The sequence below is a fragment of the Phoenix dactylifera genome, chromosome 6 (genome assembly GCF_009389715.1).
Source record: "Phoenix dactylifera cultivar Barhee BC4 chromosome 6, palm_55x_up_171113_PBpolish2nd_filt_p, whole genome shotgun sequence".
Classification (NCBI taxonomy): Eukaryota; Viridiplantae; Streptophyta; class Magnoliopsida; order Arecales; family Arecaceae; genus Phoenix; species Phoenix dactylifera.
The window spans coordinates 1,695,793-1,836,470 of NC_052397.1; the positions used below are offsets into that span (position 1 = coordinate 1,695,793).

General features: G+C 38.6%; 6 protein-coding genes and 2 long non-coding RNA genes across 21 annotated transcripts; 5 read left to right on the plus strand and 3 right to left on the minus strand.

Moving 5' to 3' along the window:
• The first annotated feature begins 1,188 nt into the window (after positions 1 to 1,188).
• LOC103701955 (probable isoprenylcysteine alpha-carbonyl methylesterase ICMEL1) lies at positions 1,189 to 40,176 on the plus strand. 3 transcript variants are annotated; one of them, XR_005512096.1, is made up of 13 exons: positions 1,189 to 1,566; positions 3,718 to 3,794; positions 4,024 to 4,093; positions 4,221 to 4,301; positions 4,427 to 4,501; positions 4,620 to 4,721; positions 8,097 to 8,237; positions 10,230 to 10,295; positions 10,429 to 10,572; positions 10,912 to 11,002; positions 13,066 to 13,240; positions 36,612 to 36,793; positions 36,884 to 37,216. XR_005512096.1 is itself a non-coding variant. In XM_039127075.1 (12 exons), the coding sequence occupies exons 1-11, from the start codon at positions 1,244 to 1,246 to the stop codon at positions 13,216 to 13,218; spliced, it is 1,323 nt and encodes a 440-aa protein (XP_038983003.1). In that variant the 5' UTR covers positions 1,189 to 1,243; the 3' UTR covers positions 13,219 to 13,240; positions 40,024 to 40,176. The 3 variants fall into 3 exon arrangements, 2 of the variants coding, with proteins under 2 accessions (XP_038983003.1, XP_038983002.1); XM_039127075.1 differs by lacking the exons at positions 36,612 to 36,793; positions 36,884 to 37,216 and adding an exon at positions 40,024 to 40,176; XM_039127074.1 differs by having other exon boundaries at positions 36,612 to 37,216.
• On the minus strand, positions 26,614 to 34,216 carry LOC103701954. Its single transcript, XR_005512097.1, has 4 exons — positions 32,411 to 34,216; positions 26,906 to 27,413; positions 26,742 to 26,817; positions 26,614 to 26,650 (listed from the first exon to the last, which is right to left on the minus strand). It is a non-coding gene; the product is annotated as an uncharacterized LOC103701954 (long non-coding RNA).
• LOC103714018 lies at positions 37,204 to 39,054 on the minus strand. The gene is made up of 2 exons (XR_605140.4): positions 38,164 to 39,054; positions 37,204 to 37,395 (listed from the first exon to the last, which is right to left on the minus strand). It is a non-coding gene; the product is annotated as an uncharacterized LOC103714018 (long non-coding RNA).
• Positions 40,177 to 46,761: 6,585 nt separating the features above from the next.
• LOC103714019 (calpain-type cysteine protease ADL1-like) lies at positions 46,762 to 79,748 on the plus strand. 3 transcript variants are annotated; one of them, XR_005512099.1, is made up of 33 exons: positions 46,762 to 46,938; positions 47,351 to 47,532; positions 51,447 to 51,697; positions 53,124 to 53,306; positions 53,431 to 53,566; positions 53,783 to 53,913; positions 54,000 to 54,114; positions 54,194 to 55,232; positions 55,352 to 55,462; positions 58,597 to 58,655; positions 60,064 to 60,226; positions 64,635 to 64,908; positions 65,063 to 65,213; positions 65,319 to 65,430; positions 65,545 to 65,710; positions 65,814 to 65,884; positions 66,061 to 66,152; positions 66,254 to 66,416; positions 66,550 to 66,621; positions 68,989 to 69,366; positions 69,465 to 69,580; positions 69,695 to 69,992; positions 70,469 to 70,812; positions 71,001 to 71,352; positions 72,136 to 72,456; positions 72,562 to 72,666; positions 72,817 to 72,945; positions 77,077 to 77,457; positions 77,563 to 77,700; positions 77,931 to 78,167; positions 78,248 to 78,683; positions 78,786 to 78,919; positions 79,077 to 79,748. XR_005512099.1 is itself a non-coding variant. In XM_039127076.1 (31 exons), exons 2-31 carry the CDS (start codon positions 47,405 to 47,407, stop codon positions 78,551 to 78,553), a joined length of 6,498 nt encoding a protein of 2,165 aa, XP_038983004.1. In that variant the 5' UTR covers positions 46,762 to 46,938; positions 47,351 to 47,404; the 3' UTR covers positions 78,554 to 78,683. The 3 variants fall into 3 exon arrangements, 1 of the variants encoding a protein (XP_038983004.1); XR_005512098.1 differs by lacking the exon at positions 78,786 to 78,919; XM_039127076.1 differs by lacking the exons at positions 78,786 to 78,919; positions 79,077 to 79,748 and having other exon boundaries at positions 70,493 to 70,812.
• Positions 79,749 to 82,734: 2,986 nt separating this feature from the next.
• Positions 82,735 to 92,157, plus strand: LOC103714020 (phosphoribosylglycinamide formyltransferase, chloroplastic). 9 transcript variants are annotated; one of them, XM_008801117.3, is made up of 7 exons: positions 82,735 to 82,889; positions 86,543 to 86,623; positions 86,787 to 87,249; positions 87,388 to 87,499; positions 89,349 to 89,525; positions 91,483 to 91,609; positions 91,748 to 92,157. In XM_008801117.3, the coding sequence occupies exons 3-7, from the start codon at positions 86,853 to 86,855 to the stop codon at positions 91,859 to 91,861; spliced, it is 927 nt and encodes a 308-aa protein (XP_008799339.1). In that variant the 5' UTR covers positions 82,735 to 82,889; positions 86,543 to 86,623; positions 86,787 to 86,852; the 3' UTR covers positions 91,862 to 92,157. The 9 variants fall into 9 exon arrangements, with proteins under 9 accessions (XP_008799339.1, XP_008799341.1, XP_038983005.1 ...); XM_008801119.4 differs by having other exon boundaries at positions 86,790 to 87,249; XM_008801120.4 differs by having other exon boundaries at positions 82,736 to 82,869.
• Positions 92,158 to 93,584: 1,427 nt separating this feature from the next.
• Positions 93,585 to 94,765, plus strand: LOC103714066 (protein MIZU-KUSSEI 1-like). The gene has a single exon (XM_017844477.3). The coding sequence runs from the start codon at positions 93,804 to 93,806 to the stop codon at positions 94,503 to 94,505; it is 702 nt and encodes a 233-aa protein (XP_017699966.2). The 5' UTR covers positions 93,585 to 93,803; the 3' UTR covers positions 94,506 to 94,765.
• Positions 94,766 to 110,457: 15,692 nt separating this feature from the next.
• Positions 110,458 to 126,942, plus strand: LOC103701953 (histone acetyltransferase HAC1-like). 2 transcript variants are annotated; one of them, XM_008784186.4, is made up of 17 exons: positions 110,458 to 110,606; positions 112,733 to 112,940; positions 113,252 to 113,357; positions 113,956 to 114,127; positions 114,311 to 114,682; positions 114,799 to 116,243; positions 117,255 to 117,575; positions 117,665 to 117,943; positions 119,788 to 119,916; positions 120,062 to 120,262; positions 120,385 to 120,527; positions 120,601 to 120,892; positions 121,503 to 121,642; positions 124,356 to 124,434; positions 124,508 to 124,903; positions 126,083 to 126,294; positions 126,381 to 126,942. In XM_008784186.4, exons 2-17 carry the CDS (start codon positions 112,747 to 112,749, stop codon positions 126,493 to 126,495), a joined length of 4,596 nt encoding a protein of 1,531 aa, XP_008782408.2. In that variant the 5' UTR covers positions 110,458 to 110,606; positions 112,733 to 112,746; the 3' UTR covers positions 126,496 to 126,942. The 2 variants fall into 2 exon arrangements, with proteins under 2 accessions (XP_008782408.2, XP_008782409.2); XM_008784187.4 differs by having other exon boundaries at positions 124,508 to 124,891.
• Positions 126,943 to 129,971: 3,029 nt separating this feature from the next.
• LOC103701952 (piriformospora indica-insensitive protein 2-like) lies at positions 129,972 to 133,768 on the minus strand. The gene is made up of 2 exons (XM_008784185.4): positions 132,603 to 133,768; positions 129,972 to 131,405 (listed from the first exon to the last, which is right to left on the minus strand). Exons 1-2 carry the CDS (start codon positions 132,816 to 132,818, stop codon positions 130,182 to 130,184), a joined length of 1,440 nt encoding a protein of 479 aa, XP_008782407.2. The 5' UTR covers positions 132,819 to 133,768; the 3' UTR covers positions 129,972 to 130,181.
• Positions 133,769 to 140,678: the final 6,910 nt, after the last annotated feature.

Genomic DNA, 140,678 nt, shown 5'->3' on the forward strand with positions numbered 1-140,678 from the left:
TGATTTCGCATACAAATATTTAGATGATGGCAACTGCTGGCTATTTCTTACTCCTAATGACCATCGCACGATGAATTAATATTTTTCCATCATCATTTCATAAAATATAATATAAAAAATTGAACTACTAGAGTAACACTATTTATAAGTTCTTGTCGAGTAACATAATTGTTTTGCTATTAGTATTTATTATTTTCATTCATAAACAAGCAATACTTTCTGACCCTAAGGTTAGTTGAAAATTCCAAATCCGTAGCCATCTTCAACCAATCTTAAAGCCCTTGGTGTGTTTAATCACACACACTTTGCCTTATTTTACACACACTTAAACCAATCTTTTTAGTCCCGGTGTGTGTAATCTTTTATCTCATGCATGGCTCAGAGACGAGACAGTAGCTGCGAACCTGAGAGACTAGAAAGGAAATTCTCAGTCACCTGAGTCAACCGGCTCTCATTGACAAATGTGAGTCAAGGAGCCAAAAGGAAGCAGGTATACATTGGGCGCGCTGCTTGGATTGCTTCATTAACCGTCAACAACGGTAGCGGGCCCCCACCGACGCACCCAGACGTGGTCGAACGGAATAACAAAACATGAATTGGTCGCCACCCCACGTGTCGCCCCAATATTCGCTAATTTCATCTCCTCACCGGGGTCCCACTCTCTCCCCCCCCCCCCCCAAACACAAAATAGTTTAAATTTTTTTTATAAATATCTTTCTTAATATTAAATTTTGCATAAATATTTTTTGCAAATTCATATTTACATGTATATTTCTATAAAATATTTATTTTACTATCTTTTTATTTTTATTTTTTTTTTTGCATATATATAGAAAATTGGCGATTTCAAATTAAAATGACTAAAATATTCTTAATAAATAGACATGCAAATAGATTACTATTCTGAAAGAAAACACGAACAATAGTATAATTTTATAATTTTATTTTATTTTTAATTATTATAAATTTGATTTTTCTTAATATCATTAAAATAACTATTATATTAGGGGCATTTGTACAGCGGTTTATAAGAATATACATACAAATATTTTGAAAGAATATTTATACAAAATTTGATATTTAAAAAAATATTTTTATATATATTTTTTTAAAAAAATACATATCATATCGTACACGACACAAGGAAACACGGTATTCTGCGGTGCGCGGGCTTTTGGAGGACTGCAGCCTGCCAGCGTCTTGAGGCGTGCGGGTTTGGCAACCCGCTTCCGTCTCCTCGGAGATGGAGTCCAGGCTCCTCGTTTCGCCCTCACTGCCGCCGGGAGGGGCAGCGGAGGACGGCAAGGCGGCGGCGCTGACGGCCGCGGCCTCCTTGTCCTCCACCTCCTCCTTGTCCGTGTCGGTGGCGGAGGACGCGAATCTCGAGCGGCCGCTCATCCGCCGGGCGCTTTCCGCCCCCAGCAGCGGTGGGAGCAGGAGGCGGAGAGCCGCGATCGATTCCTCCAGCGCCTCGCGCCTCCCCTCCTTCCGCCAGGACGTCGAACACGCCGCCGCCGAGACCTACCTCATCACCCGCCTCGCCCTCACCCTACTCCGATACCTAGGGTATTCGTCTCTTCCTTCTCTCGCCTTGCGTTCTTCCTACTTAATTTTATTTCTTATCCAATCTTTCATCTCTCATGAGAAGAAACATCTCTTTTTTCTCGATGACCATATCGTTCTGCGGTGTTCTTGAGATAATTTATTTTTTTCGCATACCTCTCGATGACCATATCGTTTCTTGAGATCCCTTATTTGTATTTCTTTAAAAGTTTCAGTTTTTTGTCTTCGATCGAATCTTTTTCTTTCTCCTTTGTTTTGGTTTCTGGATATATCAATTATGTCCTTTTAGCTGGATCTTGATCTTGATCTTGTTGTCGGGAAAGCTTCTCTTTCATTCACTATCCATTTTATTCAATTATATGTTCAATTCTTGGGAAAGCTTTTTATGCATGTTTTGCATTATAATATTCTTTGGCTGACCAGGTTCATGTTTTTGCGATTTCGCGCTTTTCCCCTGTTTTAGATTCTTGATATTTCTACACCTGGTGTGCTCATTATTTCTTTATTGTTATTTTTCAGCTTTTCTCATGCTTTCCTTTTTCCTGAAAGCTTTCGTTCTTCTTGATGCCTGTTTTCTATTACGGGATGCTTTAGCTAAACCCTATTACCATTATATGGTCTTTTTTGTTTCTTTACATTTGAAACTCTTTTTTTTTCTTTCTTTTTAAAGCTTTTTTACACCTTTTGTTTAAGTTAAAGATTCCAATTTTCTCTATGCCCATCTTGGGTGATTGGTTTTTTGAAGATAACTCACTTTCTATTCCTTCGATAAGATTTTCTTTTCTGCTTGGTTTCTTGACACATCTGACTCAGGGGATCAACTTTTCTTCTTTTTCGTGCTTCTTAACTTTTAATCATACTTACCTCCGAGAAATGCTTTATTCCTCTCAATGCTTGTTCTGTATTATGGTGTTTTTAAGAGAACTTGATTCACATTTCTTTGGATTTCATGTTTTCACTTTATTTTTTTTAATATTTCTATCTTGGCTTTTTAAGAGAAGTTGATTCAAATTCCTCTCACTGTGTGTTTTCATTTATCGGCATTGCTCAGGGTACAATTTATCATTAATTTTATAAAAGAGGAAAGAAGAAATAAGTCTTCAGAACCCTAACAAGATGATTAATACAGCACTGATGGAAGAACAAAACAAAAACTCTGCACCTGAGACCTGCGAGACAACATTCAGCCCTCAATCTCCAAGCAGAACTATACCAAGCAAACAATATCCTATTAGCATGTATAAGTTTTGTTTGATATGGAAAACACATCACCAGCTAAATAATGAGATTGTCTTTAGCACTTTGAACCAAATAAAATCAAAACATAGTGACAATTGTGTCTAACCCCCAGAAATCAACATGCTTTGTTAACTTTAGTTTTTCTCAGCAATTCTTTGCTGAAAACTTTAACCTGATAGTCATTTCAAAAAAAGGTTTCGTTTCTGTGTTAGCAAGATTGTCCTTTCTCCTACCACACGATATCCCCCAAAAAATTGGGCAATCTAACATACAATTAACATGGAGGTACAACATGTTTAAAATTATCTCTTTCTGTTTATTTCCTCATTATGGAATATCTTCTGGAAAATAGGATGACAAGCTCTCATCCTCTTGATCTACACATACCAGAAATCACTTACCCAAGCCATAAAGTTTACTGCCTTAAATAAGGGACCTGGAATGAGGATGCAATTATGAACTTGCACTGAGAGCGATCTTACTAGGAGTTTCTCCTTTTAGATTGCTAATAATTTGCTCTTTTTACCTTCCTTAAAACAGTCACTTTTTTATTGTCCTGGTTGCATTCACATTTGACTCATTTATCGTTCAATATTTCATTTATAATTCATGTTGCTAATCACCTATTTCTACAGATCATCCTTTCACTCACGAATCTGTATTGCCAGTTAGCCATCAAAGTTTTATTTTGATATTTTATTGCAAGTATATCGAGTTCTCTACAATTTCGCTCCATAAAAAGGAACGAAAAGTTTTGAGTTGGCTCTAGCTTTTGCACGCCTGATCATCTTTCTTCAACTAACAAAATATTCTGCTTTATATTCTGGGATGCTTAAATCGTGGACTTTTTGGTCAACATATTTCTTTTGTAAATGGAAGGTACCAAATATTTTCTCATCGTTTAATTTTCTCCAGGGTAGGCTACCGATGGATCACAAAGTTCATTGCCCTAGGTTGTTATGCATTACTGCTCATGCCAGGTTTTCTCCAGGGTGAGTCTTTGTGTTGAGATTTGCTTCTGATATGGACATGAAGTATGACTTTTAGCCATTAATCATCATCTTCATTTCTTTCCCAGCTTAATCATTTGAATATAGATTAGTTATCTATTGAAGGCTTATTTGAAGTTGTAAAAAATCCAGTTCTTTTCGATGTCTAAAGTCTATCTTGTAAGATGGTATCTCATGTTCTCTTCCAATTTATCTCTTTCTTCAATTACAGTTGGGTATTATTATTTCTTCTCAAGTCAGGTTCGCAGAAGTGTAGTTTATGGAGAACAGCCAAGGAACAGGCATGGCATTGTTTTACTAAGCATACAATATTTTAATTCTAGCCAGTGTTTTTGGGTTCATTAAACTAGCTCACATATTTTGCTTTACCATTTAAAATCGGTTGCGGATAAAAATTTAATTTTGCAGGCTGGATCTGTATTTACCTGTAAATACCGATGGTCTTAAACCAGTTGTAGCATTTGTAACTGGTGGAGCTTGGATCATTGGGTGAGTACAATTACTGATGGTATAAAGACTGAGGTGTCTAGCGATAAATCATTGTTTCTATTTCTTTTTGTTTTTAAATTAGTAATTTGTTTTCTGTTCACTTGTTGGGAATACTGATTGTGCAGTTATAAAGCATGGGGTGCTCTTTTAGGACGACGATTGGCAGAAAGGGGCATCATAGTGGCATGCATAGATTACAGGTATCATGTTCAGAGATAGCCATGATCCAGTACTTTCAGACATATAGATATAAGCTAACATACTCATGCCTAAAACTTGTCTTGTATTTGTTGATGCTTCTGGCTCATATTTCTGCAGAAATTTTCCTCAAGGGACCATCAGTGATATGGTAAAAGACGCTTCTCAAGGAATTTCATTTGTGTGCAACAATATTGAGAGTTATGGAGGTGACCTTAACCGGTAATAGAACTTCTACTTCATAGAAATTAATTTGTTCAGTATTGGTCATAAAGCATCCTCTCTATAGCGTAATGCACACTCCACAAAGTAACTCCCTAACTCAGCTGATTTTTGACCTCTAGGAAGAGGATGAATCTTGACCTTTCCCTTTCAATGATTGTCAGTCCTAAACAGTCGGCAGTGGATTTAGGGGGCGGAGAGAGAGGGAGGGGGGGTGTACAATAACCAAATACCTTTTCCCCCCTAAATCAGTCACATCACATGCATCTCATGTGCTTTGTACTAGTCTAATGGTAACTTATCTTCAGATAACAATTTTACTTATAGAATCTAAGGTTTTTTTGGGGAGGAGGGGGGGTGGGGGTGGGGTTGGTTTGTTACAAAGAACATTTGAATATTGTTGGGGAGATGGGGAATCCTAATGTCAAAAGGACTTGATACATATGTTGGAACGCAACTCGATCTAAAAGCTTAAGCCATCAAGTTTCAGGCCCAATCATCTATATCAATTTATCTACTTCCGATTAGTTATATAGGACCTAATCAACCTAGAATCTTGAGCATTAAGTTTTTAGCCACCTACTACTAATTATTCCATGTGAGACTAAACCTACAAGTGAACCTCAACAAAGACATGATGAATCATACCTTCATAAAAAGTTTTGCTTTTAGTAAGCCTTGTAGCTTAAACATCCATTCCCAATCCTTAGACATTCTCTAAACTACTGTAGGCACATGCATTGTATTTGCAGCTATTAATTTTAACTGTAAGAGGTTATAAGTAATATCTCAGTTGCTATTAAAAAAGAATGGCTGACCATGTGTAATACCTTAGAGTTGTTTATGTGATATTTAGAAGATTTAAATAGTTTGGTGGAAGACACGGTGAGTGGGCCTTAGGACTCAGCAACAGCCAACCAGAACAGTTGTACACTAGAGAACAATTCTTTTTTTAAAAATATAATGAAGTGCTTGACTTACAGTTTTGCACTTTGCATGCTGCATTAGAGTTGCATGACACATCTTTGAGGCATCCAACAATCTGGTGGTTTGGTCTATCGGGTCATGTTGGTAGTTCCTAACTTGATTTGTGTAAGGTTTATTGTGATGTGAGACTGGTTAAGGGTGCTCAATATGCATCATCAGGTTGACGTAAAACATCATTGCTCATGGTTTATCCGAGTGCATCTACCAATAAAGAAACTTTATCGTTCTTAAGCTAACCTTGGCAATCATGAGATTTTGAGACCTTAAATGCTAGACATTTCAAAGTAGTGCCAATGCATATTTTTTATTTTATCTTAGTGTATGCCTTATCAATTTTGGTTAAACAAGTTAACAAGTAATAGTTGATTCAGAGATTGACTGTAACAGACCATCCTTAAAACAATTAAGCCGGGGTTTAATGATAGTAAATTATGGTCAAGCCAAAGACTTGCTCCTTGAGCCAAGTCACTGCCAAGTAGTCTAGCTATTTCATCAGATGTGAGCTGTGCCTCTGATTCGGCTGTTTTATGAGTGGCCTGAATTATGGCCAAGCGATAGTGGCCAAGAGAACAAGCCAAGCACACTGGCTTTTTTTTCTAGGCAAAAATCAAGCCCAAAGGAGTTGCCTCATTGATTATCTTGATGTTGGTTTAAGTCTAGGCAGTCAAAGGTTTAAGTCTACGCAGTCAAATTCTATTTTATGTACAAGGTGCAAGCAGATGGTTGCTACCATTTGTCCTTTTTCTTCATGTAATTGCTGCCACTTGCCAGTAAGTGATTGGGCCACCATCCATAAAATTTTGTTCTTCTTGTAGCTGCAGAAACATACACAAATTGCTTGCTGGATCCTGGGGGATATTCTCTCACAATCAGGTGGCAAAAAGTACCCATTACTAAGAATGCTGGATCTCTAACTAAGCTTTATAGTCATGAAAGATTCATCACTTCATCTTCTTTTTTTCATGTTCATTTTCACTAAATTTATTTCTATGCTTTTTCTGGTGAGAGCTTTCTTTTAAATCTTTGTTGTTTAATTGCAGTTTTCTTGTTACAACGGTCTGATCGTTCCATAGTTTTGACTACTTGTTGCTACATGACCTTTGTTAAAAATAGTTTTTAGCAATGCGTTGTTGCAAAGCATTTGCTCATGGTTACTTAGTTCACAAGTTCTCATGGCTCAGGCTTTAGTTATGTTAAGTCTTTTGTGTAGTATTTGGAATTTGCTGAAGATAGATTGAAGATTTTCTTTGTGGTGGATAAAACTTATAATACAAAAAGTTTCATTCTGAACCTATGGCATTTCCACCAATCACACAATTTATATTCATGAACAATAATATTGATAAATTAATGGGGTGTAGATTAGCACTATGTAAGAGGGAGGATATTTAGGATGGCATATAAACCACATTAGACCAACAATAGATCTGAGTATGTGCATTGCATGTGACTCATTCAAAAGGATAATAATTTGAAGATTGGATGGATGGCTAGGATCCATCATCAAGATTACACATAGAAAAATTGATAAACATATTCCTGTTTTAGAAACGTTGTATTTATGTGATATTTTTGAAGGATTAGCTTTAACTGGAAGGAGTTTGGACTGGCTAAAATTTTAATTATAGAAGAAAAGTCAGAAATTTTTGTTTTAATAGAAATCTTTGATGGACACTCAGGCAAGAGGCCATGCTCGAGATCTAACATTTTTTTTCATCATATGCACATTAGAGGAAATAGATATGAGGCTATATATGCATGGAGATATACTAAATGAAATAGATATGTTCTTTTTATTTCCCCTCAATGTGGATACAGATTTTTTTTTAAAAAGAAAAGCATGGAGGCTTTCAGGCCTTAGAGGCTGGCCTCCAAAGCTTTCTCATTATATATAGTAAAGATACCGTTCCCCTGTTCCCACACACCCACCCACCAACAAAAAATAATAATAAGAAAAAAAGATATTGGTTATGGGTTCATTTTAGACTAATTTTTACAGTTTAACAAATGGTCTAGCAAAATGGCCGATTGTTGATCTATCAGAAATTTGTTCCACTATAAAGTTCACTTGTCTTAAAGTTGGGCATATTTTCCATATTATTGCGTTGGCCTTTTGTTTTAGTTTGCAACTTACCTTTAACTAGATCGTCCAGTTTATATTTTTAGTTATTTTTATAAGTAATTTGCTTATATGGATGCTTGGAACAAATAACCCATCTGGTTTAAGTTCTAATTTTTGGTCTCTAAGGGCCAATGTTTTCAGGAACGCAACTTGCATGATGAAGTTTTCTTTTTTTGGGCTGGGGGATTTGTCAACTAATTTAGCCCTCTTGGCAGTAGGAATTTACTCTTTAAATATTTCCTATCTTTTCGTTTCTGTTTTTATAGGATCTATCTAATGGGACAATCAGCAGGTGCACATATTGCTGCGTGTGCCCTCTTGGATCAGGCAATTGGAGAAGCTGGAGAAGGAGAGAGCATTTCATGGAGCGTCTCTCAAATAAAAGCATACTTTGGCATATCTGGCGGGTAAATTTTTTTTCTATTCAAATGGAGAAACATACTTGATGATATTTTTTGAAATAGACCTTTTGTTTTTTCTTATTTTGAGCATCGATATGCAAGGTGATACTTGCAATTTCGGTTAGTGTTCTGTTTATTCTCATCGACTTTCAACTCTGCTGAGTTAAATATGCTCTATAAAATTGTAAGTTGTATGTTATATGCTGGTGATGATAATGAGGTTTCTCCGAGAAAAAAAGAAAGTTGTGCTTGGAATGTCCCATAAATTGATAGGAATTGCCTTGTGACTTTTCTGAACTCTATCAGCAGCTTTGAGGAAGTTGATTAATAACATGTTTAATAGATAGACATGTTGAACTTGGGTCAACATAGAAGTGTTGTGATTGTACTAAGCATGGTCGGTGGAACCATCCCAAACCGGGCAGTTCGGGGCATACCGAGCCGTACCGGCGGCGGACTTGGAACGGTTCCGGCAACGGAAATAAAATCCGTCGACAAAGAGAGATAAGGAGAAGGAAAGAGAGAAAAAGAGAGAGAGCAAGCGGGGAGGGAGGGAGAGGGAGAGAAGGAAGAGAGAGAGAGAGGTGGAGGCCGGCCGGCAGAGGGGACCTATCCACGGAGCCCTCCTCCGCCTTCTCTGCACGGGTTGCCGTCCTCCGCCGGCCCTCCTCTCTCTCTTTTTTCCTCTACCGTTCGCCCTCTCCTCTGTCTTCTCTATTATGTCAGTACAGGGCCGGCACGGAACGGTACGGGGGTGTACCTTGCCGACTGCACTTAAATATCACGAAATTAAAAAGGGGACCAGACCTCTATTTCGAACGAAACAGGTGACACGGCTGCGGAGCCTTCCTCCACACGGGTCACCGGCCCTCCTCTCCCCCTTCTCTCTCTCTCTCTCTCTCTCTCTCTCTCCTATTCGCCCTCTCCCTCATCTCCTCTACTGTGTCGGTATAGGGCCGGCACGGAACGTTACGGGGGCGTACCGACCCATGCCTCTGGGCAACCAGTCTGGGCTCTGGTTCCGGCACAGCAGACCTTGGTACTAAGTTTGTTAACTTTTTTTCTTTTGCATTTTTCAACATTAATCAGGTTGCAACATTTTGCTGGATCACTGGGACCTATGATGGATCCTTGTCAGCCCAAACCTGCTAGATTACTAGGACCTATGATGGATCCCTGTCAGCCCAAACCTGATGTGCCCAGCTATCAAAATGTAGTTTCCACTTTCGAGAGGAGTGTGCCAAGTAGATTCGCTCCTTGCACTAGGGTGAATATAGTTTTGTTTGTGAGTAGTAGCTGGCTATTAAAACTTAAGGTTTTGTGAATCTGGCTCTCTAGTTCTTTAATTTGGTCTTTTATATGTTGTTTTCTGATGATACTTTAACCCATTAGGTTTATACATTAATAAGCAATACCTCTGTGGCCTTCTTTTTTTTTCTTAAGGCACAGTAGGCCCACAGTTTGTTAGGTGAAATTTGGCACCGACCCTATGAACGCTTTCCTCAATCATTATATATATGCAGGCAAAAGTATGATAGCTTACAGTGAGAACCCTATGCAAAGAAAGGCCCTGCGGATAAGATATGCAGAATTATAGCTGACTGGTATTTATTTAGATCATATGTGCACATGACTGTAGAAACATAACCCTGGAATCAGGTAACTTGCCCAAAAATAAGGCAAAGTGGATACTTGAATATTGTGGATGTTGTTAGAACATGTGATCATTTGATGAACATTAACCTTGAAGAGGTGAACATGCTTACAAATAATTCGTTGAGTTCCAACCCTTTTCCCTTGAAGACATGCAAAGAGTTACATGCTTCCTGTTTTAAAATGTAAATTTGATTATTCGGGACTCAGTTCATAGCCTAGCCAGTATTGTCTTAGGAATCCATCTACAAAGAGACACCAAGCTACAGTCGCCCTTCCATCTGCTCTTATCTTTTCTAGCTCCATAAATACAGTAAAGGCTTAATCAGATACTCCTCTCAACAGGTACAATATGCTTAACTTGGTTGATCACTTCCACAGACGTGGACTATACCGCTCCATTTTCCTGAGGTACTGAACTTGTTCTCTTTTTGCTAATATTTCTCGTCATGTGTGATTCTTGTTTAAATGCCTTTTCACCTATTCAAGTCACTTCTATATTAGTAATAATTTTCTGATGACCAAGAAAGATATTCTACTTCAGCATAATGGAGGGAGAGCAATCCTTGCGACGTTTTTCTCCTGAAGTTATGGTGCAGGGCTCAAGGGTTAGGCATGCAGTTTCTTTACTGCCTCGAGTTATTCTTTTCCATGGAAAAAGTGATTATTCAATACCACCAGATGCCAGGTTGGTCTAGTGGAATGCCTTCTTGGTATATGACTTCATAGCTCCAGATTTAGAGAATGATGCTAAGCAAGTATCTTTATGAAAGCTATATCTTAATATGCATTCTATTTTGTCACGTCTTCATATAATTTGGGCTTTCTTCATCATGATATTCAGGATTCCTTTTATTGTATAAAATAATTATAAGCAGTAGGAGAGGGGGGTATGGCAGCAGATTTTCCATGGAGTAATTTTTTTTCTGTTTAGTTGCATGTGACCTGTGCAGATTCGTAGGGGGTTTGGTTATTTTAATACTTCATGTTGACTGTTACCAGTTACTGATATAATCTCTTTTTGCAGTAAAACTTTCGCCGATGCCCTCCAGAGTGTTGGTGCTCAAGCTGAGTCAGTCTTGTATGAAGGGAAAACTCATACAGATTTATTTCTTCAGGTAAAGATGAATTGCTCAATAATTTCAGAAGGTTAAGGTTGCAAATTTTCGTTTCTTCCCCTCTGGATTGAGTTTCATTTGAAGAACTCCACAATCAGAATTCTGAGACCATTTGGACTTTGTACTGAATGAAAGTTTTAACCTTTTTGATATGTCTTTTTAGCTTATGTTTAAATTTGCTGGCTTCGGTTTTGATATGCACTGAAACACAAGATGAATGCTTCAATTCGACGTAATAGTTAGAAAAATGAAATCAAAATTTTTGAGCAATGTATCCATTATTTGTTTCCACTTTCCGCCATTCTCTTAAATCTGATCAGTGCAATTAAGATTGCATTTTCTTAATTACTGAACACCCAGGAGATTTGTTTCCAAAATTGGTAGTTATAACATTGATGTCTATCTTAATATATGCCTTCATGCATGTCACCATATATGTCTGATGGTAAACAACTTTCTTAAACTGCTGTTTCTCTGTATAATTCCAAGTTTGCTAATATGTTGTGGGTATTTGAACCAAATGACAATACTGTGTTTATCACGCTGTTCTCAGCCCTCAAGGAAAAGATCATATCTGAGCTGCTTAAAAATTGTATTCCTGAAGTGTCAAAACTTGGTTTGTGTCATGAAGAAAATGTATACCTTGGTGATACTAGTCCAAGTCATTTTCCAACAGAAAAAAATAGTATGCCATATTCTTTTTATTATACCATATAACCATTTGTGGTTTGAACTTTGAACTGATTCGGATTGTAAAATTAGATCTATTAATATGCTTTGAAGAAATTGATATACACAGAATATGCGGATTTTCTAAATTGAAAAGAAGATGATGGTGATCTATATTGATCAACAATTTTAGGTTCTTACTTGAGACTATCAGTGGATCTAAGGGATGAAACGCCAGCAATGTTACCTATCCCAATATCTTATTGTTAAGGGCATTGTATTAACACATGGTTTGTTGCGCCGGTATCGGGCACCGAACCAATTGTTCGCAACACAGGTTGGTACGGGCCTGCGGCGTGCCGTGCCAAGCCTATACCGATGCAGGAGGCGGGGGAGAGGGCGATTAGAAGAGAGGAAAAGAGAGAGAAAGGGGAGAGAGGGAGGGAGAGAGGAAGGTGACAGAGGCCGGCAGAGGGCCGGCAAGGGCCGGAGCCTGGGCAGGAGGCGGAGGCCGGAGCCTGAAACAGGGGTCCGGCGGCTCCGGCTGCTTTTTAATTTTGCAGTCGCGAAATTAAAAAGCAGTCGGACCTCTGTTTCAAATAAAACAGGGGACCCGGCCGCGGCCTCCGCCTCCTGCCTGGGCGTCGGCCGATGGAGGGCCTCCAACAGCCCTCCATCTGCCTCTGCCAGCCCTCCTCTCTCCCTCCCTCTCCCACTCCATCCCTCCCCCGCTCACTCTCTTTTTTCGTCTTTCCTTCTCCTTCTCCCCCTCCGGCAACGGTTTTCATTTCCATGCCCTGTTCCGCTGCCGGAACTGCCCCGGTCCGCCGCCGGAACCGCCCCGGTCCCCCGCCGGAACCGCCGACCCTCATTCACCATGTTTCATTTTTGGCATTATGCACTAAGTTATACAAACATAGTGATTCTTTTGATGGAAAATAGTTATATTAGATTACTACTCATATTTGCTTCATATAACAGACTTAAAGTATTAAATAATATATACTAATTATTATTTAGCCCCATAGTACTCTATCTTGCATAAGAGTTTCATTTTATGATTAAAGATAAAATATTATTTACGAAATTTAACCATTTTATGTTGCGATCAAATAGTATCTTGGATCCTTAGTCAGGTTTCTTGTAACATTGCATTTGGCAAATTGCCCATTTCAAAATGGTTATGCTTTCAGGATCCATTCTAGATTGTTCATGAAAGTTCTTTATTGTTGTTTATAGTATCCTAATAAATAAACCATGCATTGCATTTATATAATTAATTTTTAACCTCTTTGTATATATGGATGATTTGAAGCATAAATAATCATTTTTTACTCTTTAAATTTGCTATAATGTTCTTCTGACTAGTACATCTATATAACTGACATCTATAGGATCCTCTTAGAGGTGGTAGAGATGAACTTCTTGAAGATATAGTTGCGGTCATCTATGCTGATGATGCAGTTGCACTTGCCAATGATGGTACAGCACGTCGCCTTGTTCCTGAGTGCATGTTAAAGTTGGCTTGTAAAATAAGCCCCTTCTGAACACTTAAGCTCCATTCTCAAGGTGATGTTCAACACTTGCTACTTTCCAGTATTAGTTTAGAAACATCTGTTTTTTTTATTTATCTTGAAGACATTTGACAAAATGCAGAATGAATATGCACAATCATTTATTTAACACAAAAGGAAAAAGAATTTAAAAATCACTGGTGCAGATAATGAGATTTGTAGCACTAAACATACAGTTTAACCTACCTTACCTATCAACAGGGAGGAGAAAAAAAATAGGATTTTGGATTTAAGGCATCAAATTGGATTCTATTTTTTCTGAATAAAGAGTGTAAAGTTATATATTCACATCATGAGTCAAGATTTTCGGGACCAGACCCCATATCGGTACCATCTTGATATAATGTCTATACACCCGGTGTAGGGTCGGTTTGGCATATCGATACTCGGTATGCCCTCCCTACCATGCAATAGTTTGGTACCAGTATAGTACAATATGCCTAGTATGGATCGGTACATCATACCACGTTATGAATATTGACAATTCTGTAGCCACTAGCTTGGCTCAATCACTAGGAAATTTGCAACCTTAAAGGTTGTGGCATCAAATATAGCTTTACCCAATCTTGAGGAAAAAATATTACCTAAAAGCTTCAATAAATTTATCAATGAAAAATTGTATAAAAATTCGCCCTTAATGTCACTTTCATGAAAGAAGTGAATTTGACAAAGTTTTTTAATTGTCCTCCATACCATTTTGTGGACCTTTTTACCCCTCTACCATATTTGGTTGAGAGTGCAAACATTTAGGTGTCACTAAGTGGGTGCATGACCCAAAACAAGTATGGACAAATCCACTTACCCGAGAATAATGATGGGCATAAGAATCGACTACTACAGGTGTAGACTGATTTTATAATAATCAATTATGGTGCGATTGATTAGACGGTTCAGCAAATGCTCATCATTCCAAAAGATCATCATAGAGGTATATGATCACAAAACAGAACATGATAGATATCTTATTAATGAAGCCTAATCAATGAAATATAACTAGTGCAGCAAACTGAAAATAACTACAACAGAACAATAAAAAAAAGTACTGCCAGTAAACTCGGATTTCAAGGATGTGATAGATGGCAATTAGAGATGGGCACTGGGCCGGGCCGCCCATGGCCCGGCACGGCCCGGCCCGCTTGCTACAGTAACGGGTCGTGCCTAGCACGACCCATTAAAGGGGGCCGGGCTGGGTTACCACTTTCTGGCCCGCGGGCCGAGCCCGGCACGGCCCATAAGGGCCTGAACCGGGCTTGGGCCGGGCCAGGCACGGCCCGTCCCCCTTAAAATAAATGAAAATAATTTTTTTTAATAAATTAATAAATATTGAAAACTAAGGATTTATTAATATAAAGCCACCTTAATGGTGGAGGGTTTGGCATAGACCTCTACCAGTTTATTAATTTAAATCAAAATGGTACATGAAGGGAGGTTTGGACCTTGGTCTGACCTCCAGAATACAATAAGAAAGGAGAAAAAATAGAGGACTCACTTTAACAATTAAAAAAATAAAAATGTACAATTATAAAAAATTAAGAAATCTTACTAATCATCAGTGATTCAGTATTCACTATTCAGTAGTGTTTGTATCATCATCATCAGAGGATGTTGTATTATGTCCACCTTTATCTTGAAGTCTCGCCTCAGCATCCAACCAATCTTTGAAGTCTCGCCATTGGCAATGATGGTAGTGATGATAGGTAGAGATAATGATTGATGGATGAAGAAACGAGGGCTAGGTAAAAGATGGTGATAAAACTAGTCGAATAATTACCTCTGCGAGTTTGGTCATTCCAATCCAATGAGAATTTTTGGGCCGTGCTCCACTAAGGCATTGAGACGAAGGATGACGGGGTCGAAAAGGTGGCTCCAAGAAGAAATAAGTCAAGAAGCAGGATGAAAGTGGAAGAAAAAGGATTTCTTAGGGTTTCACCCACGGTGGCACTGACCTTTTTAGGTTTTCTTCCTTTTTTCTGTGCTATTTTCTGCAGATTTTTGTGTATTTCTGTAGATTTATGTTGTATTTTTTTTTCTTTTCTAACTTCCCCTCTTCGTCCATACATTCAACATGCACAATTCTATTTCCAAGACTATCATTCATTCTCCTCCATTCCTAGAGATGAGTGATGGTTGTGGGCATTGAAGAAAGGCCAAGGCTCAAGCAATTAAGTGTAGTGGTTTGGAGTTGGGTTAAGCTTCCTATCACACCTAGGTGGACCTTTTTTGCTTAGCAGTCCTAGTACATGACTCGACTGAAAATCCAAGCCTAAATATGGCTTTGGATGAAAATACGGAAACAACAAAAAGCATAAACTATGTACAGGATGGAGCCCTGAGACTACATCAGTATTCTCCAACTGGAAAGAACTCGACTCCTGACGAGTAGGCCTCATGTATCCTCTGCAACAAATCAAGTCTGGCGGCTCAACTCGTCCTCGCTGATCCATGAACTATCTGAAATAGGTCTCCCTTGCTAACGCATAAGGAATCTACGGTACTGCCCACGCCCAGTGTCTAATGATCGCACGTCAAGAATATCCTCAATACTCATGAAAACTGGACTCTGAGATGGTGCTGGGTCGATTTGAAACTGCAACCGCCTCTGGTGGATCTCCATGGAACTGGTACAAGTTGGTAATGTTGAAAATTGGGAAAGTCTGGACATTTGGAAGCTCCAATAAATAGACGTTCTTTCCTAGCTTTCGACGTATGCGGTATAAACCATACTTTCGTGAGTTGAGCTTGCTGTAACTGCTCAATGGAAATCTCTCTTCTAAAATAAGCCATCACCAAATTGCCCTCTGCAAAGTGAACTTCCGTGCAATGACGGTCAGCATCATCCTTATACCTGGCACTGGAGTCAAGCAAGCGCTGATGGACTTCCCGTTTGATGTGACAGACCTGCTCAATATTGTCCTTTGCTTCGACACTTATCCGACCATGATAAGGAATGGAAGCACGATCAAGTATGTGTGGAATAAGAAAACCATAGATGATTTCAAATGGAGATTTACTAATAGTACGATTTATAAACCTGTTGTATGCAAATTCAGTCTATGCTAAAACCAAATCCCACTGAGTAGGACGCTCACTAACCAAACATCTAAGCATGTTACCGAGTGTACGGTTCACTACCTCTATCTGACCATCTGTTTGGAGGTGATAAGCGCTGCTGAAGTTTAATTTTGTTTCTAATTTGCTGTAAAGAGTTTTCCAAAAATAACTAGTGAATTTTATGTCCCTATCAGATGTGAATGATCTTGGAATGCCATGCAGTCTAACAATTTCTTTAAAAAATAAATTTGCTATATGAGATGCATCAAATATTTTCCTACACGGAATGAAATGTGCCATTTTTGAAAACCTGTCCACCACAACAAAAATCGAATAAACCTTTCTAGCAGTCATGAATAGTCCTACAATGAAGTCCATGGTGACATCCTCCCAACGGCCACTAGGGATAAGCAACAGGGTGTACAAGCCTATATGCTGGACCTTTTCCTTTTCTTGCTGACAATGTTGACATTTCGCACGTATCTAATGACGTCGTCTCTCATCTTAGGCCAGAAATATCACTCAACTAGGAGTCCTAAAGTGCGACTCTACCCCTCTTGAGCAGCTAACCTTCCTTCATGAAATTTTCGAATCAAAGTCTCATGCAGTTTATCTCCACATATGCAGAAGTGTGATCCTCTAAACAGGAATCCATCCTGAATGTGAATTTTTTTTAAACGTAAAAACTAATTTTTCTATATTTTTAACTCCAAAAATTAAAATTTCTGCAGTTTAAAATGCAGAAAATATAATTTACTGTTTTTTAATCCAAAAAATATATTTCTTTGTTTTGAAGTGCAGAATTTAATTCTCAGAATTTAAAGTGTAGAAAAAATGAATGTTATAATGCAAACATAATAATGAAGATTTCTAGATAGGGGTGGCAAAATATGACCCGACCCGCCAATCCGACCCGTGTTCGACCCGCCATAAACAGGTTTGGGTTTGGCCTAAACAGGTTCGGGTCGTAAACAGGTCGACCCGTTTAACTTGTTTATTAATTGGGTCGGATACGGATTTTAGATGTCTGACCCGTTTAAACCGTTTAACCCGTTTAACTGTTGGGCAGGTTAAACAGGTCTAAACAGGTTAAACAGGTCTAAACAGGTTAAACGGGTTAAACAGGTCTAAACAGGTTAAACGGGTCTAAACAGGTCGGGTTGGGCAGGTTAAACAAGTTGGGTTGGACAGATTAAACAGGTCTAAACAGGTTAAACGGGTCAGGTTGGGCAAACAGGTTAAACAGGTCGGGTCGGATTGGGTAAACAGGTTACCTGTTTATTAAACAGGTTAAACGGGTCGGGTCGGGTTACCTGTTTAATAAACAGGTCAGGTTCAGGTTTGTAATTCCTGATCCGTTTAATAAACAGGTCGGGTTTAGATTTATAGTTTTCTGATCCGACCTGTATTTGATCCAACCTGTTTATGCCTGACCCGACCCGATTGCCATCCCTATTTCTAGATATGCAGGATCTATTTGCTCTGATACCATTTTGGTGCAACCTATAATCGACTACTACATATGCAGACTGATTTCATAATAATCAATTATGGTGCGATTGATTAAACACTTCAGCAAATGCTCATCATCCTAAAAGATCATCATAGAGGTATGTGAACACAAAACAGAACATGATAGATATCTTATTAATGAAGCCTAATCAATGAAATATAACTAGTGCAGCAAACTGAAAATAACTACAACAGAACAAAAAAAATGCTACCAGTAAACTCGAGTTTCAAGGATGTGATGGATGGCAACGATGGTAATGATGACGGGTATAGAGATAATGATTGATGGATGAAGAAATGAGGGATGGATAAAAAATGGTGATAGAACTAGTCGGATAATTACCTCTGCGAGTTTGGTCCCTCCAATCCAATGAGAATCTTCAGGCCGCACTCCACCAAGGCATCGAGACGAAAGATAACAGGGTCGAGAAAGTGGCTCCAAGAAGAAATAGGTCAAGAGGCAAGATAAAAGTGGAAGAAAAAGGATTTCTCAGGGCTTTGCCTCCGGTGGCACTCACCTTTTTAGGTTTTCTTCTTTTTCCTCTTCTTCCATACATTCAACATAGATTATCATCTATCTTCCTCCGTTCCTAGAGATGAGTGATGGCCGTGGGCATTGAAGAAAGGCTAAGGCTTAAGTAATTAAGTGTGGTGGTTTGGGAGAGACAATGAGCCCTGAGATTATGTATAAGATGGAGCCCTGAGACTATATGGGCTCCCATAGTTAAGAGACTAAGGCAATGACACATTAGAAAAGGAGAGACAATGAGCTTGACTTGACCGTCTTCTCATTCTAAAAGAACCCTCCATTCTACTCTCTCTCAACCACCGCTTATCAAAAACCTTCCAATCCTACCTAAATTACACTTGTGACGGTCAATGGTCTTGATTGAGAAGCCTTTTATGGTAAATTGCTCTATAGGAACAATTAAAATTAAAATCTCATGTCCCAAGAATATGTTTGAGACCCCTCTTCTTCTCTCTTGCTCAGCTCTCTTCCTCTCCCGGGCAACTTGAAATCATGGCATGAATCAATTGCAACCATCCAATTGGTCTTCCTCCCCCCGCACCACCATGCAACGCCCTTGCCACTAGTGAAGCCAAATGCACCGCTACCTACTTTCCTATGTCCTCCAACCTCTTATCATGGTGGTCTTTCTCGCCCTCTTCTTCCTCATTGCCAGCATTGCTGCCTTTGTCCTCTACCTTTGCATTGTCGGCCATGCCCTCCCACCACCACCACTGCCTCCACTCTCAGAGCCACCACCCAACCGATTCCACCCCTGCCATTGCAGAGCCCTCTGACCACTCTTGTGTGGACTTGAGTGAGCTCCCATCTTCAAGTACTATGATGGTGGCTTAAGCCTAGCTGTTGTGGTTGCCGGACTATACCATGTGCATGGAGTTGGTGAGGGCGGTGTTCAAGAGAAGAGCTAACACACCATTGGAGGGCATCAATAAGCTTGAGAGAGCCATCGTGATTGTATCATGGACATCGAATAGCCCTGACTCAATTTTCACTTCTTGATCTCAATGCTAATTAGGCGAGACCACTACCGAAAGCCGTTGGCAGGGACCAACAATACCTAAGTGGGAGGCTCTGATGCCGACAACTGGTGATCCTGAATCACTAGCGTGGCTGTGGAGCACTGAACCTCGTTTATCCACTTGGAGGTGGTGATGTCACTATTAGAGTAGGTGATATCGCTTGCCCATGAAGATCTTGTGGTAGCTCAAAGAGAATAATAATAATAAATAATTAGGCCCATTAAATAATATTGGAAGGAGATAATAAAATAATAATAGGGTTTATCTATGGTACCCATAAAATAATAGGGTTCATCATAAGGCAATAGGGTTGGGTGATATGCCAATCATTATTCTCAGGTAAGTGGATTTGTCGATACTTGTTTGGGTCATGCAAGCACTTAGCGATACCTAAATGTTTGCACTCTCAACCAAATAAGGTAAAGGGGTAAAAAAGTCCATGAAATGGTATAGAGGACAATTAAAAATCTGTTTATCGAATTCACTTTTTTCATTGATGTAGTCTCAGGGCTCTATCTTGTACATAGTTTATGTTTTTTGTTGTTTCTGTGTTTTCCATTCAAAGCCAAGTTTAGGCTTGGATTTTCAGTCGAGTCATGTACTAGAACTGCCAAGCAAAAAGGGTCTACCTAGGTGTGATAAGAAGCCTAACCCAACCCCAAACCACCACACTTAATTGCTTGAGCCTTGGCCTTTCTTCAATACCCACAGTCATCACTCATCTCTAGGAACGAAGGAGGATGGATGATAGTCTTGGAAATAGAATTGTGCATGTTGAATGTATGGAAGAAGGGGGGGAAGGAAGTTAGAAAAGAAAAAAAACAACATAAATTTGCAGAAATACGCAAAAATTGTAGAAAATAGCATAGAAAAAAAATCTAGAAAGGTGAGTGCCACCGTGGGCGAAGCCCTGAGAAATCCTTTTCCTTCTACTTTCATTATGCTTCTTGACCTATTTCTTCTTGGAGCCACCTTCTTGACCCTGTCATCCTTTATCTCGATGCCTTGGTGGAGCGTGGCCTGAAGATTCTCATTGGATTGGAGGGACCAAACTCGCAAAGGTAATTATCCGACTAGTTCTATCACCATCTTTTATCCAGTCCTCGTTTCTTCATCCATCAATCATTACCATCATTGCCATCTATCACAACCTTGGAACTCGAGTTTGCTGGCAGCATTTTTTTTGTTCTATTATAGTTATTTTCAGTTTGCTGCACTAGTTATATTTCATTAATTAGGCTTCATTAATAAGATATCTATCATGTTCTGTTTTGTGTTCACATACCTCTATGATGATCTTTTAGGATGATGAGCATTTGCTGAAGTGTTTAATCAATCGCACCATAATTGATTATTATGAAATCAGTCTGCATATGTAGTAGTCGATTATAGGTTGCACCAAAGTGGTATCGGAGCATATCTAGAAATCTTCAATATTGTGTTTGCATCATAACATTCATTTTTTCTACACTTTAAATTCTGAAAATTAAATTTTTGCACTTCAAAACAGAGAAATATATTTTTTGGATTAAAAAAATAGTAAATTATATTTTCTGCATTTAAAACTACAGAAATTTTAATTTTTAGAGTTAAAAATACAGAAAAATTAGTTTCTACGTTTAAAAAAAATTCTGCATTCATTTTCCGCATTTAAAAAATAAAAAAATATTTTTTGCATTAAATATTAATTTTTGTATTAAAATATTCATTTTCGACATTAAAAAGTTAAAAATTCAAAAATAAATTCTGAAAAAAAACCGTTTCACCTCCATAACATTAGAAACACCTCTGAAACAATTTTGGGTCGAATCTTAGCCAACAAACATGTCTGATAATTGGCAAGATGCATTTAGAACTCAATAACAAATCTTAGAGCATATCCAACGATAGGTAGAACACCTCTCCAACTTCATGATTTGAATTGAATATATCTGAGATAGTGAGACCTAGAAGAGAGAAAAACCATCAGGATGAACTAAGACATAGAGTCAGACCTCAAAGTAGACAATGGATCAATTAGAGGGTAGTCGAGCGTAGTGAGCCAGATGAGATAGAAAATGACTTAAATGACCGACCATTATGTAGGAACAGAAAGAGACCACCACATGGAGAACCCCCTCGCACCAGATGTTGGGATGATGGCATTAAGATAGATATTGGAGATTTTGAGGGGTGTTTCCAGCCATATGCTTTTCTTAATTGGGTCGACAAAATCAATCAATATTTTGATTGGAAGAAAATCTCTGAAGGTAAAAAGGTCAAATTTGTGACCCTCAAATTAAAGGGACATGCACTGGTTTGGTGGAAGCAACTCTAGGAACGAAGGGTTCGGCAAGGTAAGGATAAGATCCGTACCTAAAGTAAGATGAAAAAGTTGAGAAAGCGATTTGTCCCGTTGGATTATCGCCAAATCATCTACTTGAAATTTCAAAACCTCTGACAGGGGACTAGGACCGTGGATGAGTACACCGAGTTCTATGAGCTCCAAGTAAGAAATGGCCTTAGTGAGGACCCCATTCATGTTGCCAATAGATATATCAATGGCTTGAGACGGGACATCCTGGACCAAGTAGAGATGTTCGATGTCTTGAGTATTGATGATGCCCATCGCCGTGTACTGAGAGTAAAAGCACAACAAAGGCGAACCAGTGGTCGAAAGTGGAACTCAAACAAAAACTCCACTATCCATAGAAAGAGTCAGTCCGGGAACAAAGCAATAAGTTTTCAGAACCCTACCAAGACCACAACTGCCCTAAAGCCCAATTCTAATGAGAAATTATGGGACAAGGGCAAAGGCGTACTAGCACCGTCACCTAATTCAACTATCATTTGCTATAAGTGCCGACAATCCGGTCATAAATCCTCTGAATGTCCTCTGAGAAAATTTTATTCTCAGTCACACCTGATTGAACAAGGATGCGAGGACGATTCAGATGAACCCAATCCAGAGGCAAATGAGGGTGAGTCTAAACAGAAGGATGAGTCGGAGAACGATGATGTCCCCATTACAGGTGATGAGGTAGGCCCACTCATGGTGATTCATCGTGTCATGGTCGCACCTAAGCAATCTGTCCAGGACAATTGGTTGAGGCAAAGTATTTTCTTGAATGTAGGTATTGTAAGGAGATATAAATCTATCTTGATTGATAATGGCAGTACTAAAAACTTTGTCTCAACACATGGTTGATAAACTAAAGATAACAACACAAAGATTCATAAACCATATAAGGTATCTTGGTTTAAGGAGGGAGTTGAGGTTCCGGTCACCCACAGGTGTCTAGTAGAGTTTTCCATTAGAAAACGATACCAAGATCAGGTATGGTGTGACGTTATGCCTATGGAAGTGCGTCACGTATTGTTGGGTAGGCCTTGGCAGTACGATAAAAAGACCCAACATGACGGAAAAAAGAATACATATTTCTTTGTGAAAGACAAAATAAATATCACACTCTATCCACAAAAAAAATTATATGGGTATAACACGAAAAATTCTGTGAAAGAAAAAGGCAAATAACCTACTCAAAGGGCCTTGATTCTAAATTTAAAATCTTTCAAGGCTGAACTAAAAGAGGACTCGTTTGTTTGTGTTCTGGTAGGAAAAAAGATCCAGGAGGAAGTGGAGATTTCAAAGGCAGTCCAACCTTTATTATCTGAATTCAAGGATCTGATTCCTGACGATCTTCCAGATGGCTTACCACCTACGAGGGACATTCTGCATTGCATTGATCTAGTCTCGGGGCAAGTTTGCCACACTTACCTCACTATAGGATAAGTCCGATTACGTACGAGGAGCTGAACAAGCAAGTGATCGAACTCTTACGAAAGTGATTCATTTGTGAGAGCATGAGTCCATGTGATGTACCTGCTTTGCTCACCCTAAAAAAAGATGGGTCATGGAGAATGTGCGTTGATAGCCGTACCATCAACAAGATTATAGTCAAATACAGATTCTCGATTCCTAGACTTGATGACATGCTTGATATGTTGAACAGCGCGAAAATTTTCTCCAAAGTTGATCTCAAGAGTGGGCACCATCAGATTAGGAAACGCCCAAAAGATGAATGGAAGACCGCCTTCAAAACAAAGGAAGGATTATATGAGTGGTTGGTCATGCCATTTGGGCTATCCAATGTTCCAAGTACATGCATGCAAACCATCAACCAAGTAGTTAGACCATTCATAGTAAAGTTCGTAGTGGTGTACTTTGAGGATATCTTGATATATAGTCCTAGCCCTGAGTCTCACTTAGATCATTTGAGGCTAGTGTTGCAGACACTTTGAGACCACAAATTGTATGCAAATATGAAGAAATGTGTTTTTTGACTGGCAGTCTGATTTTCCTAGGTTACATTGTGTCATCAGAGGGCATAAAGGTTGACCCTGACAAGGTAAAGGCCATCGAATCGTGGCCTGCACCTAAGACGATCACGAAAGCCAGGAGTTTTCATGGGTTGGCTTTGTTTTACCGGCGGTTCATTCGTAATTTCAGTACTTTGATAGCCCCAGTAACTGATTGTCTAAAGAAGGGTCCCTTCAAGTGGATACCCGCAGCAGAAAAGAGTTTCCAACTCGTTAAGACCAAGCTGATCAGTGCACCTGTCCTTGCACTATCCAACTCTGATAAGGTCTTCGAGATGGATTGTGATGCCTCACATGTAGGCATAGGAGCTATTCTGAGTCAGGAAGGATGTCCTGTGGCTTACTTTATCGAAAAACTGAATGACACTCATCCATGTTACTCTACGTATGACGTAGAATTTTATGCAGTCGTTCAGGCTTTGCGCTATTGGGGGCATTGTCTCATTCAACGGGAGTCTGTACTCAACTCTGACCACGAGGCTTTAAAATATTTGAATTCACAAAGAAATCTGAATAGAAGACTTGCTAAGTGGTCCGCCTTCCTGCAAGAGGACACGTTCCACTTGAAATATAAGTCTGGAACTACTAACAATGTGGCAGATGCCTTGGGTCGTCGAGTTTATTTGTTAGCCACTTTGAGGGCGTGGGTCATAGACTTTGATGGCATGAAGAATAAGTATGCTACTAACCCATATTTTGGTGAGATTTGGAAGTCGTGTCAGATGACTGGATCAGAACCTCTCGGTAACTTTCACATTCAGGATGGATTCCTGTTTAGAGGATCACACTTGTGCATATGTGGAGATGAATTGCGTGAGACTTTGATTCGGAAATTTTATGAAGGTTAGCTGCTCAAGATGGGCAGAGTCGCACTTTTGGACTCCTAGTTGAGAGGTATATCTGGCCTAAGACGAGAGACGGCGTTATTAGATATATGCGAAAATGTCAACATTGTCAGCAAGAAAAGGAAAAGGTCTAGCATACAGGCTTGTACACCCCGTTGCCTATCCCTAGTGGCCCTTGGGAGGATGTCACCATGGACTTCATTGTAGGACTATCCATGACTGCCAGAAAGGTTGATTCGATTTTTGTTGTGGTGGACCGGTTTTCAAAAATGGCACATTTCATTCCGTGTAGGAAAATATTTGATGCATCTCATATAGCAAATTTATTTTTTAAAGAAATTGTTGGGCTGCATGGTATTCCAAGATCATTCACATCTAATAGGGACACAAAATTCACTAGTTATTTTTGGAAATCTCTTTGGAGCATATTAGGAACAAAATTAAACTTCAGCAGAGCTTATCACCCCTAAACAGATGGTCAGACAGAGGTAGTGAACCATACACTCGGTAACATGCTTAGATGTTTGATTAGTGAGCGTCCTACTCAGTGCGATTTGGTTTTAGCACAGGCTGAATTTGCATACAACAGTTCTATCAATCGTACTACTAGCAAATCTTTATTTGAAATCATCTATGGTTTTCTTATTCCACACATACTTGATCGCAAGGTCCGCCGTACCGGTACCGGTCGGCGTACCGGTGGCCGGCCAGACCGGTATGGTACCGGTCCGGTCCGGTACGTACTGGCTGGTACCGCGAGCCAGGAAATTTTTTTTTTCTTTTAAATGTTGTCTATTAAGTGAAGATTGATGTTTTTTTATTGCATTTTACATGATTTTTGATGTTTTTATGTTTAAATTTAGGGTTGAAATTTGAAATATAGATGATGCATGTTATGTTTTCCTCCCGTTCCAAATGATAAAATGATACACATAAAATATCTTCAAATTAAGATACAATCATTTACATACATTTAAAACACTCTTGGATATCTAAAATCGGGACGAGTGCCGATGACTCTCGTAGATATCCAGATCATAAGTATAATCAGGAGGAGGCAAATCAACCCAATCAAAAGAAACGTGCGCCAGGTTATAAGAACTGTCGGATCTCTCGCTCACGCTCTGGCTCTGAGAGGTGTCCTCTGATTGTGTAGGGGCCCATCCAAATATGGCGGAAGCAAAATCTGATGCACCATATCCATATTCGTCAGGCTGAGGCTGTGGATAATAGAATCCGTATCCGTATGCTGTCGGATCTGCAGTCGTATCCTGTCTTCCTGAACGACCTCGAGAAGCCCGTCTTCTATATCCAATGATATCCTCACGAGATCTATCATGTGGTCGACCGTGGTCCGTATCCTGTGTAGCACCCATAAATTGGGACTCATCGGTGAAATAAAAACCATCCTCCGGCTGTGTCTCATGAGTACCATACTGTCCTCCGTTCCCTTCATGGCTAGAAGATCCATCACCACCAGAACCTTCATCGCTGCTAGTCCAAGTCTCCTCGACACTCTCCATTGGGACCTTTTTTTTCCTTTCTTGGCCCTCTCTGTCTGGCTATGTCGCCCTTGTCTGATGAGCATCTCTCGATCAGCTCTCTCGGAGGTGTCTCTAACCAATCATGTGGTGACTGGCTCCCCTGTGCCTGCAGCTGATCAGCTCTGGAAGTGCGTGGAATATTGCGCTCAGCCCATTGCTCTGGATCGACCCTAGCTTCGGTGGCTATGAAGCTAGCTGGTCATGGAGGCAATCCTGGCTCGTCAAGCTCAGGCTCCTGCTGCTGGCCTACAAGCCAGCCGAGTAGTGGATCATCGTCATCAGCGGTGAAGGTTCCGTAAATCATATCTGTATACTTGAGCTCCGCTTCCTCCTGGATGCACTTTAGCCTCAACCGCAAATTGTAATGCACATAAACAAGGTCGTTGAGGCGTTTTTGTGTCAAACGGTTTCTTTGTTTGCTGTGGATAAGGACGAAGGTGGACCAATTGCGCTCACATCCACTAGAGGAGACTGTTTGGGAGAGGATTCGGATAGCTATCCGCTTTAGATTTCTCGCGGATCCGCCAAAATGCACCCACCATTCAGCTGCAAAAATATTATGAAAATTACATATATGATAGCTCCATAATAGTAACTAAATAACACCAGGTGAATGTTTTCCTGATGTGTCACGTACCTGGATTCATATTGTGTTTGCTGACGACAGCCGCTCGTTGGCCAAAACTGTAGCTGCCCTCTCTAAATAATTTGCTCTGTGAAAAATAAGCATAAGAAAACCATATTAATAATTGAAGATGCCGATATACTTGTACATGCTGGTAATTACTAAATAATAATTACCTCTTCAAGACATAGGGTCGCTTTTTCTGGATCATGCTCCATCTTGTAAATCACATTACGCAAAGCATCCAGAAGTGTTTCATCCATACCAATTCCATCTATGTTGTACTGAAACCAGGGTGTACCCATTTGCGCTTCCCACCGTTGCTCAATGATGTTGATGTATGACCGGCCGTGTGCTGGATCTGCCTCCATAATTTGATCCTTTGCCTTGACCATCATGTGATACAAAAACCCCATCTGGGGGTAGATCTCGCTATCTACGGCCTGCAGCACTTCATATAATGGTTTAATTGCCTTGACTATTGTAGTAGCCCGTTGCTAGAATGGCTGTCTCGTCACTAAGTCTTCTATCTTGCTCCCTTCAGTGCCGGCATAAGAATATCTACATCATACCACTCGGGACTGGCAAACATCTGACGTAGAGCTCCTCTCTTCTCGAGTATGCTATCAAGTGCGATAAAGTTGGCAGCAAACCGTGTGACTCCGGATCTCAGAATCTCTCCTCCTGCTGGTAAGGTCCCAGTCAAAGCTAGCTAGCAATCACAAAAAAAAGTAACTGTTCTGCTTCGGGTGAGAACAAACCATAAGATAAGTTGGATAAATTTCTCGATAAACTTTTATTGACCTTCGGAGCTTTATTTATACAATTAAACTTAACCAACTATTCGGCTATTCAACCGAGAATAAAGCCTACGTGCATAACAGAATTAACGTAAACATAAGTAAACATGCAACAAAATAATAACAAAACAACTACACTCTCTCCAACAACTGTTTGACGCGGTAAATCAGCATCTATCCGTTGCTGAAGGTGGCTCCGGGTCTTTCTCCCTTGCATGCATGGATTTCACGTCCTGCATGTCCGGTTCTCATGCCTGGTCTTCACCCACTATACTTGATGTTTGGCTTTGGAACTCTTATAGTTCTGCGTGGCTGCCTATCAATACTCCCCCCATGAAGTGGTTCCTTGTCCTCAAGGGCCACATGTGGAAACTGTTGCCGCAGTAGAGTAGTGTTCTCCCACGTGGCTTCTTCCGAAGGAAGATGCTTCCATTTGACCAGGCTTTCCTCCACAAATTTTCCTCCTTGTTTGACCCAACGGCTGTCAATGATATTCTCGGGTTCCAAAATGATCACGCCTTCATCATTAACTGGAGGTAGTTCCGCACTTGCCGTTGAAGAATCTCCAAAGTCCAATGTATCCTTTTGAGAAGGGAAACATGGAACACGGGATGGACTCTTGCTCCTTCAGGAAGCTGCAATTTGTAGGCAACATTACCCACTCGTTGTATAACCCGGTAGGGGCCATAAAACTTACTGGATAATTTTTGATGGGCGTGTTTGAACACTGTGGATTGTCGGTAGGGCTGGAGCTTGAGAAATACCATATCATCTTGCTGGAATGTAACCTCTCGCCTCTTTTTATCTGCGGATTGCTTCATGCGGTTTGCAGTTGTCTCCAAATTCTTTTTTAGACTTTGCAGCAGTTCATCCCGAGTCAAAAGATCTTGATCAACCGCATTCACAGGTGAGGAACCATCACGGTAGATGGGAATAGTGGGCGGGGGTCGTCCGTATAATGCCTGAAATGGAGTCATTCCAGTGGAAATATGGTATGTTGTGTTATACCAGAACTCTGCCCATGGTAAATAAGCATGCCACTTTCGTGGCCATTGGTGAACAAAACTCCGCAAATACTGCTCAACACACCGATTAATTACTTCCGTCTGGCCGTCGATCTGTGGAATTTTCCCATACCTAGCATGGAATTGGAAGAGGTTGGAGCAGCCCCGCAGGTGCCAGTGTTTCAGCTTTCGTCCGCTGACATATTTTGCATTTTTTAACATACTCCTGAACAGTGCGGAACATAGATGGCCAATAGAATTGCTGGCCCAAACGCTTGAAAGTGCGCAAGGTCCCTAAATGGCCCCCCACTTTAGTATCGTGGGCTTCAAATAAAAGCTTGCTGCGAAGCTTATGCGGCACCACCACTCTGCCTTTGAAGAGAGTTAACCCATTCCTTCTAGAATATGGACCTTCAGGTTGTGCATGGGCCAAACGTTCCACAGCTTCCATATAAGTGTCCCCTTTGGAAGCTGCTTTGATCTCTTCCCAGATATTCACCCGAGGAACAAATAGGTGGTCAAGAGTGGGGCTGTCCGGTCGACGGGAGAGGGCATCAGCGGCAGAATTTTCACGACCCGGACGATAATGGATCTCGTAGTCATAACCCAATAATTTAGCAACCCACTTTTGTTGCTCCAGGGTAGCAATCTTTTGCTCCAAGAAATACTTGAGACTGCGTTGATCTGTTTGAATAATAAATCTTCTCCCCAATAAATATGGCCGCCAAATGCGGATGGCCTCGACAATGGCAAGCATTTCTTTGGCGTAAGTGGACCATGACTTCTTGGCAACTCCAAGGGCTCAGCTCATGAATGCAATTGGCCTGCCTTGTTGTTGAAGGACGGCGCCAATACCTTCGCCGGAGGCATCAGTTTCAATGATAAAAGTATCATTGAAGTTCGCCATGGCCAATGTTGGTGTGGTAGTCATGGCTTGTTTAAGTTTGAGAAAGGCCGCTTCTGCTTCATCATGCCACCCAAATTGCCCCTTTTTGAGAAGATTCGTGAGGGGACGAGCCAGAATCCCATAGTTCCGAACAAACTTGCGGTAATAACCTGTCAATCCTAAAAACCCACGCAACTTAGAGATGTTAGTAGGTTGGGGCCATGCTACCATAGTCGAAATCTTGGCATCGTCTACCTTAACCCCTTGACATGTAATAATATGCCCCAAGTATTCAAGCTCCTTACCAAAAGCACATTTACTAGCTTTGATAAAAAATTGTTGTTGCTTCAAAATCTTCAAAGTCTTTCGGACATGTTCAAGATGCATATCCCAGGTAGGGCTATAAATCAAGATATCGTCGAAAAAGACGAGGATAAATTTTCTAAGGTTGGGGCGAAAGATGGAGTTCATTATGGCTTGGAAGGTGGATGGGGCGTTACATAGGCCAAAAGGCATTACCAAATACTCATAATGGCCGTTATGTGTTCGGAATGCAGTTTTGTGAATATCATTCGGATTTACCCGTACCTAATGATATCTGGCTCTCAGGTCCAATTTAGTGAAATAGGCGGTGCCATGCAGTTCATCTAACATGTCTTCCACCGTGGGAATGGGGAAACGATCTTTGATGGTGACTGCATTGAGGGACCGGTAGTCAGTACAGAACCACCAACTGCCATCCTTCTTTTTCACCAACAGTACCGGTGATGAGAATGGGCTAGTACTTGGCCTTATAAGTCCCGAAGCCAACATCTCTTGGACCTGCTTCTCAATTTCGGCCTTCTGAAAATAAGCATATCTATAAGGCCGAACGTTAACTGGTTCGGTGCCTTCCTTAAGGGGAATGCAGTGGTCGACCTCACGTGCCGGCGGAAGCTGTGTTGGTTCCTTGAATACTTCCTCATAATCTTCCAAAGCTTTTTGCAAGCTTGGTGGCACAGTACTCATGGGCCCCTCCATTTGTAAACAGATTGCAAAGACTGAATGCCCTTGGCGAAGCTCCTTCGTCATCTCTTTGAGTGAGGCATCTCGGATGGGATGGTGTCCGAGCCCCTGTAGCCTTTGGGTCTTGTCTTCCCATTGGAAATCCATTGTGAGGGATTTCCAATTGCATGTGACGGTGCCTAGCATCTGCAACCACTGGATGCCCAGTACCAAATTCAAACCTACTAAAGGTAAAGAATAAAGTGTGAGTGAGAATGGAATGCCTTGCAAGAATAGCTGCACCTTCTCGAACCTGCCTTGGCACTTCAATGGTTCGCCATTTGCTACCTTGACCATAAATGCCTTGGTGGGAGTAACTGACAACCGAAGTGAATCAGCCACGCGAGTGCTAATAAAATTGTGGGTTGACCCACTATCAATTAGCACCATCACTTCTAATCCCCCAATTTTTGCTAGAACTCTCATAGTTCATGGAGCTGCCCACCCTGTGAGTGCATGCAACGTAATCTCGGGCTCGGGTTGCTCTCCTTGATCTTCATCTTCCTGCAGTTCTTCGGTCACTTCTTCACAAGTAATGCCGCTGGTGTCAGGGAAGCTTTCCAACAGGAGTTGAGGGTCTTGGCATTTATGACCAGCGGTGAACCTTTCATTGCGGTTAAAGCATAGTCCCTATGCCCTCCGCCGTTGCATTTCATCCCACGTCAGTCTCCGAATTGGTGTTGCTGGTGCTGCTCGTGTAGAAGGTGGTAATGCTGGTGGAGTACGGTTGATAGGTGATGGCCGTGCGAATCGCCTTTGCCGTGACAGCTGGTCGTCCTTCATTCGAGCCAAACTGATGGCTTCTTTCAAGGTCCGTGGCTTGAACATACGTATGCCATCAGCAATCTTCGGCTTGAGACCACCCATGAATGTTCCAACCAAAGCCTTCTGAGTCCAACCCCGAACTCGGTTTCCCAACTTCTCGAACTCTCGCTGGTAGTCACGTAAAGACCCTGATTGCCTTATTCTTGATAAGGCTTCATCAAAGTCTTTGCAATCTGTAGGGCCGAACCTCGTCCAAAGCTCATCTTCGAATGCCTCCCATGTCATGGTCCGCCCTTCTTCCCGGTATGTCCGGCGTATCCACTGCCACCATTGGTTTGCTTCTCCCGCCAGGTGGAACGACGCTAGAGAAACCTTCTGTTGTTCAGTGGTGCCCTGGTACTCAAAAAATTGAGCAGCACGATTGAACCATTCCATGGGATCCTCACCTGAATACTTCGAAAATTCCAGCTTGGTGGTCTTGGGAAAAAAGCCTTGGCGGCCTGCATCGTGCTCCTCCCGGTGTGAACGCGAGTGGCTTCCCCGATCATTGTGGTAGCTGGTTGCATCACGGTTAGAGAACCATGCTTCAGAGAGCCTATTGATAGTGTCTTCCAGGTGGTGCAGCTTATCAGCAACGCCTTGCTCCATGTGGCTCATTCCATCTTGAACTCCTCCGAGTGCTACCTCCAAAGCTTCGATCCTCTCTTTGTTAGCCGCCATTGCCAACCTGGCTCTGATACCAATTGGTAAGGTCCCAGTCAAAGCTAGCTAGCAATCACAAAAAAAAGTAACTGTTCTGCTTCGGGTGAGAACAAACCATAAGATAAGTTGTTGGATAAATTTCTCGATAAACTTTTATTGACCTTCGGAGCTTTATTTATACAATTAAACTTAACCAACTATTCGGCTATTCAGCCGAGAATAAAGCCTACGTGCATAACAGAATTAACGTAAACATAAGTAAACATGCAACAAAATAATAACAAAACAACTACACTCTCTCCAACAACTGTTTGACGCGGTAAATCAGCATCTATCCCTTGCTGAAGGTGGCTCCGGGTCTTTCTCCCTTGCATGCATGGATTTCACGTCCTGCATGTCCGGTTCTCATTCCTGGTCTTCACCCACTATACTTGATGTTTGGCTTTGGAACTCTTATAGTTCTGCGTGGCTGCCTATCACCTGCATACTTTCTCATCAGTGAAAGGACCCAGTTATGGTTATAAATATACCTGGTAATGCGTTGGGCTGTCTCCACCGTTTGTTGCACCCTACGGATCTTTCCAATGTCCATCAACATGAGATCGATACAATGTGCAGCACATGGGGTCCAGAAAATATGTGGTCGCCGCTCCATCAAGATCTGCCCGACAGCCTTATATTGCGGCCCATTATCAGTGACGACCTGCACGACATTCTCCTCTCCTACCAGATCAATCACATCCTCCATAAGTTTCAGCATGTACGAGGTGTTGTGCACATAAGCCGAAGCATCAACCGACTTGTGGAGGAAGGTCTTAGCATCACGGTATGTCAGGAAGTTGATGATACTCCGCCTGGTCGGACCGGTCCAACCATCGCACATGATGGTTAGTCCATATATGGGCTACTTGCTCTTGTAGGAGTCAATCCAATTCTCCAGCTCCTTCTTATTGTTGTCAAGAAGCTCACCGTATATGTTCTTCGGGCCTGGAGGAACTACACCGGGACCGGCAGCTTGTATGGCGGCAATGGCAGACCCGTAGTATGTATTGTCTGCCACATTCGCTGGGATGTGGCTGAAGTGAAACCAGGATCCAATAGCTCGCCACATAGTTTTCTTCTTATCCTTCATCCACATTGTGTCTACCCTCTACTGCCTTGAATCTCTGTTGGGGAGAGCATGCGGATCTACATCATGAATTGTCGCTCCTTGTGGAATTCCTCTAGATGACTTCTTTCGGCTACCAAAACTATCCAGCATAGATGCAATCCGGCCACGTTCTTTGCCGATGCCCTCCCTGACTGAAGTTGTCCTCAAGAACTCTGGATCTTGTCTAGTGCTCCCAGAACCGCCGCCCGACTCGTATGCAGAGGGCCCAAATCGAGCCCTATGCCTGGCCACCTCCTCCTGCTGCCACTGACCATCCAGGCTTGCATGCATGGCCGTCTGAATATTTGTCTCCTCCTCATCTAGATCCTCGACCTTCTCTGGCTCCCTAGAGTAATAGGAAGGTGGCTCTGCCGCTCGGCGATCGACCTCCGCCCTCTTCTTGGAAGCCATCTCTTTCGCTTCTTTGACCTCAGCGAGATTCTGCCTCATCAGCACACGAATCTCGCTGGGATATTTTGGGCACGTAGCAACCTCACCAGAATTTCCGGCTAAGTGTTGCTTCAACCTGGTTACCCCTCCCTTGAAAACCTTGTCGCAAAACTTGCATTGAAACTGATGTCGTTGCCCCTCACTTCCAAGTCTTCGCCCATAAGACCAGCCAATACCACGCTTTGCAGGGTTCGCTTTTCTTGATGGCTCCATTTCTATCATAAATTTACAACTTATCAAAAAATTAAGCTAATAAAGTAAATTTTTGCATTATCTTATTATTTAAGTAATTTATAAACTATTTTTTTAAGTTACTTATTAACAAAATTAATGAAATAACATAGGACAAAAAAACCGCACCTTAAATAGTCTCCGCTGGATTTTTTGGGCAGGACCTCCTCCTCAATTTGTGGGCTATCTCTCAAATCTTTCCGTCTCTTATTACTCTTCAGAGGCTCACTCTTGGATTTTAGTTAATCTGGAGTCTGGAACCGAACGAGCGAAGAAGAAGTGGCCGAGAGGCCACTTTGATTTTCGTGCATGTCTAATCAAAAAAAGAAGTGGCCGAAAAACAAAACTAACGAAAAAGAAGTGGCCTCTCGGCCACTTCTTTTTTTGATTAGATAGAACAGAAGTGGCCTCTCGACCACTTCTGTTTTTTTCGGCCACAGCTTTTTTTTTTTTGAAAGAAGTGGCCCGTGGGCCACTTCTTCCTTAAAACCACGCGCGGCGCGTGGTTTCAAAAACCACAGCGCGAGGCGCTGTGGTTCCCAAAAAAAAAAACCGTTCGCACAAAAACTCGGAAAAAACCGGGTTTCTTCTGTTTCCGGTACCGGTCTTGGACCGGACCGGTACAGCATTCCTTGCTTGATCGTGCTTCCATTTTCTATCATGGTCGGATAAGTGCCGAAACAGAAGACATTATTGAGCAGGTTTATCACATCCAACGGAAAGTCCACAGCGCTTGCTTGACTCTAGTGCCAGGTATAAGGATGATGCTGACCGTCATTGCACGGAGGTTCACTTTGCAGAGGGCGATCTGGTGATGGCTTATTTTAGAAAAGAGATTTTCATTGAGCAGTTACAACAAGCTCAACTCGTGAAAGTATGGTCTCTTACGCATACGTCGAAAGCTGGGGAAGAACGTCTATTTATTGGAGCTTCCAAATAACGTCCAGACTTCCCCGATTTTCAATGTCACCGACTTGTACTAGTTTCATGAAGATCCACCAGAGGGGGTTGCAGTTCCAGATCTACCCAGCACTAGCTCAGAGTTTAGTTTCCATTAGGATATTGAGAATATTCTTGACATGCGAGTAGACGCTAGGCGTGGGGAGTACCGCAGATTCCTTGTGTGTTGGTAAGGAAGACCTATTTCAGACAGTTCATGGATCAACGAGGACGAGTTGAGGCATTAGACACCCAATTTGTTGCAGTGGATACAGGAGGCCTATTCGTCAGGAGTTGAGTTCTTCCCAGTTAGGGAGAATTGATGTAGTCTCAGAGTTCCATCTTGTACATAGTTTATATTTTTTGTTATTTTGTGTTTTTCATCCAAAGCCATGTTTAGGCTTGGATTTTCAGTCGAGTCATATACTAGGACTGTCAAGCAAAAAGGGTCTACCTAGGTGTGATAGGAAGCCTAATCCAACCCCAAACCACCACAGTTAATTGCTTAAGCCTTGGCCTTTCTTCAATGCCTACAGCCATCACTCATCTTTAGGAACGGAGGAGGATAGATGAAATGAAGATAGAATTGTGCATGTTGAATGTGTGAAAGAAGAGAAAATAGAAAACCTAGAAAGGTGAGTGCCACCATGGGCGAAGCCCTGAGAAATCCTTTTTCTTCCACTTCCATCTTGCTTCTTGACCTATTTCTTTTTGGAGCCACCTTCTCGACCCCGTCATCATTCGTCTCAATGTCTTGGTGGAGCGCGGCCTGAAAATTCTCATTGGATTGGAGGGACCAAAGTCGCAGAGGTAATTATCCGACTAGTTTTATCACCATCTTTTACTCAGCCCTCGTTTCTTCATCCATCAATCATTATGTCTATACCCATCATCATTACCATCGTTGCCATCTATCACATCCTTGGACCTGAATTTACTGGCAGTATTTTTTTTTTGTTCTATTGTAGTTATTTTTAGTTTATTGCACTAGTTATATTTCATTGATTAGGCTTCATTAATAAGATATCTATCATGTTCTGTATTGTCTTCACATACATCTATGATGATCTTTGGGATGAAGAGCATTTGTTGAAGTGTCAATCAATCGCACCATAATTGACTATTATGAAATCAGTTTACACCTGTAGTAGTCGATTATAGGTTGCCCCAGACCACCTAGAAAGAAATGGGCGAGCAAACTGACAGCCCCGATCACATGATTTTGCCCATGAATAGTTTTTGACTGCCTAGACTCTGTGCTGACATGGTGACATCATCAAGCTCGATAGAGAATTGTTGAGCCTAGAGCCACAACTTGCACGACACCTAGCTGGTGGCATTGAGCACCTGCTTCGGTCATACAAATCCATTTAAGCCGTTTATCTATTCCAAACCAACGGTTGGGATCTTAGATAAGTGCGAAAAGATCGGGGAATTTTTCTAGGGGTTGGTGGGCTTTGCCAATCAGACTAGTATTTTCTCACGCACTGTTCCATGGACTCGCCCATGTTTTGCTCGATATGGGATCAAGAGGATAAATGATAACAAAATAGTAGAGTCCATCATGTGGCAACAAGGTTGGAAGGTATATCCCATTGTTATTCTTGGGATATGTGGATTTGTCAACATTTGTTTTTTGCCACATGCCTACTTAATGATATCTAAATGTTTGTGTTGCTCGACCAAATAGGGTGGAGGGATAAAATAGTCCAAGAAACCATACAGAGGACTCATGAAAATGCATATGCCGAATTCATCCTTTCCATGAAACTGGCATTAAAGGTTAATCTTTTTGTGTTTTTTCATTTATCCATCCATCTGTTATTACATTTGATATGTGGTGGTGCTCCTAAAAGTAGTTTTTACTTTAAGATGGATTCGGATGCTTAATAGTTTTAAATCAAATCACAGTGCGCATGGAGGGAAGGTTAGGTGTTGATTGCCAGCTTCAGACATACAAGACTTGATGTATGTCAGTATGTGAGGTTCTTAATCCTCCACTTGGATGTGCATCTTTGATACCTTTCTGTAAGTGGAGTACAGCAAACAACTCCTGATTTAATAAGGGAAGGCACCAGCCTCCCAAGTTGAAGGTAGTGTGTTTGATTTTCCTTGAGGGGCTTCCATGAAGTTTTTGAACGCCTTGTTGATATGAGAGGTACCACGAACTTGTGGACTTCTAGGATGCAGGTCGAGAGCGGACCGCAGGATGCAACTGCAGTGTGCTTCAGTACTTTCATAGCTTTATATACTTGTAACGCCGAACGAGAGACTCAAGTTCAAGGAGGACGCACGGATGCCGATATCGAAAACTTGCAGGCGCTGGTAATTTTATAAGCCAGTGCTTGGGGTGGGTGGGTTTCAAATATGTAGTTAGGGAGCTGATGCCTACTTGTTCCTGGTTATTTGTTATTTCTATGGATGTTGCATGGCAGAATATGGCACCCATCGTGCAGAATTTCATTGGAATTGTTACTGTAACAGTAGTAAAGTTAGTTCATCATTCATTCTAGCAACACCACGACTTTATTTCAGAAAGCCCAGCCTAACATTTGGCATACATTTGAAGTATAGGAAAATAGGGAAAACTTAAACAACAGAAAAATGCTAGTCTTTGATCTGATTGGATGCTGAGCGGTCCTGCTGCTTTCTGTCATCTCTACTATTTTTTGGCTGCTGATTTGCCACCTTTAGCCTGTCCCAGAGCACAAAAATAAATAAATTATTGTAATGGCAATTGGTCGGTTTGTTTCTCTACAAAATTTTCAGCTCCTTGAAAAATTTTAAATTAATGATCATGGGCATAGTAAGAATTCAGGATACGCTGGGTAAATAACAACTTAGGCAAGGCAAGACTATAGAAATAATAGAAACGTCATCTTGTTGATATAAAGAATGATGTCATGGAAATATGAAAACTAGTTATGTCTTATTACCTTGGAGTTAAGAAAAGAGCCGAAAATGCAAAGGCAAGGCTGTGGTTGTTAGGATGGAAGGTTGTTATTTAAAGGCTTGTTTGGTTCGAAGAGAGAGAGAGAGAAGTATGGTCAACAGAAAAATAAAAAAAAAACCTCTTATTTAGTTGGAGCTTTTTTAAAGAAGAGATATGAAAAGTAGCATAGATGGGAATCTTATTTCATGAGAAAGAAAATCTATAAGGATTATGGAAAAGCTACTTTCTTATTGGTTAAAAATTGAATTTTTTTAAAAAAAATATATTCTTAAGCTATCAAAATTTATAAATAAAATTTTTTTCTTTATTAAAGATATAATAAATATTTTATATAACTAGATGCTCAACCAAGCATAAGTAGCTATTTTTTTATAGCTAACTAAACATATCAAAATTATTTTTTAAGATATCATGTTTGCAGGAATCAGTTTTTTAAAAAAATATTTCAATAAAAAAAAATTTCCGCGAACCAAACGGGTTTTAATTATTGTGTAATCATGCCCCGGCTACCTTCTTTTTGGACTCCCGAGGCTTTTGCTCGGCCTTTTTTGGGGCCAGCTTCCTAGCCTGAGCTTTGGGTGCACCAGTACTGGCTTTGGCGGGGGCAGGCTCCTTCTTGACTTTTTCCACGGGAACCTGGGAGCCTTCAAGAGGTCTCTCAGCCTTCGTGGATGCCATTCTTCCGACCACCCTCTTCTCTCAAAGAGCACAGAGATTAAAGAAGGAAGACCAGTAATTTAATTTTGGGTTGGCACAATGCAACTGCCATGGCCGTGGTACTTATAGCGCGCCCTCGTGCTGCATGGAATTAGATTCAAATCTAAGAATCAAAGAACTTTGGATTTGCATGCCATGTGGGGACGGAATAAATGACGTTTTAGGCTATTGGAAAACCTGACATGGAATCGTATGCGAAACAATAATGCAAGCCTTTATCTTCGCACAACGGGTACAACTCGATGGGTCTAATCTGTCATCGGTGACATCATTTTTGTTTTTTTTAGATTTTTTATTTTTTATTTTTTTCATAAAAGGAATCAGCAAAAGCCCGGCCTGAAAATTACTTGATTGTAGCCATCACCATAAGGGTCATACTCTGAGGGGTTTTAGTGGCCTTGTCATAAGAATATCGCCCAATTACAAACATTAGCAGATACAGCTTATTTATCTCATTCCTAACCTCCAAAAGAAATTTCTACATTACCCAAACATGGATTGGGCCAAGTCATTGCATCATCCTCTGCTTGGACAAGACCATGTTTTTATTAATGCTGATGCTAATGAAATTTAGATTATTTTTGGTGAAGGTTATAAGAGAATTACAGAGCCTCACATCAAGGAAGCAATGGGGCTTCATGTTAGGATGGCTAGGGCCTTGCAGTCTAGAGTTTCTTCAAAGCTGTGGCTCGCATAACGCACAATAAAGTTTTGGGTGGCATCTTTCTTCCCATTCAGTCAAAAACACTAATAAGTAGAAGATTATGCTAAAAAAATTTCATATCATACCTTACTAATACTGTGCTAGTATAGTACCGATATGGAGTGTGATACCAAGAAGGCAAATCTTGATTCATAGTATCTTTACGAGAGTTTACTATAGAGAAAAAAAAATGCTGGGAGACAATGACTTGAGCCTCATTATTAGAATTCCTCATCATGCATGTGATGATAAGCATCCGAGTGCCACCATAGGAAGCCTGAGAGGACTGACACAGACATGACCTGAAATATCCTTAGCCACCAACTTGTGCTCCATTTGTTCTTCGAACCTAACAAAACTTGCAAGATAAAGGTAACGTCCCGTGGTTGCAAAACATTTAGAAGAAAACTTTTTAAGTGTACCGAGGGGACTTACCATGATGATTGAGAGTGCGTTTCAAAGATCTATCATGATTCAGATGATGCTGATAGATCTCGGACTTCACAATATGGTCCAAATTCTTTTTGTAGGATAGCACGAGGAATCGCTTGATCGAATTTAAATCATTTCCCGTTTTCAATTACGTTGAGGCACGAAAAAAGCCGGTCACGCCTTGGAAGACGGTCCGGTTCGGTTTTATTATGGAGTACCCCACCTCCTCAAACTGTATCGGGCCCACAAAGGGTTCAAGTTCAGCGCAGACATCTTCTCAGGAAAAATAAATTAATTTTATTGGATTTCTTTTTCAACAATGTGTTTATTAGAGTATGGCACACTTATGATTTCCATTGTCCTACTGTTTGTCTGATTAGACTTTTTTTAAAGAAAAATTAGAAATGGCATTGTTGTTTTCCATTCTTTATCTTATATAGTTTTTAAATTTTGATATAAGGTGCCAACTTACCAAGCTTATGATATTTTTGCAAGTGACTTAGAATGGAATCCCACAGGTACATGACAAAAGGCTACTTAGCTCGTTGCCTTCGAGGAAAATGATGATGGTGACGACGATAGTTTTTAGTTTATCTAATTAAAGCCTCACTCACAGGTATCTGAGCAATTCTTCCTATAATTCAATACACAAATCAATTGGGTTTAACTTGTTGATGACCAAAGTTGCATGGATTTTATCTATGGTAGAGAGAGAGAGAGAGAGAGAGAGATTTGTCGGTGAGGAACTAGCAACATTACATGAAACATAACAGGGAGTTTGGTTTGTGCTAGCTACAATAATTGAAATTGTTGCAGAGGTTAATTACATAAAACAAGCCAAGCCTTTGAAGACGAGACGTACTGTGGCATTTCTTTTTAAGATGGGATGTAACTTGTGGATTGGAACGTAGCTTCTCGATTCCATCTTGTTTTCTATTCAACCTTGGATTTCTTTATATAATCTATTTTAGATAAATGCTAGTTTTAGCGAGACGCTCTATTTCTATAGGAAGTCTGCTTAATACTACTTCGTAGAAACATGATACAATCATGGTGAGGATTGCTTATGGTACCTTAGTTGTCATTAGCCATAATGCTTGATGAAGGATTGAAATTTGATATGCCTGCTCGGGCATCGCATTGCTGTGTGTTTCAGCTTCAGCAGTGATATTTATGCATGAGTTTGGAGAACTCCCTGACCTAGAGGCATTGTCTTTAGGCTATATGTGCCAAAGAAAGTAGTGGGTAATGGAGACCTTGTGATAACAAGGAAAGAATATTTTGATCTAGATCAGGCCTTAGTAAGCACCATGTGTGTGTGTGTGTGTGTGTGTATATATGTGGAGGGTGGTCACATGCCTAAGTCTTGTTGTCTTAGCAATTGGAGCTGCACACATCTCTTTCTCATTTATTGTCTAAATAACTCTCCTCACTTTAGGCCCACCACCTTTTAGGTTTCATGGAGGGGGATCTCCTTCCGGCCTTGGAAGCCTAATTAAAGGGGTGGTGGTTTCTATTTGGCCTTTGTTGATGGGTTGACATCACACACCATGGGACTATGGTTGAGGTTGGATCCTAGACCTTGAAGGGCATGTTTCATGTTATGTCAGCATCAGGCCAAATTAAATCAAGCCATTGGACTTTTGCTGCCTTCGCAAGCTTCATCGAATTACGTCGAGCCATAAGAATGGAGCCTGTGACCACATCCAATGAAGATAATTTTGGATAGGAATGCCACCTTAGAGTGATAACCATCTAATTGCCATTGGAATCCGGAAGCGCCTCTGTTTGCTTGGGGCATTTGGACTTTGATTGATCATATATTAATGCATTTAGTTATACTAACGTGACTTATGGCAGCATTGGAGTTGTGTTTAGTATTATTACTCTTTGGATATATGTGTGTGTGTGTGTATCTTGGTAGTATTAGGGGCATTTTGTTAAATATCAGTGCGTTTCTTCTTTCCAAGAACTTTGAGACGGTTCCTCCGGGCCAACATTGCCGGGAAAAAGAACCTTCCACTCACGGGCTGCGCATTAATGTGTGACAAAAGCAGCCAGTCAAGAAGCACTCTTAGGCTTAATTTGGTTTTTTTTTCTTTTTTTGATGATAACATTATCTCCTTACAAATCTTACCAGGGCATGAAAGCATAAGATTATGCACAACATCTACTGTGCTGGGCTCTAGACCAGTTACTAGCGGCATGGGGTAGTGTGAGCCCGTGCCGAGCTTATACAGACACAGTAGAAGAGACGGAAGAAAGGGAGAACAAGAAAGATGAATAGAGAGAGAGAGAATGGGGAGGTCGAAAAAGGCCAACGGAGAACCAGCGAAGGGTTGGAGAGCCGCCACAACAGAGGAGGCAGAGGAGAGGCTCCGCCTCCAGTTCTCTGTTTCGTTAGTAGAGGACCAGAGAAGAGCCCCTCTTCCATAGCTCCCCAGCCTCCGTCTCCTCCGCACGGCGGCTTCTTTGCTTCCATCGGCTGGCCTCTACCTTCCTCTCTCTTCCTTCCTCTTTCTCTATCTCATTTTTTTTTTGGTACACTGATGCCTCACATGACACGCGCATGAGTACAACCAACAAAGTCAGAAAAAAGAAGCTAACAAAGAGTGTAAGGAATTTCCACTTGGTTCACCCAAAGGAACCTACTAGAATGATGTGCCACAAAGGAGGCCATCCAATTAGTTGCATTGTTTGCCTCCCGATAAATATGGGTAGCCTGTAAGAAGCCACATCCCCCCGCAAGCTTCCGAATGTCGTGGAGCAAATACTGCTCGTCCGTCACAGCATGCCAACCTCGAACCCACTCGATCACCATAGTTGAGTCCTCTTCAAGATGGATGCAGGCCGCACCCATAGTATGCCTCGCATAAGAGATTTCCTCCCTTCTTCGCTCTTTCTTTTCTTTTTTCTCCTTCTCCTTCTCTTCTTTCATCGCCAATCTCATTTTCATTATCGGAACCGTCCCGATCCGTCGCCGGTACAGCTCGAGACATTCCAAACCGGATGATTTGGGACGATTCGTCGACTATGGTTACGCATAAATTATAACTTCCAATATGTTTGAAAAAAAATCTAAAAAATTAAGCTTAACATTCCTATTAGTGAATGGCCTGATGCATTTTAAGCTGGCACTTTCGTACTCCAATTATTCTTAGTGGAACTTAAGCAAAGCATCTTCTTTGCAGCAACTGCACCATTATTAACAATTTTTATCCTGAATTTATTTTTTAACATTTTTTTTATTTGCCGTGAGAATGGATCCAACACGCAAGCTTCAGGCGATTGATTGAGAAACTTAAATTTTAAATTATATAAGATGCAGTACAATGCGCCCTTGTTTGTCATGTGAGGGGATACACGTGAATCCTCAGAAAAACCTTACATGATGGTCCCATCCCACATGAAACCTTTGGGCTTAACCCATCAAAGGGACCACATCCTTTCTCTCTTTCTCTATGTCAACTTCCACCACCACCAAATTCCCAATCTTCTGTGTAAATTTGTCAACCATGCATGCACACTTTGTGTCCTTGGTGACAAATTGAAGCCAATCTTCTCCATTCGACCATTCAAAACTAGGGTTACGGCCGACAGAGTTATGCGCCCTATAAAAAGATTTGATATATGCTAAGAAACAGCTATGGACTTCTCGTGTTATTTTTGAGGTGATTATCAAGTTCATCTACTACGGACACCAAATTTCATCCTAAGATGAATGATTACTGGAGAATGGAAGTCGCTCCATGTTCATAAGAGGCGATATATGTTTATAGAGAAAGGAATAGTGCCGTGGATTGCTATGTTTCTTCTAATTTTTTGCACATTTTATTTTTTAATTTTTATAGATGTATTTATACTGGATTGATACAATAAACTTTGAGGGTGAATGAGTGAATTTTTGAGCTTGAGGCAGAAATGATGCCCGTGAAGGAAGTATGGGTGGTTGTGAAACTCTACACAACTTAATGAAAAAAACAAAAAAAAGACTTGGATTGACTGTAAGGTGTTTGTTGCTTTGTTACATCAGGAACAATGGACACGTTAGAACAGTACAATGATTAGGAGGCCACATAACGCCAGGCTTGTGGGCTTTGCAGATTCGTACCACTACTAGCTTTGTGACGTGTGACCCTAGTTTTGGCATCCACTTTGAATAATTTTCTGGACCTTAGTTTTCTCCTCTTCTTAAATTAAATAAAAAAATCATTATGTTTTGTCTGAAAAAAAATATTAAATGGTGAGAAGGTCATGAACAATATCATCAACATGGGAGGAGAGGATACATGGGAAATTGGAGATGAGATAGAAGTATGAGGAGGAAAACTTGCTGAGATATGAAACTATTCAAGCTGGCTTGGGATGTATATTCTTGCAATTTTCATCTACAAGAATGTAGCAAATGGGGTAAAGTTGCTTATTGGGTTAGTGACACTCCTTGCACTGTCCCAGGTAAGTCTTGAACAATTAACCAGGATAGGCTAAAGTAAGAAAGAGAACATATTGTATGGTAATGAATCAAAATTTGGAGTTAAAATTCCTTGTTATGTTTCGTGAAAATAGGCTTTGTCATCAGATAGTTGGACGCCATGATTGCTAGATTGGTGGCCCATTAATTAATACATCTTTCTGAAAAGTTTGATACGGAATTATTTAGATGATGTTATATGATAAACTATTAATCTATGCTACACTTAAAATGAGAGAGGAGAGTGTTAATTAGCCCCTAACTATCAAATTACTAACCAAAATACCACCCCCTTACTTTTTTTCATATCAGCACTATCAATTGCAATATCAACTCAACCAATTTCTCACCAATTTCAAAATTAAGCAAATCGAGAATACTCGAGGGTGTGAACTAGTCTAGTTGGTAAAACCACACCTTTACTGAATTTTGATAAGTTCACCCCCCCTCCCAAAAAAAAAAAGGAATACTCTATCTTAAAACCTCTCACCAATTATTACTTTTATATGGTATATATTTAATATAAATTAATTAAATTTATAATCTATTTTTAGTTTATTATTATTATTATTCTCAAACAAACATTTTGTGTGTCTAGATTGCTGACTTTACGAAAAATGGCATTACATTAATTCCATCAAATGTGCATGGGATTTTAAATTTAGGTATTATCATATAATATATTAAATGATTTAAAAATTATTTTATTTTTATTTCTATGTGTTAAAAACTATCTAACAACTTTTTTTCTCTATTTAATATACATTCTTGATCGATTATGTACCATAAAAAACATCGTCTATGAACAACATTTATGATAAACATATTAATATATAGGTTGGCTTGAATCTCATAAGGTTATATTAAATTATTATAGGGCAATGCTTTGAATCATATCTCCTCCAATTTCTAAATTTTGAGGGACATATGTCAACAATAGAAGCTATTTCAATCTAGTTGGCATGCGCATAAGAGTAGCATTATCAAATCATGATATGGGTAGCATTTAACCTTTGCCCTTAAAAAATGATGACTTTCAGTGTTCTTTCTCTTTCCTTTATCTTCTCTCTCTCTCTCTCTCTCTCTCTCTCTCTCTTTATGGGAAGATTATAATTTTTATATTTTTTGGTTGTTTACTTTCTGGCCTTTATTTTTCTGGGAGAGTAATTCGGCTCTATTCTCTGGCTAGATACGCTTAAGTTGGCATTCAATCACAATATCTTCTCTAAGCAACAGAAACTCAAGTTTTCGCTATCCTTGTTAAGCTATTGCATGGGCTTTGAGATGAAAGCGATGCGACGACAGAGAGAAACGGGAGTTTAAACTTGTTATGAATTCAGAAAGAATGGCATCTCAAGCTCTTCTCCACGTATTTGCATTAACGAGGATAACGTTCTTTTGAACATCTAGAATTCAAAACTCCTCCCTCTCGATCACTGCCATGCTCTCGTGAGATCTCACTCCTAGCCCTGAAAGGAAATCCCTTCCAGGCCAACTTCTACTACATGGTCCACTCCACTGTCTTCATAGAGACCCAAGCTTTACAACATCATCTTTGTTGAGACTTCTCATGGTCCAACCCGTCGTCTTTATTGATCTGATTGCGAGAATATTGTGACATGCATCATTCGAGCCCAGAAAGTTGAGTCCTTGGCATCGTCCTCCTCTTCCACCTTTGAGCTCTTTTTTCTTGCACCCACATTATCAACACCCCCTCTCATCCAGAAAAGATCACGTGTATCGGGAGACAAACCGAGCTGCATATTGGATTGCCTCCTTTGTCGCTCGGCATTTCGGAGATCTTTTCTGGACTAAGGCAGATGCCCTCCCTTCTGTCTTGTATCGATCATGTTCTATCTATTGACTTGGCTTGCTGTACTCACATAAGAGGTATATAATATGCTGTTTTTATCAAAAAAAAAAAAAAACCATGCCATGGTTTATTAGGTATATAAGAACTTGAGTTTCCATTATTAGATGACCTAAATGACATCCAGTAGTAGAAAGGAAAAGGACATCAAGTGGAATGCAACATTAAAATCAAAGAGACAAGCATCCTGATTTTTTATTCATCCTTCTTCGTGACTTAAGTTATCCACTAAATGACTTGCCATATTACATGATCCTTTATTTCTTTTATATATTGATTTTTGAAAATATCTTAAAACACAAGTAAAAACTAATACAAATTTCAAGACACATGCAACAAAACACATTCTTGAACTTAATTACTAATTATTCAATATCCAATAAAAAATAATTTGGCCGAAAGTTTACTTCATGATTCATACTAAAATATGAACGAGGTATACAAGGTTGTCTGGATTGGACTGGCACAAAATGATCGGTCCCATATTTTCTATTTATGCTTAATTCAAGTGTCATCACATCTTAATTATAAATATTACATCTCTCAATATTGAACTTGCAAGCTCTCCCATAAATATGGACGTAGAAGTTGTCACGTACTCATCAACATGATTTGATCGTGCTATATTTCATTAATATAGTTATATATATTAACTATTTTCATGGAAGTTTTTACCAAATAACTATTTAGTTATGTTTATATATTTTCAACCAAATCCAGTTCTTTACATATCCAGCCACATGTACATGCGTGCATGTATGCATGTATGCATGTAGGTGGGTAGGTAGAGGAAGATTAAGCTAAAAGCTAGGGGAGGAGCAACATAACATGGAATTTTCGGGGGGCTTAAACTAATAAGCAGTTACCAAATTCAGACAACCTTCTTTGGTTTCTTTTTCCCATCACTGCCCCAAGCATAGTAAGTTGACAAACGTCACCTTGCCTTCCCACTGACCCCGACCCCGCCTCGCCCCGCCTCCATCTTTCTCTTTCTCAATTCCGAGGGTTTTCTCGCCGCGAGAAACTCCTCTCCTTGTCTTTCTTGATTTCTAGGGTTTGCGAGGAGAGGAATCGCGCCCCAAGAGCAACAAGGTACGGTCTTCTCACCTCCCCTTTCTCCTTCCGTCTCTGACTCCGAGCCCCATTCTAGGGTTTCTGGGATCGATCAAGATTTCTGCCGCCCCTTTTGCTATCCGAGCTTCTTTTTTCTATGCCTCTCTTCTCGTAGGGCTTCGGGAGGGCGATTTCTTGAAATTTCTTGGACTCGTCTCTTCCATTCCTCGGCATAGTTTTCTCGAGGAAATGCTGGTTCTTGGGAGCTCTGAATGGAATAAATAACAGTTTTTAGTCTTTTCTAGCTTTGGATTTCTGTGCATCTGGAGCAAATCGGTGCATGGTAGAGTTAGGGTTGCTGATATGGGTATTATGAGGTTTTAGGTGGTTTAATTTGCTCGATATTTCTGTAAAAATGAATCTTTTTTCTGTTTGTCTTGCTTTCTTGCAGATTTTTATTGTTATTTCCATGGTTTGATCTGATAACGGGCGGGGGGAAGGGGGTATGGAAGGGGACGAGCATCATCAGGTTGTTCTGGCATGCGGTGTCTGCGGGGCTCTTTTCTCCGTCCTAAGCCCTCTCAGTGTTCGCATCCTCTGGGCTGTGAATTGGCGGCCTTGGAGAATATATAGGTATTATTTGTATACGTCAGTTGTACCTTCTCGTGCTATTTTTGTTCTGCACCGTTATTATCATGGGTAGGGTTTATATATCATTTTGCAACTATAGTCAAGCATTAAATGAATAGCTAGACTTATAATTGTAAGTACCATCATTCTTGGTTACCTTAATATATAACCCAGCGGGCAAACATTTTTTTTTTTTTTAAGATTTACTTCTATAAATATTTTCATGCTGTCTGATGACCGTGACACTGGCTGAATTTATAACCATATTCCAAATTTTAGAAGTCAGCTCCATGACTTCCTATTCATTAGTCCAATTAAGGCCCATGTCCGCATCCAACTCCAGTGTCTTCATCATATATCTCCTCATGGTCTTTTCGAGTTGTCATTCTGCTTGCTCTCAGAATTGTTCCTTGCACACATCAATGTATGCCCCTAAGTAATGATTCTCTATGTCTTCAATGTTGCCGGATGATTTTCCCTAGATGCTGCATATCTATTGCAAATCATTTTGAAAGGCCTCTAGCCATTGTTTTTTGCATTATTATAACAATTACATCTAGCAGGTGATCAATTTAATAACGATTTATGATAGGGTCGATGGTATGAATGTTGAGACCGAGTCGTAAATTATAGAGGGGGCCAGATCACATTAGATCATGAATTGGATCGTACGTCCATGGATTTTTTTTCCTAACTTCTTTCAGAAATTCCGAAATATAAAAGAAATGTGAAATTGAAAAATACGAGTCAGCTATAAAACAGATGAATGGGTAATGAAAGCATACATAATCATTAGTAACAAGTAATTTAATAACCACATGGTCAGAAATTGTGAAAAATGGACATACACAAGATTTAATTTGTAAATAACATAATCATTAGATCATTCAATCCAAAGGAATGTATAATCCATTATATGGATCTAACTCTTGTGATCCTAAACTGATCCTGATCGAAGATGCGATCTGGATTGTTTAGGACTATTTTGATTTAGATGGTAAGGTCTGGATGGTGAACTGTAAGATATTAACAACAATGATTGGGTGTTTATGTTAATTGTAATTATGCAGAAGTCTTCCATCTATTAGAGGATGACATTTGATATATGTTATTATCCATTTTTTTATTAGCTGAATTCCCTGTTGGCAAGCTTCACTCATTTGTTGCATACGCGAATCTAGTGTCAAGAATACATAATTAAGAAATGCAGGAAAAGATTATCAAACTTACCATAAAAACAACAAACAACCATCTCACTGTGTATTCTGGCAGGTTTGACAATCTTATTTTGCCATCCTTTGTGTACAAATGTCTATATATTAATGCACTTCTTTTTTCAATTCCTTTTGCATCATCCAACATGAGAATCGTATCCAACACATCTTTGTGGAACTCTTGAGATAGCACCCTCTGATTTGAATGTATGAACTGATGGTCAAGGAGATTGATGAAAACCACGTGTTGTTTCGTTTCCACCTAATTTACAGAACATATTTCTTTCTTCACCCGTGTAGACTTCTTTAGGCTTTCTTTAGGGTAAGTACATTCTTCACATCCACCCAGTGCGATCATTTTGCTTATCTATAGCTGTCATGGCAGCGATCTCACATCTTGAATTGAGGGACATTAAATATAAGGTACTGAAGTATTCCAACTTTTAATCCTGTGTATTTTTGTTAGCAGCTAGTTTGGTTTAAAATCTCACACAATCTTGTTTGGCTGCTATCTACTCTAAAATGCGTATTTCTTCTAGGTCCCCTTCATATTTTACCTTTTGACAAGAGATATGAGTTTCTGCATGTAATTGTTGTGAATGCTTCCCGTTCCCATTTGTTGTTTCCTTCCAGGTTTTTTAGGAATAAGTTCAGACATTGGCTTAGTATATGTAAAATAAAGAATATGATAACCGGCTATGATATAAATTCAAAGAATGAGGTATGAAGTTTCCTGACTAAACAAGAAGTTCACATCCCCTTTATCAATAGAAACTTCGATATCTTTAGAATAACAAACCTAAGTATGTTATGGAAGTTGAGAAGGTTCTTGCTTCTTTTCTGGCAAGCCCTTACTTGGTTTATGGCTAGAATACTAACAAGTAACTAGTGTGAATACCTAGTTGGCTTGCCAATGGATATTGTAAAAGGAATTTATCACCTTGCTAAAGAATAGACGACCGAACTAGAAACAAGATGATATCTGCCTTTGCAAAATGTTTACAAGTTGAAATTACAACACTTCTGATCTTTCCGAGCATGAGAGCATCACCTTTATATGCATTTTGAACTAGAATCCAGCTGTTTCATCTATGACCACACTATTGCTCTTTGGAGATTTTTTCCTTTTTTTATATAAAAAAAGGGCCATGAGAGAAATTTTAGAAAGAGAGAGTGAGAATTTGTTGTTCACTTTAGGCATGAAAAAATAGTAATGGGAAGTGGCGAGAAAAATTTGAGAATGAAATTTTTTTGGAGTTACCTGTTGGGAAATCTTATATTGCCACTCTTATCGTGATCATGCACATGTTCTGTGCCCATGGCTCTGTAAAGAAGGAACATTATTTATAAAAAAGGAACATTATTTTTAAAATGGCAGAAGTGAGTATTTTATTAAAGAAAATTCAGGGTTGTATTTACGGAATTTCGTTCCCCCCCCAAAATTCCATCTCGAAAAATTTATTTTTTGATAAGGGGCAGACCCATATTCCAATGATTCTTAGTGCATGAAAGAGACTCCTTGTCCAGTTCAAGTAAGACGGGTGAATAGACTTCATAATTCTTAGGCCATATACAAGAATAAATACTCTTGTCTTTTAGGCTTATATTTTTTTAGAGTAGCTTTTCAATGTTTTAATCATAATATGATGATGATGATGATGACTTTTTCCAATAATTTCTGGGTTGATGTTGGGATGTAAATACTGTCAATTTAGAATCTAATTTCTTCTATTTAAGGTCCTCATTTTTGTATCTAGATTAGTTACTTTTGTAAATTTTTGAATTATATCTATTTTTTCAATATTCTTTATCTGGAATATGATGAATAAAGCCTGTAATTTATTGGTATATGGAATATATTATCAGATAGTCAAGGTTTGCTGATTATTTTTTGTATATAATATTACTATCAAAAATCTTTTTGGTGTTTCTTAAACATAGTTTTTTTATTCAAGTTAAAACGAGATCCTTGCATTTATCGGTTTCTGGAAATGGCTGTATTAATGGATATGATCCATCCCCTGTTCCTAGACTCCATGTCCAAAGGGTCTTAGAGGGTTGCTTCCAAGCTGTATTAGCCAAGTTAGTGTAAAACCAATTTGGTAGATTCTCTACTTGCTGATTGGTTATCCAAGTTATTTGCAGGCGCTGCTCTTGCTTGTAAGTACCTTGATTAGGAATTTGGCCAATTTGCACTGGCTAAATGCCAGGTTTATTGGTGGTTGTACAATGTACTGAAAAGTCTTTGAATCATACATTGATTCATAAAGTGAACGCCAAATATATAGGTGGTTATACAATTCTGAAAAGTCGTCAAATTATATATTGATTCATAAAGTGAATGCCGGATGCTCTAGGCTAAGTCAAATGTGCATTGTTACTGTTATCATCCCTATGTTTCCATATGTCATTCCTTGATAGTTATATCATTTTTAAATTATCGATTTGATTTGAAAACTAATAATTATGCTAAATGTTATTTATCTGCGTGTCTGTGAAATCTGTGGCATTTAAATTAATGTTTGGCTTTGCCTTTTAGGCAAAATTAACTCAGACTTTAGGGTGGTTCTTATCAGTTTTCAGCTCGTGACATGTATTTATCTATATGGTGATTACATAGTAGACAGTCTGCAGCTATTGCTTGTCAGATTTGGATTTTATCTATTTATTTGTTTTTTTTAAATAAAGTTCTTTAATCCTCAGTTGGATATATGCAAGAAAATGGCCGGAAATTATCCAAGGTCCACAATTAAGTGCAATATGCAGTTCTCTATCTCTGTTTGCATGGGCGATTGTTCTCTCTCCCATCGCAGTGGTGATAGTATGGGGAAGTATACTTATTGCACTTTTGAGTCGGAATATAATTGGATTGGCTGTGATAATGGCCGGCACAGCTCTTTTGTTGGCCTTCTATTCTATCATGCTTTGGTGGAGGACACAATGGCAAAGCTCAAGTACGTATATCTTTACTTTCTTTTTAGATGTTGCATTTAAGTTTCCAGTACTTTAATAGTGCTGATTTTGTAGGAATTGGGATTGTTTTCCTTCTTTTGCACCTGTAGAATGTCTTAAAATTTGACATGCTACTCTAGTTCAAGCATTGTAAAATCTACTTTTGTACAATTTTCTTCTAGTTTAACTAAAAAATTACTGAGGGTAAATATTCTTGCTGTCTGCTTCTTCAGTCATGTGATTGCTTTTCATGCATTTATTATTATTATTGTTATTTTTTTAATTCATTCATTGGTGCATATTCTGTTTACTTGATTCTTGCCTATAATCTGCAGTTCTGCACTGTTATTTTCTTGTCTCAATGCATTATGCTTTCTGTGGTTTGAATGGAGCACGAGCTTTTAACCTTCTATGGATGCCATCATAATTACTATGGGCAACTGAATGACTGTGGATGCGTGTCTATTGTTTATATAAGACAATGCCAAGACATAAAGTGACATGCTGAATTCTAGAGTGCGCATATGATTGCCACAACATCATCTATACCCTATACCTATGGTCTATAATACTACATGATAATAGCAATAGGAAAAAGTATAAATAGATGAAACTTTATAATATCTTTACAACATGGATTTTAATCATAAAATCAGCACGATAATATTTGTGTGAAGTAATGGCAAGCAGAATAGAGAGGCATATTTGCTAATAAACGTTCTGATTATGCCCATGGTTGTATAATCAGCTATATTTTATGTACTACTTGCGCACAATATATGTCCCTAAGATATGCTAATGTGCAAGATTGTATACAGAACTTAATGTTCATTAGCAAGGCACTGCTTTCATTCTGCTGAACACTAATAGCGGAACCTATAAGATGATATTTTTAAGCTTGTTAGCTTGATGAATATCAGTCACAATATCTTGTCTACAGCGTTCATGTCTAAGATATGAGGTCTTGGATAAGTTCCTTTCTAGAGACATTTAATAAAGGGATATAAATATATTGATGATGGCATAAATGTTGAGCTTCTTGTTGAGGCTTGAGATGTCTTTTAGTTATGAAGATTCTCCTTTTTCTCGTTGAAGAACAACACACTTTGTTGATTGACCTATTGCTGTGCGGGTGCATAACATGAAAATTAGTTGACTTTTCACAAGTAAGTGATTATGCTATTGCTGCATTTTATTCGTAAGTAGGTTTGCTCCGTCAAAGGGTATGCATGACTTGCAAACAAGAAAAAAAGCATTTTAGATTAGCACATATTATCTAAATATCTGTCAAACTTTTCGGTCTACTTCTCTTCATGGTCTTTCAATCATCACAGTGCTTTTAGCTACAGCTTAAGTGATGAAGCATTTAAATCAGTATAAACAACTAGAGGTACAGGGTATCACTAGTTATTGGTTTTCTTTTTGCAGGGGCAGTCGCTTATCTTCTTCTCCTAGCTGTAGCTCTACTCTGCGCATACGAACTTTGTGCTGTTTATGTGACAGCTGGCGCAAGCGCCTCCGAGCGATATTCACCATCTGGATTTTTCTTTGGCGTGTCTGCTATAGCACTAGCAATCAACATGTTATTCATCTGCAGAATGGTCTTCAATGGTAATTATGATTTATCCTTCTGTTGTTCTGTGAGATCCTTAACTTTCTTCTTTTTTTGTATATAAAAGTATAAATAATCTTGAAACAGGTATTGCCTAATGTTTTATAAATTCTTATGTATTAGGAACTGGATTTGATATGGATGAATATGTGCGAAGGTCGTACAAATTTGCATATTCTGATTGTATTGAAGTGGGTCCTGTTGCTCGCTTACCTGACCCACCAGATCCGAATGAGTTGTACATGCGGAAATCCAGTAGGCAAGTCCAAGCTATACATTCTTCTACTCATTCATGATATTTTGTTTACGAAGGGATGAACATAATATAAACCAGTGTGGAACTCTAGTTTTATCATTGAACTTCTCAATGTATTCTCTCATGTTGGCTGTTTCATGATACATGATGGCTTACCATCTTATTCTTTGGTATTCTGTTGTATTTTTTTGCCATTCTGATATTGTATTTGTACCATAGGGCTTTACATCTAGGACTCCTCTATGTTGGTTCACTGCTCGTACTTCTTGCGTACTCCATCTTATATGGTTTGACAGCTAAAGAAGCACATTGGTTGGGGGCAATAACTTCAGCTGCTGTTATTGTTCTAGGTAGTTTTTTTGTCACCTTTAAATATAAAAATATTACTACCGGTGAATTTCTTTTTGAAGCTGCTTATCTGTTTCACTTGTCACAGACTGGAATGTAGGAGCATGCTTGTTTGGATTTGAGCTACTCAAAAGTCGGGTGGTGGCATTGTTTGTTGCTGGAATGTCCAGGATTTTTCTTATCTGCTTTGGAGTGCATTACTGGTATGCATTTATCTGTTCACTTATATTTAACATATTTGGTTGTACATAATTATTTTTTGATCCTGGTACCATCTTTTAGGTACTTGGGACATTGCATAAGTTATGCTTTTGTAGCATCAGTGTTATTGGCTGCTGCTGTTTCTCGTCGTCTATCTGTCTCTAACCCCCTGGTTGCAAGAAGAGATGCTTTAAGAAGCACTGTAATACGTCTGCGAGAAGGATTCAGGAGGAAAGGACAAAGTAGTTCTTCAAGCTCTTCGGAAGGTTGTGGATCCAGTGTGAAACGTAGTAGCAGTAGTGTTGAAGCAGGTCAACATGGTAATTCTATTGAGGCTATCTGCAGAAGTAACTCACATTGTGTTAGTGATGGTAGTAATTGGAATAATTTGCTTCTTGGTCGCTCTTATAGCTGCCAAGAAGGTGTAAGTTGTGATAAGAATGTAGACAGCAGGGGGGCAAGTTTAGCGTTACGTAGCAATTCGTGCCGATCCGTTGTTCAGGATTCTGAAGTCATTACAGCATCTGCTGATAGACATTTTGATCACAACAATTCACTTGTTGTTTGCTCTGGCAGTGGATTGGAGAGCCAAGGCTGTGAATCAAGCAGATCGGGTGCTACTTCAACAAACCAGCAAGCATTGGATTTGAATTTAGCTCTGGTTTTCCAGGACAGATTAAATGATCTAAGGATCACATCTATGTTGAAAAGGAAAGCAGGACAAGGAGATAGTGAGTTAATTAGTCTGCTGCAAGATAAAGGGCTGGATCCAAATTTTGCATTCATGTTGAAGGAGAAGGGCTTGGATCCTAGAATTTTAGCGTTATTGCAGAGAAGTAGTTTAGATGCAGATAGAGATCATCAAGAGCCTACAGATGTTGCTGTCACTGATTCAGATAGAATGGATACTACTGTCCTGAATCAAGTATCTTTATCAGAAGAACTTAGGCGCCAGGGCTTGGAAAAATGGCTTGACCTTTCTAGGCTTATATTGCATCAAATTGCCGGTACCCCAGAGCGTGCCTGGATCCTTTTTACTTTTGTTTTCATCATAGAAACAGTAATTATGGTAGTTTGTCACCCAAAGCCTGTTAAAGTTATAAATGCCACACATGAGCAGGTAAATAGATCCTCTGATCCTTTGAACAAAAGATAAAAGGATTTTTTTTTTTTTTTACTTTTGACATTAGTGTGGAATAGACATTGTGTTAAATATTGAACATTTACTCTGATCTGCAGTTTGAATTTGGTTTCTCTATTCTGCTTCTGTCCCCTGTTGTCTGTTCCATCATGGCGTTTCTCTGGTCCCTTCGCGCAGAAGAAATGGTGATGACTTCCAGTACTCGCAAGGTGAATTGATTGAATTTTTATATTGTTATTTCAGATGCTATTTCATGTGGGAATTGGTCCATCTTATATCGGAAATGTCGTTATTTTCTTTTTCCTGATAACATGATAAGCTGGAATTAGCAGAGAGATTAATCTTTTCATGCTGGATTTGGTCTTTTTGTTTGTATTTTGAGTTCAATTCCTATTGGAGTATAATTTGTTTCTATTTTCTAAGTGGTACTTTTCATTTGGATATAAGAAGCTAACTTTGCCGGTTGATGTGGATACATGAATCCTTATGGTCGTTGAACTGAACTTGCTAACTTGTTATGAGAAAAAGGAAAAAAAAGCAAAATATGAACTTATTTTTGAAGGCAAACATCTTATAGTAAACTAATATTAACGTGAAGGTTTCAGATTGCAATTGCATTTTAATGTTTTGTGGGAAATGTGATCATCCACCTTTTGTCATTGACAATGAAGTTTATGACATTATATGTGATGTAATCTCAACGTATCACTTTCTATGTATATATGTTTTAACTTATAAGTTATATTCTTTAGCCTTCGTAAAATTATTTATATACCAAATCAACAAATATTCGTCTCTTCATATAAATAATATATGAACATTCCAATTGCCTCGTGCTGTTGGTGCAGCCATGATCATTTTATCATTCTATTTTTCCAAGCAATTGCAACATGCAATTTGTGTCCTCATTCTTTTATTTTTGTTAATGTAAAGAAATGTGGGGTTCATTTGGTTTCTCACTTGTAATTTTCAGTTTTGGTTTCTTTGAAAAGTTCTGTATATCGATATCTTTTTGCTAAATGCTGTAATGACTAATGACGGAATAGAAAAAGCCCAAGAACTATCCTGAAATTGCATATAGACTTCAGCTACATGCTTCATTATTCTTTGAGACTGCATATTCCTTTCCTCTTAAATAAGAAATTTAAAACAATTTTAATTTTAGATATCAGGACTCCAGCATTAGTGAGATTGTTGTTTCTTATAAAGTTGATATTAGCATGCATTTCAGCTGTATTGACTGATGAAAATAAGAACATTTTGTCTGAGAGGGCGAACCAAGTATGGAGCAAAACACCTTCCTTAAGGGAACCAACATTGCGATATAGTTGGATTTACAGGAAAGTCTTTTACAAGCTTATACTGTAACCCTCCCTTCCCTGCCTAAGCGCAGGAATATGCTATCTTGTTGGCCTCCCTCTTAAGCAAAAGGGACTACCTTAATTGGTGTTATTCCTCATTTTATTATAATTTATAAGAGAACAGAAGTTTCTGTGGTACACCTTCATGTGGTCAAATTTTAGCTTAACAAAAGAGCCACGCATATATAGGATTTTACAACTATATTAGTAATGGGAATATTTAAAGCTTGTAAATTGAAGTCAGTAAGAAGCAAATGTTTAATAAGAGGATCAACTACAATGGTGATCCTAAGCATCATTTATGGAATTCCTTTCTATTTTGTGTAAGAGGGAATAAGGATAAATGCAGAAATAGACCTCAGTTGTCATGGATAGTTCAAGTGTGTTAACTGCCAGAATTACCTCCGATAGGCCAAATAAATTTTCCCACTTCCTAGTTCTTCTACCAAGTACAGAGTTGAGAACAAACTAGCACAGCTGAGAACTGGGACAGCGAATAATTATGTATGATGTCAGTCTTTTATCATGTGAAGACTTGGCACAACTGTATGCAATTGCTTCCAAGCTACACAAAACCTAAAGTATCTTGTTTTCCTAATATAATCCATTTTGATAGCCCTTTATCGATGAATAAATGTTTTTGCACTTCAATATATATATGAAGACATTGTGCACTTGGTATCCTCTTAATTATACGCTATTGTTTTTGATGAGATGCCCTACATGGAACATTGAGCTGAATTTAACCAGCACTTTATACACACACACACACATATACGCCAAGTACATAGAGTTGAGAAAAAACTAGCATAGCTGAGAACTGGGACAGCAAATAATTATGTATGATGCCAGTCTTTTTATGATTTGAAGACTTGGCACAACTGTATGCAATTGCTTCGAAGCTACACAAAACCCAAAGTATCTTGTTTTCCTGATATAGTCCATTTTGGATAGCTCTATATTGATGAATGAATGTTTTTGCACTTCAATTTATATATGAAGACATTGTGCACTTGGTATCCTCTTAATTACATATTATTGTTCTTGATGGGATGCCCCACATGGAACATGTAGCTGAATTTAACCGGCACTGTATATATATACACATATATATATACATATATACATATATATACACACACACACACACACATATACACATACATATACACATACATATACATATACACATACACATACATATACGTATACATATACACACATATACATATACATATACATATACGTACACACACACACACATATCTAGATACATACATAGATACACAAACACACACATCTAGATACATACATAGATACATACACACATACATGTACATACATACATGCATATAGTCTTAGGTAGCTATACGTGAAGGTTATTTCATTTGCCAACATAGTTGACTGGGGACCAAGGTCAGCAATCTTAGTACTTTGTACCATGCCGGTATGTTACTAGTTCGGTATAGTACGGTCAGTACGTATGTAGGCTTTCTGTATCAGGATAACTCCCGATCCCTTTTTGCCACTTTTTATCACGGTATCATCCGTACGCACCTTCATTTTGGATGTACTGGGTGGTACATTATGTTTTAGCTCAGTTTAGGTTGGTACGGGCTAGTTCAGATCCTGTATCGACCTGAACGGTATTTTTGTGCCAGTTTTGGCCTGGTAAGAACCGGTTCAGGATGTGCTGCAAACATTGCTTGGGACTGTCAAGCCAGCTTGCCGAACTTTGTGTTAGCTGTTACAAGTTCAAACCAGAATAATCACAGGTGCCATAATGTCTCAAGAATAGAACTAGATTAATTCTCTTTGCAATGTTTCATGTCCTAACCCCTGCTACTGAATATTTGTTTCTTCTATTCCTGCTTTGACTTTGTGGAATCAAATATATGCATATTTCTTTTACAGTTGTCTGTTTTTTTTGTCTTGTCTGTTATTTTGTTATGGCTGTTTCTGACTTGGTTTTATATCTTCAGTATGGTTTTATTGCTTGGCTTTTGAGTACCTGTGTTGGTCTTCTTCTCTCTTTCTTAAGGTATGCATATTTTATTTCTTCTAATCACAGTTCTCTATTGATTCTTTAATTTTTCCACAAGCCTGATGGTTAATCTCGTTATGCATTAAATGCACTGTTTTAAATGTAAACCGAATATATTTAGTCATATTTGGTTTGCAGAGGATCCTTCAATGCTATCTCATGATTGTGTTACTTACTTTTGAGTAGATTCAGCATTGTTTCAATTATGCTTTTAGCTTTATGAAGTATGGACTATGGCCTACTTGTGCTTGCAAATGATTATGATCATCTACTTATTTAAGAATCACTTAGGAAGATATGATTTACAAAAAGAGGAAGAAGAACAAAAAGCCAAAATAATAAAACACAAGGAAAGATGGATTGAGGTTACCAAGTTTATAGCTTTAGGCTGACATGAATGGATTGAGTAGTTATTCAACTTCTAATGCTGGAAATGTCATTTCTAGGGGTGATTCTGCTTATCCAGTATGTACTAGCATCACCATCTCCTTTTATTTTGCGCCATCATCAAGCGAAGAATGGGTAGTGTAGATGAATGATGAATAATAGGGAATCACGTAGAAACATAAGGAGTCTGCACCAACATAGTGCTGCATGCAGCATGTGATACGAAACAAACCTCATCTCTATTTATTATCACATTTATACAATACCACTTCTAATATATCCGTTCCATATTTATATGCCAGTGCACATAGTATGGAAGTGTAACCAACATAGAATTTAAAACTACTGATGCAAGGCTGTGTTACTAGTTGTCTATCCTGATTAATAGTTAATTCTCATGCTGATGCTGTAAATATGTCTGCAGTTGGAGCTGCAGTTTGTTTTTGTTATTTATTTGTCTTTTGTGTGTGGGGTGGGGAATGATATTTATAGCCATTCTTTCATGTTTTCTTGAATATTTGTGCTCCTTCCACCCTCAATTCTATTTAATTCAGGGGTTCTTTCTGTGTCTGGGATTCACTTTGTTTTGAGCCTTTGCATACAAATTAGTGACTTTGAAGAAGTTAATTGTGATTTACTTGCTCAGTTGGATTTAGTGGCATCTCATTAATTTAGTAATAATCTGTTCGGATCTTAATGTAAATTCTTGGTTTTGTATGGAATGTTTGCTTGCGTTTGATTGTGTTCATTAAGCTTGTAAGGCAGAGTTTGTAAACCTTGTGCTGCTGTTTTACATGAAGCAATGGCAATTACTGGAATCTTCTTTTATGGTTGTTCTTCATTTGATGATTTTGTTTGTTCAAATTTGCCTTTCCACCACTTATGTAGAAATTATTTTTGAATGTATGTTATGAGCATTATGGTTTTTCTGTCAGCTTTTCATTTGCCTTTTGATCATACTGATTTTACTTATTTTGCACTTTTGGTATCTCATTTATTTCTGCAAATGATTGTGCAGCAAGTCATCTGTTATACTGGGCTTGGCTTTGACCGTCCCACTAATGGTGGCATCCCTTTCTGTTGCCATTCCATTATGGATTCAGAATGGCTATTGTTTCTGGATTTCACAAAGAGGGTTTGAGAGTCGTGGAAATGCTCAACAAACTCTGGGAAGGAAGGAGGTAACCTTTTTCAACTTGATATCCTACATACTACTAGTTAGTCCTTATCACTCGGTAATGATATGCAAGCATGATTGCATCAACATTCATATTTATTGTCACATAAAGCAGCATTCTTTCTCAAGCAAAGACATGTACATGCACAAGTAGGCATCAGGAATTGGATATGCCTGTTTAGCCTTATGGGCATCAAACTTGCCTACAGAATGATGTGCTTGGCAATGCCATGGACTGTTCACTCCTGTTTCTTCTGTCATTTGTGGCCAAGAACTCTGTACCATACTGAAATTTGCTTTTGAGATTGTCTACTTGGACACAAACTTTACTGGCGATGTAATGAAAATTGTCATTCTGTCGACATTTTTGCATGCTTCAGCTGCTATCCTGCAGTTTGTGCATTTGTTCAATTCGGGCAATATGGTACTATCATTTTTTCTTCTCATTATAATTATATGTTCTTTCTCTATTCTTGGTTGTAGCTGAATCTCAGTTTTACAAAAGCAGCGTTGACCTGTCTGAAAAATGTATTTCCTTTATGGTCATGCATGCATAGATATATATATATGTAAAACGATATTCTCACTCGAGTCTATAATGTGGAATTATGGATGTATTAGTGAGTTTCATTCATGATCTTTCCTGTCTGTCTGTCAGTGTTTCATTTTCCTTTAGTTGTTAACAGATTTTTGTGTACACAATTACTATTCTTGAACTTCTTGTAGTGTGGCTGCTTGGTTCTTGGTACCATTAATTTTCTTTTGAATGTTACAGTTTTTCTTCCTTTCAATAAAGTTAAAATAAAATCTTCTCTTTATCATTCTGAATGGAAAGAGTTAGTGCCCTTGCTGCACCTTTCTTTAAAATTATAGAAGAATGTACCTAGTGTTGTTCATGATTTATTCTTTGGCTGATGTGCATAAAAAGATCTTCAGTCGAAAGTTTTTTGTTTTGTGTTTTTTAAATTCAACTTGCAGGCATGGTGCTTTAGTGCTTGTAGTGGTGATATAAGTTGTTGAGGTTCAAAGGTCCATTACAGGGTACTGGATCTTGGCACACAGTAGCAGACCCAGGGGGCCGGTGGGGGCCATGCACCCCCCCACCAAAAAAAAGCTAATTTCTTTTATTTATATTTTGTCTATTTTCCTAAAATTTAGGCATCTGTGGGCCACCTGCCCCAAACAAAAAGAGCCAAATGAACACAGCGGCTCCTTGAATTTTGGGACTCAACAACTCCATTAAAATCTTGGCCCTTCATGCTAAAACTTCCACCTTCTCATTTATTATAGAAGGCTTGGCCACTCCTTGAATTTTGGGACTCAATAACTCCATTAAAACTTAGGCCTTTCATGCTAAAACTACTTCCATCTCATTTGTTATAGAAGGAAGTTTAAATTACTTTCACGTCTCAAGCAATTAGGCCTGATTTTTATTTATTTATCTTTACTATATGGGATGAGATGAGATCATGTATTTAGCTGAAATTAAGTCCACAACTCTCTCCCTTCCTCTCTCCCTCCCTCTCTCCCTCCCTCTCTCTCTCTCTTTTCCCATCAAAACCCACATCTCTATTTATGTAGACTATCTCATTGAAAAATTTAAAGAAACATGTGCTATCTAAATAAATTGGACCTCTAAAATCTCTCCAAATCCACCCACTTCCCTTAATCCCATCTCGTTTCATAACAACCATCCTCCTTTCTCCCTCCCTTCTTTCATTCTTATTTTAATGGAGTGTTGGATACTAGTATGCTTTTTGTATTGTGTGTTTATTTTGATGGCACTTTGCATTTTATCCATTATGCAAATAATCTATGCATTATGTTGTCCTCTTAAGCACCATGACTCGTTTTTTCATCTTTTCTATTGGATTCAATATTTGTACAATGTAGGGGTGGCAATTTGGGACCCGACCCACAATAAACTAGCTTTAAATAAGTTTAACTCATTTTAGACATGCCTAGACCCATTTATTAAACGTATTGGATTTGGGTTTAGACCTCTGACCTGTTTAACTCATTTTGACCTGTTTAATAATTCTATCAGGTCATGATTCCACTTGTTTAACCCATCTAAGACTTGTTTGACCTGTTTAAAACCTACGTAACCCATTTCTGTCACGGTTAGCATGACCTGCTTTACTTGTTTAACCTGTTTAAACTCATTTAACCTGATTCGACACAGTTAGTAAATGGGTTATGTAGGTCGGGGCGTTTTACCTGTTTAATGAATAGGTCAGGTTCAGTTGGATTTTTGACCTGTTTAATAAATAGGTTGGGTTCAGGTCGCCAATGTTTGGCCCTACTCATGTTCGACCCGACCCATATTCGACCCGACCCATATTCGACCTAACCCGACTAGATACTACCCATAATGCAATGATGCTTGGGCTTTCTTGGTATATTGGTAGTATATTAGCAGCTTCTATATCTTTCTAGACACCTTCCTTTTTCTAAACAGTAAGCAAAATGACAATGCATGTTTTAATGTTGAGTTGGGTAATGATGGCTTTGGCCTAGTGATAGTAAATTGATCGGCGATGTCAAACAAGTATCATCAGTAGCTTGTTGATGATCGTCTTTACCAACTTTTCTCATAGCCCAACAATAACTTTGCAGTATATGTGGTTGGTCAAATTGTCATTAAAATTGTATGGCTTATTATGTAGAAGTTCTTCCAGACCCTTTGCAATTTTTAGGGCACTCCAGAACATCTATTTTTCTTCCTTCCTCGTCCTTGCTTCAGCTTCAGATGTTGTTTTAGTGCTAGTGGGGTTGTTGAGATTATGGATCATTCTTTCTTGACCTACTTTTTCTTGTTGATTCCCTCATCTTTTGATGACCAAATATATTGAGGAAACATTATGTTGCAAATTTGTCTTATGGTTGAAACTAAGACATGAAGAAAGTATCCTGCCATCGATGAGTGTTTAAGTTGCCTGCCTTCAATGCCTCCTTGGTGAAATATGACTCTTCAGTTTACATCCTTCCATCCACCTCATTCTTCTGTAATTGCTGGAATTTCATTTAATGTTTCACGAGCAGACCAAGTTCATTGAAATTGATTACTACTTTTCGATTATTGTTTAACTACTTGCATGTTTTGCTTGCCATATCTAGTCTTCTGCGTTCAGAGTATGGACCATTATGAGCTTGAGGACTGCAGGAAAAGGAGGGGGGTTACTTGTATGTGAACATACATTATATTTCAGTAATCATAGGCTTTATATTCATCTATGGGATCAAGCTACTGTTTTGGCAGCTAACATGTGATTTTTTAGTGTGTGAAGTAACCTTTTCGCAGGGGTGGCAATGGGTTGCATCAGGTCTGGTTGAGACATGGGTCTTAGAGAGAACCTGTCAACCTGAACTGGTCCATTTATAAAATGGAATGGAAGTTTAAGACAAACCCAACCTATTTATTAAACAGGTTGAACAGATGCATGTAAACTGCTCAATGAACTGGTCAGATTGGGTCAGTTCTGCGGTAACATGTTATGGGGTTTTGAATGGGCTATGCAGGTCTTAAAAGGGTTTAAGGGGTATGTCAGGTTGTAACTGTGTTAACATGACCCAATTATTAAATGGGCTGAAACAGGTTAGATAGATCAAGATTCTAAACCTAAACCTGACTCATTATATAAATGGATCACATAGGGGTGACTCTTTGATGACCCAAACCTGTTCATGCCAAACCTGAACCTGCTTATCTCGAGTCAGTTGCAGGTCATATTAGCATGTTGGAACATAAATTGCCATCCCTGAATTCTTTCAGTGCTGGTCAACTGTAAAGAGAAAATTTTCATTGATGAAAGTTGGTTAGTCGGTTGGCGTTGATGAATATGGGAGAGATGAATTGATTAAGTGGGTTGCGTGATAGGAAAAATGGGCAGAAAAGTCAAGGCTGTAGGAGGTTTAAGCTAAACTGGACGAGGATCATGTGATATACTTTAATTGAGATCGTATGCTCTCCAATGAAGATTAGAAGTTGCAGTAGATGTTGGGGAACCCAGTGCAGAACTAGTTGGAGTTCGTGAGTCTCTGGATTCATACTTGTTAAAGAAGAAAGAAGATCCTTGAATTCCAGAAAGATGGATGGTGCTTGTTGACTATTGTTGTACTATGAACTATCTCTTGTACTTTTAGGCCTAAAGCAACATCAATTATTGGTAGTTTGTTAAAGATGTATAGATGGGAGGCCATATTTATCATTTGGTTTCATAGTATGAGACACTTGTTTCTTTGTTCTTTCAACATTTGAAGTTGATGAATTTTTCTGGCCCATTAGTTGATTATGCAGGTGAATTAAATTCAAATTTTTGCCCTTTCAATAATATACAAAATCAGTGCATACTTCACCTATCCATGATATCTTGTGTTGATGCGTCATTATTGGTATCATTTTTTTTCAGCGGATTCTTCTTGTGGTCAGCATATTGATGTTTGCTGGATCAGTTTTGGGTCTTGGTGCAATAGTATCTGCTGAGCCTTTAGATGACTTAGGCTACAAGGGATGGAGTGGAGATCAAAGAAGCTCCTACTCTCCTTATGCAACATCTATGTATATTGGCTGGGCGCTAACTTCAGCAATTGCTTTACTATTTACTGCTGTATTGCCTATTGTGGCATGGTTTGCAACATACAGGTTCTCATTATCGTCTGCTATCTGCGTTGGCCTTTTTGCTAGTAAGTTATACTTGCACTAACATGGCATTGCCATAAGGTTTGTTTATGGTTGTGGACCTTGTGGTTCTGGCCCATTTGCACGACGTAGCTTATTTGTTCATGAAATATTATAATAAAGTAACTTCCTCACATATGCTGCTCTCTTTTGCTGCAGTTGTTCTTGTTACATTTTGTGGTGCATCATATTGGGGGGTGGTGAATTCTCGAGAGGATGTAATCCCGATGAAGGCTGACTTTCTTGCTGCTTTGCTTCCCTTGGTTTGCATTCCTGCAGTCTTTTCACTCTTTACTGGCTTATATAAATGGTAAGCATAAGGTCCAATCTAGCTTGGATTAGCATAAGCTGCATTTGATTATGTGCCTGGTGGATGACCATTATCTTAATGTTGTCATGGAAAAATATTTTGCAGGAAAGATGATGATTGGAAACTTTCTCGTGGAGTCTATGTTTTTGTTGGCATTGGGATTTTGTTATTGCTTGGTGCAATATCAGCCATCATAGTCATAATTACGCCTTGGACAGTGAGTGCTTGAAATTTGTGCTTTAGCATACAAATGCTTCTTCCTTCTCTCTCTTGCATTACAGTTCGAGTGTTCTCAGGCTAATTTGTGTGTTTATCTGTTGGAACTTGACAGGTTGGGGTTGCATTCCTGTTGGTTATCCTTCTTGTTGTACTTGCAATTGGTGTTGCTCACTATTGGGCCTCAAACAATTTCTATCTGACAAGAACTCAAATGTTCTTAGTTTGCTTTCTGGCTTTTCTTCTGGCTTTGGCTGCATTTCTAGTTGGGTTGTTTGAAGGTGAGTAAAAGGATGCCATGCTTATTTACTTGATCCATTTGCTCAACTTTTAAAATGTACTTCTCTAATTTCTAATAAAAATTTAAATATATTTTGGTTGCAGGAAAACCATTTGTTGGTGCATCAGTTGGATACTTTGCCTTTCTATTTCTTCTTGCAGGAAGGGCGTTGACTGTAAGTTACTCTAATTATTGAGAAGCTACAATTACTCTCTTATGCCCTGTTTAGTACTATACTTGTTAAATGCTTTGGGTTAGATTATTCTATTTGAAAATATACTTTGAGTTATCTGTTTTCAATTTCCTCTAGCTCTCCAGTTTTTTCTGTGACAAAAAATCTGTCCTACTCAGGTGCTTCTTTCACCCCCTATTGTTGTATATTCTCCAAGGGTTTTACCAGTGTATGTCTATGATGCTCATGCAGATTGCGCAAAAAATGTTAGGTAGGTCTGAGGCCTGAATTCTGTGCAGTTGTTTCTTCCAGGTTTTGTTTTATCCCTTCTGTACATTATCTCTGATGCTCATCTAAGTTGTTCTTTGACAGTCACGCCTTTCTTGTTCTGTACGGGATCGCTTTGGCTATTGAGGGATGGGGCGTCATTGCTAGTTTGAAAATATACCCACCTTTTGCTGGTGCTGCCGTATCGGCAATTACTCTTGTCGTTGCCTTCGGTTTTGCTGTTTCTCGCCCATGTCTGACGCTTAAGGTTGGTGTATATTTGTCACTAATGATATGATTCGAACATATTTGCTTATTTTTTTGTTAATTTGCTTTTTGATGTTTTTTGTTGTTTAATCTGTCGAATCCAGTTAATATATTTATATATATGTTGTGGCCAGATGATGGAAGATGCTGTTCATTTTCTTAGCAAGGATACGGTTGTTCAGGCAATTGCTCGATCTGCCGCCAAGGTGAGCTTGTAGTGTGGAATAGTTGTAGCTCAAGTTCCTATATGTTTTTTTGCCATTTTTCCAAAATAATAACTTTGGTTGGTTTTCATGTCTTTTTATCCCCTCAATATTTCCTGACAACTTAGATGCTTTGTGGTAATGAATAACTGGGGCATTTCACATGCTATGTGCATAAATTGATAAGTTGCTTTTGTATCTTTTTTAGTGTTTTCCCATAAATCCAGCATGTGTGTATCTTTGTCATTGATCTTATTTTCTTGACCATTGTTTACTTGAGACTTGAGAGTGTGGTTTTGATAACTAAGCAAATAAGCGTATCTCACTCAGCCTATTGCTTATTATTCTCTTGTTTCTGTCATTTTTTCCTCTCGGGTTGCATATGTAGCTTCCTTGTCCTCTAATTCATGTATTAGTGCTTGTTGAGCTTCTGATTATAGAAAGATTGTTATGGATGGGTTTTATATATAATTTTGTACTTCTTTGATGTTAATTGTTAGCCGTGGCTCATGACATATCGAAATCAGATGATATGTGGATATTGGCTTTTTGTATTTTATTTTATATCGGTCTCTAGTCCACAAGTGGTTTCTTCAAGTGTTTAAAATGTATATTTAGCATTGGTAAGTATTTAAGATGAGACTGATGTGAAGGGATTTGAAGAAACCCAATAGCCGATCTCAGCAAAAGGTTACCAACAATTACGATTTAGAGAAGGAAATCCCACTCTGGTATTTTTTCACATCTCATATAAATTATTGAAGCAGGATTTCACAAAAACCTTTAACATTTGGCCCATGAGGTTATACCATTGTAATTTCTTCAGCTATAAGTGGCTTAGATAATCAGCACAAGCTCTCTTCGAAGTTTCCACAGGGGTTTCTGCCTCAATAAAATTAGTTGTAGTGCCACCATAAAATCTGCATGTAGCCATGTAATCACCTTTTGTGGTCCCCAAGACGCTATTGGCTTCCCCAGGTTATAGAAAATCTACCTTATAAAATCACTGCAAGGGATTCCAGAGGAGCTTCTGAATCAGTCAAAGTGTGCAGGAAACATTACTACCAATCGCATTCATTTCTGTTATCATTCATAATGGTGCACAAATGGATAAAATTGACCATCCAAACAAAATTGGCCCAACTCACAGACACATGGAGTTGAACTAAGGAAATGCTGGTTCACAGAAGGTCCAAGATTTTTCTGTTTACTCAGCAGTTTGCAAGTGTCCACCAATTCGCTGGCCTCCCAGCATCCATGAAAGAAATATTATTTATGAGTAAAATGTTCCCTGCATACTTACAGCATGTAGACCCTACAATTTCGGGCACTTGACACTTAAATGTGTATATTCGTATGACACTTGCACATGGCTCTGTAAGAAGAAATTCTTGGATATTATATTGATCTGAAGCTCAGACACATACGCACTTGACACATGAACACGACTCCACGTAACATAGCCAGTGTATGAGTCTCTTTTGATATGCTTATCTAAAATAGAGATTAGACGATGGACCATATATTAGATCCAACAATTTTTATGTCTTATATTGATAGCTAAGCTTCTGAAATTCTTTCTTTATGCTGATAATGCCAATCAATCTTCTGTCAGGATTTTATTTAGGTTATGATAGGACACTTACACCTGGGAACAGTTCCTTAATTCATTTCCTAAAGCAAATAAACAATACATAAGTATGCCAGACCAACTTGACTGGTTAATATTGGTCCTTCATGTTCTAAATTACATACTGGAGACGATTAAAACATAATCCAGACATCAGGCCAATCTCTGGTAAGCTCTCTTGTTTGAGTCCCAGGTCTGAGCAATCTCTCTCAAACTAGAAGCCTTAGGGATGTGCTCTGTTAATTACCATAGATTGCTGCAATGTTTCCTCAAGAAATCCCTGAATGGGTGTAAACCTGTTTATTGGTGCCATACGCAGGCAATTCAGTTTATCAATTGGCGCCAAAATGCCAACTTTGCTCTTGTTGGTTTCTAGGAATTCGTGGCAGCCATTTCCGGGAGTTTTTTGGGGAGACATAGCATTTCCCATTGCCCTGTTTTGTTGAATCACATGTTTGTTCAATGCGGTGTTCATTTCCTTGTTTTATTCTTGGCTTGAGTATGTCTTCCTGATTTTCTTTATGTACAGCATGGTGTATTTGAGCTTGTTACACTGTTTTAGCTCATGTATTTCATTCTTTATTTCAACAGTACCCTGCTATGTTTGACCTCATTTCTTTCATCTTTAATGCAATGGGATAATGTGGTGAATTTTTGGTTTGTCATTTCCATGTCTTAGCATTCGTAGTTAATATTTGTAATAATTCTTATTTCTATATTCTACTTGTTGGACAATTTAGACCAGGAATGCGTTATCTGGAACTTACTCAGCCCCACAAAGGTCTGCCAGCTCAGCTGCTTTGTTAATTGGAGACCCTACCATTACACTAGACAGGGCTGGAAATTTTGTTCTTCCCAGAGCTGATGTCATGAAGCTGAGAGATCGCCTGAAAAATGAAGAAATCGCTGCTGGTTCATTCCTTTGCAGAATAAAGAGTGGCCTGACATATCGCCATGTCTCTTCTACTGATGTAGATTACAGGAGAAAAATGTGTGCACATGCACGTATCCTAGCTTTAGAAGAAGCAATCGATACCGAATGGGTTTATATGTGGGATAAATTTGGTGGTTATTTGCTGCTTTTGCTTGGTTTGACTGCTAAAGCTGAGCAAGTGCAGGTGAGCAAAAACTGTTCATTGTGGATTCTTTATCCATAGTCCATAGATTTTTTTTTTTGTTGTTGCTGCATTCTTGAGTATGCTTTGTGTTATGACAGGATGAAGTCCGCCTTAGACTTTTCCTTGACAGTATTGGCCTGTCTGATTTAAGTGCCAAAGAAATCAAGAAATGGATGCCTGAGGACCGCATACAATTTGAAATAATTCAGGAAAGGTGAGTCTTTAGTCCATTTGGCCTTCTATTGGGTTCATTGCAAACATGTGTTGTTCAAATTGAAGAATTAAGTTTAATAATCTTAATGATTATAATTATTATGGATCTTTGTAGTTACATAAGGGAAAAGGAGATGGAAGAAGAACTTTTGATGCAAAGACGGGAAGAGGAGGGAAAGGGAAAAGAAAGAAGGAAGGCACTTCTGGAGAAAGAGGAACGTAAATGGAAGGAGATAGAGACATCTTTAATATCCTCTATTCCAAATGCCGGGAATAGGGAGGCTGCAGCTATGGCAGCTGCAGTGCGTGCTGCTGGGGGGGATTCTGTTTTGGACGACTCTTTTGCAAGGGAGCGAGTTTCTAGCATAGCACGCCGCATTCGTGCAGCACAGTTGGCTCGCCGAGCAGAGCAGGTACATTTTATCTTTTTTTCTGTACGTATTACAAATGGCTGCTTAATTATCCATAAGTGTGAATTAGATATTTCTTGGTAGAGAGGGAATGAACATGTGGAATGATGGTCGAGGAACCATGAAGAAAGCTATGGTGGTTATGGAGATGTTGGTGATGGCAGAGAAGCAGAGGGTTAAGATCTTTATTATTAAGAGGGGAAAAGTGTCTGGCTAAAAACGTAGTACTATTGACATGGGCATGTAAAGCTATGTCTATGTACATAAATATGCATGCATGGATGTAGACATGCTATATGTGTCCGTTCTAAAATAGTGAGTTAGAGTAAATAATAGGCTTTTATGAGATACTGCAACCTTATGTACCTGATGCTGTAATAGAGTTAAGGGCGCTAATGGTGGTATTGTTCCATTTTAGTAGAATTTATGGTGTTCAAATTTTGCTATCTAACATGCCTTTCATGTACAATCTTTTTAAGTTGTTAGCACGAACTCTTTCGCAGACTGGCATTCCAGGCACTGTGTGCATACTTGATGATGAACCTAGGAGTGTAGGCAGACATTGTGGACAGATTGATCCAAGTCTTTGTCAAATTCAAAAGGTTAGCTTCTCCATTGCGGTGATGATTCAACCAGAGTCTGGTCCAGTTTGTCTTTTAGGAACTGAATTTCAAAAGAAATCCTGCTGGGAAATCCTTGTGGCTGGTTCAGAACAAGGCATTGAGGCTGGACAGGTTGGTCTTAGATTGGTTACAAAAGGTGACAGGTTGACAACAGTTGCTAAAGAATGGTGCATAGGAGCTGCAAGCATTGCAGATGGAAGGTGTGGGCTGTCATCAAAACTATTTTCATTACTTTCTTGCTTTGTTGCATATTTTTTAGTTTATTCCTCAAAAAAGTTGAGTCTTAAAATTACTTGATATTAATCTAAGACTGTTGTAGAAACATGGTTATATTGCTTTCGTAGATTTACCTGCTAATTTTATGATGCGTGTTTAATCTGATCTGCAGGTGGCATATTGTCACAGTGACTATTGATGCTGACTTAGGTGAGGCAACTTCCTATATAGATGGAGGCTTTGATGGATATCAGATTGGATTACCACTGCATGGGAGTAGTGGCATTTGGGAACAGGGAACAGATGTTTGGGTTGGTGCTCGACCACCAACAGACTTAGACGCATTTGGAAGGTCAGATAGCGAAGGTGCTGACTCTAAGATGCAAATCATGGATGCTTTTCTGTGGGGAAGGTGCCTGACCGAAGACGAGATTGCTGCATTTCATGCTGCCACAAGCCCTGCCGAGTATGACTTGATTGATCTGCCTGAAGATGGCTGGTACTTGTGTGATTCGCCTCCAAGGGTATGCCAATCCGTGTCATGAGCTCACCTTATCTTACTTCTCTTTCATGTTTTCCTAATTGTTTGTGTTAAAAAGAGATAAGTCTTGATTGCTAAACATTAAGCAGAGCCTATGCCATATCCAAGTGACAGCCTTTTAGTTCAGCAAAAAGGAAAACGAAGAAAAAGGGATAGCTCTTAGTTGTTCTCTTGCAAGTTGAAACCTTGAAACCAAAGTGCTGATAAATCCACCTTGAGTCTTTTGCAAATAACTCACACCCTTTTTGAGGTATATACCCTGTTGGTTAGAATTTGTGTTGCTGGGATATCATGTACCACAAGTAGTACAAAAACCTACATATTATAGTTTCTAAGAATGCCTTTGCGTCATGCATCTTCCCTTTTGTTAATTTTAGAGCCCATTTTGTTTGAGCTCCACCCTTTGTGGATCTTGTTCTTTTTTAACTAGTACTGATCTAGGGTGAAGTACTAGCACATGCAGTCTTCAACAAGATTCGCCGTACCGGTACTGGACCCTGTACCGGTGCCAAACTAGCATAGTATCGATACGGTACGGTATGGAGTTTTTTTGGCGTTCCAAAAGTTGGTACGCCACCGGTACCGATACCGGTATGGTACGGTACGTCTGGTACCGTCTGGTTCGGTACGGTACGGCATACGATAATCTTCAATAAGTTTTGTAATCAACTGAGTATTATGAAATTTAGAGAAAAGATCTCATCTGTCATTAGTTCCTAGAATTTATTTATTTTTGTTTTTTATTGATACTCCCTTGTATAAACAGGTAGTTGACTGGGAAAGTGAAGAAGCAGATGTTGAGCTATATGATAGAGAGGATGTGGACTGGGATGGGCAATACTCAAGCGGGAGGAAAAGAAGGTCTGGACGGGAAGGAGTGGCAATCGATATTGATTCCTTTACCAAAAGATTAAGGAGGCCTAGGTTTGAAACTCAAGAGGAAATTAATCAACGTATGTTATCAGTTGAAATGGCTGTCAAGGAAGCTCTTTTGGCAAGAGGTGAAACAACTTTCACAGATCAAGAGTTTCCTCCAAATGATCGATCTTTGTATATGGATCCAGGAAATCCTCCTCCAAAATTGCAGGTAAGAATTCTACTCATTGTTGATGTTTGTTTATCACCATAGATGTGTGAGCAATTTGCTAAAATTGTTTTTCTGCTCATGGTTAACATTTCTTCACCACCTCAGGTTGTTTCTGAGTGGATGAGACCAACCGATATAGTGAAAGAGAGCTGCATAGGTTCTCAGCCCTGTTTATTTTCTGGTTCTGTAAATTCTTCAGATGTTTGTCAGGTACAACTCATCCTTATACTGCCATATTGAATTTCTGATTATTGTTTACTATGCCTTTTTATTTTAGTTTTATAAAAGAATTATAAAGTCGATATATGGTGCTCTTATGATTCTTATTACAGAGAGTTGGACAATGTTTCTTATTTACAGGGTAGGTTAGGTGACTGCTGGTTTCTAAGTGCTGTTGCTGTTCTTACTGAGGTGGCTCGCATATCAGAGGTTATAATCACACCAGAGTATAATGAGGAGGGGATCTATACTGTTCGCTTTTGTATTCAGGTGTGGAACTTGTATTCTGAAACTTTGGTATGTTTAACTATGAGTGTTTTTACATGCTATACTTGAGTTTTCTCTGGATCCTTTTATCCATGTCTCTTTCTAATCTAGGAGGTCTGGACCTCTAGAGATTAGTGGGTCTTATGGTAATAAGGCCTTGAGATAAGTGGGGAGACAGGACACAGAGAGTTCTATAATTGACCTACCTATCTCATGTCCTGATTATCAAGAGTGCAGGCTAAGAAGGTCAGAAGTATTTTCAGATTCACAATCATCCATTTATGCTAGTAACAATATGTAATATTATTGATATATCGTCACATGTAAAATGAAGTGACTCGAAAGAGATGTCAGTTGTTCACTACCAAAGTTCCAGATACCAAAAAGGAAAATCAATATTTTGTTTGAGATAATAATCCACAATACATTATGCTACAACTGTTTGGATTTGAGTAGAAACTTTATTGATTTCAGACAATCAACCAAAATTGTTTCTTGCTTGTTTAGGTAGTCAATAATTGATTTTGTCAAACAATAGCATTGTATGTTGTATGCATGCAACAATAGACAATCATGCTGTCCAATACAGATTTGTAATGTTCCAAGTTGGAAAACTGATGGGCAACAATCTGGACAACTAGGTCTTTTATATATATCACAAACTCCTCGAGCTTGGTCTTGCATGCCTCCGTCCGGACTTATTTCACTTTCACGCCCGTATGTTATTTGGTCTCCGCTTTCCATCTTATCTTGGCATCTTTTTATTCATGAATACACCCTTCCATATAAACTCTGAAGTGGAGAAAGAATGTAAATATTATTTGAGCTCCTGAGCAAGTATGCTGGGCTTTTTGCTATTTTCCACCATCCTCACCATCCTGCCTTATGGACCTTGGTCTTAAAGCACCACTATAATTGAATTGTTGGACAAAGCTCGAGTAAGTATGCATATGACAAATAGTTGTCAACATTATGCAAATATTATGAAAATTATTATTGTGAATACTATGTGACTGTCTGAGTAAGTATGCTGGGTTTTTGTGCTATTTTCCACTAACCTTGACATCCTGCCTGGTGCACCAATTTCTGTAAGTGCCAGTAAAATTGAATTCTTGAGAAAGCACCATTTTAATATTTACATCAACTGTTTAAAGCAATTTTTTTTGTAATCTGCTAAACTATTGTACCGTTATGATATTGTAGTTTGTCACAGCCTATTATTTGGCAGGATTTGTTTCAAAACCTATTTTTTTTTGAATTGCTTGATGCAGTTCGGCAGCACCAGTAATAATGTTATCGTATGTGTGTGGTAGATGTATGTGGCATTTTGGATTTAGATAAATAGTAATAAAGATACTTTTGGATTTCTTAATATAATGGCTTAAAGAATGCTCATAATAACTATAATATAAGCTTCTTCAGCATTCGGCATTTATAAATGATGTTCATTTTTTGTAGGTTCATGTGCTTGTTTAAAACATGGAAACAGTGTCTTGATAATGATTGCTATTTAAAACCATGAATCATAATAAATATTGTTCAAATTATATATTAATAAAACAGTGTTCTATAAAATCAATCCTTTTTAAAAACAAATAAATCTAATGATGTTAAGGAACTGCTTTAATTATTTATATAGTCAAAACTATCCATGCCCTTGGATCTTTTCAGTAGTAATATACATTGTGGACATGCTTAACGGTGGTCCTAACTGCTCAAAACACGCTTTTAGGTAGGAGTGGCAATGTGTCGGGTTGAGTCAGTTTGAGACATGGTTTCAACTTGAGCCCAAATTGCTCGTTAAATGGATCAGAAATCCAACCTGACATTCATAACCTGTTTAATAAACTAGTTGAATCGGGTTAGATTTTTGATAACAAGTTAAATGGGTCATAAACAGGCTAAACGGGTTAGTTTGTAACCGTGTCAACCTGATCCAAATTTTAAGCTGGTTGAAGTAGGTTGTACCTTGGTTGCTAGAATTGGGAGCGGGTACGGGTGCAAGGAGATATTTTAGAAACACTTTTACTAACGAAACACATAGGAAGTGAGTGCATGTTCAAGATCTCGGGAAGATTTTGAATCAGGTTCATTGTCCGAGGTAGAAGATTTTGACTACTAAGGGTTAGACAGATCAGGAGCCTAAATCTGGACCTGACCTATTTGATAAATCGGACATGGTTGGCCGGTTTATGACCTGCGCCCATTTATGCTGAACCTGAACCCACTTATCTTGGGTCAGTTGCGGATTGGGTCATAAACTGCCAACCATTCTTATAGTACTGTAATGGGGATACAGGCCATGCCTGTATTGTTAGGGGCCGTATTATCCTATTCTAAGAGTGCAAAATTGTTTGCAAGGTCTTTAACATCTTTTTGAGGAGGTCAATGTTTTGTTCCATTATTGGGTATACAATTTATATTAAAGATCATTCATGTATTGGAGGACACTTGGGAGGACGGTCTTGGTAGATGGTATTGGAAGATGTCATACATAAGTTTGCACGAGTATACTTTCTTTCTGTGTTCATTCTAGATTCAGTTGATTTGTACTTATAAAGATAGGGGTATTCCTACTGGATGCATGTATTATACTTGAAGCTCTCTGTGTGGTCTTTCTAGAATCTCTATTTTGCACTTGGGACAGACCTACAGTTTGACATTTTTTTGCACAAAGTCGCTGCCCCCAGGACTCGAACCCATGCCATTTTGCTTGTCAGCCGAAGCCTTTTACTATTGCACCAAGCAATGACGCCAGCCTCCAGCCACTAAAGGGGTTGTTTATGCATTCCTCTTGTGCGGCCACTGGACATGCCATGGCCTCAAGTGTATGAACCAATCTTTCAGGTGGTTTCAGGCCTAACATGTTGACTCAATCATATGCATTTTCTTCAGATATGGGCCCCTCAAGTCTTTAGGAAGCCTTTGTTCCCCTTCCCTTTTTGAGGTGTTTTTGGCTTCTCTCCAAATCATCATCTCTTTTGTTGCCGGAATGTATGATTTATGATTTCCTAAATTCTCCAAACCTCCACCTGCACCTGCACCTGTTTAATTTGTCCGGTGTTCATCCAGTTAAGCCCTTTTAGTTGCCATGGTATTATTTACTCACCATTCAGATGCCTATTAACTGTAGGCCTGCATACGGGGCTATCATGCTGGCTTATGGATTACACTGTTTGAATATATGGGCATCAATTTTCTAGCAAGTTAAATGCTGGGTTGCAACAAACCAACATGCAAATGTATATGCCACCACTTAAACCTTCCGAAGAAAATTACTTGTGATACTTTTAGTTGTTATGGCCTATTAGATTGGCTTAACTACACTACTTTTCCCGTAAATACTTCATACTATTTTAATTTTTTAAACAATGGTAGACTATAATTGGGTGCCTCTTGTTTTTGTTTCCTTATATGCATGTGCACATTTTTTAAATAAAAAATTCAATGGGTAGGGAGACTGGCAGACAATCCTCAACAGGTTTCTTGTCTGTTATTGTAACTTGCGCACCTGAAAATTAATATTTTTTAACTATCCATAATACTCATGAAATCATGGTCTATAGAATGGTATATTCTATGTATCTCAGAAATGCATTTTTATAGCATTAAGGGACAGGCAATTGATCTGCTAGCCTACATCTTCCAGCATGTAGGATTTTGGTACTTGATGCCTTTTGATTAAAATTACCTTTTTTGTGGCACTTGTTTGCACAAATGTTTCTATTCAATAATATGAATAGCTGCAGATCAGGTGGGATAGGCCAGTAATTTACTTTTTTGTGAGCCTTGACACCTGTATTTGCAAAGTGCCCGCCCCTGTTTTCTCTGTGCCTTTCTTAGTACTCTTAGGATAAGTGGAAGGAAAGGGGACATCTAGTGCTATTTAATAATGTGTCTGCGTATTTCTTCTAGAGCTTGAACCTCTTCCAATGTTGCTTCATTTATGTATGCATATTAGGCTGCTTCTAATATATGAATGTTACTTGTGAAGAATTTGCATATATCTAATAGCTCCATGATTGCATCCAAGATGAATAGATCATACTTACATTATTTGGGACAAGTATGCTATTTTTTTGCATGATGCATCCATGTGGTGCTCTGGTCGGAAGTCTCACTTAGTTCTTGTAGGGTGAATGGGTCCCTGTGGTGGTTGATGATTGGATTCCTTGCGAGTCACCTGGAAAACCAGCATTTGCTACTAGTAAGAAACTTAGTGAACTCTGGGTCTCTATCTTGGAGAAGGCTTATGCCAAGCTTCATGGTTCATATGAGGCATTAGAAGGTGGGCTTGTGCAAGATGCACTTGTGGACCTCACGGGGGGTGCTGGGGAAGAGATTGACATGAGGAGTTCTCAAGCACAGATTGATCTGGCAAGCGGAAGGTTATGGTCCCAATTGTTGCATTTCAAGCGAGAAGGCTTTCTGCTTGGTGCTGGGAGTCCATCAGGCTCAGATGTACACATTTCATCTAGTGGAATTGTTCAAGGCCATGCTTACTCAATATTGCAGGTACATTGTGATGTTGATTGTTATACATGTCCGCCTCCAGTTATGTTCAGAAAGCTAAATTATTAATTGTTGAAATTTTCCGTTCCTGTTCAATTGATGATTCAGGTAAGAGAAGTAGATGGGCACAAGCTTGTTCAGGTTCGAAATCCATGGGCCAATGAGGTTGAGTGGAATGGCCCTTGGTCTGACTCATCACCTGAATGGACAGACAGGATGAAGCACAAGCTTAAGCATGTTCCTCAGGTTCTTATTCTACTAATTTTTGCTTTGTAGGGATGGAATTTTATTGTTGATGTGTTGTATTCTGTCAGTAGCTTATAGCTTCATTCTTATATTATAAAACATTCACTTAATCTGTGCTTAAAAATTAATCATATTGCATGATATTTATTTTTGGTTTTTGCTCAAAATATTATGAATCTATCTCAACAAGTTTGTATTGCATGTTCTCGGATCATTTTGTTGCTCAATAGTCAAAGGATGGGATATTCTGGATGTCATGGCAAGACTTTCAAATCCACTTTCGCTCTATTTATGTTTGCCGGGTCTACCCCGCGGAGATGCGTTATTCTGTCCATGGCCAGTGGCATGGCTATAGTGCTGGGGGTTGCCAAGATTATGACTCGTGGCATCAAAATCCACAGTTCAGACTGAGAGCATTAGGCCCTGAGGCATCATTCCCGATTCATGTATTTATCACCCTGACCCAGGTATGTATTATCTTGATTGATCATGCGTCCATACTTTTCTTGGAAACTTGATCTCACTATTCATCATTTTTTTTTACTAGGGTGTGAGTTTTTCCAGAAAGACCACTGGTTTCAGGAACTATCAATCTAGCCATGATTCATCTATGTTTTATATTGGAATGAGAATACTCAAGACACGTGGCCGTCGAGCTGCATACAATATTTACCTGCATGAATCAGTTGGTGGTACGGATTATGTCAACTCAAGAGAAATATCATGTGAATTGGTCTTGGAACCTTATCCGAAGGGATACACAATAGTGCCCACTACAATCCAACCTGGAGAAGAAGCACCATTTGTTTTGTCAGTTTTTACCAAAGCATCAATAACCCTGGAGGCCATATGATACACAGTCAAGCATTTTGAAGCGGTAATTTTTTTTGTACAAGGCTCCGAATGCTTGGGGTTCCTCGGACCGGCAAGCCTCCAAGCAGGTCAAAAAATGTGCCACAAGTGGTAGAACACATGCGTTTGTGGTAATTTCTTTTCTCTTATTTCTTCTACTTAATATAATCAGGCATCTCTTTAAGGTAATGAATTTAGGCAACTGATTGGTCATTTGTTTGCTGTTCATTAAGTATGACAAAATGCAGATAGTCTTTGAAAAATGGCACAACTGCCAACCTGGAATTGTTGCTTGAAATCTTTTTCAGTTGCTATTTGGATGGATGCATTTTCTGAAGAAAGTGTGCATCTGAGCCTTTGTTGATAGGTCTAATTTTACCACTTCACATATTATCTGATAATTGATCTCTTTTTTAAGTAGTAAACTCCCTAGTGCCTTTCCTGCTTTCACTTCTCATCTCAATAGCTGTAGTTTTTACTTTGGAAGAAGTTGTCTGAGTTGATAGTGTGCCTTCTTGGTTCAGATTGCCGCAGCATGGGCCCATTGAATGAAGTGATGCAACAGCTTTGCTCTCATTCCACCACAGCACCTGTATCTGGACTTGAGGGCTACACTGCAGAAAGCAGAGATGGCTGAATGATCTCCATGTTTCAAAGGCGCTGCATATAAACCAGTACATGCAGGGGTGTGTGGAGGAAAGGCAAAACTGTCTCAACAGCTCCGCAAGCGTTTCTTGACCCGTCTTCAGACAACACTATTGGCTGAGCTTGTAAATAGCAGCGACAATTCATTTTGAAGAAAAAGGGGCCCATTTAAGAATAGGTGGTGTTATTGTCATGTACAGCAAATAGAAAGGGAATGAAATAGGAAAATAGCAAACTAGAGATAGTGCAGTGTCCATCTTTCAGTGAGCACAATAATGGGGGTGTTGTAGCTGGAGTTTGAATTGTGTCAAACTTCCAGCTGCGGTTTTGTAGCTCCTGGGCTGGCTGTCAATTAATTATTACAAGTTTTTGCATTTCTTTTCTTTTTGAATGTAATCCCTCAATGGGGTTGATTTGTAGGTTTTATCATTTTTTCGTCTATGTTCTGTATAAGTTGCCATGGGTTGAGAGGGACCCTCTTCCAATTTGCTTGATGGCTTAAAATGCCTGACATTGGTGATTTTTTCAGCGGATATGGTAACCGACTACAGCATGTTCGTTTCAGGCTTTATTTGTGTTCCAGATATGAAGCTGGAATTTGCAAAACCTCATGGTAGAGTCACCCCACTTGCAGTCTTTAAGACCAGTTTCGCAGGTCCTGAGCAAATGATCTATGCTTGTATTTCTTTACCAACTTCCAATTCGTGTCAGTTTCTCGATGAAAGCCCAGTCAAGGTGCTTTTGCAGTAAGAATTCCCCTTCCGTGCATATTCCTGCTAGTTTTACATCTGAGCAAGGGAATGAGCAGTTAGTTGGCACCAGTGAATGAAGGGTGGTGAGTTTGGTAACTTTTCCTGGCCGGATGATGTTGGAAATGAAGTATGAAAATAATTGGAGTTCTCCGCTGATGGGCCATGGTTGATCATTAACGAACTGGTTTAGTCCTGTCTGAGATTTTCGGGATCAGCAGGCACAGGTTCTGGAATAATTCACAAGTGTCCAAGAATATGGACACGAGGTGAGGGAAGTGGAATTATCACCCATTGTTTTGATCGGGTGGAAGACAGCATAAAGCAGTAAAAGAGCAGGCTCTCCCAACCCAATGCCTCGGTGCTGCTCTTCTGTAAACCATGCGTACGGTTGATGTTAAGAATCATCAGCTCCCTACCAAGCATTGTCCCAATTATTTGAGGTTGGCTTCATGGATGTCTATTTGCCCACCTTTCGTACTGAGTGTTTTTATAAGACTTTGCAGGTCTTTCATGGCAAATTTGATGCATATTAATCTTAGCCGCCTTCTCCTCCAAGGATGCTACCATCAGCATACCGCCAAGCATTGTCCCAATTATTTGAGGTTGGCTTCATGGATGTCTATATGCCAACCTTTCCTACTTGGGGTTTTATAAGAATTTGATGTTCTTTCATGGCAAACTTGATGCATGTTATTCTTAGCCTGCCTTGATTTTTAGGTACAGATTTGATTAAAGCAGTCTGAGATTTTCTGACGTCTTAGAAGTCTGCACGTTAAAAGCTACCAAAAGGAACGTCGACTCTTTGTGACTCGCACTTTCCATCTAGTTTAATGGCAATTCTGATTCATAGTAGGCAAAATTTTTCCAGGTGACGATTCCAATTAATAATAAACAATGTTTTCTTAGCCGCTAATTCCAATTCCCATAGCAATTTTATTTTTGTCTCCGTTTTTCATTTGTGAACCGAATTTTACGATGACATCCCACTGCCATAAAATTCCATCATGAGCGATTGGTGATGTTAGCACCGTGATGATTTTGGACACCCACCGCGTAAACCCACCCAGGTCAACGCCGCCGCATGAACAGAGAAACCAACACTGCGGATGACATTTGCGAATGCAGTAGGCAGGGCCGGCTCAATTTTTAGGCGACTGAGGTGGTCGAGAGTCTATTTTTTATTGCATGGCGTTCAGGAGCCCCACATGCAATGTAGGGACGATATGCCAAGGCACTACATTTCTTAAGGTTTTAAACTTGTATACAGAAAATTAAAGACTACTAAAATCTTAAAAAGCCGGAATATTGCAAATCACCTTATAGAAGTATTGCGGTATGTTGTATAAGGTTAGAAAACCCTAACCCCGCCAAACGAATAGGAGACCAATTTTGATGCAAGTTGCATGCTCTGCTAATCTTGTCATTCATTTTAGAGAATCTGAACTCCCTGCTTTGAAGAAACTTGCTAGCCTATGCAACATAACAACAGTTGAACACTTAATCTTCTCATTAAAGAGCTATAGAGTTCCTTTCTAATGTGCACAATTTTTATGAAGGTTACAAGCCAGGCATTCAGTGCTCCCTCAGACCATGCTCAGTCATGCTAGCAATGGTCCAAGCATGAATTAATCTACTCACTCAATCACTGATGATAAAACAATGAATCCTTTGATTTTGCTTTTCTCAAAAGGAAAAAAAAAATCGTGCCTCTAGGCCTTATTAGCTTGTGGGCTTTGTAAACATTCAAATTATAACTTTCTGGTTAAACAAGCACAATATCCTCGTGCATTGTAGCATCTCTCTCCAATTTTCTCAACAATCTTTGGGTATTTTCATAGATCATAAATTATATTTGTAACCAAAAATATAAGTTATCGTGTCGCACTATATTTTTTTTAAAACTATATAAATCATCATCATTCTCATCATGATCATCACCTGATTCATTATGAACAATAGAATATATTGTTTTAGCATCAGTTTTTATAGTAAACTTACCATATTTTCATGATACTATATTAAAAAGGGCAAAGTTTAATAATTTTTAAAATATTTAGCAACTTTTGTCGTTTATTATTCACTATTTGAGTAGCTAATATTCTGTTTTACAGGAACTACCATATAGTGCAAGCCATTATATGAGCATAAGACAAACCATAACATGTCTTTTAATCTTTTGGACAAACAACATCTTCTATTAATTAAAAAAATAGAAAAATACCTTTCAAAAAAAGAGGAAAAAATCGAAAGAAATAACATTATCCACTTGCAAATTTTTAATGCTACTAGGATGATAAACCTAACCCAATAAAATTTTAAGGGGCTAGAATAATTCCTTTAGCTATTGGTAAATAATAAATGCATAAACCCATTATTCTATCATGCGAAGCTCTCATGATAAACTTCATCCTTGAGATCAGCGGGCATTTAAGTTCAACAAATTTTGCTATAGTATTTTTTGAATTCGGCAATTAAACTCATATTAGGCCTGATAATTTGTAAATCTAAATAATAAATGAGTCCCCTGTCAGGATTCTTAAACCCCAAAACAAGTTATGTTTGAAGTCTAGAATTTCATGACCTAATAGGATTTAGCCGTTAGTTTATCCCTTATGTGAAAAATATGAAGATGTTAGAGTCGGAGTCAGAGTCGGAGGAGTCGGAGTCGGAGTCCAACGGCGGAAATCAGCTGTTCACGACTCCTAAAGCTCCACCCTCCCGCCGCTCCCTGATGTCACGAATCCTAAAGCCGGACTCTGTGAATATAACGTCAGCACCCCGGGTTAAAATTAAGCGCTTCCCGGTGCGTGCTGCGCGAGGAGACCGGCCCTTTAAACCCTAAAACCTCTTCTATCGCTTCCTCTAATCTTCGTCAAACCCTAATCTGGTGCCGCTGAGCGGAATCCTGCCCTCAATTCAGGTCATGCTTCCTCTCCCAAGGTATTCTGAAGCGATCTTGATGAGGGTTCGCGGATTCCTTCGTCTTTTTCTTACTAATATCTTTTTTCTGTGCTTTTGATCCCCAATTTGTGCCTTTTTCGAATTCATTATGATTGCGGGTTTTCACATTCGAATTTGCTCCAAGAACCTGAATCTTGATGTATTTTTTTTTTACTTATTCAATTGGTATATTGTTCTTCGTGTTAATGTAATCCCTGGTGGGCAGTTTTGCTGGATTTTCTGGAACCTTGTAATGCCTCATAGTTTCGATTCTTATTTTTTTTTAATTTTATGCTTGTTTGTTAATTTGAACCATCGAGATGCATATGCTAAGCGTTCGGAGATTGATATGATCTTGAATTTATCAAAATTGGAATGGAGGGAGAACGGAAAAGATCACAAGTCATGATTTGGACCCTTGAATTCTATCGGAACCTGAATCTGGAGAGTGTCGGAATGGCGAGACCGTCAAACAATAGGAAGTGTAATTTTAATTGTTGCTTTTGGTTATGATAAACGTATTTAGCTTTGATTGCTAACATGATAGTTGTTGAGTCGGGCTCATAACGCTGGATTCATGGGTTCTGACAGTAGGTCTCTAATTAGCTCCCAAAAGGAATTTACATATAAAAAAGCCAGGTGTCTTGAGGTCAGTCTTCCTCCTCCCCTCGATTTTTGAGGGATTTTCTCATTCTAAATTCCCTTCGGATCGTTGGAATTCACTATAATTTCATCGATTGGATCTTAGATCCTGTTCTTTATCGTTTCTTTTTTCCCCATTCCTATTTTCCCCCAATTTGTCCACCCTAGTGGTTCTTCAATCGATCGGAGATTGTTGAGAGGCGAAGAGTCGCTAGATTTTGATTTTTTTTTTTTTGGTGGGGGGTGGGGGACGGCGGTGTCTAATCGAGATTGGAGCCGATGGATATTGTCGGGAAATCAAAGGATGTTTCACTTCCGAAAGGTGAGCTTTTTATTTGATATATGGATCATACGATGTCGATTTAGGGATTTATTTTGAGAATTTCTTATGTTTTCTATTATTTCTGGTACTTTTATGGTGGATCGGAATTTTTTTTGATTTGGGCATCGTTTATTGCTTTATATGAATGGCCGTGTGATTCAACACGGAAGGCATGCACGAACGACTGAGTAATGTTTATTAATCCCGACCGTATCATGCAAATTTTGAGTCGATTATTAGGACTTGGAGAGGGTACAACGTACCATGATCTATAGAAAGTAAGGGGATAAGCATCGAGATATTGCCGTTTACAGAAAGTAAGGAGATAAGCATCGATCCATGGAAGGCTCAATTTTTATTTGGTTTATCTTGGGGCTGACGTTTTCGACTAATCAAACCCTAATTCACCTCTTGAGTCCAAGTGCCAAGGCTTTGACAGTTTGACTTAGGGGTGCAAATGGGTCGGGTCGGGTCCTGAGTGACCCCGATCCGACCCAATTTTTTGTTCGGGTCCTGATTTTGGACCCAGACCCGACCCGGTTGAAGATTAGGTCGGGTCCTGTCGGGTCCGGGTCGGTTGCTAATTTTTGTGCTTTTGAAAAAGAATCTGGGCAAATCTAATTTGGTCATATCATAATTATGAGGTGCTGGGTGACCCATGAATTTGAAAGACTTGCAATTGACCTCTAGTCAAAACAGATGACCCATGACTTACTAAGTCTCAAATTTCATATCACACTATTTTTTATCTATATGACTGATTGGACGGAACTTGGTGTCTCCCTGCTCCCCTCTTAGGAGGACAAAAAAAATCCTAGACCTTCTTCCAAAATCCAATTCCATTGCAGAAAACTGGCACATGACCCATATGTAGTTCAGTGTTCCCTCACTTTCTCCCTTCAAAAGTTAAAAGAAACAAAAACCAAAAAACAGAAGGAAAAAAAAAGCCAGCTACCGAGACACCAGAAGTATCAACAGTGTAATAGATCAAGAGAGAATCCTGACAGGCCGAGGTTCCTTCGGATTCTGTGAACCTATGCTTGTTGCTATCCTTCCACACTTGAACCCTACTCTCCTTAGGGCTTTTCCTCCTCATTGGCTGGCATTTCCCATCCCTTAGAGAAGAATAAGGCCATGGGAGCAAGCTAACAAGCCCCTAAGAAACCCATATCTCCTTCCTGTCTGCCTTGAAAACCTGCCATAAATTCACTTAAAAACGACCAATAGTACCACCACCCGCACAAAAAAAAGAAGAGACTCTCTTGCTTGTTATCACAAAGCAAACTCATTTCTCTGAGCTTTTGCTGGATTTTAGGTGGCTTTGTGCAACCTTTATCCTTATTTTGTTTCTCTTTTTCTGTTTCCATTACCACCAACTCAGTGCTGTTAAAGCCACCTCCTTAGCATGATTTCTGGTCCTTAGACAAGCCACCTTCTTTCCAACTCAAACCAGCAGTCCTCTCTCTCTCTCTCTCTCTTTTCGGGGCCCAAGAGATTCTGAAGCAGAGCACAACTGTGTGGAGCTCCTGTCTTCTTCTTCTTCTTCTTCTTCTTCTTCTTCTGGCACAAGAACATACCTGAGATAGCTCCCATTCATTAAAGAAACCATCTTGGGTCTGCTTCTCTGGCTTTCTTGCTGCTATACCTGTCCCGAGTTTAATCCAAAAGCTTGAGAGCTCGGCGTTTGGGTTTCCTTCTGTTTTGCTCATTCTCTTCGGGTCGTTCGGGTCAATCGGGTCCAGATTCAGTAAACCAGACCTGACCCAGAAAATGGTTCGGGTCCAATTTTAGGACCCGACCCGGACCCGCGGGTCCTAAAATTTGGGTCGGGCCGGGTCTATGCGGGTTGGGTCACGGGTTGGCCCGACCCATTTGCAGCCTTAGTTCGACTCATCGCCGCCTCCTTTCGCCAAATCCTAGTCTCCACCCATCCGGCCACTCGAATCCCTGTGCCCAACCCACCTGCGGCCCCGGCTGGCTTCGAACAAGAGGACAAGAAGACGCCAGATCAGCACCTCAAACTCATCGCTGAAGGTACACACCGATCCCGTCCTCTCCCATCTCCCTTTTATTTGATTCATTGGGATTGGGTTCATTTGTTTCTTCTCTCCTTCGAATACCTTTTCCTTGTCCGCAGTCTTCCTCCATCATTCTCTACTTCCCTATAAACATTTCCTCGGTTTCTTTTTTCTTTTTCTTTTGGTTATTTTCTTTTTCTTTCTGAAAAAATACTGAGAAAAGAAAATATTCATTTGTTCTGTTGTTCCTTCAAATCCCAAATAACTGCTCCAGTTCGTTTTCCAGTCCAGTTTTAAAATTATTGAATTTAATCCCAAATAACTTCTCAATTTCAAAAAGTTTCTTGGCTAAATTATGTTTTTATTAATTTGATTATAGCTTACTCTGGTTCTATAGGAAATAAGGCTTGGGTGATTGTGAGGATGGTTCTCAAATTAATTATGATGTTCATGTTTTTCTCGTGAATTCTTGATTCATAATGGGCAGTGATAGTACTGCAAACTTTTAGATCTTTAAAATACTAAAACTTTCTAAATGCTTGTTTTTTTTCCTTTTTCTTTTTAAAATTGTATAGAAATTTGAATTATCACATGATGGTGAACACAAAATAATGCTACGAAAAGTTAAACGCTGTGCTAATATGAATATCATATATACTTGGATTTTATAGAACTTCAAGATATCAAGTTCAAATTGGAAGACATGAAACTGTTGAGACCTGATTTGCTCCCGACCTTCCCACAACAACCCAGTTGAGTGTTTGCTAACGTCTATTGTTGACATATGATAGTTCAAGTGGTAGTTATTTTGTTCTTATTAATCTTGGATGCTCTAAACAATCTGGGAGTATGATTCGACTGTGGGACTAATAATTGCCTCTTATATGTTGCCTCAATGGTCCTCTTTTACCCTAGAAGTACAATAACAGGGCACTTGTATAGAGAAGGGCTTCTGGTTGGCACATATTTATCATTGATCCAATGGAAGCTCTAGGCTCGACTTTGGGAATTCAGGTTTCTTCTGGCACAAATATTACCAGAAGGCAATATGGACTGTCAACCTTAAGATCGCCATCTCAAAGTGTGGTTTCTTCATGTTCTATTCCATACTGGGAACTAAGTCTTGAGAAATCCTGTTTTGCTTCAAAGCTGGCATCGCATAAGGCAGAGAGGAGCAAGGGAGATTTTGAGTGCAGAAACACTATTCAGGAAAATAAAAGCTCTGTTGAGACTGAAGATGGCTCAGGAACTCCTCTTCGAAGGAAAAGACTTGCAGTTTTTGTCTCTGGTGGAGGTTCAAACTTTAGGGCCATCCATGAGGCCACAGTAGAGGGATCAGTTTATGGGCATGTTACAGTTTTGGTCACAGATAAGCCTAGTATGTTCTTCTCTGATTACTTCCAGTCCTTTAAAGGAAATGAAATTGTTGCTGTTTTATTTAATTAAATTAAGCAACAACTTTTTATTCTTTGGCTTAGAGAATCACTACCCTAGGTTTGTTGCAAGTGCTTGACAGGTTGTGGAGGTGCTGAACATGCAAGAGATAATGAAATCCCAGTTATTCTGTTTCCCAAGAGCAAATCCACACCTGAGGGGCTGTCGCCAGTTGATCTTGTCTCTACTTTAAGGTGAATTTACTCTTGGTATTCATGCTTGTATTTGTGCTCTCATATATTATCACACATAAACTGATGCATTATCATAATCAACAAAGGGCAGAAAGTAAGAAAGAAAGAAAAGAAGAAAAGAAAACCACCTACAGGTGCTGCACTACTGAATCTTAAATTTAAACTTTTCTAGGCATATGTATCCAAGAAAGGTTTAAGGATATGATATTGGAGTACCTAGCATACGTTCTATGATGTTCAGCTAGTTTAGTTGTCAAAAGCTGAAAGCCGTCATATAGTTTTGAGTTTTAAAAAGCAGTCGAATTAGAAAATTAATAACTAAGCATGATACTCATGGAAGAAATATGAAGAGGGTTGGTGTACACGAGCGTAAATAGTTGGAATAATACTTTTTCTATATGATTATGAAAAATACCAGGCATTATTGAGATTAGAGTTATATAACATAGGTAAAAACAACAGGCGATATCCCCTAAGTATGGCATTGTCTGAGAGTTTTATAGCCAATGCCAACCCCTTTTAACTGGGAGGTGCCTAAAATCATTTATTACCTCTCTTCAAGTCTTTTTTGACCTTCTTTTTCTTCATCTCTTGAACCTATACTTAGAGCCTTCCCTCACAAGGTTGTGTCTAGTCAGATGGTTTATTATCACTTTATCTTCTATGGTTATCATTTCAGCCCTTACACTTTAATCCTTTTTGAACTCTGTCTGCCCTCTTATCATATCCACTCATTATCATTGCTAAGCTGATTTATCTCACCAATTTGATCCATAATGTGAAACACAACTTGTAAATGTATCATTTAGTTGAAAGCTCAGTGATATTTAATAATCACATTACATAACAACCTCCAGTTACATTTCAGTTTGTTCTATTAGTTAGCTGTATTTCATTTTCCTATTTTTGACTTGTGGACCACTCATTATCCTTGGTGTTCGATCTAACATCTGGGTTTTGCATTAGTTGAACAACTTGCATTTAGGAGGTATGTTTATATTATGTTTGCCGTATAACACGTCGTTAGTCTATTACTTACCAGATTTTATTTCATTTTCCTTTTTTAACTTGTGCACCTCTTGAAAGCACATACTAAAAGAATTCGTTATTTTCTGGGTGTATCCTTGGTCTTTGATGGACCACCTGGGCAGTGCATCAGTCAACCAGCTTGTTTCTAGTAGGTACATTTATATTATGTTGCCATATAACATGTATATGGTCTTTTTTATTTATATGTCATTAGTCAGACGTGGACCTAGCATATGCAATTTTTTTGAAGAGGCCAAGCTCAAAAACTAGCCCCATGAAGGTAAAATATGGACCAGAACTTACCTCAAGCTCAACATATTCACATTACTTATATTGTGAGGGATAATCTATCCGGAGGCCATATATTATAATATTGCTGCCCATTAGTTAATCTTTTGGATTAATTCTTAACAAATTGTAATTTTAAAAATCAATGGTTGTAACTTGTAGACATGCTAGACTACATTAGGTGCAACGCTTCCAGAAAATATTCACAACAACATATGCACTCTATTATGGAACCATGACTGGTTTTTCCCAAACAAATCAATGGCCAACAACTGCCTCACTGCTGTGAGGTTGGCTAATTAGTCATATCACATTACACACGCGCACAATGAAATTTGGTAATGTTGGTAACTTAAAAATGGCCAATATTATTTAGTTAATACTTAGGTAATACTCCTCTTGTTATAAAAGTCCGATAGCATGTCTTATCTTTGCACGCATTTCTACTTTTATATGCTTGAATTCTGTAATACCTAAATCTAAGTTCTATGCTCTATCTGAATTATATTATAACATTCTTTGTTGCTGACAGGAATTTTGAGGTCGACTTTATTCTTCTTGCTGGTTTCTTAAAACTTATACCCGTTGAATTGGTTCGGGCGTATCCAAGATCTATATTAAATATTCATCCTTCTCTTCTTCCTGCTTTTGGGGGCAAAGGATTTTATGGTTTAAAGGTGCATAAAGCTGTCATTGCATCTGGGGCTAGGTGCGGTAGTTTCTTATAGACTTGTACTCTAATCTTTAAAGAGCAGAGCTATATCTATGAAAATTTTTAATTTCCTTCCATATTTGTCCATGGTTTGCATCAAGTAGTTTTAGTAAGCTTATTAATTCCTTCACTTTGATCATCCTTCTGACAACAAGTTTGTTGTTATTAAAATCTTCAATATGCTTACTTGCCTTTTTATCTGCATTGTGACTTTATCTCAAGCAATTTATTAGAAAACTGCCACATCTAGTATGCAAGAGAAAGCTGTCTTATATCTGAATTCACCATGATAATTATATTCAAACTGACCATGATGGTCATATTTTAGAAATAAAATTGGGTTAGAGATGCATTATGTAAATTAATATTAGTGTTGGCAATGTGGGCAAATAATTTTTTGTTTGGGTGAGAACAATTTGTGACTTTAGCACGACAGTTTCACTAAGTGCTTTAAGTAATTCACCTTGATAAAGAACAGGAACTATTTATTTAATTTTGTAGAGAATGTATACATGAAGGTTGATTGACTATTCTGAGAGTTCTTCCTCATGTCTGAGATGATACGCTCATTATTTTGTAATCTTGTGCGGGTCCCTTTAAGATTAACCTTTATATGCTAAGATCAATTAGATAAATTGTTATCATGTAGCTCACTTCTGCTGCACAGGTGAAGAAATAGCATAATGTTGGCCACTTTAAACATGTAAGACTAATAAAGGTTTTGGCCTGCAAGGCCCATTGAACTTGACGGGTCAAATAAGAATTGGTTGATATGCCTGCATGACACCTACCCTGCACCTGAAAGTTGAGTAGATTTACAATTCCATTCTTCTTGGGCTAGAGGCGAGCATAAGCGATGATTGAAGGTTTGCAGGTAACTTTGTGTTACATGCCAATGAAATTAAGTGCAACTAAAATGGATATGAGGTATTAACTCATGTCAAGTTGCATTGATCAAGTTGGCTTTGTAAAGTTTTCTTTACGAAGGATGTCTGTTCTCTCCACTCTGGCCCGTCTTTCCACTACATGTCAGGGCTGAGCATGGTATTTTTTTCTTACATCTAATGCATACAGGGAGAATGTACTGAGGGTGTATGTCTTCTAGATCAAAGATTATATCTGTAGTTATGATAATGGATTTTACAGGTTCTATTCTCATAAGATTTATTAGGAGATAGATGCATAGTAAAAATATGTTAAAGAATATGCAGCTCCTCCAGTTATATATTACATTGAATAATCTACAATGTCCCCTTTTCTTCATGGAGCATCCTGGTTGAGTTTTTTCTGATAATTCACAATTATAATCCCTGCCCCTCTCCCCTCCTTCACCAGCATCTGTTTCTATTATATGACTTTTATTGCGCATACATTATATAAATTTAAAACATCCTGGCTTGTGTTTATGATGTAGGGACAGAAAGAATCTAGAAATAGTGGATTTAGACTTTCCTATAATATTTCGACACTAGGAAGCATTAGCTGTTCTTGAGATAGGATACTGGGTTAGTTCCATTAGGCATTGGGGGAAAAATCCAGTGAGAGTTATTGGAGTACACATGATGGTCTTTGTAAGCGGGACTTCGTTGAGTTTGTTGTGCTTTGTAACAAGCTACGAAGGATGTTCTGCTCAAAGACACTATTAACTTTTCTTTGCTGCATGGTGAAGCTCACTAGCATCGTTTCTGATGCTAACAGGGTAGTCTCTATTTTCTTTGCAAATCAAAATGCTTAAACCAATAAAGTGGTAGTTTTTAACTCCTGATTGCTGCCATCTTACGTTGCATTGGATCAAGAATCACCTCTCTGTACTTGTTTACTCTCAGTTAAGTGCATTAACTTCAATTAATTGAGAGTAATCATTATTCGTCCCTTTCTTCTGCCTCCAATAAAAGGTAGATGCGCTTCAACTTTCTCGTCTTTTAAATGATAACCAAATTTCTCCAACTTGTAGATATTCTGGCCCCACAGTTCACTTTGTAGATGAACATTATGACACTGGTCGCATCCTAGCTCAGAGGGTTGTACCTGTCCTGGCAAATGATACTGCAGAGCAGTTGGCTGCAAGAGTCCTTCAGCTGGTATTGTATTTGTTTGTACCGATCAGACTTAAGTTTGTAAATTCATGCATTCATATATATTTTATTGGAAAACAGTAGCAGTTCTTTTCCCCTTACTCCTCCTTTTTGGACATTTCACATGGCTATTTGCTATTTCAGGAGCATCGAATCTATGTGGAGGTGGTTTCAGCATTGTGCGAAGAGCGAATTATTTGGAGAGAAGATGGAGTCCCTCTAATTCGAAGCAAGGAGAATCCGAATGGGTATTATTAACCATATGCTTGAATTCATCTGTTTTGCTTAAGGAAAAATCCCAAGTATGTCTTTTTGGGGTCATGATTTATTTTTTCCTTACAAGGAACTAAGAAAGCTCATGCTTTTGCCAATTTTGATAAATTATTGCTCCTTTTTTATCCTTTTTTTTTTCTGGGACTATATTTGTTTTATTTCGACCCTTAACATATCTCCTGAATACCCATTTGTGTTACTTACCTGACCAACATAAATTTAAAGTGGAAGCATTTTGGTATCATGAGACGGTAACATCCACCTTGAACAGGTTTTGGACATCCCAGTGTATATCTTTTCTTATGCGGTAACAATTTTGTTGACTTCTGCTATATTAAAACTGCTTGGTGATTTTATGCTAAATTTGAAGCTCAGCTTGTTAACATAGTTCAAGGGCAGGTGGCCTGACATCAATGCAAACCACATTCATTAGATTTCATGCATTTCCTCCTATTCTTCGTTTTAAGTTTTGCGGTGCTTTTGTTGAAACTTGATTCTTTCCTAGAGTTGTGAGCATATATTGTACATGGAGCAGGGTAAAAAGTCTTGTGACTCTTTAATTGATGTTGGAGTTGAATGAAGCTTATCTGCTGCTGGTGTGGCTCATACGGTGGCTGTAATCTTGTAATGTTTGCCCAACAACTAATTACTTTATTTTTAGTATTGTTATCAGAATAAGCTCAGCATTATTCAGCGGCGCCAAAGAAAGCTTTCATCTCACCAACCTATGATGCCGTAGTATCTACCAGCTCGTTCTTAATTCTTCTAGGCCAAAATAGTGATTTTAAAAAAACCGTATGGCGAAACGAAAGCATCTATAATTGTAGCAAATGAAAATTTCAGAGTGAAAACTCTCGCTGTCATTGTGACAACCCAGGCGGCAACACCAGTGAGACCATTCAATGTAGAAAATTAGTACCAGTCCCAGGGAACCGGACTGGTACTAGTTGCAGCGAGCAAGGACTCAGCTGTTTTGGAACGCCATTCCTACTTATTTTTTTTATTTGAAAAAAAAAAAACCATCGCTCCTTTCTGATAGAAGGTAGAGAGAGAGAGAGAGAGAGAGAGAGAGAGAGAGAGAGAGAGCTTGACAGAGTGTTTTTTTTTTTAACAAAAAAGAAAGGAATTATTGGGACGTGATCCCCTTTGGATGATTGGAAGTAACCCACTTTCCCTCTAACCTACTTCGCGGGGGGTTTTAAATTTTTTTTCGAAGGAATTATTGGGGCGTGATCCCCTTTAGATGATTGGAAGTGACCCACTTTTTCTTGCAACCTACTTGTTTGGACTGGACGAAGGTGTGGTTTTATTCTACGCTCGCAAGCAGGAAGAATATTCTCATATCTGGGTCGCTCTCCCGAATAAATTATATCCAAAATCCTCGATCCCAACATAGGATCCGACAGTATCCCATGCTAAATTTGCTTGCGGTGAAAGAAAGACACCTCATAGGATGGCACCATGGTGTGCCCTGAGCAGCTCTTTAGCAGTTCCCGATGCAGTCCTTCAGTGCAGTCAAGGCTGCCCTTTCCCTTTCTCCACCAGTGCGGCCGGGACCAATTCCCATCCCAAGGTGACCCACAGCAACACTCTCATCTCACTTTCACCGTCGTCTCCCTCCCCTCCTCCATTGTTTTCCTGATAACAGTTTGGTGGGTCTGGCCACCACCCCCCCCCCACTCCTACTTTTGTCAGGATTCTGGTGCAATCCCCGGTCCCAGTATCAGAGGAGGCCTACACAAGCAGTGGCTGACAAAAAAGGACTAGAAGCATGGAATTAATGAGCCCACGTCCAGAAAACAGACGTCATAAAGGAATCTCCGATCTCCTTTTTCTCGTCCTTGCTCTCTTTAATCATTCAAATCCATGCTCCTCTAGTTTTTCCCTTTAACAGTTTAACCCCTCCTCACTCCTGCTCGTACCTCGAATGAAAACAATCATGGCGAGAACTTCTCACGAGCCCTCCTCCTCCTCCTCCTCCTCCTCCTCCTCCAAGATACCCTTCCAACGGATAAGAAGGGGAAGTGACGGAGATAGGATGGTAGGGGATGAGGAGGCGAAGAAGAAAGCTTCTTCCGCGGCGGAGGCCGCCGTTTCGAGGCTCCGGTCGGTTTTGACCGCCGCGATCCCCGGCCGTTGGAACCGGCCGGTCTTGACGGGCACCCTCTTCGGGCACCGCCGTGGGCATGTCAACCTGGCCTTCCAGGTGGATGCCCGATCGTGCCCGGCGGTGCTCATCGAGCTCGCGACGCCCACGAGCACCCTCGTGCGCGAGATGGCGTCGGGACTCGCGAGGATCGCGCTGGAGTGCGAGCGGAAAGAAGAGAAGACGACGCCAAGAGCTGGTCTCCTGGAGGAGCCGATGTGGCGGGCGTACTGCAACGGCAGGAAGTGCGGGTACGCGGTGCGGCGCGAGTGCGGCCCGGCCGATTGGAAGGTGCTGCGAGCCCTCGAGCCGGTGTCCATGGGGGCCGGAGTCCTGCCGGGGGACGACCCCGACGGAGATATTATGTACATGAGGGCAAGGTTCGAGCGGGTGGTGGGATCCAAGGACTCCGAGGCCTTCTACATGATCAACCCCGATGGCAATACTGGTCCCGAGCTCAGTGTATATTTGCTTAGAGTCTGATGAGATGTATATGCTCATAATGGCAATGGAAACCACTCGTCACACCGTAGCTGCGTCTCTACTTCTTATTCTCCTACGTCTCAGCTTTTAAACTCTCCTCGCTTGTAATCGATTACCTTGTTTGGTTTTTGGTTGCTTCGTCTCGCGCTCTCTACTGTTTAGTGGCGCGAGCTGGTTGGTCATGTATTATTGTGTTCTGTGACAATGCTCGAGCTGGATTTGATCTGACAACAAAAGGCTTTCGCAAGGTTTTCTTTCCTCCTTTCTTCTTCTTCTTCTTCTTTCTGTTTCTTTCTTCTCTCCCTGCCTTCCCTGGTTCATGTGAATCGTACTCTATGTAAAGCAAGCAGTGTATTTCATAGTATATATTAATCATAGTTGGTCAAGTCAGGGAGGAATGGAGGTATATATCCAACATCCAAGTAATAATACAATGCTTTTCACGTAGAAAACGAAGAGCCTCTTGATGGACGAAAAAGGTTGCAATTGTTGGGCAATCTTCCCTGGGGGGATTAGCTGCCAGATACCTTAATTAGTGTGTGATTAGATGGTTTGTCCGGTTACATAAGCAATGCATTTCTAGTAAATAGAACGTTGTGAAAAGAAAAGAAAAGAAAATCTCTCCCCAAGGACACCTTCTTCTTCTTCCAAGCTTTGTTTTCAGAGATTCCGTAGGGAAATCCATTATAGTTCTTGGATTTGATGTCTCAAACGATCGGATTGATAGTATGTAAATATTAAAATATTCATATATTCACACCCTCCTGTAGTCCCCTCAATCATTGCTACCAAGTGGCGCCATAATGTAATACCTCCCTAATGTGAAAACTGGACAAAGTAAGGCACGAAACCCGGAAAGTTGAGGAATAGAAGCAAAAGATTGCATGCATCTTAGAAGATGATTGGCGATCTTCTCGCTCGCCCTTTTTGTATTCTACCCACAAAAAACTTTTATTTATAAGCTGTCAATACCTGCTTCAAACGTTGAGATAAATAGATTGTCTAATAGTGGGAATGGAATTATTATTCCCTCTTAATCTCCAGATGTCAGTGAGAGTGACGTGCGTTTTTTATTCATGAGTCTTAATTCTCAAGGGACAGAAATTTTTGGTGCATCCACCATTTGGTGTGTTGGTTGGCCAAGCCAAGATCGACCAATTGGACTAAAGAAGTTGACAAGATAATAATAGGTTATATCCAATCAAATCTCGTAGATGTACAACAATTCCTCGTTTGTTGTGCCAAGGAAGACTATTTGATATTAGGCATATCCAATTGGGGTCCATTAGTGTTTAGCATTTACATATCTATATCCATATTTTAAGATCATCTATCTATCGGATTATGCTTGTCCGGCCCTCTTTGCTTTAATGCAATGATTAACAATGATTTATGCTGAAACTTATGCTATCTAAGGGCAAGCCAGTGAATATCTAAGACCTAAAGGTGGTGCAACCTCTGCCCATGACTCCATGGCTGCAACTTTCTTTTCTTTTCCTTTTCCTTACCCAGGAGGTGGAGAGCAGTAATCATCTTTCTTTCTTCTTGTGTAGAAATTTGTACTAAGTTTATAGTGTCTTGATAAAATCTAGACTGAAGTTTTGAGTAAAAAGCTTTTTTTCTGCAATTCATCGTTGGACTATGTTTGAGTTGTTTTTTTGGGGGGGGGATTGGATAAAGTTATTTGAGCTGGTTTCTCCCACATGCACCAAGAACAAGTCATGCAAGCAACTTAAACAACTTGTGGTGGGGCTTTTCTCAGCCTGGCTTCATGGAGAATAATTGATGCAGGACAATGCCATGCGTACATGAATACAAACCCAGCATCAAGTCTCCGTCAGGCCTGTTTTAAATTGACAAGAAATGAAAGGGGGGGGGGGGGGGGGGGGAATGTATGGTGAAACAATCTTCTGCTGCTAGTAATTTATAAACCAAGTATAATTTAGTACATAATAATAGAATTCATAAAGAGTCACTCTTGGGAATGAATCCTATGCTGGTAAGCTTTTTTTTTTTTTTTTCACTTTCTGCACAGAAAGATTCCACCTTACATGGCAGAATCATCTGCTCTTAAAATTAATGGTTGCAGCCATTTAACTAATTTAACTTGTTTCAATCCATTATAAATCAATACATATTTAATAAAATAATCAAATTCGAAACAGAATTTTTGATTCGTTTAATGAATAGGTTGGTTAAATTGTAAATTTTTGATCTCAGATTGTGATCTCTACATTAATAAAAATTCAACTTCCAACTTCTTCTTCTTTTTGCTTAGGCGGGCTTCTCATATAATACATATACGAATACACCAAATAAAATCAGAAAATAAAAGATCACGAAGTGCTCGGAGCAATCCCTCACACCGATCCACATGATGCTCTCGGAATGACTGGCCACATAAGCAGCCATGCAGTCCGCAACACCGTTGGCCAAAAAATAGATAACAACTAACTAAAATAATAATAATAATAATCATTTCATGAGCAATCTCCCAACAAATTAAAGTTATTAAGTTGTGCACCTTGAGAATGGATATTTCTCCTCTACTTTCAACCATTGATGTCATGTGAGCAGATCATGGGCCTGAACCCTGGTTCTTTGGTTTATCCCTGCGACGACCTCAGACTTCAGGGAGGGTGTAGGGTACAGTCGGGACAGGCGAATCTCCAGTGATCCGACCTCGTTTCCAGAGCCCATTGGTGACCTGAACGCATTTATTCATGCTCTGTTGATAAACGTACGCTCCTTCACCAATATATTTACTCCGTTTCTCTCTGATTGTGCCTCAAGAACACTGGGGATGCAGGAAAATAGATAAAGGAGAAAAACAAAAGGCATTGCATACATCCATGCATGGTGCAATGTACGTAGGCTTTCAAAATATTCAAAGCTAAAGCGACCACTTTGGACTTTAACAACTTGCTTCATCATCACGTTGTTATTATTTATGCAATCATGGCCATAAATATACTATGTATCATGTCCCACAGCCAGCCGAGTGATGCTGCCAAGGACCACTTTTGTACGCTCCAATGTGAGGAAGCAATCAGTGCTATCCGAGGGAGGGGATTTTGCCCCTGGTTGGTCATGATTTAAGCTTCCGGACAGGAATAAAATTTATTTAGCAAAATTTTATAAAAGTTGGAAAGGTTTTGGAATTCAAAATTAAGTAGGTTAAGATTCAGAATTTGATCCTATATAGTGTAATAAAAATAAAAATAAATTTTTAATCGGATTTGGGATGCATTCGAATGGTAGAATTTTAAATAAGTTCGAATACTAGTAGGGTAAATTTTATGAATACTCTATCCATAGCCATTTCTATGATCAGGTCATCATTTTTTTTCGTCCCCGCAAATACACACATTGCATCAACACTGCCAAGAAGTTGACCTGCGATCTGTGGCCTGAGCCGAATCCAGAACTCCATGGCTATAGCCAGCCTCCTGAGCTTTGAGACCAGTTCATCAGCCTAAATGGATTTGAAGTCCAATTTGGAGACGGGCATCATATTTGCCGGAAAATAATAAGCTGGACAGAGTACTAAAAACCAAGAAGTTTCATACAGTAGAAATTAATTTTAATAATTGCTGATCCAAGGTTACGAAAACGAAAAGTTGAGAGGGAAATATGGCAACTGATGAAATGGGTCCCTTCATAACAATGATTAGCATTGATTCAAAGGGTTAGGTGTATATTGATGACAACCAAAATTATATGTAGTGTTAATAACACAAGAAGAACAAAACAAAACAAAACAAAACAAAAGAAAGGAGCCACCGTACTTCGTTAATTACTTCTATAGAATACTAAACTACTCTGTTAATTGAATGAAGTTTTCACAACTCAACATACTTGTTTTGATGGGCGCCATAACGAGTGTTGCATGATATGTATGCCTTCATCAACTGTATGACGGAAGTAAGAAATACCATTTTGATTTGTCTCATGAGACTTACTACAATATATGGGGGATGGTTGAATACTAGTACACTAAAGGGTGCCCCCAAGCATTTTACCAGTATACACTGGTACATATTTTTCATGATGTGATGACAATGAACAAGGTTGTTGTAATAGCCCTCATGATGTAACAAAGGTGGTTGTTCGAGTTGTGATTGAACATCGAACATCTTGGTTCGGTAAACCTAGATGGGGCATCACCAAATACGAGTTAGATTGAGGGTAACTGAGGCCAACTTTTGTTGCACCTGAAGTTTGAACTACTTGATCGGATCTAGACAATTTAGAGATAGAATGACTTAGTCGAAATTAATAGTTTGGACCCAAATCTAACACAACATATCGTATTATTGGATCTTAAGAGGCCAGGTTGGCCCCACTAATCTGGACAATTTTGAAATTAGTCTTCGGAGCTTTGGGCCTAGGCCCAAGACAGCTCACGGCAGAGGTTGTATCTTTTGCACGAAAGAAAGGATTTTTTTTTTCCTTATGAATCCATCATTGGATTGCACAGCGGATATTTTTAAAATCTGTGCAGCAGGTATATTAAGAGAATTTGGCGTACTTTGAAATATGTGTAAAATACGATCTAATGGTCGAGATTGCAAATTATTTTTTCGTGCAACTAGTGGCTGAAGCCGACTAAAGTCAGGCAATGTACTGTAGCTATTCAACGATTTACGGCTCGGCATAGGTTATCTTGGATCATTTATTGCAGTTGTTGTTGCCGTTTTTCTTCAAAATTGAACTCGATCTGAAATAATTACTTTTGGAGAATCCTCACGTTTGTGCGCAAAATATGTCCTTCATTCAATGCTTTGTGTGTTTGTTTTATTCACAAATAGGTAGGTACCTTCTTTTCAAACAAACAGCTTAGAGACCTTGAAATTAAAGCTCTCCTCCTTTCGTTTTTGGTGGGAGTCAGCCTCGTCCTTTATCCCCTCGTCACCTCTTCCAGAATTCAATACTCTGGTCCACCGTCTCATCTTGCCCTTACCGACTGATGAGACCAAGATATGACGCCATTTCCGGACAAGCATGAGATTCAGGAACCTAAATTGCTTGGTGTTCTTCTGGGTAGATGCGACGGCCCAATCCGATTTCATGAATCGAAGATCTTATCAACCGCTGCATGTTTATAAAATATTTTCTCTGCAATATACTATCAAATTTGACAATTAAATAAATAACAATTTATAATATATATACACACACTAATATACTATCAATTTTTTTTAATATATTAAATTTTATTTACGAGGTCCAATCAATTTTCAATAGAGAAAGTTCAGGTAGAGAAAAAAAATTATAGAGAGAGAAATAAGAGAGAAAGATGGGAAGAGAGAGAAAAGATAGAAATAAAGCTTCTCTATTTAGCCAAGGAATAGAAAAAAAGAAGGTGGCTACAGGTAGTGCATGGGGTCAGGGGGCAATCGGTTTCTTATTGTGCCAATTTTAGATCTAGACCCAATCCAATGGAAGTTCGGATCGGATCGAGTTGGATCCACGGCTATAATTTTTGATCCAACAGATCATTCATATCAGGTCGAGTCTATGAATAACCCGGACCAACCCAAAAACTTTAAGTCCAGTTCGGATCCGGATCAGATCAAGTTATAATTCATAATAAAGAAACATAATTTACTACTTTAAGATTAAACTTTTTACTTATTTTTTTTAACTAAGATAAGCAAGTTTAAACACATTTTAGTTTAAACACAATACCATTTTAGAATACATACTAAGAGCAATCTTTCAGCGCTTCTTTTTTTTTTTTTTTTGCTGAAAAATCTTTCAGTGCTTCCATGAACGTATCTCATACCTAGTTAGCCTGTGCCTAAAGCATCTCCCTTGCACGATATTTGCACCCTCCGTCCATGTACACTGTTTCTAATTAGATGCACAAATAGGAGGCTCACAACCCAAGGCCAATATATGCACGTACCAAGCGCAGGCCCTTCCTTTTCTAGAGAGAGCAGGCTTAAAGCAAGAGGCCAGGAAGGGAAACAAACCTTACGGAGACCTCGTTTTCTTCCTCCATGGGAAGCCATGTCCATTGTTTGCAGGACCAAGCCAACACTCCACTCCATCCCCTGCACCCACCCATCGCCAACACACCAATCAATTCCATGCTCCCACCCCACCAACCAGCTCAATCTGTTAAATAGTAATGGCAGAAGCAATTAAGAAAGAAAACAAAGCGACTTTGAGACGCATCTGAGACACTTTCTTAAGGTGATATTTGCCCCTACTCAAAAAGTTTGCTACTAGGTTACTGGCAAACCACCTCCAGGATACAACAAAGTTATAAAACTGCAGATAGCAATTCTGAAGATTTTATGTAGAACTCTCACTAAACCATATATTATATCTTTATCCTTAAGCATGTACTCCTATTTGTAGAGTTTGAATGGTTGTAAATAACTACCTTTTCTAACCGTAATATTTACAAAGAGGTGTTTGATTTAAATTCATATAGGTGGTTATCTATCTGCAGTTGTAACCGTATAAAGTTATAACTGCTTTGAGGACTTTTAATCCAATACAACTTACTCACTATATTATTGTACACCTAACCATTCAAACCTATAAATTAAATTGTCATCATATTGCAATCTATATAATATTTCTAACATAATCCGCCATTAAACCCTCCTCGCTCCCTGCAGCTAAGCTGGCCCAAAGAGACGGTAAAATTCATTCATCATCCCCTACCGCTGCGGGCCAAAATGAATAATCCGGATTTGGATCGAGTCGGATCAAGTTGTTAGGTAAGCGATCCAAAATTGACTCAAAAAGTAACGGGTCGGGGCGGGTTAAGATTCAATAAATCCATATCCTAACTGAAAAATAACACGGATCCAATTTGAAGCCCCGACCCGATCCTATGGGTTCTTAAAAAATAGGTCAGGTCATAGGTCAACCCGACCTATTTGCAGCTTTAGTACTGAGCACGTGCGGCCCCTTTTTTTTTTTCTTCTTCCGGGCCGAAGCATGCTTCTGGGTTGATCAAATAAACCTGATCTTGCTCGGTATCAGGCTTTAAAAAAGCCTGGGTATTACAGTAGACCTCGACTCGCCTTAAGTAATATGATTTTGGACCTAGACCCAACCAATTTTGTCGGATGATCGAGTCAGGTGAGGATCAATCTTGATGATGCTTTGGATTTTACATGCAAAGCTGAACATTTTCTGATTTTTTTTTATTTTTTTTCCGGTTTGATGCAATAAATTGAGTTGTCTTGGCTTGTTTACGTCGGGGCCATTTAGTAGATTTCACTTGGTTTTGAGAATCAGGTTTACTTATCTCATGGATCCATATCTCTACTCCAAGTTAAAAGGTCCCACATCATTCAATTTTATGAACTAATGTGTTTCTATGGATCAATATATAGTTCACTCTGGAGCCTCTAGATTCCAACAAGATACAGGTGGAGATGGAGAAACTAAAATAGTTGGTCAATACCGGAATGGGCATGAGAACATTACCGATATACCAGCGGTTGTTATAGAGTTTTACTAATTCTATATCAGGTTCATATTGGCAAGTATATGGGGACATAAACCATATCACACATCATTTGTGTACGACACAATGGCAGGTGATTAAGCTAGATTCTTGAATACTTGAAGATGACTCCAAATTGTAGAGCTGTACATCAAAATTTCCGTGCATTGCAATCTGTCTACCATTCACTGAAGAGCAAAGGCAATTGGAGTTGTTTAAGTACAACTATCATCCAACTATATATATTTCTATGCATCACAATATCCATCTACCATTCACTAGAAAGCAGAAGCAATTAAATTGTTGCACATATAACAATCACCACTTGTATTTCTTTACGTGCACTGCAACCTTTCTACCATCAGTAGAAGGTGGAGGCGATTTAGGTTGTTTAATAGGATGATCAACACCTGTATCCCTATGCATGCACTGCATTTCATCATTTCTTTGAAGATAGAATCAATTGTTTATAGAAAATAAAAGGTGGAAGTAATTCAAGTCGTCAAATATAAAGATCATCAAATCTATTTCTATGAACCACAATCTCTCTGCCATTCAGCAGATCAGATTCAAGCAATTGAGGTCACAAGAAATGACGACAAGTACCTGTAAATAAGATCCAATGAACCCTGTTTTGTTGACAAGGTCCAAAACACCAGCTAGCTTGGGAAGTTGATGTCTCCCTGACCAAGCTGGTAGGATGTCCATCACCATCACCATCACCAGCCTCTGGGGTCAATGCTCGAACAGCTGAGTAGTTATGGCATTATGCCGCCACCATTTAGCATCCCTCCACGTAATCCTCTCATGACGTGCCGAGTCTCATCCAAAACGTTATTGAAAAAAAAAGAAAATAAAAAATCCTTGATAATTGCATCATGAAATAAAAGATTGTATTAAAAAATAACAAAACAAATAGTTTGTCTTAGATCTCAAGTCAAAATAAGTGGAATCTAAGACGAGGGCTCCATGAGGCAGGTGAAATTAATGGTCGACCAAGTCTCTCTCACACATCCAAGCAAGAGCATCCAATGAAAGGAAGAAAGAAAACTCTAAAACAGTACTACACCATGGTGTGATATTGGACAAGAAAGAAGCTTTTAAAAAACATTTTGAACACAATTCAGCAAAATGGACCAGCTTGCACCAATCCTACAAGAACCATATGAACACATATGAAGAAATATATGTGTATATATATATATATATAACGTAATTTTTATAATTGGATCGTTGCAATTTGTATACATCTATTGAACCACCTTTTTCATCTCTCCCATAGATTCTCCATCATCGGCAAAAGAAAGAAAAAGAAAAAAATGATTCAAGTAAAGGAGACAAAAAGGAACTAGCGTTTGTTATGGAGATCGCTCGTGCTCATGATGACTACCGATGGAGTCGTGCGCCGAGTTATGTCTCTTGGACGGCCCCGACGGAGGAATCGGAGTTCCTCTGGGGAGGAAATTGAATGTCCAGCCCCGGGAGACGAAGCTCGTTGGAGGCTTCTGCCGGCGGAGCTCCGGGCGGCGCCGGGCGGCGGGAGCCCCACTTCTAACCCGATATCCTTCGCATGGCCCATGAAGGAGAAGAACCAGGAGGAGGAGAAGGCAGCATGAAATATAAGGTGGAGGAGAAGATGGAGGTGGCGGAGGAGAAGCCATTTGGATAGTCTTTTTGGAGTCTCTGGGGTTTGCAAAGGTTTTATTTAGGTTGGTGTTTGGTGGTGGTGCAACTTGCGACGCCTGTTATGAAAGCATAGGGAGTTCGGGCACGTGAATGACCGAATAGAGGAAAAAAAAAAAAAGTTAAGGCCAGGGTTGCGTGTGAAGAGAAAGAAAAACTTGGCTCCAAGACAATATCTACTCTAAGTTGGAAAATGTCAACGGCTTTTAAAAGGGCTGGTTCCTTACCAACGCTTGAACGCTATCTCAGATGCCTCTCCCTGTGCACTTAACTAAAAGAACCCAAAAGTGGTCCGAGTGGTGGTTGGTGGTAGCGATATGTGATGCTGAAGTGATTGGTTGGGCCACAAGGCATGTTAATCTTTCCTCACAAAACCTGATTGTGGTGAAAAATAGGAGATCAACATGCAATTGGATGAAATTGTTACATGGTGACTACTTCTACACGCTCGAATAATTAACTAGGCTCGTAGAACCGATCGATGACTTTTGCAAGGATATATTGTCATTTTTGACAATATGTGATTGACTAAATCAAGATAAATGATAATTAGAGATAATTATATGAGTAGCTAAAACTAAAAGTTTTCGAATTCATGACCTCCAACAAATTTGAGCACTTATGTCGTATGACAAAGAAAAATAAAAATAGAAAGTAATTGTTGGTTCTCATGTACCATTCACTTGGATAATCATCCATTGATATACAAGTTTAGACCGGGCATGCATTATATTTTTGGTCAATTATACATGACAAGATGAGGTAACCTTACATATGAGCAAGTAAAGTGAATAAAAAAACGAGCATTAGTGTTTAGGCCAATAAGATAAGTATGGGTGTCAATCTATAGGTTAGTATGTATACATGGTATGTTGCTTGCCATGGTAGCGACAATATATATGGTAGGTCTGGGTGTAATCCATGTCATACCAGCTAACAATAAGCAATGTGAAAGTTCAACCATGGATTTCTTTAAATTTGTGTCTATACCTTTTATATGTCTGATAATAAAATGTAAAAAATGTCTTCAAGGATTACAAGTTAGCATTTGTAATTTCTTCTTAAACATCTTTTATGGCCCGCATAATAATCATTTAAAGGTATTTAAGTTGAAGCAGAACTTTGAATGTGATTTTAATAAGGCAAAGATACTACTCTTCTCAGAGGAGAATGAGAAATGAGCAGCGTAGCATGATGTATCATTGCCCTGAGAGGATGGATGTTAGATGTCTAGAAACATTACCACCATCTAACCTTGGCATGAATCCATCATATACAAAGACATTAAGAAGCTATTAGTTTTTTTTTTTTCAAAAACGAACGAGGATCCCATCTATCTGCTGATCCCTTCTTCCATTTTTTATCTTTGCATCCACACTGAAGTCCATTTCATGGATTCTGGGTGCAGTAAAATCTCTGGCATTTGCTATGGAGTATTGACCGAAGCCAACCGTACCCTCCTGTGGTTCTCTAGACTTCAATTGATACACTTCTCACTCGTGTTCAGATTTCAGCTGCATGCTAACCCCAGGGGGATCAGCAAGCAGCATGAATTTATTGCCAACTTTGATGAAAGAGAATGAGTAATGTGTCATTAAATGCACTGAAAAATTGTCAAAGGGGCTCGAATATCATAGTTGGCACCCTTGTACCCAAGCATGCGCTGTGTTCAAACATGGATGATGCATGTACATGTCATTCCCACCATATTTATCAACCTTTGGGGGGAAAAAAAGCTCTGGAGAATTGAATAACTTCTAGGTTGAGCATCTACAAACCTGACCAACCCAACGGACTATGTCCAACCATGCCAGTTGAACTATGCTCAACTGCATTACATGCATACCTTGTACTCCTAAAGTTTGTACCACAGATCATGTTCCTCTCCCCACCAATTTAAATCTCAAACCACTAAGGAAACTGAAAACATTTGTAGAACGATGCTTTTTTTTTTTTTTAAGATCAAACATGCTGGTCCAAGATCCAGGACAAACCAAATAAAAAAATAATGTAAGATGAAAACTAACAAAAAATAGAGAATAATTTTTATTAAAAACATAAAAAGATATTCGGTCAAAAACCTCGTGTCTCTCTCTAAAACAAATGTGGTCGCTACTTTGCGTCGATAATAAGCACCTCTCTCTCTCTTTCTCTCTCTTTCTCTTTTTATCCTAAATCTCAACTTAACTAAAGTGGACCGACATTAATAATAAATAAAAAAATACTTAGTTGGTGCCACGAGGTTCATGATAACTCCAACAACATTTACGCTCCCTTTAGAGAGCAGCTGCTAAAATCTACTAAAATTTTAACTCGTCGTGCTGTTGATTGATTAATTCTTTAAAGATTTGCTTATGAACAAAGTTGGTTAAGAGAACTAGTATGATGCCTAATCCTAATTGATAATTAAGGTGTCACTTTTACGTAACCACTTTTTTTTTTCTTGTACATATATTTTGCATAAATAATGTTAAAATTATTTAAAAAATCATCAAGGAAGTAGAAATAAGATAGATATATCTAACGGTTGATTCGGTTGGATCATTTGAAGTTTCAGAGCTCTGTGGGATGTGGCATGCCCATTTTTTGGGCAAAAAAAAAAAAAAAAACTGAATTCCCTTCTTCTCACTGCATGTTCATGAAACTTTAATTGGATGTTCATGCAAAAAATGCAAATAAGGCCTCATGTTGGTCAAATTTTGCTTGTTGAGGCCAGCACATGCCTTGGATGCGTTTGGAATCTTCAGCCATCAAAATTAACCAATTGTACCATGACCAAAAGTGTTACAACGTATAGTGCCATCCAGGGCTGGCTCAACTCTTAGGCGACTGAGGCGGTTGCCTAAGGCTCCGGCGCAAAGAAGACCTACCGTAAGAAGGCCTCAAAAAAACCAAACAAAAAAAAAGACCTCTTTTACTGAGTTCGTCTTGGGCCAGCTCACTATAGAAAAGGCCTCAAAGACAAAAGAAAAAGAAAAAAAAACTCTTTTTAGTGAGTTTGCCTTAAGCCCCCAATGTATTGAGCCGCTTCTGGTGCCATCTTGCACCACTGTATTCACCACTTCATTCTCTATTCAGTGTGGCAGGAGATAAATTGGAATTAATGATGAGAAATGATAGAGCAATAGGAGAAGTCTTTTGAGGAAGCTTGAAGATTGAAAAGGGAACGGATGAGATCGAAGAAGCAAAAAACTAGTCAAAGTGGGAGCAATAAGATATGGATTCGGTGCTGGCTCGGAAGACTTTCTTGAACTGCCGACATTTGCATGCCAAGGCTTTGTGGCTACGGCTTTTGGGCGGTGCCGAAGGATGTCTCTACCCACGGATGTCTCCTCGTGCCTGCTAATTAAACTTTGAGTAACGTAGAAGCAGATATGACAAAGGAGATTAGGTGGGAACTTTTGTTCTAAAAGAAATGAAAGTTTGTTCTCATAAATAAATTTATTGTGCAAGGAGGGCTCTGGATGCTGCTCAGTCGAACATGAGTCATCCCATGTAATACTCTCCCACAACAAGGCTTATGGCAAGCTTTCTTTCAATACTTGCTTCATTTTTATGCAAGGTGGTGAATCAAAGAAACATATTATTGTAAGAGCTACTCACAACTAGGATGATACGACCATAAATTATTCGAATGCGTAATATTGAATTTTACCAGATAAATGATAAACAGTGGTATATTATGTATGATGTTATGGCAACTATTTACTTCTTTGGGCTATGATTGTTCTGCATCCAACATGGCTATTAGTCTCCCTTTTGTAACTTAATTTGGCAATTCCAAAACAATTTCCTTTTCTTTTAAAGAGTCATGCGTCACTTGATTTTGATAAGTGGAGTAGAATAATTTTTATTAATGATTAACAATTGTTTTAATTGCTTGGAAAAAGAAGTACCGTTAATGGAGAATATCAATAATTTTAAAATCCATTTCATCGTCCGGTAGCGACGGTAGTCTTTCAGGTCCATGCCATGGTAACTCTTTGCTTGTGCAATTTGGGATTCTCATCTTAGTCAACCAGCTGTAGAAACTTGTGCTCGAGGGTTCTTTGTATAGCAATTCATTGAAAATTTTTTCACCTTTTTCAAATTAAATATCTATTTTCCCTCCCCCTTTTTTTTTTATGACTGAGCTAGTTAGTTGTTGGTTTCTGCAGCAGCAAAAGTTCCTCATTTGAGAATGGGGTGTTCATGGTCTTTTTAACAGGTGTTGCAAAAGCCCAGCCCAAGTATCACAACTCTAGTTGGATTCAAGTTTAGTTTAGCATTGGATAGGCATGGCTCAGACATGTTCAGGATAAGGATCAATTCAGGCTTAGATATTTGCAGCTTAGACCCGGGTCAAGCGCAATGTGGCAAAGATCAAGGGATAGCCTTGTGGGGGGAATGGGCTACCCCCATTGTGCAGCATGCTACCCTATGTAATCGAACTTTTCATTTGAAATGTCATCGAAGATTGATTACAGAGTGATTTCCTTTGTTTCCAATGTCAGATTCAAGAAAAAAGTTTCACCTACTTGAAATAAAGATTTGATTTCAGTAGATAAAATCTTATACTTTTACATCGAGGGTGCCATATATTTGTGGATCGAGAGTTTATTTGCTATTGCATGGCGTTTAGAAGCCCCACATGCAATGCAGGGACAATATGCCAAGGCACCACATTTCTTAAGGTTTTAAACTTGTATACAGAAAATTAAGGACTACTAAAACCTTAAAAAGCCGGAAAATTGCAAATCCCCTTATAGAAGGATTGCGGTATGTTGATAGGGTTCGAGAACCCTAACCCTGCTGAATGAATAGGAGACCAATCTCGCGCTAACAAAATTTCGATGCAGATTGCATGCTCCACTAATATTGTCATTCATCTTAGAGAATCTGAACTCCCAGCTTTGAAGGAACTTGCTAGCCTGTGCAACATAATAACAGTTGAACACTTGATCTTCTCATTAAAGACCAATAGAGTTCCTCACTAATGCACAAAATTTTCATGAAGGTTGCAAGCCAGGCATTCAATGCTCCCTCAGACCACGCTCAGTTTTGCTAAAAATTGTTCAAGCATGAATTAATCTGCTCATTCAGTCCCTGATGATAAAACAATGAATTCTCTGATTTTGCTTTTCTCAAAAGAAAAAAAAAAAAAAATTGGGCCTTCGGGCCTTATTAGTTTGTGGGCTTTGCAAACATTCAAATTATAACTTTCTAGTTAAACAAACACAATATCCTCTCGAGCATTGTAGCATCTCTCTTCCATTAGTTACTCTAATCGTCGCAAGTTTTAGTAAGGCCAGTTATGGGAAGCAAGCCATGGAGAAAGAAATGAATCAATCGTCCAACGCACCAGAAGTTTCGTATCATCAACATACAACAACAGAATAGCACGTCATCGAGGAGAAATATGAACATGGCCGAATCATAATCACTCTGAACAAAACCTGCCTGGATAACCATTGTACTAAACTTCTAAAACCGATACTCGAGGGGCCTCAACAGGAAGGCTTTCTCTATGCTTCTTGTAGGGTTTCTTAAGCTAAGGCAAGCATGTGCAGTATCGAGCGATCCTAGCTATAGGTGTTGGGCCTAAGCCTCTAAATTAGCACTACAAGGCTCGCCATAGGCCTTCGGAGCGAGGCTTTGAGTCTTTGATGATTGTGACCAATATGCTAAAGACTCTCCCGACCTAGGATAGCCTTTTTTTTTTTAACATGCCACACTCAAGAAGATTCTGTTGAGTATGATAGACTCTCCAACACAGCATTGGCTCGTGTTTAAACGGAGTGCTCTACCTAACCTAAACCTAGACATTTTCTCAACAATCTTTGGGTATTTCAGTGATCATAAAGCATATTTGTAACCAAAAATATAAGTTATTGTGTTACACATATATTTATATTTTTTATAAACTATATAAATCATCATCATTCTCATCATGATCATCTGGTTCATTATGAACAATAGAATATATTGTTTTAGCATCAGTTTTTATAGTAAATTTACCATATTTTGATACTATATTAAAAAAGGCAAAGTTTAATAATTTTTAAGATATTTAGCAACTTTTGCCATTTATTATTCACTATTTGAGTAACTAATATTCTTTTTTACTTGAACTACTATATAGTGCAAGCCATTATATGAGGATAAGATAAACCATAACATGCTGTTTAATCTTTTGGACAAACGACATCTTCTATTGATTAAAAAAAAATACTTTCCAAAAAAAGGGGAAAAACTGAAAGAAATAATATTATCGGCTACACTTGCAAAAATTTAATGCTACTAGGATACTAAACCTAGCCCAATAAAATTTTAAGGCGCTAGAATAATTCCTTTAGCTATTGGTAAATAATAAACACATGAACCCATTATCCTATTATGCGAACCTTTCATGATAAACTCCGTCCTTGAGATCAGCTGGCATTTAAGTTCAACAAATTTTGCTATAGTATTTTTTGAATTCGGCAATTAAACTCATATTAGGCCTGATAATTTGTAAATCTAAATAATAAATGAGTCCCATATCAGGATTCTTAAACCCCAAAACAAGTTATTTTTGAAGTCTAGAATTTCATGAGCTAATAGGATTTAACCGTTAGTTTATCCCTTATGTGAAAAATATGAAGATGTTAGAGTCGGAGGAGTCGGAGTCGGAGTGTTTAACCCAAAAGCCCGTAATCCAACGGCGGAAATCAGCTGTTCACGACTCCTAAAGCTCCACCCTCCCGCCGCTTGCTGATTTCACGACTCCTAAAGCCGGCCTCTGTGAATATAACGTCAGCACCCCTGGTTAAAATTAAGCGCTTCCCGGTGCGTGCTGCGCGAGGAGACCGGCCCTTTAAACCCTAAAACCTCTTCCATCGCCTCCTCTAATCTCCGTCAAACCCTAATCCGGTGCCGCCGAGCGAAATCCTGTCCTCAATTCGGGTCATGATTCCTCTCCCAAGGTATTCTGAAGCGATCTTGATTAGGTTTGATGGTTTTTTTTTTAATAATTCAATTGGTATATTGTTCTTCGTGTTAATGTAATCCCTGGTGGGCAGTTTTGCTGGATTTTCTGGAACCTTGTAATGTACCAAAGTTTCGATTCTTATTTTTTTTAATTTCATGCTTGTTTTTTAATTTGAACCATCGAGATGCATATGCTAAGCGTTCGGAGATTGATATGATCTTGAATTTATCAAAATTGGAATGGAGGGAGAACGGGAAAGATCATAAGTCTTGATTTGGACCACTGAATTCTATCGGAACCTGAATCTGGAGAGCGTCGGAATGGCGAGACCATCAAACAATCGGAAGTGTAATTTTAATTGTTGCTTTGGTTATGATAAACGTATTTATCTTTGATTGCTAACATGATAGTTGTTATGTCTGGGTCATAACGCTGGATTCATGGGTTCTGTAGTCCTGTATCGTGATGTAAACTGTTCCATTGCTACTAAATCTGAAATCGGGAAGCGTTTTTGAAAGTGCAGTTTCAGTGTTTGCCTCGACGCTTAGTGACTGTTTCGTTGCTTTCAAGTAGTGGTCCCCAACCCATGTGATGGGGATTGTGTGTGGATGCTTTGTTGGATAGTATTGGAAAGTTGGGCAAGAACAATAGGTGGTCTGATTTCCTTCCAGGGTTGCCTTTCCGGCTTCCCGAACCCCTAATTGTAGTTTGAGCTGTGGTTGCCTTAGCTGTAAGGTTATTTTTCATTAAAAGCATGATTTCCACCCTTTCATAAGGAATGTGTTGCCTTGTCTTTCTTTGTGCCTTTGTTTTTTTTTTTTTTTACCTCGAATGTGGCTTCGGTTTCGACTGTTGGGACGCGTTAGCTGGCTTCTTTGTACTGGCGAGTTTGGAGTGCCACATAGGTTTGGCTTAGTGAAGGGCCAAGTCCATGATAGTGGTATAATCCTAAATTTTTTTACTTGTATACGATGTCATAGCTTATTGAACGCTGACTGAACTTCAAACTTGAGTGTTTTGTAAACATAGTAGTGGTCACTGTTGCTAAATTGAGACTAATGAAAACAACCCATGAATTGCATCTTTTGTAATCGTAATAAATAGTAGTGGTCACTGTTGCTAAATTGAAACTAACGAAAACAACCCGTGAATTGTCTTTTGTAATCGTATTTCATGATAGTAGTCATTGGACTGAAATCTTTTAACTAATGGAAGAGTCAAAACTTTTGATTTACTGGTGTTTTGATTTGCAATAAATGTGCCCATATAGATTGTTAAAATAGTGAAACCCAGTTAGAACAACCCAAGAATTATGACTTACTATAGCTGTGCATCATTATATAAGCCATTGAACTAAACTTCAAACTAGAGAGTGTTGGAATGATGAACCAATGGAACATTATAGTTTTGCTAATTCTTTTTTGTTTTTAATCAATGTATCCACAATTGGTTGCATTCGAATAGTGAAGCCTACTTGGAGTAACCAATTGATGATGGATTCTATAGTGATGAGGGTGAGTGTTGTAGTTGTTTGATCAATGGCTTGTCAAGTGCTATCATCTGATGGTTGTTTGATCAATTCTATATTGACAATTCCATGTGGACTGTTGGTTGTCACCATATTTGATTTCGCCACAAAGTGCACTATGGGTTGATGTAACTTCTTGTCATTATAACAAAGGTTTTCTATCCCTGACTGTCTTGGCAATATGGTGCTGGACAGGAGAGAGACCAGGTCCTGAGACTCATCAGGGATCCCAGGTCTCTCTAGAGCAGGTCATCCGAGTCCCTGTTGATGGCAATGGATCAGGACAGTTCCATCCTAGAGATGTTCTAACTTTCCAAGACATCAAATTTTTTTATTTTATTTTATTTATTTTGTTGGACTAATTTGGGACCATTCTCAAACTAGGACGGACCCTGGATGTGGGACTTAATTTCTTTATTATAACATTGATTTGAGTTTAATTTCTTAATTATAACATTGATTTGAGGTGTATGACCATCTTGGCTGTCTGGTCACCAATTCATTTTTCATTGTCTATGATTTTAGTTCTGATTGTTAGTTTCATTAATTAACAGAATGATCTGAATGTTGATACCATGAATTATGCATCTTAGGTGACTAAGTAGCTATGATGGCTGAGATCTCGCATGAGAGGGCTTCGACAAATTTGCCAGATCAAGACAATCGGGGCATGCCAGGTCCTGTCTTCTGTCACAATGGCAACACTTTGCGATCTCTTTTACAGGTTGGAGGAGATATTCTGCGTTTGTGGGATATGCATCCTGAGACGTCCACCGTACGTGCCATCATACGTGGTAAAATGTAAGTAGGTTTAACTATTGAAGCTCCATTCACCCGTGAAAGTTCTGATTTTATGAAACACTTATGTTAACTATTATTTATAGTTGATGGTATCTATATATTGAAATGCAATTCCTTACCAGGTGTTACCGCGTTGGTTATCGTTCCATTCAAATTTGAACGAAGCATTTTACAGAATACTCTAGCCAAGCATGAAAATGAAAAGAATTTTTTTATTTATACATTGTGGAATAAATTTTCTTTGGTTGAAAATTTGTACATTATAAATCTCACTACCATGTTTCAATAATCTTTTATTCATTTTTTTGCAGTTTAAAATATTTAAACAAGAAACCATACTGTTATGGATGGGTGGAGAACAGAGAAAAACTTGCCCAAGTTTTGGACGAAAAACTTTTTGCAAGAGCTGATTCGCAGGTTTGTCACATTTTACTCAGAAATATACACGCTATCTCACTCCTTTTTTTCCCTTTTGACTGTCTTCATAGTCTTGAGTCAGGAATAGCGGATTTTTATTTAACCCATCCCCATTATCTGGTGCCTTCAGTTCTAAATTGGACTGGTTGCCCATCTTTGAATCATGCCACTCCGATTTAGTATTGGATCTGAATTAACAGAACACTGCGACATGGAGGGGAGGTGGGGTACATTTTTGTTTCTGCATTATGGGTTTTTCTTGGTTTAGGGTGTTGTATGTTTCTCAGTCTGCCTAAACTCAAGCAAGAAAAAAAATGTTTGGCACACAGCTGATATAAGATGCTACTCCCCAGCTTCTGAGTCTTGACCATAATGAATGTCTAAGATGGATTTGCAGAACTGATTTTAGTTAATTGACATGGTGTTTCTTGGTCATGATTATGGCTACAGTTTTGGCACTTTGTTGTTACTGTTACCGTTTAAGATTATCAAGATTGTCATGATGAGCAGTAATCTTTGATTGCATATTTTAGTTCAGTCATCCCTTTTTTGCATCTTTTGGAATATTACAAACTAATGTTTGTTTTTATGCATCCAGTTGCATTATATGAATCTGAGTACACTGGAAAGCAGACTGGATGATTTGCTTAGGGATGAAAGAAAAGATGCAGCTTGCCATGTTTCTTCATCATCAATAGGCTCAACGACATGGAGCTCAGAAATGCCACAAAATATAGAAGCATCTTCTCCAGCTCCTTTCCATAACACAGGTCAGTGCATGATAAAAGCTTATCACAGGTCATAGTTCCTCGTTGAACGCCAATCTATTTCCCAGCTCAGTGCGTGATAATGGCTTATTGACCTCTCACAGTAAATTGAAAACTGTATGGCAATGATTTTATTAAGTTCTCAGTATTATTCTAACTTCACAATCACAAAACTTACTTTTGCAGGATATCAACCTAATGAACACCATCGCATAGTTGCCAGCGTGTCTCTTGGTTCTGATGGGAATGCTATACCTTGGCCAGAAGGTATACCAGGACCTCACATTTCCAAACCAGTGTACGCATCATCTAGACATGGTACCGGGCATAGTGATTCCAATGATGATGTTGGGATGTCACCAAAGCAGTATACTGGATGCCACAACAACCTTGTGTTAAATAGCCTTGGTGATAAAGCGAGGCCTAGCATGTCTGAGATTCCTTCTTACAGAATTGCTAATGGAGTTCTCAATGCTGGGCTAGTTCATCCCAGAAATGTTGTTGAAGCAAATGATGAAGCAGCAGCATCTGAAGGATGCATGGAGTCCCGTTTCTATGGTAAGTTTCTAAGCCCTCTATAGCTGGATTTCGAGCAGATATGCAACAGTTAAGTCAAACAAATGTCATCTGGAATCTTCATTTCTCTAATTTAAATTCTTGACTTGAGTTGACAGGGGATATGCATTGGATGCCTGATAGCAAATCATCTCCTTCTGGAATGTCAGATATACCTCTATCATCTTTTGGTTTGAGTGGGAATTATGGAATAATGAGCCCATCATGTTTGGAATATAAGTTGGCAATAAACTCTGGAGGTCTGCATTCTTATTCAGATCTGCAACAGTTGCTACCGGTATCTCAAAAAAGCCTTGTTGAATCACTTCATATGGGCACTAAGTCACATTCTTCAGAACAGGAAAATATTCTTCAGAATAAGCAACTACACAAGGAATCCCAACAGTCCTGTCAATGGTCTCATCTGCCACAAAAGCTGTTTGATCAGCTTCAGCTTGTTCAAAATGATCAGTATTTTCAGCAGCAACAAGTGTTGACAGATAACGGGACTTCAGGTATCCTGCAGTCAGAAAGCTTTCTAAATGGGCCAGTTCAGACGAACAGTTACAGTTTAGCAGGAGAGGTGCCACTGCAACGTCCGAGAGAACAGGATGTAACTGTGCAAAAACAAACTCCATATTCTTTTGAGAAACCTACAAGATTTCAGCTTTCTTGTTCTAATGGGGTTGCAGCTGACTGTCAATCTGAATTTCCACAAGGGGATAGGGAGTACCAGAAGATACACAGGATTCTATTTTTATACGACCATGTCATGACTTGTTTGAGTGAAGAGAAATGTAAATCAACTCCTTGCATGCTTATGAAACTGAAAGTTCAGCACATTTTCCATTGTAAGGACATTCACTGTACAAAACAGTGTGTTAAATATAAGAAGTTGTTTGATCATTACAGAGAGTGCCACGAAAGTTTATGTGGTATTTGTGCTCCTGTTAGAATGAGATTGAAAAATGTTTCACAGGGCACTATTGCTGTTACAAAGACTGCTTTTCCCACTGTTGATACGGTAGAGTGTAAACAACCTCCATTGAAACGTATCAAGTCAGATCAGTCTTCTCTCTCTTATTCTGTGCAAAGTGAAACTTGTTGGTTATTATCACCAGGCATGGGTTGCACCCATCAATCTCCCCAGGAGGTGCTCCAAGCATGCCATGATGTGAGCATGTCTGTTAATAGTATCAAAACATATACTGAGAGTAGAAAGTCAATATCAGAGGCATCTGCAACTTCCTCTTTGGAGAACCAGGCGAACTCATGTGAGACTAAGTTTGAGGATCCAAAGGTGGCCACTAAGGTACATTCTGGTGTTGAGCCTGTTAGTGCAGGACAGATTGTTTCTCATTGTGAACAAGATCACGCAGAGGTTCAGATTGAGGCTGCTAAGGTTGAGCTGGAGGCAGAGAGTAAGGTTACTGCATCATCAGTTCTCGATGCGATAGGAACAAAGCTGGGAAAGCCAAAGCCAAGAGGTGTTTCACTACTTGATACATTCACTCCTGAAACAATTAGGGAGCACATCAGGAGTCTTGAGCAATGCATTGGTCAGGTAAGTTGCTAGTCTGATGAAACTAGATTAAAACGCTACATGCTGGTGAGCTGGAGACTTTTTCCATTTTTAGTTGTAGGTATTTTACTTAATAAGAAAGTACATCTCATGTTACGAATTTTATATTTTGTAATATATGCTACATCAGAAAGATGCACAGAAACATCATAATCTATATGTACTTGAGATCATCAAATGAGGGCTGGAATTGGCTGTCAGCGGGATCTAAACAAGAATCAACTGTTTAGGTCAAGCACGAAGATGCATTAGTCTGTATCCAGTCAAAGACTCCTTAGATACTTGGACCTTGTCAGTTCTGTTTGGGTTGATCTTAGTCTTACCTACAATGAAGTTAAACAAAAATGTGTTCTTACTTTATAATTCTCATTAGAATCTTCATGGCAGGTATAAGTAATAAATCTAAAAGTCTCTTGGCATCTGTCTACATTCCCTAGTTGGTTGCAATGGAAGCATCTTCTGCCAAACAATAACAATTGCTCCTGCCAATCCACCACCCTCCTTTTTTCTCCCATATAACCTCTATCATGCTATTTTGAGCTCTAATTTTAATAGACCTTGCTTGAAACCTACTTCATATGCTACACCATGAAAATTTTCAAGGAGCTTAAAGACTACAGCAATTATATTGCAAAGTGTTGTTCATGATTGCATTTTAAATCTTTAGTTTCGTTTGCAATATTACGTGCCAATGAAACAAACCTTCAATATGAATAGCCTAAAATGTACGCCTGAAATGTATGTTACATGATAAATATTGCCATATTATTGCTATGGGTATAGCCTATAGTTCATGTGATCATCATGGTGCTTTTGTGATTGCCATGAGTATAAATGCAGCTTATTATCAAGAATATAAAGTTGTAAACTATGACGAGAACTAGAATACAGACTTGCTCATCTATTGCTCAACTCCCTTCAGCATTTATGATATCCGATCAATGGCGCATTTGAAGTTTTACTTTGCTCACTTTCCTCTTCATTTTCTTTCAGAGCAAACCAGAGGCAGAAAAGGTTGAAGGGGTGGAACTCTCGGTGGATCAGAATTCGTGCAGCTTGTGTGGGATGGACAAACTTCTTTTTGAACCACCTCCTAGATATTGTGCATCTTGTTCTAAGCAAATTAATCCTAAGGGAGTGTATTACTCTACAAGAAATGTCAACATGACAATTGGAAGTGATGCGAGGATCTCTTTTTGTAGTAAATGCTACAATTGTTCTGGTGACAATGTCAAGATTGGTGGAGAAGATATTCCAAAGTTGAATTTGGAGAGGAAATGGAATTATGCTGAAACAGATGCTGAAACTGAATGGGTGTGGACCTATTGTTTTACTATGCTAGTACTACTTGTTATTTGTATAATAAGGCATCCCTAATGTTTTCTTTGTAATGCATTCTCCAGTGGGTCCAATGTGATAAGTGCCTAGCTTGGCAGCATCAAATCTGTGCTCTTTTCAATGGCAAAAGGAAGGAGGCACTGCAAGCTGAGTACACTTGCCCAAATTGCTTGTTACAACAACTAGAACGCGGTGAACAAGAGCCCTTAGCACCAAGTATGGTTCCTGGGGTAAAGGACTTGCCGACAACCATGATGAGTGACCATATAGAGCAATGGCTTTTCAGGCGCCTCAAAGAAGAGCGGCAAGAAAGGGCAAATAATTTGGGAAAGAATTTTTATGAGGTAAAATTTACATCATCTTGCTCCTTTGTCATTTGTTAAGGATCCATGGATTATAGATACCTCCTCCGTTGAACTTATTGCGATCTTTTATGTGTTTAAGTAAATGCAAAAGATTAGGGTGACCATAAACAAAATTTCTAATTGTTGCTGTGGTTACTATTTGATTCCTTTGCTACTTCAAGGTACCTTTGGGTGCACATAGAGATCATATCTTAGCAGCAATTATTTGATTTTGATTTTTTTTGGGAAAAAAATGAGATTTGCTATTGGACATGTTTGGTTGGCAGAAAATAACACCTTGCAATACTTGCTATTTTTCTGGATCCTTTTAGTTGACATCTAGGGCCTTTCTCCAACTTAGACATGAACTGGGACTCTCCACAGTCATGCTAAGGATTTGGCTTAAAGAACACCCACCATGAGATACTTGTCTGGTTGCAATGCTAATTTGAATATTATATGGGTGGCAAGCAACATTGAATTAGATTATAAATATTTTGCAGTTTTTAAAAATCATAAAATTATTGACTTATAATTAGATGTTTTGAGAATGTAGTCAATTAAACATCGAACTGCAGCCTCACATAACATTCTCAAGATATGATGAAATGTTATAATTAAGCAATGATCACTATTTGATAATTCAGCATTACGACTGCTACTGTCAGCTTCGGCAACCGACTGGATTTGTCCCATCCTTAGTTTCGGTAGATAATATGTATGGATATATGTACATTCATATAGATGTAGATTTATGTATGTCTGTGTGTATGAATATATATATATATATATATATGTGTGTGTGTGTGTGTGTGTGTGTGTACATATGTGTGTGTGTGTGTGTGTGTATATATATATATATACATGTTAAAGAATTTAATTTGAGAAACCACCTATTAATCGTAATCTTTACATATTAAACATATATAAAAAGATATTAATGCTTAGATCACCAAAAAACATGGTCTTCTATCATTTTAACTGCACATTTGTATACCTACTTGAGACATAGATTAGAGACCATGAGAACATGTGATTTTTGGTTTCTACACATTTTTAGTGCCACTAGATCTCAAGCAATGGTGTGGATCCTCGATTTAGATGCCCCATTATTGATATTGGGCATGAGAAGGGTAGATACCTTCTCCGCTTGAGAGGAGCAAAGTCTATCATATGCATACATACATATTTGTACACGTTCTCCTCTTGAGAAGTAGATACCTTCTTCTCTTGAGAGAAGTGGATATATATGAGTACATGTGTGTGTATGTATTTATGTATGTATACATATATGTATGTATATCTCTGTATTATATTATTAAATGAGAGATGTATATGCCATTCTAAATTCTGTTTGTCAAATTATGTGACCAAAATGCCCTTTGTTCCTCTATTCACAAATATCTGCGAAGAAAATATGAAGTTAGATATTTAATCCATGTGCACATTTTCACTTATTTCTGCCCATCTATCTCTCATCTACATAGTTTCTCTTAGACATCCAAACTAATTGGATTCTCTCTACCCATCTCTCATCTAAATCCCCAACCGATTTTACTCTTTTTTAATTTTAGAGGTTTTCCTCTAATCCTTGTATTTTATCTTTCTTATTCTCTAATTTCATAAATTCTTTTTTTTTATTATTTTTAACGTGCATTTCATGGGGCTGGTATGTATGTATATATGGCATGAACTTGTTCGAATTCTCTCTTAGATTACCTCCCATATTTCTGAATTGGATGTTACAATGCAAGAGCTACATATATTGAATATCAACATGGTCTTGAAAACAAGAAATAGTAAGAGAGGTCTGGTGTTAATTGTAATTTACAATATTATATCAGGTACCAGGAGCCGAGGGTCTCACTGTTAGAGTGGTGTCATCAGTTGACAAGATATTGGAAGTGAAACAACATTTTCATGAGGTTTTTAAAGAAGAAAAATACCCTGCTGAATTTCCTTACAAATCAAAGGTATAGATCCTGAAGCACTTATCCTTGTATATGTTTTCCTTTTGTGCAAGTTGCTATTGTTATTATGCAGACAAGATAGATTAATAGTGCTTCTTGATAACCAATACCAAGCTTATTCCTTTTTTTTCAAAAAAAAAAAATTCAGGCTATTCTACTGTTTCAGAAGATTGAAGGTGCAGATGTTTGTCTTTTTGGCATGTATGTTCAAGAATATGGATCTGACTGTGCACGCCCAAACCAAAGGCGTGTGTGCCTTTCATATATAGATTCTGTCAAATATTTCAGGCCTGAAATAAAATCTGTGACTGGGGAGGCATTACGGACCTTTGTTTATCATGAAATTCTGGTATGAATAGATTATACTTTTACAGCCTTGCGAGTTGCGAATCTACACTGCAACTGTTCTTTTATCGTGAAGGGTTTATGTGAAAAAGAAGACTGATATGATCTTCATATATTTCTTGTCAGATAGGGTACCTTGATTACTGCAAGAAACGGGGGTTTACTAGCTGCTATATATGGGCCTGTCCATCTCTGAAGCGGGATGATTATATTCTGTACTGTCATCCTACTACACAGAAGATGCCAAAATCTGATAAACTTCGAGAATGGTGAGCCTCAAACATGTAAACACGTATGGCTGTAGGCCTAGTTTTTTATGGTCCTAATTCCTATCACCTTCAGGTACCAGGCAATGATAAAGAAGGCTACAAAGCAGAAAGTTGTTGCGGAGCACTCCAATTTATATGATCATTTTTTTGTACCTACCAGTGAATGTAAGGCCAAAGTTACTGCAGTTCGTTTGCCGTATTTTGATAGTGATTACTGGCCAGGAGAAGCAGAGATACTTCTGCAGAAAGGAGATGATAGTGTTTCACAGAAGAAGGGGACAAAAGCAGCAATTGAAAGGGCGCTAAGGGCTGCCAGACGTGATTCTCCAATTGGAAACCCTAAGGATATTCTTCTAATGCACCAAGTATTTTTTTGTCCCTAAATCGTTAAGTTTATATTTGCTATTACTTCAATTTGTAGGTGTATTTCAAGTATGCTGTTCTAAATTTTGTTGGTTGTGGCTGTTGCTTTCCTTGTTGTTAAGAGGTTTACATCAGCAAATTCAGCTTTTATTCCCTCGAGGGTCCATATTGGTCTTTAATTATATAATAATTAATACGTCTACAACCATGAACAACATGGCTCATTTAATTTTGTTCTGCTGTCTTAGCAAGGGCTGCATCATTTATCAGTCAAGCCTTTCAAAATCAAATTCCTATTTAGGTTTTGTCAGGTCCCTTTCCTTTTGTATGCACAAATCTGAGTCCACCTTTGTCGCTGTAATTTCCTTGAACTTCGTTACAGATTTTCGTACCATGTCAGTATGTATTCCATCACTGTATCCTTTATCAGTGTCATTTCTTGGTGAATGTGCGTACTATTTGTGAGACCTGATTTTCTTTTTTGAACTTGGAGAATATAGTGCAATAGATTTCTGTTTCATATCTGTTCATACAATTTTTAGATTTTAATTACCTTCATATCTTTTTATTATTTCTAATTACACAATTTTATTACATCTTGTATTTCATCAGCTTGGAGAAATCATCCGCCCCATGAAGGAAGACTTCATAATGGTCCATTTGCAGCATAAGTGCAAGTATTGCTGTCGGCCTATTGTGTCTGGAAAACAGTGGGTTTGCACTGTTTGCAAAAACTTTCAACTTTGTGAAGAGTAAGTACATTTTGTAACCTTGTGCTTTGCTCAAAAATTGAAGGTCCATTCTCTTGATTTCGTTTTAATTTTAATGGCCATTTTAAGGAACTTAAATGAATAAGGTGTGATACTATCAATGCCTAGATATTGTTTGTACAGTCTCTTGAGAGTTGAGACCAGTCCTTTAAATTTATTACGTGATTACTAACCTTAATTTCTCTTTGCGTGCTGCATTGGCCCAAAATATGTGGTTTTGCTTGGATTTTGTTAACTGAATTTTCATGATCTTAAATAGTTCATTACATTATTACATGGTTTGATAAAAATCAAATTTTTGGGTTGTAGTTTTCAGAATTGACAATTGCATTAGCTTTCCTACTTACCTATGTGTTTGAATGTAGACAAATAAGATGAGAAAGGGAAGCCATGGGAAGCTGTAGAGGATGAAAGCTAGATGGGACTATGAAAGTAAGCTTCTGTGTGGAGTGGAGCGATGGTGATGGCATCAATATTTGTAATCAAGTGCTTGTGTGATAATCCTGCCCAGGAGTGGCTTTACTATTAAGCTTAGGCCTTGGTGTAGGTCTGGCTAATAGAGCTTAGATCATCAAGTGGAATCATCAAACACAAGGCAATCCGCCATTTTGTCTTTTTAGGATAAACCAAAGTCGTCAATCGATTGTTTAAGAAGATGATGTGGATCAGGATGCCTCAAGAGGGGTGTTTGAAGAGACTAGGTGCGCTTCCAAGAGGAGGCAGAGACAAGCTGCAATTAGTTTATATGCCTATACTGATCCATGAAGATCAAGTAGAATAATGTTCTTTTTTTTTCTAATGGAACTAGGTTAGGAAAAAACCTGGACAAAATTGGGTTTGGGGGGGGGGGGGATACCAACCGCCAATGACTTTACCAACTGCAACTAATTGACGCTCTCATCAAGTAGAATCATGTATTGCATTACAATTAGGACTGCCTTAAGGTGGCTATAGTATATCCTCAGGTTCAGGAACCTGTTTTGTGCTATTTGTGAACTCAGGTTTTATTGGCCTGGCTTCTTTTCAAGATTACATCAATCCTTGTAGCTTTCTAATGCTTACTAATGATCAATTTCAAAATATCTTTCTTAGATTCATTTCTTTTGCTTTTTATGTTTAACTAATGTTTGGTTTGTGCTTAGAACTTGGGATAAAGATGAATAGCTGTGATCCATGGATGAGAGAGACCTCCTTCTATTTATATTATATTATTACTGGATTTCTTTAGGAGATTAGGCATTTTTTTTGGAATTTGGGACTCTTTAAAGTATTAGTTCATTTGGAGTCTTTAAAACCTTCTTCTTAAGGTAGAAAGAAGAGCAAGAGTGTCTTTTGGGAGAAAATATGGCAACACAAAAATAAAAAATACTAGTTGGTGGGAGGCACTCGGTTAATGGGTATTTGGAGACTGATAAACATATGAACATGCCCTTCTAGTTGCAAAAAAGAAAAAAGTGCAGCTACAAAGTGCAGCGACTAACAAAAGAAAAGTCTAGTAATGAAAAGTTTCTCCAATGAAACAGTAGAGATGTGCAGTCATAGTATAGTGTGATAAATTTTAGACTGTGAATATACCACTAAGGGCAAAAATTCATTAACTTAGCAAAAGTATGAGAGATTGACATTGAAGACTAGAAGATAAAGAATAGAGGGAATCGGTTAAAAATCGTTGGCAGAATCTTGATGATTTGGCAAAATCCAGGAAAATTTCAGAGAACCATGGATTAGTTGCAAAATTTCAAGGACTCCTAATAGAATAATATAGACCAATATAAAATTGTAAAGCCTCTTGCAAATAATTTGAGCATCATCATAAACTTATTTAATGAGTCAACCTGTCAAGGAATGTTGTTACTAGGCAATATGGTATGTTTTATTTCTAAATATCTGTATATTGTGCTTCATGTGTCAAGTTAGCTAATACCAATATTCATCTGGATGCACAAACACGTGAGTGTGACTGAGATGTAGAAAAACATTTTTATTGTCCATTATAAAAGTATCCAACATTGTCTACGTAAGGGAAGGTTCATGTTGCTAAGCATATATTTCTCGATTTTTGACAAGGTTCATATCTTCTGTGCTGTTGCATCTTGGTGCTCAGAAAAGTGAGGCACTGCATGGTACTTTCATTATGTAACTGATTAATATTTGCAAGATACGTGATGAGATTTTGAGTTAGGTTTTTGCCTTTATAGATCTACTTTTGATGTTTGAACAAGTTGTATCACCTCAATCTATTGTTCCTGATAATTCCTGAAGCCATTGTTCAATGAGATAGTGTTTCCATATTGGCAATGAATAGTGATTCTCATCATACCTTTCTAAGATTTGCCTTCTGAGTTTTTTTGAAGTGTTAGAACCATCAATTCTGAAATGCAGTTAAGTTATATCGTATGGTAAGTTTTTGTAACCTAGGGAAGTAATTGTAATCAAGGTATGCCATATCGGTACTAGGCCCCATACCGATGCCACCTTGTTATTGTGTCGATACGTCCAGTACGGGGGGTGGTTCGGCGTACAGAGTGTTGGTGTGCCTTCTGTGTTGTACCAATACCGAACCGGTATAATGGGTACACCTTGTAACGCCCGGTTTGATACAGTATGGCATATCATGATTGCACTTTTTCTATCTATTTCATTTTTTATCAAGCTTATGTTTAACAGTTCTTGTCATTGATTTTATTTCACTCAGGTGCCATTACGAAGAGCAGAATCTTGAAAAAAAGGATAGGCATCCTGTTACTGCAAGAGAAAAACACTCGTTTGAATTAGTGAGTACCTAAATGCTGTTTCATCTTGTAATTGCATACGTTCTAGTTTTCTAATTCTGCATGATTATTTCAGGTTGAGGTGGAAAAGGCTCGTGCAGATACAGACGATAAAGATGCAATAATACAGAGTGAATTTTTCGACTGTAGAACTGTATTTTTGAGTCTCTGTCAAGGCAACCAATACCAATTTGATACCCTCCGTCGGGCAAAACATTCAACAATGATGATCCTTTATCACCTGCATACTCCGACTGCACCTGCTCTTGCATCCTCATGCACCATCTGTCATTGTGATGTAGATACAGCTCGGAGCTGGCATTGCATGATCTGCCCCGATTATGATTTATGTGATTCCTGCTATCAGAGGGAAGGAACTGCCTGCCATGATCATAAACTGATAAGTCATGCCACGAAGGCTGACAGTGGCATGCTCCAGAAGAAAGGGGCTCAGCAAAAGGTAGCTGTGCAGGTATTTTCTTTATGTTACTATATTGCAATAAATTTGGCTTCTAAGGTATAATCACCCCACCAGGCACTCGCCTGATTTGCTTCCCTTGAGCAGGGAACAAAAATTAGTCCTGAATAGGGCTTACTAGTGAGCCTCATGATCTGTTCTTCCATAAATTTTTTTTTTCCTTTTTTAATAATTTTGATGCTTTAAGCCTTAAAGGGTGTCTTGTAGCTTCCAGTATAGGATTTTGATGGTTCATCATTTGCGGAAAGTAACACAAGTTATTTGTTTTACCTGGATAACATAGCTGATAATTAATATGCATTTGGACCAAAACATAAATATCCTCAATCCAAGTAAGATTACAAGTTGGGTGAATATCAAAATATGAAAGTATATAATTAAAGTAGAGGCATTCAGATATTCTGGTATTTCTTGTTTGGAAGAGTTGAAATTGAACTTCAGTGTTTAGCTGTCCTGCTGTTGAATACTTACATTCGATGCATCTTTATACATCATTTCTGCTATATTATTATCCATTTGTATGTGTGTCGTCAAATCGAAGTGCATATTTGAAGTATTGATCTTGCTGATAAATTTGTGCATCTGTTTGTTCGGATTCTCTCCAAAGTTATATGGAACTAAAGCCTCTATACTTCTGCTTTGAAACTTTGTAGGTATATATTAAAGAAAATTGAAATAAAGATAGAACTACAGCATAGATCTTTAAGATAATTGTCTCCTAGTAAATCATTTTTTCTAGGTTTAGATTTAGAATATATGCTCATGACAAGATGTTATTGGCAAATGATGCTTAACAAAAACATGCATGTAACATAAATATGCTTGGACTTCCTGTCACAATTCGTTTCTGCCCTAGCCTCCATTTCAAACCTTGTCTAATTTTATACATACCTCACATGTAAACATTATTTTTAACTATATTTAAGAACAGTTTGCCCCAGTCTGGGTAATACAGTCAGGAAAAAAAAATCCGAAGGCGAAAACTCTACCGCCCTTGCATATAGATAAAAGTGCTATTGTCTCGAATTTGTTATAACCTCTTTTCAACAGCCTGTTCTACTTTGGATACAGAGTTTCATAATATTATTACATTTGTAACATGGGAGTTCTCTTTTCTGTGAAGTATAGAAGACAGTTGTGTGGTCTGCTAACAATGTACTTGTTTCTGAGCAGAATATGCTTGATGCTTTGGTGCATGCCTCGACTTGCCGTGAGCCTCATTGCTTATATCCATCTTGTTACAAAATCAAACTGCTCTTCCACCATGGTAGGGAATGCAAGACCCGTGCCAGTGGAGGTTGCCTTCCCTGCAAAAAGATTTGGTATCTTCTCCTGAAACATGCACGTGTTTGCAACAAGTCAGAATGCCGTGTTCCACGTTGCAAGTATGTATGCGTTTCAGCTCCTGATATGCTGCTTTCTTTTGAACTCCTTTTCTGAGGAATTGATTGATGTATTCTTATAATTTTAGGGATCTGAAGGATCGCGCGGGGAAGAAACAGCAGCATTCTGATTATCATCGGATAGCTGGAGCAGAGCAGAGAATCAGGCAGAAAGATGGAGAGGCTTCTGAGAGCAGTGATTGACAAAGCTCGCTGTTTGAAGTTTTTATTAGCAAGCATCAAGTGCAGATTCCAGATTATCATTTGACTTGAAATACCTGGAGTGGCAGTTTCAGCCCAGTTGTGTTTTCCAGGTGGACAGGCACTAGTGACTAGGTCCTACTGGATGGCTGGAGTCATGGAGAGTGAAGCAGCTTGAAATTGAGGTTAATTTAACCAATTGTGTAGCTATTTTGGTAAAGCAACGAAATCTTTTTCGTGGACTCAATCATAAGCCCTAGAGCACGGGAATGAATGTAGAGGAAGAGACGGCAAGGTGTTCTTTCAGCTTTCAAAATTATACAGCAAATTGTACAAATTAATTCTTATAGCATATGTGGTTGTATTGTAGCATTCTTTTTGTGTAACGAATAAATTAAGGAATAATTAATAGTATTTAAATAAAAGGAGAAAAATCGTTTGCTGCAATCAGACCTCTGATTTTCGGACCGTCCTTATTGGATTTGCAGGTGGTATTATGAGTTAATATTATAACTTTGTGGTCATTGGTAAATTGCCGTTGTTTTTCTGGAGAGGTGTCGGTATCAGTCTTTGCAATTGCTATGAACCAGATCTATTATATCATTTTTTTCATTCATGTAAGAGCAATGATGTGACCAGATTGCATTTATGGTGATCACTGAGCATCTATAGAAATCATTCTTACGGATGATAATGTACGAATCTGATGCTAATTCTTTGTAATAAATTTATATGTTAACGTGATGCATTTGCTGGCTGTATATCAAAATTTGGAATATGTTGTAATCAGTGCTGTTAGAAGTAATTGTGCATGATTAAACGTGATAAAAGAGAATTGTTACAGGGTAAGTGGTATTTTTTTTTTTTTCAAAGACTTTCTTATTTGTAATTTTCACTTTTGTTCTAGCTGGGGGGTTGGCTGCGCGTGGCGTACTAGTAGTATTTCATGTATTATTCCCAAAACTTTCTTATTTGGAGTTTTTACATTGTTATGTCTATGAAGTTGGTTGCATGCCTGCATACCTGTCAGTTATCTGGGGACTGCCACATTTTGATTTGACGGAGTTTCTGTTTCTTGCAATACATCAGGGATTACTTTAAAAAAAAAACATACGGATGGTATCTGATATACTAATATTTGTAAATTACCTAACAAGTATTTTTTTTTAGATAATTACTTAGCATTCGAGATTCAATCCATATTTTTAAATGTCCTATCAGACTGGAAGAAATAAAAGACCTTGTAAGTGCAAATATGACAGGTCCCTCATAATCTCTAATTAGTGTGCATTACGAACATATCTCTAATTTACTGCGTGCAGTTTTTGGATGTCACTTAAATATCTACTAATAAATTAAAGCATATGCAGACGTACCTCAGTGCACCAAGTTTTCCTTTCGAACAAATCTTCTCCAACCCCTCTGATGTAATATTTTTCTTTCCTTCTGGCTGGGTTTTATTACAGCCAGTGTAATATTTTCATCAACTTCAATTGGGTGAGTTCTGGCCTCCACGTTTCTGTAAATAAATACATGTATCCTTTTTTTTTTTGCCATTCGGAAAGCTTTTAAATACGTCTATATGTCATTGCAAACAATCAAATCACATGTGTGGACGGAGAGAAAAGATGGTAGGGTTTTTCCCATAAGAATGTCAACCCGGGTGAGAGAGAGAGAGAGAGAGAGACAGAAGGACCGTAAAAATCAAATGAATCCATGCGAACACCAAAAAGATACGGCGATATCTTATGAACAGAAGGCTGCTTTGGTAAATGTAGCGGGATGATGTGCGATGAGATCGAGATAGATGGTGTCATGGTGGAGGTATGCAATGGTTTATGGACTTGATACAAGCACACCCATTCGCTGATGGCTTGCAGTCTTTTTGTCTCTGTTTTTTCCCATCACAGGAGACAAGTGCACCTACTATATAACAAGAGGAGTGCATTTTATCAATCCCATATTTAATAAACTCAACAACCAAGGATGGGGGCTCTGTGGAAAGCTGGCCTTTTCTTTCCTCCTTTGTTTTTTTTCAGTTTTTTTTTGGGTTCTCTCCATCCTTTCCTTCTGTGCTGGAATGGCAGCGGGACCAAATCTGATCCAATGGCAGCATCGCTTGCGATGCTCTTTAATGGCAGCATCGCTGCAAGGAAGATGCTGCCATTTGGGCCCCACTTCAATCATTATAAGGCTGCAAAAGCATCAACCCGAGAGCTCCCTAGATACACTAAATACCAGACCACCTCAAACAGAGAGCCTACTCTGAGATCTCTATGCCCATGCCCAGTGCATAGAGTTGTAGGCTTAGTGATAGGCTCTCCATGGAGATCCAAGCTACAGGACCTGTCAGGCCAGCTTAAATCCTCAGGAAGCCAGCCTTTGCTTACATGCCCATACTCATTTCGCCAGCCTCCAATCCAAAGATTTCTTGCAGCCATGCTTTGCTGTATTTATATTACGATCGTTGAGGGAAAAAAAAACTACTCTAGTTAGCTGAAGAAAAAATATTTATGTTATAAAGTTTAAAGGAGAAAGCAATTTATTGTGTCATTCCTCTTCTCAATTATATCAATTTAATTAATAAAGTAAAATTAAAAAATCGAGCAGATAATTTGAGGTCGTTTACTCGTGGCTGGCACCTTATCGTATATGGCCCGTACTTAAATACGGATAAAAGTTAATTAGTTAAAACTTTATTTTTTAAAATAAAATAAAATGACAAGAGGATTCATCTAACTTCGCCTTAATAGGGCATGGACGAACACTATGAAGGAGCAGCACCTTTGAGCTACTTTATCAATGCTGCTAGTGAATGGCCATTTAGACAGAAGCTTATGAGCATTCTCGCATCGTTTTTTGTTTTCTTCTTTTCAAGAGGCAAATAAATTCTAATACGGTAATTTAGACTCAGAATGTTTCACAGAGCACAAACAGAAACATGTTAAGCAGCAAGGAAGAATGTGTCTCATAATATGGTTGGCAGTACCTTAAAAACTATAGATAAGCTACAGCTGAGAAACATTCAAATAAAAGTAGAATTGTCATTTACAAATTCCTACAGAAGCCTCATGATATGCCCTCCATAAGAGAAATTTTTAATGTTTTTTCCTTTGTTTCTTTTAGACAAGAAAATATACGGGTATCACGTAGAACCGCACATCAGCAAGAGAATATATATATATATATATATATATATATATATATATATATATATATATATATATATATATATATATATATATATATATATATATATAATCAAGTTCTCATTTGATGAAAAGAAATAGTTGTATTCCCTGCCTTATGCCCCCAGAAGCATTCAAAATGACTCTCTGTTTTAGGGGGCTTGAGACGAGAATGATTTCGTAGGAAACCAATGTATGGTTCGCTGGATAGCATGATCCAGTCGCCAGTTAAATTGCAATGAACAGTGCGAATGGCAACCTTCACAAAATAGAAGGCTTCGGCAACATTAGAGAAGATAAAGAACTATATATAACAAAAGTAACATCTATGATAATAATATAACAAAAGTTAAGTTGTATAATATAAGTACATTTTGCAATCGGGTAAGCAGTAAGAGCAAGTTCATCAGCTGGTATACTGCCCCTGCTTCCGACTCTCATCACAAAAAGTCCCTAAAAAGCTGTGGTATAAGACTATATAGATGTATGGTTGGTACGTGCCTACTGTAGCAGAATCAAAAGCAACACGAGCACCAGCTCTCGGGCTGCAATCGCCCACCAGAGCCCGTTCATGGAAGTTGAGAACCCAAAGGAGGCCAGCAAATTTGAGTCCTGATTCGAGCTTCCACCGTTTACCTTGTTTTGTGTACCTGAGTTATAAGCAGAGTTCTCTTGCTCGTGTTTGCAGCGTTCCACGCCAAAAGGGACGTGCCCTGTGCTCGTGACCTCAGAACCGTAGCAGAGATTTGGATTGTTCCAGGACGCAAATCTCCCCCTCATCCTCTCATAGAACCCTTGGGAGAACTCGAGCTCTCCTGTGAAATTGTTGCCGCTGAGATAGAGAGCACGCAGAGAAGGCAAAGCTGCCAGCTTTGGGGACACACCACCGGAAAGGTGGTTGTTGTCTAATGCAAGGAATCTCAACGTCTTCAAGCTGGAAATAGAATCTGGAATCACCCCAGTTATACTTGTGTTGGAGAGGTCCAAGGTTGTGAGATTCCTCAGACTCTCCCACCCAAATTCCATGAGACTCCCGCCAAGTGGGTTGTTGGAGAGAAGCATATCTTGGATTGAGGTCATGCCTTGAAGAGAATGAGTCAATCCACCAGACAAGTTGTTGTTCCTGAGGTCCAGGAGAGTAAGATTCCTCAGCTCTCCGAGCTCTGATGGAAGACTCCCTCCTAAGATATTGTTGCTCAAATCTAGTGTCAGCAGTGAAGTGAGGCTGCCAAAAGATGATGGCAGGGAACCGCTCAGAGTGTTCCTGCTGATGTCCAAGATTAAGAGCTCCGAGAGATTGTTTGCCAGAGAAACTGGAATTTGACCGTTGAATCCATTTCCTGTGAGCACCAGCCTCTGCAGGTTGACTAGATTGCCGAGTTCTCGAGGCAGCATTCCTGTCAATGAGTTCTCCACTAGAACTAGCGACCGGAGATTGGTAAGTTGACCGAGGCTGGCTGGAATTTCTCCGATCAGGCCTCGATTCGATCGGAATGCCAAGGTTTCTAAGCTTCCGGCGAGCTTCTCCCAGTTGCTGGATGGGATGGTGGTGGGTCGATGGGAAGAGAAGCAGTTGAAGAAGGATAGGCTCTTCAGATGCTTGAGCTTGAAAAGTAATTGACTAAACTTTGCATCCTGGGTACATTCAAGGGAGTTCTCCAGTACAGGTCCGATGTCGAGGGCAGCTACATACCACAGGCCATCGAAAAAATCGCATGATACTCCCTATATTTGAAAGCTGAATGAATTAATTGGTGCAATCTGGTTCTACATGATCAAATAATATAAACGAAACTGCGAGCTAATCGAAGAGAACTCTCTCATAAGCAGACTACTAGTCAGAAAAAACAAAAAGAAACTACACAAATTTTAAGATCAAAATCAGATGCTATGGTTGGAAGGAAGATATATATGATTGCATCAATGCATCCCAGAGCTCGATGAGGAAGTTGGGTCAGACGAAAACAGAAAGCCTACCATCCATCAGTTCATTTCACTAATGTAATATGAACCACACTTTGTTACAATGATGGAGAATTCAACATCGCCGATTTAAACAGCATAAGGATTCGCCTCCAGTGAACGATTACCAGAGAACAGAAATTCTTGTTGCAAATTAGATTTAGGCATCTCTATCTGTAGTTTCTCTTCATGAGGTAGTTTCAGCTTCAAACAACATACAGCATACTCTATCCCAAATTAAGACTAGAAGCGACTCCAGTTGCTCGTAATTGTGATAACTGGAGTACAAGATAGATTCAGAAACAGAGCAGGAATCTCTCTACTTACTGCTCTACATGTACCACCAACACACTTAAAAAGAAATGCTAATGCACGGTTAGCAATCATGTCGTTTTGTATCCTAGCTGCAAACAATTGGTTTGAAATATTGCATCAAGTCAATGAGAGAAGATATTTCGTTTCTATACAACCTAAGCAAAAATGCACTACTCACATGAACAAAGCGAACCCAATTTAAGCAACTGGGCTTAAACCTTGAGATCCCAACTCTTCTTAAAACAACCGTAAGAGGTTCATCATGGTATAAGTGAAAAGTTTTAACATAAAACATGACTGTCAATTTAAAAAGAAAATTCTTATCAATGAATCTCAGACAACTGCTTGAAGTATGACTAATCTTTATCATTATTGGCTAATGACGATCTACTTTCAAATTAAATGAGTCCATGATAAGGCCTCTAAATTACATACAATGCTTGAAGTATAACTTTTCTCATTATTATTGCCAAATGATGTGCCTCTACAACAATTTTGGCGATCGTAACCAATGGAAGCTTAAGAGCTTGCATTGGGCATGCTTAAAACTAGATGCTTGAGATCTATATATAATGTCAAATTGAAGAGGGAAAATAAAAGGAACAACTTAACAAAGGAATCACAAAGTTGATCAATTACTAGAACCTGTATCGGCGTCCAGCCGCAAGGGTCCGGATAAAGTTCTGAGCCATTCCACCATTTGCCGACGAGGCTTTGGATCGCCAAATACAGAGCTTCTTGCTCTGTCTTCTCCATTGGGGCCGTTGAGCCATCTGGCTGCGAGAAAACATGGAAGGTGAGGAGTTGGAGGAGAAGAAGAGCCTGAACTATAGTGCTCTTCCTCATTGGTAACTTGGACATGGCAAATTTAAGTAGAAAGAAGCGCTCATAGAAACTAGGGAGGGGTTATCTAACGAGATAAAAGATGGATTCTTCCTGGTTTCTGCTTCAAAACAGGGGAGCTTGGAGTGGGATAAATCTCTGCCACAAGATATCTAAGAACTCAACAAGGAAATGATCCCGACATATGATCAGAAAGTAGAGAAAAGTGCAGCTTTAGCACAGATGAACTCTGCCATGTCCTGAAGCCTAGTGGTTCAACAGTAATAGAAGCAAGGTCTACATTCCCAGAGAAAGCAGCACTTTGGATCACAAAATAAAGAGGAGCGAATACAAGAATTACTAGAGGGATGCACCGCTTTAACCACCAAGAAGTCCAGAAAGAAGGTAGCAGGCAGGCCAGAAAATTGAATGCCAAAGGAAAAGAATCCAAAGATGGCTCTTTCCTCAGTCCCTGTTCCAGCTACCAAAAAGAGCAGTAGAGATTTTGGAGTTGCAGACCAGTTCCAAAGAAGGAGAGGAGGGGAATGGAGAGCTGGGCTTCCAAAGCAACCCAAGAGGTGAGAGAAGGCTTTTTATTACTACTATTTTTATATAAGGGATGACCGGGATGGATTTAATGGAGAAAGGGTAGGGAGGGAGTTGGGGAAGATCTAAGGTTGCTCTTTATTGGATGGTTTTCACATTGCCCAAGAAGTGTAATAATGGTAATGACAAGAGTAAGAAGAGTGAGATGAAAGGACGAAGGATTAATGCGTAGCAGAAGAGGATCCAGAGAGAAAGGGATGCGTGCAGGAGGAGAGCCTTGAGAATGGCAGTGGAGTCTGGGTGTTTGGGGGCGCAGTTGATTGTACTTGGGATAACTAGATTTCATCTCCATTGTTTTGGCTCACTGCGTTTTGGTTGCTTTCACCTTTCGGGTAAACGCCTCGATGGTTAGAAGGACCCCGAGGAGAATGCGAGCATGGGAGGATGGATTTCTTGATGGGGGACCATGTCGCATGCATGCATGCATGTGATTGCATGCAATGCATGCAAGGAGAATTTTATCATTTTATCTTGTAGGCCCTCTTTTTATCATATAGTTTTCCATATTATGTTTTATATTTTTAATTTAATTTTTATTTTATAAGCTTCTGATTTCTTATTTTAAGTAATTTGTTTAACAAAAATTAATGAATCCAACTTCAAATTTAGGCTTGACTGGCCGGTTTTGAAAACATTATATATATAAAAAAATCAAATATGGACCTGATTTGGATTAGAATAGGCGATATTTTGGAATTAAATTTCTTATAAATTATAAAAAGAAAATATTATAATTTTTGAACAATTTGAGCATATTCGTGATGGCTTTTTTGTAAGATTTGGAATGTATCATTAAATAAAAAAAAGTAGGTTATAAATGACTGGTTATTTGTAGAAGCATGATTAATGTCCTAAGTCCACCATATGCTTGCGGGTATGAAAAGAGGGGCTTTCACTCGCTCAACTCCTTCCAATAATCTTCCTGATATTGGGTGGACAAAGCATATCATGGGACTCTACTTATCATATCTCGATAAGCTTATTCGGAAGCACAATTGTGGCAAGCGAAACAATAACTTGTGAATAAAAGCATCAATTTACTCTAGTCAATCAAGTATCTAATCCAACCCAGCTCTAGTAGGATGGATTTTATCCTAACCATAGCGAATCCGAGATGGATATAGATAATGATAAAACCAGCTCCGAATCAGATACGGATATATATCTCTTCACAATTTTTTTTAGAGATAAAAAAAATAATTTTTTATAGTTTTACTTAGTCCGATCCATCTAATCCACTACGCGTGGAAATGGTTAGTTGGAATACTCATTTTAGGCATGCCTTTTCCTCCATTCTTTACTTAGAGCTATTGGTGTGGAGGCATAGATTAACCATTTGATAAATTTGTGGTTCTCGGATACCCAATTGATATGAATTTGATTCTTTTCTTTTCTTTTCTTTTCTTTCTTCTAGACGCCCATGAGTGAGAAAAAGGAGAGGGGAGGGATGTTAAACCTGCAAAGAGAGCTAGAAAGGGAATAAGCCATCTTCTTAGGCATGGAAGGGTAGCATTAGCTTTGGATCTGATGAAGGGCTACAATTATGAGGCCTCTCATTCAAAAAGATACAATTATGAGGCCTTATGATAAGGAGGTCCGAAACTGCGGCCTAATACTACTCTACAAACTACTTCATCCATTCTTGTACTGTCTCATTATCTCAACTCCCTCTTTTGGTATTGTTTTGAAGAGAAGGCTCTTTCAAAACTGAATGTGACCTTTATAAATTACAGTCTACTGTCTAAGAGGGACCTAAATCCTCTATAGACTACACTCTACAGTCTACACTAGAGTTTTGTGTCAAAAAGTTGGACGCATCTTCGCTGCTTCTAATGCTAGGATTAAAGCAACGAGTTATAGACTTAATTCTTTGTTTATTTATTTAGCAAAACGCTGGAAGCCTTCTAATTTTATTGATAAAAGTCATAAGTCTAAACCAACGCAGGAAGAGAGCAGAAAAAGATTGATAAAAAATAAGGAAGAGAGGAGAAAAGAAGTGAGAGGTGGAAAACCCAAAACCAGGAAACTACATCCCATCCAAAAAAGGCCGAGACAACTAAAAATTGTGACACTCGAGCAATAAAAGAATTCCTATAAACGATACGGAGATAAGTTATGAGTCACATTAACTCAACAAACAAAGTAGTTTGGATTATCCTCTAAATCCTGAGATTACTAATTCCTTGGACTGCCATCATCTAACTTGATCAGAATCATCACCATACTGCGACATGCATGTAAGTAATATCCAGAGAATCAAACGTGACATGCAACCAATATCATAGTTTTTTTTTTTTTTTTTCTTGTGAAAAATCTGGGATTCATAATTGTGGGAAAGGTTTTTAGCAAATCGCCAATGACTAACAACTAATAATTTTATATGCATGAGCATACATAGATATAACTATTCCTATACTCGGAAGACATATGTGCCTAATATTATAATTTAGCTATGCCAAATGCATATTTTTGGTGCAGCTTTCATTTATGATGGTCTGTTATGCTTGTCATTAAAACATTTCTTCTCTAGAAAAGTAATGATCTAAATATTTTGGGGGAGAAATCCTAGCAATCAGCAACAGTATGACTTCCTCCTCCCACTCTCATGGAGAAATCTTTGTGGGTGTCATCTCAGTAACAAGACTTGGACTTATTATTGGCTTCTTCTGACTCCCAGAGATTGTGATCTGGTTCGTGCGTTGCAGCCTTACAACATTTTGGATCATGACAAATTTGTTCCTCGAGTTATGAAGGTAATTATTGTAACAATATATGATATCATCTAAAAAAAACTAGCTAGAAAATATTATTCGAAATTTTTTTTGGCTTTGTATAAGTACCCAAAAATTTTCGATGATTAACCAATATGGAATTAGATATATGCCTAGTGTCCTCGCCAGATTAAGGGTTCAAATCAAATCACAAACACCATGATTAACACATGATCAATCTAAACAGACCCATACTACAATATTTCTAGTCTACATGGATATAATAGCCAAGTTCACTCCGATACTATTTCTAACAATTCAGAATATTTAGATTCTTTAATTTTATATAAGTACTCAAAATTTTCTCAACAAGTAATAGATATAGGACTATACACACGATCCTCATAATTATCATCTTGGAAAAAATGCGGTTGGCACATATTGTTCCAATTTAAAGCTAAATAATATGATTAGAGATAATGGCATTAATAATGTAAAGTACTACATCATCTTGACTCATCTGTACAAACTTTGGGGACTAAACTTGTAATTGCACTTCTGGACAAACAAATTTCATGTCATCCTTTGATTTGCATGCGATGCTTTTGGCCCTGATAATGCCCAAAAGATTAGCTGCAAATAGAGCTGCAGTCCACCTGGTAGCACATCGCTTTCGTTTAGAGGTTTTGCACTCCAAGTTTAGGAGATGCTACCCATACCCATACATTTAAAACGGACAATTCTTCCATTAACTTTAGAAAATGATCGGTGGCATGCGCAAACTTAATTGTTAAATTCTTCAACTATATAAAAGCAGTTTTAGTTTAATTCTTATTTTCAATTAAGAGATAACTCTAATCAAATTTTATAGTAACTTAGTTTACATTTCAATCTTAAAATGTTTAAAACATATATTGTACTTCTATAAAAGAAGGGACCTGGCTTTGGGAGTAAAACTTTTAGGTGAGGAGTAAGGGATGGTGAGATATAGTAGGTTAGGAAAAAGTTAACTACATTTAAATCACTTTAGAAACTATAAATCTATAACAATTATATGTATCCAAACAAATTATAAGTACTATATATATGTGAGTATATATACCTCTTATAATTGATAGTTGAAACAGTATTGGATTTTATACTTGTAATGAGATGGTAAATCTTGAGTTCATGTGGATAAATTTCTTTCTAATTGACCATCATAGTGAGGTTTAAGTAAGAAGAACCTACAGCCCATGTCTCGCTAGGTCCTGGAGGGCCACTGTCCACAGCCCTACCACCATTAGGTGGCAGTACTTGGGAGCTAGAACACAGGGATTTCAACCACAGAACCAGTCTCTTTCTACAGAGAGTAGGATAGAAGCTCTCTTTCTCTCTCTCTTATCCTATGCATGTGTGCATGGTTATGTGGCCAGGACTGGTGTCTGAGAAGTCCCCATCCATCCTGGCTTTATGTTTGGCCGTTGGTAGGATGGTTGAATGTGGTAGCTTTGTTTTGTAGCAGGCTTTGCATCAACTCTAGTACTTAATTGATTGTGGTGGGGATCATCAAAGGGCCCTCTTATTAGCCAGTATTCCTTCTCTTTAGTATGAAGGGTGAAGAGAAGCCAGCATAGCTCCAAAGGCTATCCAACTCATGGCTGTCGACCTCCATTGGGTATGAGTTTACTAGGTGGATATCAAATTACCACACATTGAGCCAAAAACTAGCAAGCTATGGCTAACGCTTGAATTGGCATTGCATAAGGGATTATGTCTTGGATCCTTTTTAGAATTGATGTTGGTAGCTGAGATTTTGGACTTTGGCTAATTAAGCTTTTAATAGAAAGTTGTTTGCTACTTGGTAACTACTTTTGTAAAATGTTATAGAACTTTAACATTTGTTTGGTAATCAAACTAAAAAAATACTTTTAGTTAGGAGAAAATAATAACAAAGGATATTACCCAAAGCTTTTAATTTTTCAACTCTTTATAATATCAAAAACTGCAATTATGGAGTATTCTTAATTAACAAATTATTTATTGCAAATAGTATAATATTGTAATATATATATATATATGTATGTATTTATGTGTATATATATATATATATATATATATATATATATATATATATATGTATGTATATATATGTGTATGTATGTAATATATAAGTATATATATATATGTATGTATGTATGTATATATATATATATATATATATATATATGTATGTATGTATGTATATATATATATGTGTGTGTGTGTGTGTGTGTGTGTGTGTGTATGTACCTATATGTAGATATGTGTGTGTGTGTGTGTGTGTGTGTTTGTGTGTATGCACACAAGCGCGCCCACACACACATATATATATACACACTATTATTATTATTACTATTATTACTATTTTATGATAATTATTATCATAAGCATTATTACTAATTTAGTAGTATTACTATATTTAATATAATTACTATTATTAGTATTATTATTATTTTTGTAGTATTACTATTTTAGTATTATCACTATTATTAGTGTAATTACTATTATTAGTGCTATTACTATTATTAGTATTATTACTATTATTAGTATTACAACTATTATTAGTACTATTATTTTTAGAACTATTATTATTATTAGTGTTGTTACTATTATTAGTAATATTATTGTGATTAGTATTATTACTATTATTATTATTAGTATAATAATATTATACTTATATAATATAATATGATATAGTAATATTGTAATATAATATAGCAACGTAATATAATGTAACAGATTAGAATCTAATCTAAAAATAGATTATATTATATTATTATTAAGGGTTTTGTATGAATGCCCTCTTAAATATTGAATTTTGCATGAATATTTTTTTAAAATTGATATTTACATTTATACCCTCATAAAACACTTATTTTACTATTCTACTTTTTTATCCTTGTTTTTGCATATATACCCATGCCATCTAATGCCATTAAAAAAATTAACAGTTTCAAATTAAAATGACTAAAATATTTTTAATGGGTAGATGTGCAAAAAAATATTTATAAGACAATCGCAATGGAGGATAAAAAAATAATTTTAAAATTTTATTTTATTCTTAATTAAAATAAATATGATTTTTATTAACGGTATTAGAAGAACTGTTATATTAGGGGCATTTGTGCAAAAACAGTATTTTATGAGTGTACAGAAATAAATATAAATTTTAAGAAGATATTCGTGCAAATTTGAATTTTTAGAAGAGTATTCATGTAAAAAACCCATTTTTAAAATATAATAAATTATAATATAATATAAATTATAATTAATTTGTTATTATTTTATAATATATTATATTATAGTATAGTATGGTATAATATTATGATATGATATAAGATGTAATCATGAGATTTGTTGGTGGGCATTTTGGTCATCAGAAAAATTTTATTAAAATCAAAATAGCTTTCTGACATTGGTTAGAAAATATTTTTAGAAAGAAGCTCCAAAATAGAGCTTTTCCCCAATAGACATTTTCAATATTCTGATAAAGCCAAAATAGCTTTCTGATTTTTTACCAAAAATCATTATATCATCCAAAAGTATTTTTTGGAAAGTCAAAACATACTTTCTGATCCCCTAAAAACTGCACTAAACTGGGTTTTAATGTACATGCTAACTGCTGCCTTCACCTGTATACTAATTAATTGATTGAGCGGAAATTTGAAAGAAACAAAAAAAAAAAAACCATAGTTACCAGCAAGGAAGCAGCAATGCTCGCATATTAATATTCCAAATGAAACATAGTTACCGGGAAGCACATGTTTACTTAATTTAGATCTCGAAAACCATATTTGGGATGCCATTTCAATTTCTTCTTCTGCGTACAGGAAGAACATGCAGGAATCTAGACGGACACAAAGGCAGCAGGAAACTTGAGCAAAAATCCTTGCCATGAGAAAATCTCGAACTATTGCCCTGTTCATTTTTCGCGACTTTCCACCTATTTTGAGACTTCAAAGGCACCAATTCCTGCTCCCACTTCCATAGCCATTATTTCCTACTTCCTGCTTTAAGACTTCTTTTGTCATTTCCTGCTCACCACTTCGTTTTTGCTTGCTTTGGACGTATACTGCTATCAAATGGATTAATCATTTTCAGGTTGACAGGTATAAAAATACTCCATTGCTGAAGGATGTTGTCAGCTGGAAATTAAGTCGACAGGCCTATCTGGCAGGCCATGTCTCCGCGAGGCGAATCAAGCTGATGGTTCAAGGTTCTTGTGACACGCCACCAAGATGGTAGCTAGGCGGTAAGAGAGCGATAGTTCAACTTGAGTTGTCCGGGTTCAAAACGTGTGGGCTTCGATTAAATTAGGAAACCGAATGTCTCACGTCCGAACGGCTCGTTGGCGGATATACTTTTCTTCCATCTATACCAAGGTGGTGCCAGATATGACGTACTCACCTTCGAATAGGAAGGATATGAGTAAAACGGAATCTATCCGTATCAAATATTCTCCTGGTGAGGCGGGAACACAGTGGAGACTGCTACGCGGGGGTAGGCTGGTCCCTTCCTCCCCCTACCTCTTTTGTTTAGCGCAAAAAAAAAAAGAAAAAAA

Coding starts and splice junctions, on each gene's coding strand:
- LOC103701952 (XM_008784185.4), bottom strand. CDS start 132,818: ATGTCCAAGTTACCAATGAGGAAGAGCACTATAGTTCAGGCTCTTCTT. Junction 131,406..132,602: donor GCGGCTGGACGCCGATACAG/GTTCTAGTAATT, acceptor TTTCAAATATAG/GGAGTATCATGCGATTTTTT.
- LOC103714020 (XM_039127077.1), top strand. CDS start 86,853: ATGGAAGCTCTAGGCTCGACTTTGGGAATTCAGGTTTCTTCTGGCACA. Junction 87,250..87,387: donor TTTGGTCACAGATAAGCCTA/GTATGTTCTTCT, acceptor AGTGCTTGACAG/GTTGTGGAGGTGCTGAACAT. Junction 91,610..91,747: donor CTGCAAGAGTCCTTCAGCTG/GTATTGTATTTG, acceptor TTGCTATTTCAG/GAGCATCGAATCTATGTGGA.
- LOC103701953 (XM_008784186.4), top strand. CDS start 112,747: ATGATGGCTGAGATCTCGCATGAGAGGGCTTCGACAAATTTGCCAGAT. Junction 116,244..117,254: donor TTGAGCAATGCATTGGTCAG/GTAAGTTGCTAG, acceptor ATTTTCTTTCAG/AGCAAACCAGAGGCAGAAAA. Junction 120,893..121,502: donor ATATTCTTCTAATGCACCAA/GTATTTTTTTGT, acceptor GTATTTCATCAG/CTTGGAGAAATCATCCGCCC.
- LOC103714066 (XM_017844477.3), top strand. CDS start 93,804: ATGAAAACAATCATGGCGAGAACTTCTCACGAGCCCTCCTCCTCCTCC.
- LOC103714019 (XM_039127076.1), top strand. CDS start 47,405: ATGGAAGGGGACGAGCATCATCAGGTTGTTCTGGCATGCGGTGTCTGC. Junction 70,813..71,000: donor GCAAGCATTGCAGATGGAAG/GTGTGGGCTGTC, acceptor TCTGATCTGCAG/GTGGCATATTGTCACAGTGA. Junction 77,458..77,562: donor ATGCTTACTCAATATTGCAG/GTACATTGTGAT, acceptor TTGATGATTCAG/GTAAGAGAAGTAGATGGGCA.
- LOC103701955 (XM_039127075.1), top strand. CDS start 1,244: ATGGAGTCCAGGCTCCTCGTTTCGCCCTCACTGCCGCCGGGAGGGGCA. Junction 3,795..4,023: donor CATGCCAGGTTTTCTCCAGG/GTGAGTCTTTGT, acceptor CTTCAATTACAG/TTGGGTATTATTATTTCTTC. Junction 4,502..4,619: donor GTGGCATGCATAGATTACAG/GTATCATGTTCA, acceptor ATATTTCTGCAG/AAATTTTCCTCAAGGGACCA.